Source organism: Jaculus jaculus, chromosome 18, assembly GCF_020740685.1.
Source record: "Jaculus jaculus isolate mJacJac1 chromosome 18, mJacJac1.mat.Y.cur, whole genome shotgun sequence".
Lineage (NCBI taxonomy): Eukaryota > Metazoa > Chordata > Mammalia > Rodentia > Dipodidae > Jaculus > Jaculus jaculus.
Genome location: NC_059119.1, coordinates 43,548,464 through 43,692,642, shown reverse-complemented (window position 1 = coordinate 43,692,642; position 144,179 = coordinate 43,548,464). Strand labels below are relative to the sequence as shown.

The window sequence follows — 144,179 nt, the reverse complement described above, 5'->3', positions numbered from 1 at the left end:
TTGCATAAAGAATAACTTTCATGGGCTGGAGAGAAGGCTTAGCAGTTAAGTGCTTGCCTGTGAAGCCTAAGGACCCTGGTTCAAGGCTTGATTCCCCAGGACCCATATTAGCCAGATGCACAAGGGGGTGCGTGTGTCTGGAGTTAGTTTGTAGTGGCTGGAGGCCCTGGTGTGCCCATTCTCTCTCTCTCTCTCTCTCCCTCTTTCTCTCTTTGTCTGTCACTTTCAAATAAATAAATAAAAATAAACAAAAAAGAATAACTTTCATGATATCGAGCTTTTGAATACTGTGGAAATTATTTTATACTTCTTATTTGTGTTCATGTGGTTGTTTTTGATGAGATCTTTTTATAATTCCCCTGTTTTAACTTCTCTCTGTTTCTGACCATGGTCATTCTTTACAGTTCACAAAGTGCCTAGTCTCAACTCTGTGAGACATATCACTAAGTAGCGCAATGGAAAATTTAAAAGTTTAATTTCTGAAGTTTTACTTATAATCAGTAGGGTATTTTTTTGGGTGGGAGGCTCAGGGGTATAAGTCCTTTAATTTCAATTTCTTTGTTTCTACAATAAAGGATAGAACAAGAAGTCAGAGTGAGATACAAGTTTTGTAGAGACTGATTAGAGTACTTAGTCTGTAGGAAGAAGAATTCTTAGCCAGCTGGTATCCTCTAATCTCCACACTTTCCATGGCTCATAGAAGGGACCACCCCTGGACTTGTGTGATAGAGAGTCAAGTACAAAGGAGCAGGAAAGGAATTCTATAGGAAGTCCATAGACACAGGGACAGGAGAATTGCAGCAGGCGTGGGAGAAAAATAGGCGAAAAAGCCTATTTTTGTGCAAGATCATTGAACAAGAAGGAACATCAAGTTAAGAGATGTGAATGTGGAGTAAGTGTTCTCTTTAGGTGTTTGCGAAACACAAGAGATAAATTATTTCAAAATTAGTTTTGGCATAGGGGCCAACTTGAAAGAGCTCCCAATGGCCAAAGCTGAAAGAATTTGAGTCACAGGATGAACAGTGATAATATTAGATTATAACACACAGAATAAAATCAATATTCATGAGCCCACAGTGTAATAAATAAGTAATCAAACAAATAAATGAATCGTGTGTCTTGCCTTCAGCAGTCATAGCTGTTTTACAGAATAACCTCAATTAATAAATGCAGAAGAAACAAGAAAAAATGAGTTGAATAGAAATCAAATATTTAAAAGTATCTACAAAATTTACAAGAAAAAAATATTAATTTTACTCTTGCAAAAATAAGCAGACCCTATCTTAACCAAAAGGTCTATGGTAGTTACTTTCTCAGTGCTGTGACTGATGGGGGACAGTTTAAGGGAGGAGGGAGTTACTTTGGTTCATGTTTCAGGGGATACATACCCTCATAGCCTGGGAGCAGTTAGCAGCCATGGAAGCAGAGATGTGACCCGCCTGGTTATACCACAGTTAGGAAAAGGCTGCACAAAGATCTTCAAGGCCCACCCCCTAGCAACCCACTTCCTCTACGAAAACTCTACCTCCTCACTTGAATCTCTTGCATGCATTTTTTTCCCTTTGCTCTTCATTTAGGTTGAGAAATTTGCATATTACATTTCAGCCCAGAGAGACTTTTTTTTTTTTTTTCATGTCAAACATAGAGATTTTTTTTTTTTTTTTTCTAATTAGGGTCTCATTCTAGCTCAGGCTGACCTGGGATTCACTATGTCATCACAGGGTGGCCTCGAACTCACAGTGATCCTGCTACTTCTGGCTCCCAAGTACTGGGATTGAAGACATAAGCCACCACGTCTGGCTAAAACAGAGAGACCTTTGAGAGAAGCTGGTTACTACAAAAATGCTGACAGTCACTCATTTCTAATTCTGCTAGTATATATCATTATAGATGCTAAATCAGTTACAACAGAAAAAAAAATACTACGTGCAATCTCTTCACTAAGCTGCAGCAGACATCAAGTTGTAGGGATGTTTTCTACTAAACACATCCCCCAGTGAAGGAAGTACAGCAGTGGTAAGTGGGGACAAAGTTCTTCATGCTCATCACTGAAGAAAGACCTGCCTGGGGTTCCACTGAATAATTCAGTATCTGTGCTCCTGGGTGTGCCTATCTTTCAAACACCCACAAGAAAAGGACTGGGATCTCATAAGCTATAGATTTTCCTTAATGCCTTAGGCAAGTATCAGACACAGTGGGCACATGATATTTAAACAACTCCCCCAGACAACTGGGATGTTGCCTTTAGGTAACATACATTCTGTGAGCCTTGTTACCTATTTTTCTTCAAATAAACATTGTTGTAGTTAGCTTCTTGTTGCTGACACAGAGCACCTGACCAAACACAGTTTGTGAGAAGGAAGATTTATTTTGGCATATAGACTTGCGGGGAAGTTGGCAGGGGAAAGGATGGCATGAGCAGAAGCTAGACATCATCTCCTGGCCAACATCAGGTGGTTAATAACCATAGGAGAGTATGCCAAATAATGGTAAGAAGTTGAATATAACACCAAAGAGCCCACCCCCAGTGATACACTTCCAGAAGGCTCCAATTCCCTAATTGCCACAAACTGAGGACCTAACATTCAGAACACATAAATTTATTGGAGGCACCCAGTTCAAACCACCACATTATGCCTGTGGCCCCCATAAAATAATGATTAGACATGATGTAAAATAAAATACATTCAGTCCAATTTTAAAAGTCCTCATATTTTTTTATCAATCCCAATATTATCCAAACATCTCCATAGCCCAAGATCTTTTAACTGAGCCATGATCAAAAAACAAATAAACCCACTAATAATAAATAAACAGTCACACTGCAAGAGATGGCATTGGGCTTAGCAAAGTAAGATGGAACCAATATAAGATTTAAAACAAACAGGGAAAACATCAAACTCTGTAACTCCAATTCCAACAACTCTAATTAATCAGTGATAAGTCTTTGGAGTTCCAATTCCACCCCTATAGCTGGGATGTTCACAGCCCAAGAAAATTTCATTGGATACAGTCATCCCATAGCCCTGGTATCTCCACTGGGTCTCCAAATCAACACATAGTTCATCCTTATGCGCCATCAGCCTCCGTGAAGATAATCCAAAGAGACTGATTCACATTGCCCACAGCCATTTCAAAACCAAAACCGAACAAAACAAACAGAGAAGCAAAAAAAAAAAAAAAAACCCTATGGTAATTTTGATGACCATCTCTTTCTTGCACGTGTTACACTATATAATGCAAAGTGGGCTACCAATTTATTAATCTGGGGGACAAATAAAGCTGACTTATAGGAGCAGGACACTTCAGCATTCAGACCTCTTACTTTCAAGAGTTAGCATTCTTCTTCTTGTCCTGAGGCAGATCAGCTGGCCCAGTCTCAATGGTTGTAATCTCTCAAACAATTACAGCTGAATGGGTAGCAGTATCAGCTCAAAGATTTACATTTCTTTTCTGTGTCATAACCATCTGCTCACACTAATTCATTTCTATGCACAAACTCTCACGACATGGGCAGGCAGGATACAATAAGCCTCTCTCCCAAACTGCTTCTTGCCTAGTCTATGAAAGTTCTTGCTCACCCTCATAAACCAAACGTCACAATCCGCAGATTTTTCCTGCATTCCTGTCTTTCAACTCTGACCAAAATACTCCACCCAGCCATGCTTATAGCATTGCAAGACATTTCTTAGGTCAAGACTTCAAATCCTTCTACATTTCTCCTCCAAATTGGTTCCAAATGGCTAAAAGTCACACAGTTAGGTTTCTAGCAGCAACAATTCCACCTTCAGTTCCAATTTTCTGTTGCAGTCAGCCTTTGGTTGCTGGGACAATCATCCATCCAGACTCAGCTTATAGGGGGAACAGGGTTTATTTCCGTCTTACACAGGTACAGGAAAATACATTCAATGGTGGAGAAAGCTGGCTCCCTTTCCTACATCAATCAGAAAGGCATCAAATAGCCAGCATCATCAGCAAGCTCAAACTGCTCTGAATACACCTACTAAGGCTGTACTGAAATCTGCACACACACCCACCAAGATACACCGTAGGGCTGGACTCCAAGATTCGTCCCCCAGCGACAGAGCCCTTGTTGCAGAGATGAAGGTGCAAGCACAATCTTCATAAGACATCTGCATCTATGGGGCCATGCATTTACACAATCACATTGAAACTACCACAGATATATTTGAGAAACTAAATTGCCTATTTTTTTACAGCTACTTTCTATAGGTTAAAAATAACCATCACATGTTGCTAAATTTTTTCAAGTTATCATTCCACGAAGGGTCCTCCTCAGTGAACTTATAGGTAATCACTCTGATGTCATGAGTGCATCAAACAGTCTTAGTGGGAGGGCGCCATGCCTCAGAGGACCCCTGCCCTCCCTACGGCTCTTACATTATTTCTGCACCTTCTTCTGTAATATTTCTCTGCCCCTAGGAAGACATTAAAGTCTCCTTTAGTGTTGAGTTCTCAGCAGCCTCTGATTTTCTGCTTTGATGAATTTTGAGTTTTCTCAATACCCACTGTCATCTCCCTAGAGAAGGTTCTCTGGCTAGCCATTATTTCATTATATATTTTTTAAATTAGGTAGGTAGTAAGGATAAAATTCTTCTTTATCCAAATAAAAAAATGAATTTATAAAAGCTATTGAGAATTTCAATAGGAAAATCATTGAATTTTTTGTCAAATGTATTTTGGCTGGAGACTAAAAAAGATGTCCCTGGAAACTGGATACAGGTTATTGGAGACTTCTCTTCATTGCTGTGCTGGCCTGTGGGTCTGTCATGTAGCTGATCCATGCTTTAAGCAAGAGTACCGACTGGCACTGGGGTAGACTGAAATATCTCCAACATTTCAGATGAGACCCAAGACACTTCCATGCGTAATGTGAGAGAAGGACTTCATTTTATTGTTAGATGTTTATTATTTCAGAATATCATGGAGAAGTGGAAAGAACATTGACTGTAGAGATGAGTAAAGGTAGCTATAATCTGGGCTTGATTCTTGGCTCCCTGTCAGCCTGACTATTCGTCCTCAAGTATGGCATTAATTTTCTCGGAACCTCAGTTTCTTTTGCTATAAATGGAATTGGTAGAATTATTGTGATGCTGAAATGAGAGATAATTTTGAATGTTTCTTTTTGTGTTGTGGTGTTTGAATAAGTGTGTGTGTGTGTGTGTGTGTGTGTGTGTGTGTGTGTGTGTGTAGAGACGTACACTCTCTATATAACACAGTCGATATCTCAGTTACTCCCTTCAGTTCTTTCTCATTCTTTCTCCTTATTTTTCTGGAACAAAAGCCCCTCACTGAACTTGGAGCTCCCTGTTTTTCAGTCAGGCTAGCTGGCTAGGCCCCAACCATCTTCTGTCCTCCATCACTCATTTTTACAAGTGCTTAGGATTGAACCCAAGTCCTCACGCCTGTGCCGAAAGCACCCGTTTCTGCTGAGCCATCTCTGCAGCCACAGAAAATCTCTAAGAATATATTACAAATTATAAAAGCTATATTCAAAGGTATGATTAACTATCTCCAACTACATAGGTTCCATTTATCCTCTTTCAGGAGATGCATAGTGATTTCATTTTTCTATCTTGACTGCATTTCACTTCATAAATCTCTCCTTCACTACCCCAACAGATGTGCTGTTTAATCAAACTAAACCTGTCTAATTCCACCTTATGTTATAAATCATACCTAACTTGTCTAAAATCCTTTAACACATAATGGCTTCCCATAAGCTTTTCAAATGAGTAGATCCAAGACACTAATTGAAAACGAACATATACAACAGAGTCTCTCTCTGCTGCTTCTCGGAAGGGGAGGGGCAAGTCTCCATCCGGGGAAGGCTGTCCACTTAGGAGCGCACTGAACGCCAAAGCAGCAACAGTAGGAATATATAGGGTCATGTTTCTAAAAGCTTGGGCTGGAGATGAAGCACTGCTTTTTGGTTCATAGACCAGAGGCCTGCAAGTGAGCCAGGTCATTGTAATAATTATGCTGTGTGTGCATGTGCTAATGCATCTTGACAGATTAGCAAGAAGCAGAGGACTCATCGCTTCATGGGCATGTTCTCAGGACAAAAGTTGCTTTCAAACAATGGCAGGGTAGTCACACAGACTGACACAGAGGAAGCTATCTTAGTTGGAATAAACTAGCTTATACCTTACTTCTGTTCCAGCAATGTAAAGATGCATTTCAAAGGTGGCCGAGTAACAGCATTACTTATGTGCTAGGTGAAGGACTCACCCCAACTAGAAATGTCATTAAATATTTGTTGGACCATCAGCACGTATTACGAGTTGGCATATACTTATGAGTAGTGTTGGTAAGCAAGGTCTTTGAATAATTCTCTCAGAATGCTTTCTGTCACAGGATATTAAGCATTAAAACCATTTAGCATAAAATTTGACAAATATATTATGTTCAAAAGGCAAAATGATCCACTGATTCCAAATGAAACTAACAGAAAATACTTTGGATTATCATTTCCTAAAGCCATGAAAGAAAATTCCCCATCAGTCTTAACCATGTTACTGATGCATTTACCAAATATACAGTCTCAAGTGTTGGTAGAGAATTCAAAGTAATGTGACTCTAGATTTAGATTCTAATATTATTTCGTTAAATTTCACATTTCTTGGCCTGGGCATAAGCATTTTGGCAAATGAATTAATTTGGGCAATTTTCTAATCTCATTGCACCTTCTGTCAGGGAAATGATTTGTCAGAATCACACTGCCGCATGCTATATATCTTGTAAGATACAGCCATCCAGACGGAGATAGGATCAGCATTTGAGTCTTTCAATATATGATATTTTCATTAGAGGCAGGATATTCATTCTTTTCCCTCTACTCAGTGGGGCTATAAATAGAAAGGCCAGCCAACCAAATCACACAATATTGAAAAGGTCAAAGGAATACAGTATATTACTATAATTTATAGAATACTGCTCAGGAAGCATTAAAACTCTTGACACCTTATTTATGTGCAAAGAAAATAATAAAAATAAAGCAAAGTGGAGTGGTCTGGTTAATATTGCAGCAATTACAGAGATATTATGGAATGAAGATTTCCTTTGCAGTTCAACGGAAACTAAACAGCAGGCGGGTCCATTTAGGAAGTCAATAATGAAACTGAAGCTGTGCTTCCTTTTCTAGACTGAGTTAGGATTTGAAAGCGAAGGACAGGAAAGAAGAAAAAGAAAAACGGAAACACACTGGCCAAAGCAAAGACAGTTTGACTAGTTCCCGGGAAGGAGGTGGAACCAGTTCCAAGAGCTGAGAGATACATATTTAGAAACTTGATCATATAACCAACCCCCCCAATTACCTTATCTACCTAAGCTTGTATCTCTTCTACTCTGCAGAACCACTTCCTCTTTCCCCCATACACAAGTGGATCATTGAAGAGAATGCAGCTCTCTCTCCCAGCAATCACTACCAGTAGCTCATCAAGAAGTAGGGATTCTAAGGGCCCTCTGCTCTCCGTGATGGAATTGTGACTGGCCCAATCCTGCGCAGGTAGCTACAGTTGCATAGCTGTGAGAGAGATTGCCATTCCATGCCCAGGTGAGGGAGTTCCACAGCTATTCCTGGTCACCCTCCGGTGCTTATAGTCTTGTGGTCCCTCCCCCCACACACACACACACTTCAGTGATGTGCCTCAAGCCTTAGGGAAGGATGCAACAGATGTCTAATAAGGCTGGGCACTCTGCAGTCACTTTTGTCTTTAGCACGTTGACCAGTTATGAGAGTCTGTGAGACGACAGCCCACAGTAAGGAGCGTTCTAGGAGCATAAACATAACCATCCTGAAATCAGTTTGACGGCTCACCTGTTTAGCAAATAAACTGTAGTTGGTCCCATTAAAGAGTGCATTCTCCCTCTCCCTCTCACCAACCAGGGACTTTTGACCTGACTGATTGTACCTGGGATAAACTCCCTCCTATAAAACAAATCTAATCACAACAGCATTTGGCTACCTGACAGCATTGATGGCACTGGTGTAACGGTGGGCAACTCTTGCCTGGCAAATCAGCACTCTAACACAGGTAGGCTAGCTTTGGGTTTAATTTCTGCTTCAGCTGTCAAGTTGGGGTGAAGATTAGAACAATGAACAATTTCTCTATTTAAGTAAATGGTATTTTTCCATTAAGTTACATGGGCAATACCCATTAATTTTGTAGTCAAGATGCTAAAGTTAAACATCTTAAACCCTTTATTACTACGTCTGTTCTCTCAATCTTTATCCAAATCTTACTGTTTCATTTTTTAATTTTTTTTTAGAATTAACAACTTCCATGAACAAATGTATATACTATGCTCATCAAACAGCCCAGTAAGCATTTCTCTTATTGTTCATACCCATATATTAATGCTACTCTTAGTTTTTAGTTAGAGAACTTTCTCTTTTCAGATGGCAATGACCTTGGGATGACTCCGAAGGCATCATGGTTCTGAGAAGAAGTGACAGAGGAGTGCTCAGCACTGAAATATCTCTATCACACCTTCCAAGGCTCAGGGTCCATTTTGGAATTGGTGGTAGAAAGAATGTAAGAGCCAAAGGAAGAATAGGACTCTTTTTCTTTTTTGAAACAACACATGAAAAATATCTGGAAAGAAAAATCCTCTAAAACATGCACAAATACCAGTGTTCACTATTTCCTTTTCCTTTCCTGATTTCTTACCTATGTGGCATTCAGATAATATAGCCTCTGTTTATCTTCTTTTGCCTTTTCCTTTTGTTTTAGGTTTGTGAGATAAAAATCTCACCAACTGTAGCCAAGTTTGGACTGGAACTCACTACATAGCCCAGGCTGGTCTTGAACTCACAACAATCCTCCTGCCTCAGAGTCCTGAGTGCTGGGATTATAGGTGTGTCCCGTCATAACAAACCATTTATAAGCAGTTATGATCTAACCTCACTCATCTCTCTAGCTCTGTCTCCTTGTCACACTCTATCTTTGGCTTATACCTACATCAATCAGTTAATAATTCCCTGAGGTCATTCTTGTGGTAATCTTATTGAAAAATTCCTCTTGAATGCCTGACCTTCCTGCCTCTTCTTTTTTAAAAGGACAGAAACATGTCAATACATTATATTCCTTCCACTGGGATTTCTTTACTTAATGCAGAAAAAAAAACAATTAAAATCATATTTTGGCTTAATTTAAATCTGTAAAATTTTTATCATATGCAAATTAATTCACTATTAGAAAGAAAGGAAACAAGTAGAAAGGAATATAGATAAATGAAAAAAGAGAGGCAGCAGGTAAGAGGAAAGGAAGAGGTAGAGAAGAAAGAGAAAATAAAAATCTGAGAATTATCTACTGAGTTTTCCCATGAGATTGGGCTACCTGCTCCATGTAAAGTCATAATTTGTTTATGAACAATATCTCTGAAAAAGCTTATCAAAATCCAGAATGCCACTTAAATTTATTTATTTATTTATTTATTTGAGAGCAGCAGACACAGAGAGAAATACAGATAGAGGGAGAGAGAGTGAATGGGCGCTCCAGGGCCTCCAGCCTCTGCAAACGAACTCCAGACGCGTGCGCCCCCTTGTGCGTCTGGCTAACATGGGACCTGGGGAACCGAGCCTCGAACCAGGGTCCTTAGGCTTCACAGGCAAGTGCTTAACCGCTAAGCCATCTCTCCAGCCCACCACTTCAATTTTCTAGGATATTTATCTGAAATTCTGGGAAAATTACTGTTATCTGCTCAAAAGGAGAAAGAGAAAGAAAGAGAGAGAGAGAGAGAGAGGAGAGAGGGAGGGAGGGAGGGAGGGAGGGAGGGAGGAAGGAAGGAAGGAAGGAAGGAAGGAAGGAAGGAAGGAAGGAAGGAAGGAAGGAAGAAAGCTGGAGAGATCGCTTAATAGTTAAGGTGCTTGCCTGTGAAGCCAATGGACACAGATTGATTCCCAGAGACCCATGCAAGCCAAATGAACGAAGTGATGTATGTGTCTGGAGTTTGTTTGCAGTGGCCGGAGTCCCTGATGCACCCATCATTCCTCTCCATTTCTTTCTCTGCTTCTTTCTCTCTTTCTCAAATATATAAATAAGTAAATGAATAAAAATATGTTTAAGAGAGAAAGAAAGAGAGAAAGAAAACCATGTTTCTTGCTATCAGACATGAATGTGGAATGTGAGCCCTTGAGTTCTGCAAGTTGGATCTGTGTGGATAATGGAAACCTCTCACCTTGTAGGCTGAGCACGCAAGCAACCAATGAATATTTAAATATCCTTTTCGTTTTGCATTTTGTGTGGGAAAAGTGACAGTTGAGAGTTTAGATTATTTAATTTCTCTCTCTCTCTCTCTCTCTTTATTTATTTTGGTTTTTTGAGGTAGAGTCTCAGGCTGACCTGGAATGCACTATGTAGTCTCAGGGTGGCCAAAAATTCACAGTAATCCTCCTACCTCTGCCTTCCAAGTGCTAGGATTAAAGGCATGTGCCACCACGCTCAGCTAATTTGTTCCTATCTCTTGGTAGCATAAAATTTGGATGTCCTTATAAAACAATCAAAACATGTATGAGAGGAGAGGCTGTCTAAAGTTAAGCAAGTACTCTAACAGCCCAACCAAAACGGCAACCATGGGTCTTCACATTGTATGTACAACTCTCCTTTATTACTAGCTATCATGTGCATACATCAGGGGTTAAGAAGTCATTATTCCTATATCGCTTTTCCTATGAAGGAAGAGACCTGGTCTATACATCTAATACAGATATAATATGCACTCTAGTATTACTAAGCATTAAAATTTAATGTACATAAAGTAGCTTTGAAAAGATAACAATAATGGAATTAATAGTGGTATTGTTACTCAGATAATAACAGGAATGAACGAACTGCTCCTTCAAAATTGCCCATCTTGGGCTACAGAGATGGCTTACTGGTTAAGGCGCTTGCCTGCAAACCCAAAGGACTCAGGTTCGATTCCTCAATGCTCATGTAAGCCAGATGCCTATGGTGGTGCACATGTCTGGAGTGTTTTTGCAATGGCTAGAAGCCGTGGCACACTCATTCTCTCTCTCTTGCTAACAAATAACTAAATGATCTTTAATTTTTAAAAGGACTCATCTTCCCTTCCTAGACATTGGACCATGTATTTGCTGAAGTTTAAGACTTATTTCACCCTTGATTCTTGACTGGGAAGCCCCTCTCTCAGTCGTGATTCTAATAGTTTTCACTATTCTAGACCCCTGGACTTGAATTCATGTTGAGAGGAGAGGAGGGCTCAGACAATAACCCACCCTTATTACCTACCAGGAATTGTGTTGCTCTTTTCTTTTTTCTCTTGCTAAGCATTCTTCCTAACATAGTAGAGGCTCAAAGCATCTATTGGATCAAACCGAGTACATCACAATGTGACCGCATCAGTCAATAAGGTCTTTCTAGAAATAAGTTTAAAAGAAGCCCTTTGCGAGCTCCCTCATGCAACATGACATGCTGTACTTATAAAACGGTAAAATTTGACCATGTCCATATAAGGAAGATATCTTTCTAGAACCCATGGAGAAAGACCTGGACCACAGTTCTCCCTGAGTTGGCAGGAGGATCCAATGATGCCAACAGTGTGACTTCAAACACGTATTCTTTAGATATGGAAAACACCAGAAGTCTGTTCATTAAGCCACCCAGACTAGGGTAGTTTCCTTTAATAGCCCTGACACACTCATACAAATGTCAGGGTATTGTCTCACACATATAACAGAAGCAGCCATGCTTTCTTGCAGAGTTTGTGTGCTAGGAAGGATAGCGCACGCGAAATGCTTAGCAGAACTCTCAGAATTCTCAATCTGTGCCACATGAACCATTATTGTTATTGCCACCAACTGAGGCTTCCTTGAATAGGTAATGCTTTCCTCACTCACCTGTTCTGGGCTCTTATTTATAAACCTTTCAGCAAAGGTAAAAAAAAAAATCTATTTACATAATTATTAAAATATTTTCTTTCCTCTCTTACATTTAAAAAATTGTTAGCTGTTTGCTTAATTTATACATCTTACTTTTCTAATACCAAAGCTTAATTCCATAACCCCAATTATATGTAAAACACACTCTCAGGAAGCTTCAGGTGAGAGAAAATGCTTAATAATTCAAATACATCAGTTAGCAAATGATATGTTCTTAATTGCTTTATACTCCAGTCATATAAAATTACTCAAAATAAGTGCCTTTGAAGAGTGGACAGTATTCAATACTCAAAATCATTTCATCTGATAAAAAGAGCTGGTTCAGGGACATTAGAGATGTGATATGTGGGATTTCTCTAATATTCGTAAGAGCTATGATTATAGAAAATGATTAAAATGTATTTTAAAGGGATACAATAAAGAAACTGGTAATATCTTGCTTCAGATATTAAAAAGGATAGCCTAGTTAGTTGAAATTGACATAAAATAGCGTATTTTAGAACATGAAGTCGTGTAAATGTTTGAAAGTTGCTATATTTCTGATAATCTAGACCTAGATGATAAGAATTATTCTCCAAATAGAATTGTGACATTGGCCATCTGAGTGGTGCTAAGAACATGTAAAGGCTACTATCATGATCTAAATCAGTCAGCTTAGCATTTATTTATACATTAGAAATTCCTTTGATGTGCCCGAAGTTTTTAGAGGTTTACTTTTAAGCTACTATAGTCTGCTTGCATAGGCTTGTTTTTAACTGCCACACTTGGGAAAGCATACTCTGACACAAGATGTAGGGACTACATCCAATGTCATGTGCTTGTCATAAGAAAATAGCTTTAGTGTTACTGTGCTTTGCTTTCCTGCTAATATAGACGGATAATAATATTTGTCCTGTTTAGATTGATGTTGATATAAGTAACAAATAGGATAGCATGTGTAACACACGTGAAATATTTTTCTCCAGTGTTGGCAGATAAAGTTTATCAGGAAAAAAAAAAAAATCAGTTTCTGCCTGGCTATCTTCAATGCCAACCTACTTCCCTGGCTGCCATTTTGTTATGAGCATGGGAAAAATAGAGAAAAATATGTTTTTGATCTATTAGTACATGAAACTATATTAGAAGAAGAGATTTTTATAACTGTAGCTGGCAAATGTTGGGATGGTTTAATGAGACAATCCTTATTTCTTCAGACACTGACCTCACTTGTAACTACCAGAGTCACTGTGTGCATTACGTAGTTTATTCATATATTTTATGTTGAAATAAGAAATTAGAGTATCTATTAATCTCTGTAAATAAAGCATATTAGAATTATATAAAGAGATATTCTTTTTATTTATTTTAGAGAAAGACACACACACACGCACACAGAGAGAGAGAGAGAGAGAGAGAGAGAGAGGGAGGGAAGGAGAGAATGGCCACAACAAGACCTCCAGCCACTGCAAACGAGCTCCAGATGAATGTATCACCTTTGTGCATGTGGATTACGTGGGTCCTGGGAATTGAACCTGGGACCTTTGGCTTTGCAGGCAATTGCCTTATCTGCCAAGCCAGAAAAGAAGATTATTCTCACTGATGAATATATTTTTTTAAACACTGTGAAGGTGTTTCTGTGCCTGGATACTAGTGACTTGGAACAAACAACATAAGAGCAACTGTCTATGTTTCCTCTAAACATAACTGGGAATGAGTGGCAGAAAATTCAAAAATTACTCAGTCTGTTCAGTGAGTTAAGAATGAAAATGAAACTTGACCTCTACTATGTCTCACTGTCTTCATTTGTTACAAGAGGGTAACGGTATTTACTTCTCTCCCTGGGTGGCATGCAAATTTACTTGATAATGGTTATAACATGCTGTGAAAATTCAAAGGCCTTTTATAGATTTCTCATGAATCCAACTCTGGTGTCATAACAGGGGTGGTGCATTATAAAGACTCTCCCACACTGGAGTCTATTTAGAATCTGCATGAAGACACCCCATAACCACAGGGAGCACCGTCTTAATTACTTGAAATTCTAGAAACACTCTCATGAATGTATAGGCTAAAACATTTTTATGGGCTTTAAGGGACTGAAAAATTTTCAAAACAAGTAAGTACCCATTTTTATGTGGGGGTGGGAGACAGAGAGAGAGACAAAAAATATAGTAATACCTTTTTATCCACAGTAACTACATTCAAAGGCCTTAAAAGAAAGCCTGAAACTATGGATAGTACCTAAACCTATATTTATATACTGTATTTGACATTTGTATAGTGAGTGTAAATTTTACATATGGAAGTACAATAGCAAAGTTAGCTCTGATTTCTTATTCCATCTTTAAGATTCTCTGGTTAAGAAGTTTGCTCTGACTACAGAGTTTAGTAACCTCAGTATATGGCTTCTTTTTCCCTAATTAAGTCAAGATCTCTCTCATCCTGTTACTTGAAGGAAGCACACTGGGGCTTTTCTTTGGCATATCCAAATGGCCACCATAACTATACTTGTGCTTTGGAGCCAATTATTAAGTAAAATGAGGGCTTTGTATGAAAAGAAATGCTACAAAACCACAGTAATTGGGCTCATCATAGATATGAGTAAAAGATCTACTTGGTAGGTGGTTCTGAAGTGAGGATATGCTAGACACAGGGACAGTTCCCACCCTGGGCAGAGAGAGGAGGATTATTTGTTATCTACTGGGTAATTGGTATATGCAGTGTGGCTGTAGTGAGCACAGGAACGATTCCCACCCTGGGCAGAAGGAAGAAGATGACGAGAGAGTCTACCATGCTTGCTACTCAGAACAGTGTCCCATTTAAAATTTATGAATATTCCTGGAATTTTCTACTTGATATGCTTAAAATGCAGTTTACTGCAGGCAATTAAACCAGAGATAAAGCAACTGTGGATAAAGGCAGGATTTTTGCACCATGTTAAATGGAGAATGTATGAATAAGGCTTGTCTTAGAAATAGGTGTTTAAAGAAATTCATACAGACTCCAACTCAAAGATGGGAGGGCTGAAAATTAAGGAACTTCAAAATAATAAACTTTCTGAAGAGAAGATGTGTTTGAGAAACTGAAAGAGAAATTTGTAAAGTTATGAAGATTAAGTGATGGATATGGATGGAGGCTTTGATTTCAACATTCCTGTCATGCAACTTTTTTGTCTTGTGAAGCTTAATAGGTACTTGCCACTGATATAGGAACACGGGAAGTTTGATAGGCATGAAGATGCTGTGTGCTGGGCTTTAGACATACTGGTTTTGAGATGTTTGTGGTATACCCAGCTGCAACTGTTTAATGACATGCATGACAGGCAAGCCTGGGTGTTTTATGAAAGTTTTGATATAGAGACACAAACGTAGAAGCCATTCATCTGTAAGTACTTAAAATTCGGGAGGAAGATGAAAATTTCTGAAGATTGCACAACCAGGGATTTGTACATGTGTGTATAATACTATGAATGTGGGATTTCAGATTTCCCTTTCCATAACAAATAAAAATAAAACCATGGCCCATAAAACATTTGGTTTCTGTCCTCTAATTCCTGTTCATACTGATTTTGTAACCCTTAACCTTTCCTAGGCATGTCTGATTAGTCACCAGAGCTTATGCTAATAACATGCTGAGGTCAACAGCCCTAGAACGCCTCAAATTGAAGATGTCAAGATCAAATGAGAATAGAATTGGAACTTGTAGACTTACCATTTGAATGTGTGTGTGTGTGTGTGTGTGTGTGTGTGTGTGTTATATGTATTTCTGTTGTGAGTGTGTTTGTACATGTGTGAACATGTGAGAGGTGAAGTTCTATGAAAACTGTTGATCATGACAAGAGGAGATGACTCAGTATATCAAATGCAAGCACAAGGTCCCAAGTTGAGACCTTTTAAACACAGTGAGTATGGTGGTACATGCCTATAACCTTAGTGCTGGGCAGGTAGACACAGGAGAATTCCCAGGGCCTGCTAACTAGCTTATGCAAATGTGTGAGCTCTAGGCTCAGCAAATGATTCAGTCGCAAGAAAACAAGGGGGACCACAACAAAGCAAGGTCCAACGTCAACCTCTAGCATCTATCTCTGTGTGCACACATGTTCCTCTGCACCCACAACCACACACACAAACGGCCCACACACATATGATCATACATGCATATGTGAACACACCATTCACACATATACACATAAAAACAAAATTTAAACACAACAACTCTGGAGCAATTACATAATAAAAGAGATAACTAATAAGAGAGGGTATTGAGGGGTAAGAAAATAAATTAGCATGCTTTATATAAAATTTTAGATGTCTCTCAGAATAAAATTTATTACTTTGTACACCACCTAAAATAAAAGGAAAAAAAAAAAGCTGGTGAGCTTCCACATTGCTCACCATGTGGAGGAAAAGGGAGGTTGGAATGCTCAAAGAGAGCAGGGAGGCTCCCCAGCCTCACCATACCTTACCCAATGTCCCCTCCATGTGACTGCACACCTGCTCCTGGTAATAGACTGGTAATGTGCTTCCCAGTGAGCTCTACCTAGCACTTAGTCAAACATGAAGAGGGAATCAGACATACAGAAGAGGGAATCAGACATATAGAAGAGGGAATTAGACATATAGAACTCAGCTTTCGACTGAGGCGAGTCAGAATTTGAAATGCTGTTACCCACTGCTAAAGTTTCAATGTTTTCTCTCCCTTCAAAGTTGCGCTTTCAACGCCAAGGAAACGGTGCTGGGAGGTGAAGCCTAATAGGAGAGTTTTAGGTCCTGAGGGCTCTTATGGAGTATGAAAGGGAAAAGTGAGGTTGGGTCTACTTATTTTGTCTTTTTGCCATGCGAGGACACAATAAGAGCCCTCTTGCCAGATGCTGGCACTTTCCTCTCCTGTTTTCCAGCCAAAAAGACCCTGAGGGAAGAAAAATGTTCTTCAGACATTCTGTTATAGAGGCATAAAGTGGATGAAGGAAACAGGATACATTTTCTGTGCAAAATGACCTTTTCTTTTCTGATTTTACGTCCTCACAGATATTAGATGAACCCATCCACAGCACAGGACACAAGCATCTGTAATTTGCTGAGCCATCTTCTCACTACATATATGGTGCTCAAAGACATTTAAGCATCATGATCAGTCTGGTTTCAAAATGATGCACATTCCCTGAAAGTGAGATGTTGATTATGTTTATGACCCCAGCAAAAATATGATGTTGTCATTCAAAACCAGCACTGTCTTTGTTAAAGCCTACAATGTTATTAAAACATTTCCCATTACCATCTTCCTACAGGGCAGAAATAAATAGGCAAGGGAAATAGGTTCTCTTAGGAATTCTCTTTGCTCATTTCCATGGGAAATTCACACCCCTTGTAGGAAACATATTTGCTCTCTGTTCAGGCTAGTGGTTTGTGTTTTTTTTTTTTTTAATTCTAATTCACTGGTATCCATTCTGCTGACTTCATGCCCAACTGCATATCCTAGGGACATGTTAATTTACACACCCACAGTCTACAAAGGATGCTGCCAGCCAAATGGTATTTGTTGACAGACAATGACAAAAGGACATGCCACTAACGTGGTAATTCTGTGCTCATGGGCTGCATCTTGTCTTTGTACACACAAATCATGTTTGTCCTTTTGAAAGAGCCAGTTACTACAAATAATCTCCTAGAAGATAAGATGATAATGCGATTGCCATGAAGAAAATTGAGGTGTATCTTTAGAAGGCATTGTTATACCCCTATAGCTTGGCTGTGCCTTTTACCCATGTCTAAATGACTAATATATAATCTATTTATAATAATTGCCTAAAACTGATAATGAATGACAGCTTAAAAGGAAACAAAAACAATTTATCTTTATATTTTATTCATGTATGTATGTATGTATTTGACAGAGAAAGAGGGAGAGAGAGAAAAAGCAAGAGAATGGGCGCACCAGGGCCTCCAGCCACTGCAAACGAACTCCAGACGTGTGTGCCCCTTGTGCATATGGCTAATGTGAGTCCTGGGGAATAGAACAGGGATCCTTTGGCCTTGCAGGCGAATGCCTTAACCATGCCTCCAGCCCCACAGTTTCTCTTTAAAAGCTAAGGCACTTCACTGAATTCATATCCTGCTGATTTTATGTTTAGACACATTTGCCGGGTTTTTAGTGTGTATCTATTGATGTCCTACTTCTAGGAGTAATAGCTTTATATTGAGTTAGTATCTCATGACGTAACCTACGCTGGCCTGAAACTCACTAGATAGTCTAGGCTAGCCTTGAACATGTGGTGATCCTCCTCTTTTGCCTCCCAAGTGCTAAATTTACCAGCATGTATCAATGTAGGCAGCAATACCAACAGCCCAAATGTGCATAAGTTTTTTTAAAAAAATATTTTATTTATTTGTTTAAGAGAGACAGAGAGAATAAGAGCATGGGTTGCCAGGAGCTCTTGTCACTACCAACAAACTCCAGGCACATGGGCCCCATTGTGCATCTGGCTTTCACATGGCTACTGTGGAACTGAATGGGGGAATAGCAGGCTTTGCAATATAGCAGCTGTAACTACTGAGACATCTACCCAGCTCTAGATTTACATAATTTTATAAATCCCATTTAATATTTTATTTGATACTGACAACCATCTTATCCCCGCTAAAGCATGAGTATTTTTGAATCAAACTACATATTATTTATCTTTGTGAAAACAGTGCCTAGGAGACTATCTGACATTTTAGGCTGACATTCTAACCGTCGAATGGAAAATATTAAGGAAAGGGGGAATGAATGAGTGAGTCAATTTCACTGTCCCATTGGGAAGTATGTCATCACAACAGGATGGCTTTTGAACTCAATTCCAATAACTAAGAAGAACTCGGCTACAGGAATGGTAATTAGGAGAGAAAGCAAGTGAATGCAAAAGATTAAATGTAGTATTTTGACGATTGCAAAAAGAAAAAAAAAAAGAAGAAGTTCCTAGGATCAAATAGCAAAATAACACCATGAGAGAACACTATCAGAATAGAAAAATACAACTTGCCTCCAGAGAGAGACAAAGCATTTGGGCCTCACAAAATTGTCATTAGGGGGCTGGAGGGAGGTCTTAGTGGTTAAAGTGTTTGCCTTCAAAGCCAACGGACCCAGGATTGAGTCCCCAGGACCCATGTTAGCCAGATGCACAAGGGGGCACACTTGTCTGGAATTTGTTTGCAGTGGCCTCTCTCTCTCTCTCTCTCTCCCTTCTTTCTCTGTCAAATAAATAAATAAATAAAACTAAAATATTTTTAAAAATTGACGTTCGGTCAGTAAGTAGGAATCTTGGTCTCACAGAGCACAGAACACCAAAAAGAGAAGACAGAAAGAACTTGCTTAAAGGTGTTTTTCTTTTTCTTTTTTTTTGGTCTGTTTCTACTAATAAACTGTCCTTAACTTGGTAGGTTCTCCCCGTGGTTTATATACCTGGTTTCCCTGCACAGGGTCTTGAAAGTTAAAGTCAGTTGCGTGCACCAGACTGAGGACTGAGCCTTTTTTTAGCTGTCTGCTAGGGTGCTCATTCGCATTTCCTTGAGGCTGCAAGGCTTGCCTGCACATGGCCTGCTCCACAGCAGAAGAATTGTGCTTTCCAAGCAACATGACATCTGGAGGTGCTCCTTGCTTATTCTAAAGGCTGATCTCATCAATTCCTGATCACACAGCCAGTCTACCTTTGACTAGATTTTAATTACATCAACAAAATCTCTTCAGCTCTTTTACTATCACTCATACCCCTAAATGATAATCATATTCCCAAGTCCACCTCACTCAAGGGGAAGAGAGTCTATGGAATATGTGCAGCAGGGTTGAAACTGTGGGAGCAAGGTCTGAATTCTGCCTATGACAGAAAGTGAACAGTTAATACCAAAACAGAAGAAAGCAAAAGTATATAAAAGGAGAAGAAAATGAGGAATGCTCAAATGTTAGAGACACCTATTGATTCCAGAGATTTAATAAGAAAAATGTCAGGCTGGGGGTGAGGAGAGGCGAACAAAAGCTCTGGTGTGAAGACAGCAGAGAAAGAAACTTTATAATTATTCCAAAAATGACGGTGCCTTGCCAAGGGAGAATTAAAGGAAAGAAGTCAGAGAGTGTTTACCTGATGATAACATTGGGAGAACTATGATTATAACATTACTGGGAATATCTCTGAAAGACATGTTGGCAGTAATTCAGCTCTTGAAGATTAAATAGAAGTTTTAAAAGAGGGATAATGGAAGGTGTTTTGAAAGAAATATGGTTCACCTGAAAAAAAAAATTCTCTAAATTGCTGGTTTGATTATACAGAATTATAGTAATAAAAACCATATGAATGCTATTCAGCAATGAAATGACTGCTAGAAAAGACAAGAGTGAATGACTAAAAATGGCACTAGAAATATTGTAAGTTTCAACCCCATGAGAAGAAAGTGACAATGAAATCTACAGCTGAAAGCAGCTAGACAATGTTCAAGTTACAACGCAAGGCCTTACTATTAGTGCAGCTGGCGGGGGCATTCTCCCAGCCTCCTGTGAGATGTCTTCGGGGTCTCTTCCCTAACCAGAGAGTTTGGTGTGCAGATGCTCTACAAGGCTGCCCGAGCTAAGCAACAGGAGGAAGAAGTGAAACGCATAGGTGCTAACTCAGTACTTCAAGCTAAGTATATGACAAGGAAGATAACATTTAATTAAACAGCTCATTTAAATCTGAGAAGATTAAAAGGTAAAAAGTGAATGGAAATAGATAGTTGTGGGGGGCTGGAGAGATGGCTTAGCAGTTAAGGTGCTTGCCTGCGAAGCCTAAGGATGCAGGTTTGATTCTCCAGGTCCCATGTAAGCCAGTTGCACATGGTGGCTCATGTGTCTGGAGTTTGTTTGCAGTGGCTAGAGGCCCTGGTGTGCCCATTCTCTCTCTCTCTCTCTAATAAATAAGCAAACAAATCAGAATGAGAACAAAACTGATACTTAGAATAAGGGAAGGGAAGTAACATTCTTTTTCAGAGGACAACCTTGACTTGAAAAGCCGTTCCCCATGTTACTTAAAGGCAGCAGAGTTCAAGCAGATGGCAAGGAATCAGAATAAACAGAGGACTCTGACTAAGCAACAGCAAGAGCGATTCCCAAGATGTGTGCAATATGGGGCAGGCATACACTTCATTCCCAGGCAAAGTTCTGTTGCTAGGAAACAAATATGATGGAAAACAGAAAACAACCAGAAGCTTGAAGAGTACTGAGGGAGGAAGGGCAGGAGAAAGACCATTGAAAGGACAGTGTCTAAATGAATGCTATGGAATATATATATATACGCACACACACTCACACAATGGAACAAGATAGTGAAAATCAAAAATGGCAAAATTCAAAGTTGAAGAAACTATCTTGTTTTCACGAGGACTTTAGCTTGCAAAGAAAGAGAAATAATCTCAGAAAGGTAGCATTCCAGCCAGGGCAAGTTCTAACCCACATTGTCTTATGCATTCTCCTTGACTCTACTTCTGTCTCTTGGCCATCTAGCCCCTGGGGACTCCTGAGCTCCTGAACACCCTCCAAATCTATGTTTCTTGAGCAATAGCAGAAATAAGCACATAGGATTCTCCTTTATTATGATTGATTTTAACTTGGTTATTATTATTTTTTTCTTGCTATTTGAGGGACCTAGTAAACTAATTCACATAATGATGCTACCTGATAAATCTTAATGGAGTTTCTCCTTAGAAACTGTAATTTTTTGTGTAATCAGAGCAGGATTTCCTTAAGGTGAGATTTTCAGATGACAATAAATAGCAAATTGCTACTTTGGAAGCAGGGCTTTTCCTATTCAAAATTTGTGTTAAAATGAAACACCATATAAAATCTTCATACTAGAATTAAACCCTATATAAAATGACTAGTTATTTTATAAACAAAACTATTCCTCATAATAATGTGAAGCTCTGGGAACAGACAGCCTGGATCCTAAGCTTATCTTTAACTTAGGTGTTGCTTGTTATTAGTAGTGGGCATAAAACAAAGTGGAGGGCTGGAGAGATGGCTTAGTGGTTAAGTGCTTGCCTGTGAAGCCTAAGGACCACGGTTCAAGGCTAGATCCCCCAGGACCCACGTTAGCCAGATGCACAAGGGGCGCATGTGTCTGGAGCTCGTTTGTAGTGGCTGGAAGCCCTGGCACACCCATTCTCTCTATCTGCCTCTTTCTCTCTCTGTCACTCTCAACTAAATAAATAATTTTAAAAAATGAAAAAAAAAACCTGGAAAGCTGATGATATAGTTTCATATTCAATCTCATTTTTGGGGCATACTGAGGAATCTGTTGTGTGTGTAACAATATGCTTTTTCCATTCTTGATATTAGAGACAAAAAGTGATTGCATCATATTTCTTGCCACTTTGCAGCTAAACTTAGCAATCCAGAAAGGAAGAAAATTCTGTTGGCAATTATCACATTTTTATTAATTCTGCTGGTTTTTGTAGAATGGATGATTGAACAAAAGGCCTTGTGTTTTCTATCAGTGAGCTACTGTATACTAATTGTAAAGCACATCTTTTATTTATTCCTCCGTCAAGATGCTTCACAGCCAGGTGCAGTGGTGCATGCCTGTGATCCTAACACTTGGTAGACTGATACAGGAGAATTGCTACAACTTTGAGGACAGCCTGGGCAACAGAGTTAAACTTTTCTCTAAATGAATGAATGAATAAATAAAGCAAGCTGCTTCTTAACTCCGAAGAGAATGATTATAGTTTAATGTGAAGCCTTTCTCTTTGGTAGTGGTATACAAATGATTGGGACATACTGCCATCAGTGAGCATCTTAAAGTTGAGTAACATAATGACAAATTACCAAGAAACGCATGTTAACATGAGTCTTTCAAAGAATAAAGGAGTAAATGAAAGGATGTAGTAATAAACTTTATGGAAGAACTTCTCATGTTTTGTTTTGGTTTGGTTTTTCAAGGTAGGGTCTCACCCTCGCTCAGGCTGTCCTGGAATTCACTATGTAATCTCAGGGTGGCCTTGAACACACAGCAATCCTCCTACCTCTGGCTCTCCAGTTCTGGGATTAAAGGCATGCACAACCACTCCCAGCTGGAGGAATTTCTTTTTTTTCCCCCCAATTTTTATTAACATTTTACATGATTATAAAAAATATCCCATGGTAATACCCTCCCTCCCCCCACTTTCCCCTTTGAAATTCCATTCTCCATCATATCCCATCCCCATCTCAATCAGTCTCTCTTTTATTTTGATGTCGTGATCTTTTCCTCTTCTTATGATGGTCTTGTATAGGTAGTGTCAGGCACTGTGAGGTCATGGATATCCAGGACATTTTATGTCTGGAGGGAGCATATTGTAAGGAGTCCTACCCTTCCTTTGGCTCTTACATTCTTTCCACCACCTCTTCCACATTAGACCCTGAAGGTGTGATCGAGATGTTACTCAGTACTCCAGTCACTTCTTTCCAGCACTGTGATACCTTCTGAGTCGTCCCAAGGTCACTACCATCTGAAAAGAGAAGATTCCCTACCCCAAGTAAGAATAGCATTAATATAAGGGTATGACTATTAAGAGAAGTGCTTACTGGACAGTTTGATAAGCATAGTATATACACTTATCCAGACATCAGCAGATGTTACACCCCTAGGGATCACGACTATCCCTGTTTTAAGTTTTCAGTATCAGGGATGTATTCCCTCCCATGGAGCAGGCCTCCAGTCCAATTGGAGGTCAGTTGGTTTCCACCATGACAGATGTGCCACTATTGCACCCGTTGGTTCATTTGGCCTGGCTGGCCAACTATAACGCTTGCAGTGTCCACTGTTGAGTATCTTCACTGGTGGTATCTCTTTCTCCCATTGAACTACATGTAGAATGGCTTCTTCCAGCTTTCTGTCAGCTGGTCTACATGTAGGAGGTTATCAGCTCAGTTCCAGCAGGATTTCTCAATAGCTTTGCAACCCATGTATGTGGAGTCTTCAGCAATAGGGTCTTACCATATATTCCTTGTGGGAAACCAAAGGCCTTGGCAATGGCCTATCATGCTTTGGGGCAATCAGGGACCTCCCTGGCCAACAACACACTGGAGGTATCCCATCCCTGGCACTGAAAATTTTCTAACAATGATCTATGGCTCCTGAGTGTTCCATTGTCCAAAACTGGAGGATTCATTTATTTGTACCCTCTTAGATTTTGATTAGCCCTCCCTCCACCTTTCCTTTGCTCAGTCTCTTCCCCTGACCTCACTTTGGCCCTTTTTACCCCCATTAATCTATTCTTCTACGTACATATATACAACATCAACCTAATAAGTACCCTCCTCCCTTCCTTTCTCTTCCTTTTATATCTCCTTTTTAACTTACTGGCCTCTGCTACTGAGTTTTTTCCTTTTCACACAGAAGTCTAATCATCTGTAGCTAGGATCTACATATGAGAGAGAACATGTGGCGCTTGGCTTTCTGGGCCTGGGTTATGGAGGAATTTCTTAAAGGAGAGTATTGATGAATGTTCTGCCAAACAGGAGGGGTAAAAGGAGAGGTCTCCTGATCATGGGAAGCAACAAAAATATTTTTGCATTTTAAGCTTAAAATGATTAAGTAATCCATTGTGTTGATTTATATAGTAGTTTCGGGAAATGGTATGAGAAGAAACTGGAAAGCTAAGGTGTGATGGGTTAGTAAAATCCTTTAAATGATTTTTACGGGAGATGCCTATGAGTTGGGATGATTCCACTTGTTTGTTTTGGTTCTTCATGTCCTAGTGATAGTTTGCCTGCATTAATTTTCATGACTAGCTGGCAGTTTTAACTAGCTTTCAGGAGGCTTGTGCGAGCATTGGGTGCACTTAAGGTTAAGTCATCTTGTAAGGTATTGATTTGCTTTTTATCTGTGTGTGGCTTTCAACTCTCCACAAACAAAAACAAGGCACAAAGGTGGGAAAGCACAGAGAATTTAAGAGATGGATTCTATCATGGCGGGATTTAAAAGTCCTCCTTTCTTTTTTTGTTCTTGGAGTTATCCTCCCACTAACTGATTTTGCTGCCGTTGGATTTCCATTCTTTTTTTGAAGCCTTCTGTGCGAGCGCCTTCTCGTTCATCAATGCTTGTGAACACCTCTGAAGGATGCACATTTGATAATGATTAGTGCATTATGCTATTTTATTTTATTTAACTCAGAAACCATAGACTATTAAACTTATAACCCCTGGCTGACTTGGCTTATAAAGCTACTTCTGGGTTACCACTCTGTTAGCCGAGATCACTTCTTTGCCCAACAACTGTAAGATGTGCTTGGTTGGTGTTAGGCTACCATGGTCCTGTGAGCTACCTATCAGCATATCCTAGTGCCTGTGGACCAAAGCCTGGGTGACAGAGAGCAGAGACAGCTTGTGAATTGGGGAGGTTAGCCATTGGGTACTATAAGAAGAGACCCACTTAACAGAGCTCAAAGGCTCTAAGGACTGTGAACATGTATTCATTCCATAATGTATCTGTTCTCTGCCACTTATTTACAAGGAACCAGTGCTTGTACCTACCTTTTCTTCTAAATTCAGGATTTTGGTGGTTTGGAACTCAAAACCATTTTTTCTTGAACTGACGTCCTATTAGGCATAGTTATAGGGGATGGCAGGGGGACTGCAAAGAAGAGGGAGAACAAATGTCGACTTCCTGCTGCCCTCACTCTTGTCTCTGTCATATGAGCAGATCTTCTTCTCCCAGCGATAGAAGGGCTCTTCCCACAGCAGCAGGTGAATGTGGGAGGTCTGGCCTCCAGTCCTGTGAGTCTCCTCTAAACCTCTGTGGTCTATATTACTTCCATTTTCTTTCTCTTTATTTTTTTTTAAGAGTGTTTGTTATTCCTGAAAAGAGGTTTTTGCTTGTTTTCCCCATCAATTACCTACTGAATAATTTTTTTGATCTGATTAAGTATATTTGATAACTGAACATCTATATTAAATGCTATTTAATTTGCTGCTGTGCTTTCTGTCACTCGCCTGGATTCTGATGCAGCGTCAGGGACGGATATCTCGTACTGGTATCTTGACATGCAGACTTGGTTGTTTTCCATCAAAACTAGGACTTGTCTTTTTATCAGGAACATGATTAAGTAGGTTAATAGAAAACTCCATGCAAGGCCCTTTCATGCTACTGATTGGTCTTATAGCAAGGCAGCTGCCTGGACATTTCACTCTAGGTCCTTCCCAATCTAGTTTGCTTCACTCCTGCCACAGAGAGCTTGTTCTGGCATTCTTACATCACCTATATGTTCTGAGAAATCGCTCAGAATAAGACTATTTTAATACCTTAATACCTCAGTTGCACGCTAGATTTATTATTCCATTTCAATTTTTGTTCATTAACTTGGATACACTTGTCAAGAGTTAGCATAAAATGTTAGTCATGAAAATTATAGCTCAACGGAAAAAAACACTGATATTAACAAATAATATTAGACATAACAAATTGCTTTCAAATAAACATCGCATGTAATGAATCATCCATTTTAAATCAGAAGTAAAAGTGATGTGAGACATTGAAATATGTGTTCTGAATTTCATTAGTTTATCTATTATTGTTGATATCTTGTAATACAGGCCTGATATGTCCTAGATCTTGTTCTGAACTCTGGAAAACATTTTATTTATTTTTTTTATTTTCATACATGTATAATATATTTTGATCTGGTTCTCCTCACTCACTCTCTTATCTCCCCTCTATCAGAAAAGAAGTTTCTTCTTTCACACTAATCCCCATCTTACTTTCATGGCTTTTCTTTGGCCCACTGAGTTAACCTGAGCTTGCCTGCATGATCATGGGTAGAAGGTTGTTTACTACGGAATGAGAAAATTGCTAGTAGCTACACCACTGATGAACCTGACTCCCATCTCCCAGTGACCATTAGCTGCCACTAGCTATTCTGGGAAATCTGGTGTGTGTGTGTGTGTGTGTGTGTGGAGGGGTCTCATGTGTTCTCTCTCTGATTGGGAAGTACTGATGGGCTCCATCCTTTCCTGGAAACAACAGCTGCTGTGAGTTCCTGCCACTTCATTTATTCTTTTTATTCACAGCCTTGAGGAATTGAAAGAAAATTTAAAGACAGTCTCCTAAACATGAACCATTCAAGTAAAACAAGTGTGACTATGGAAAAGTAGAAATGTAAAGGGACACCAACACAACCCAAGAGCAATGCAGGCACAAACGCCTCAGTTCACCTGCACAGGACCATCTATCTCCCAGAAGACCAGTACGAAGACCCACGCACAATATCCTTAAGCTTTTGTTTAAAAGAGAAAAATGGGTGAAGAGAGAGAACATGACACAAAACATACAGCCACATAAAATAATGTATTGACTTTATTTTTTTATTTATATTTATTTATTTGAGAGTGACAGACAGAGAAACAGGCAGATAGAGAGGGAGAGAGAATGGACACGCCAGGACCTCCAGCCACTGCAAACGAACTCCAGACGCATGTGCCCCCTTGTGCATCTGTCTAACGTGGGTTCTGGGGAGTCGAGCCTCGAACTGGGGTCCTTAGGCTTCACAGGCAAGCACTTAACCACTAAGCCATCTCTCCAGCCCAACTTATTGACTATGATGTGTTGTGAAAACTCAGGCTCTGAGAAGATAGAGTGGGTCACAAGGAGTCTGTAAGAAGATATAAGGAAAAGGCCTTTGAAAAGACAATATGTGTAAAGATATAAAGAAATGCAGGCCGGGTGTGGTGGTGCAAGCCTTTAATCCCAGCACTCGGGAGGCAGAGGTAGGAGGATCACCAAGAGTTCGAGGCCACCCTGAGACTCCATGGCGAATTCCAGGTCAGCCTGAGCCAGAGTGAGACCCTACCTCAAAAAAAAAAAAAAAGAAAAGAAAAGAAAAGAAAAGAAATGCAGAGTGGGGATGAAGTGCTGTTTGTGTGATAGTGGTAAAAGTTAAGGCTGGAGAAGGAAGCCAGGCAAGGACCCCAAAAGAGCTTTGCATAATCTTACTTTAATGATTTATTCTTAGATAATAGGGACTAAATGAAGAACGCCAGGAGATTGCTGTGAGGAGAACTGCATCCTGGGTCAACATTGCTGTTAGAGCCTGGCGCCTATTAAAATGGCAGACTCAAGGGATAATGGCACCAATTAGGGTAGAGTCTTAATATGCTCTTGGGAAATAAACATCTGTCCCACTTAAAAGCTTTCCTCCTTCACTTCTCTTCATTTACTTCCTTGATTGGTCTGAAATAAACAAGCTGGAGCATTTTTGGACTTTGGGATGCAGGGGGTCTAGACACGTTTTTGCATGTGTACTACTTACCATGAATGCTAGCCACACGATGTCAATCAATGGAGCTATTGATTAATAATAAGTGAGGCCGTCGGAATAACTCAGAAGCAGGGGAAATAATGTAATTGTCATGGTTTAGGGAGCTACATAACAAGTATCAGAAGTGGCGTGGCTATGGAGTGTGAGACTAGGCTAATCAGAGCATTTCTGAGCAAACTGGGCAGTTAGAAAAGTAGAGATGCCACACAGAGATTAAAAGTACAGGTACTGAGGAGCTGGTCTCCTCGCCTTCAATAATCAAAACTTGTTTGTCAACTTATCCAAGCATAGACCCTCATCCAATGGTGAGGCACCTGTTTCTGGAATAAAGCCATGGCCGTTTCCTGATTTGTCCAGGCACAAAGGCAACAAACCCCTTCCTGTATTTTTCAAGTGAGCTAACTTTGCTTCATAAAATGTTGGTGTCTAAATGTTTATTTATCAAGCTGTCATTGACTTTCTGATTTAAAAATTATCTAACATGCTATTTATCTACTTTATCTTCTCTTTTATTATTTGAGCTATCTACCATCTCTTCTAAGATTTCTACTGACTAACCAATGGTTTCAAAATTTTCCTTCTCATGAGTATCCTTTCCACTCTGTTTTTAAGGAAAATTTCTTAGCGAGCACTTTACAAATCCACTGCAGAGTGTTTTCTGGGCTCTGAAAGGTTGGTGTTATCTATGAGATAAGAAGTGAAGATTAGACAGTCATGGTGGCACAACGCCTTTAATTCCTGCACTCGGGAGACAGAGGTAGGAGGATCACCGTGAGTTCAAGGCCACCCTGAGACTACATAGTGAAATCCAGGTCAGCCTGAGCTAGAGTGTGATCTTACCTTGAAAAATGAAATAAACAAATAAACAAATGAATAAAATTAAAAAATAATAAAAAGAAGTGAAAATTAAACCACAGAGAAGCCCAATCTTCATCTGCCACATCTGATTTGGAGGGAGCACAAACTTGAAGGTCAAATGTTTCATTATAAAAATGAAACCATTTATTGACATAGAAATGTAATTGAAATAGCTATGCTTCTTGGATAAAGTTGGACAAAATAAACTATGTTAAAGAAACTTAAGTATTGTCAACTCAAAGCTACTAAAGGAGAAATGTTTTAAGTAGAAGCCTAAGAATAGATTATATGTCTTATTAATTTTTTCAACTTTGTGTTTTAAAAATAATTTCAGCATTATCAGTGACCAGCTCAAACTTCAGCTACAAAACATAACAGAGACTAACTCTTACAAGCATAAGTATGATTTTTTTTTTCTTATATGAATGGCAAACATACCCATTTGCAATCTCCTAACCCCAAACACAATTTTCTGAATAACCTTGTTGATTTTTGTCTTCTGACTAGCCAGATCAGAGCTATTAATCTCTCTGAATGTTCCTTTGCCTCATCAGTTTTCTCTAAGGTTTTGTTGATGTTTTGATTGACTCCCATCACTTGGTTGATATCCCTCTTTATAGATCTTCTTTGATGACTATCAGTTTCAGAGGTGGCTCAAGTTTTCAAGTGCTTGATTTTCAAAGAAAAAAAAAAATCCAACCTAAATCCTGGTGTGGTGGTGCACGCCTTTAATCACAGCACTTGGGAGGCAGAGGTACTAGGATCGCAGTGAGTTTGAGGCCACCCGGAGGTTACATAGTGAATTCCAGGTCAGCCTGGGCTAGAGTGAGACCCTACCTTGAAATAAAAAAAGAAAAAGAAAAAAAAAAAAAAAAAAAAAAGCCAACCTAACTCATTTAACAGCATTCATTTTCAACATCATAAATTGTTTATAACCATAAATACACTTACAGCATATTAATGGAAATCCTTTATTCTGTAGCACTCTGCAATTTACAGCATTTTCCTCCAGAACACAAATCTGTATTTTTCTAGCCAGTTAAGAAATGTAGGGGAGAGCACTACACTAGAAAAGTTGGCCCAGAAAAAAAATCTTTGCCAGCTATATATCTGATAGAGGGTTAATATCTAGGATATACAAAGAATTCAAAAAGTTAAATAATAAGAAATCAAACAAGCCAATAAAAAATGGGTTATGGAGCTAAATAGAGAGTTCTCAAAGGAAGAAATACGAATGACATATAAGCATCTAAAAAATGTTCTACGTCACTAGTCATCAGGAAAATGCAGATTAAAACTACATTGAGATTCCATCTCACTCCTGTCAGATTGGCTACCATCATGAAAACAAATAATCATAAATGTTGGCAGGGATGTGGAAAAAGAGGAACCCTCCTACACTGCTGATGGGAATGCAATCTGGTCCAGCCATTGTGGAAAACAGTGTGGAGGTTCCTAAAACAGCTAGAGATTGATCTACCAGATGACCTAGCTATAGCACTACTAGGCATATATCCTAAGGATTTATCTCATTTCCTTAGAAGTATGTGCTCAACCATGTTTATGGCTGCTCAATTTATAATAGCTGGGAAATGGAACCAGCCTAGATGTCCCTCAACTGAGGAGTGGATAATGAAGATATGGCACATTTATACAATGGAGTTCTACTCAGTGGTAAAGAAAAATGAAGTTAAGAAATTTGCAGAAAAATGGATGTTCTGGAAAGGATTATACTAAGTGAGGTAACCCAGGCCCAGAAAGCCAAGCACCACATGTTCTCCCTCATATGTGGATCCTAGGTACAGATGATTGGGCTTCTGCGTGAGAAGGAAAAAACTCAGTAGCACAGACCAATAAGTTAAAAAGGAGATATAAAGGGAAGAGAAAGGAAGGGAGGAGGGTACTTAATAGGTTGGTATTGTATATATGTAAGTAGAATGATTGAGATGAGGAGGAGATATGATGGAGAATGGAATTTCAAAGGGGAAAGTGGAGGGGGAGGGTATTACCATGGAGTATTTTTTATAATAACGGAAAATGTTAATAAAACTTGAGAAAAAAAAGAAAAGAAAAGAAAAGTTGGCCTAGGAAGCAATTTCAAAGAAAATTATAAACATGTGGGCATAGAGCACGGGAATATGGACCCAAGCTTAGCTGAGCACAATCTATCATCCCACAGATTAGCCCCTATCAAAGCATACGGGTGATAAAAAGACAGCTGCAACCAGCTGCCATGAAGGTTTATAGGTTACAGTGCTATCCATGTTGGAGTATGAAGTGCTTACCTTAAGGGAAACCAAACAAGTTAATTAGCCTGTCAAATGTGTCCTCTCATACTGCAGAAAAATATAATACATTCTTGCTAAACAGAATCTCTCTTTTTTCCTGTTTCTTTTGCGGGAATTGCAATGGTGGTATTGCATACTCCATATTGGAGTGCCTACTCCTGACAGTTACAAGGGAGGGTAAGAACAAATTTTCAGTTGTAAATAAATTGTTTAATCTTAACTTTCTATATGTTTTAGTTTTAAATAACAACTACAAACCAAACAACTTTTTCATTGTCAATTAAAATTGGACACTGAACACTAGGGTAGTAAATCTTGTTTTGTATTTAAAAAATTAATAACATCAAATAAGAAAAGGAACCTTTTTGCACTGTTGGCAGGAATGTAAATTAGTACAGCCATACAGAAAAAAGCATGAAAGTTTCTTTAAAATATTTTTTTAGAAATAGAACTACCAGCCAGGCATGGTGACACATGCCTTTAAGCCCAGCACTTGGGAGGCAGAGGTAGGAGGATCACCATGAGTTCATGGCCACCCTAAAGATTACACAGTGAATTCCAGGTCAGCCTGGGCTAGAGTAAGACCCTACCTCAAACTAACTAACTAACTAAATAAATAAATAAATAAATAAAATAGAACTACCATATAACCCAGTAATTCCAATTTGGGGTCTCTATGCAAAAGAAGGGTTTCACTTGGGAGGCATAGGTAGGTGGATCGCCATGAGCTTGAGGCTACCCCATGGTACTGAAGACCCTCCACAGTGGGGTTATTGGTATCCACTGTGGGGTCCTCAGTCAGCCTGGGGGTGGGGCTATATCTCCAGCTAATCTTACCCTGGCTCTCATAATCTTTCTGCACCTCCTCCTAAAATGTTCTCTGAACCCTGGGCTGGGGCAGGGAGAGGTGTTAAAAATTTGACTTAGCATTGGGTTTTCTGTAGGCTCTGGAGCCTGTGGTCAGACTAGAAGTCAGAGCAATATTTGTGTCGCTCCTTCTGCCTCAATGTCTCCTGGGCCCCCACAGGTGAAGTGGAGGTGACTATCTATCTTGTGGTAGGCTGTCAACTATATTTCCTTGTTTTGTGCTTCAAACACAAGTGAGATCAGCTTGGGCTAAAAGGGGGTGAGCATAGTTATTGAGGAACTCTTGGAAGAATATGCCCATTATTCTTAGCCAAAGAGTAGTAGAAGTTCTCTCTGGGGGTGGGGTGGGGGGAGGTTCTGTGAGTTTCCTTTCCATGGGATTCTGGCTTGGTTGCTAGTATCAGATATGAGTTCTCTCCCACTAAGCAGGTCTCATGTACAAAATAGCAGTTGGTTACCCACATAGGCTGTGTGCCACTATTGTGCAGGTGTGTACTTCTGGCTCAGTGGTTGTTTTCGTAGCTTGCAGGATCTCCTGCTTATTTGTAATGGTGGCATCTATTGTCTTTCATCAGCACCCATAACACTTTCCAGGCTAGCCTGGAAGGAACTGGCATCCCTCTCAGTTCTTGCTGCACTGCGACTGCGATACTTTTTAGCTCTGGCAGATAGCCAAGTTCTTTGGCAGTGGCTGACATTGTCTTGAGGAACTCAAGGGTCTCCCTGAATAACAGCTTACTGCGGATGGTAACCCAATTCGGGCTCTTGGATGTAGCAGCCAGAGCCCCTGGTTTTAGGGTTAAGCTTTATTGACTTTCTACAGGATGCTTCTGTCCAGATTGCCCCACCCCCTTGTTGAGAATATAGAATTCCATCCATGAGGAAGGTTTCTATGGTAGTGATAGATGTTGCCATTAGTTTTGTGTAATTATCCTCCTGCCTCCCCCCACCTCTCCAAGATTCTGTTCCCTCCTGTATTCATTCATTCTTTATTTTTACTTTCTTTTTTTCTGCCCCTCAACTTACTTGTCAGGTGGTCCCCTCCTCCCCTCTGTTCCAGTTCCTAGCTATTGTGAATAGAGCAGCAATGAATATGGTTGAGGAAGTGTCTCTGTCACAAATAGTAGTCATTAACACATACACCCAAAAGAGTTAGAGCTGGATCTAATGATAGGTCAATTTTCAGGTTTTTGAGGAGTCTTCATGCTGACCTCCACAGTGGCTGTACAAGTCTGCACTCCCGCCAGCGGGGGATGAGGGTTCCTCTCTCCCCCACCGGTACTTGTTATTTGATTTTGCTTGTTGATTGCCATTCTGACTAGAATGAGATAGAATCTCAACATCATTTTTATTTGCATTTACCTGATACCTAAAAATGTTGAACATTTTTTTTTAAGTGTTAATGACCATTTTGTATGTCATAATTTGGGAACCCTCTGTTCACTTCCCTGCCCCCTCTTTTTTGTGAGTGGGTTGCTTGATTTTTTTGTTGTTGTTGTGAGTTTTTATTTTTAGCTCTGTGTAGATCCTAGATATTAAACCTCTGTTGGTTGTATAGCTGGCGAAGATTGTCTCCCATTCAGTAGGTTGGATAGTGATGCTGTTTGTGGTTTGCTTAAGTGTACACTAGCTTTTAAGTTTCACAAGGTCCTAATGGTTGAGGTCATCTATTTCCCTTAGCTCCCGTGGGAAAGCCTTTCAGACTTTCAGAAAGAATATCAGAAAGTCTTTCCCTCTGCCTATATTTTGGACTGTTCTCCCTCTCTTTTTCTTCTAGATGTCTTAAAGTTTATGTTTTCATATTGGGGTCCTGGATCCATTTGGGGTTGATTTTTTGTACAGAATGAGAGAAGTGGGTCTAAATTTATTCTTCTTTGCTATACCCAAGTACTGCATCAACCCTACTGTCTATCCATGAATGGATGGATGAGTAAAATGTAGCATATCTCCACAGTGGGATACTGTGAAGTCTTCAATGAGGTAAAATTTTTGCCACCTATGAAGATAGGGATAATAAGATGTTCTGAAAACATGGCAAGGGAGGTGATACATGTACAAAAATACAAAAAGAGCATGCACCATCTATATGCAATCTAAAAAAAACTCAAACAAAGAAGCAGATGACAGAATGGTGGTGTGGGAGTCTGGGGACCAGGCGCAGTGAGGAGGGGTCAGCTAAAGGGTACAGTTTTAGTTTACAGGTTGAGAAACTTCCGGTACTCTATTTTATAGCATATATCTAATAGTAATAGCTAATAGTAATATCTTTTATACTTTCAGATCCTGACAGAAATGATGTTTAAATGTTTTTAACCCCAAAAAGCTAGGTATGTCAAGCAAAGCATATATTCATTTCTTTGACTTGATTATTTTACTATATGTTCACATCTCAAATTATTTTGTTATGTACACAATCAATAAAGCTAAGTACCATTTCAAAAGTAATTAACCTTATTGATATAATATCATATCAATTGCTTGTATCAATTAATTATAATCTGCACAGTGGTTCTTGACTTATAGCAGTTTTTGAATAATACTGAAGAAAATATTTTAAATATACCTGAAAAATATTTTAACTTTTCAAACTTTTTTGTTCAATGTACAAGATTTGTGAAACATGATAAATTTATATACTTTGAACATATACTATTATTTTTTAACAACATTGATCATGTATTTAGTAATGTAAATTCTATTGCTATATATTTGATATCAATCCAAATCTGCTTTTAATTAAGTTTTCTTGCCATTGTATGTTCTTTCTCTTCTCATCTACATACAAATGTGCACTCACACATAACATTTTTTATAACACTCATACCACATTTATTTTATTTTTACTTTTATTTTATTTTGGTTTTCCGAGGTAGGGTCTCACTCTAGTCCAGCCTGACCTGAAATTCACTATGTACTCTCAGGGTGGCCTCAAACTCTTGGTGATTCTCCTACCTCTGCCTCCTGAGGGCTGGGATTAATGGTGTGCACCACCACGCCCAGCTTCTTTATATTTTTTTTAAGGTATGGATTCACTTGAGCCCAGACTAATCTGGAACTTACTCTATAGTCCCAGGCTGACCTAGAACTCATAGCATTCTTCCTACCTCTGCCTCCCAATTGCTGGGATCAAAGGTGTGTGCCATCAAGTTTTGTTATACTACAAATGATGTGAAAATCTTGACTACTGTAGCAAAATTAATTACTTTGCTAAGAGGAAAATTTTTTAAAAGTGAAGTTTAGTAAAATAAATATGCATTGGTTTTATCTCTCCTTTTAACTTTTACTTGTCTTTGTATTGCCAGCAAAATCAAAACATACATAGGACAATGATAAATAAGTTCAGCCACTTTTAATATTTTAGCATCTAATCCTAACTAAGTAATTAGAAGCATGATTTTTACCATCTCACAAAAAGAAAACCCTGTATGGACAGTGGAGGTGGCTCATTGGGTAAAAGCACTTGCTCAAGCAGGAGGTCTTGATTTAAATCTCCAGAGCCCAGTAAAGAAGCCAGGTACTGCCAGGCATGGTGGCACACGCCTTTAATCCCAGCGCTCAGGAGGCAGAGTTAGGAGAATCACTGTGAGTTCGAGGCTACCCTGAGACTACAGAGTGAATTCCAGGTCAGCCTGGGCTAGAGTGAAACTCCACCTTGTAAAAAGAAGGAGGAGGAAGAGGAGGAGGAAGAGGAGGAGGAGAAAAGGAGGAAGAAGAAAGAAGAAGAGAAGGAAAAGAAGGAGAAGAGGAAACCAGGTACACTCTGCATGACTGTAACCCGGTGGCTGAGGTAGGCAGAAGCAAGAGAATTGCTGGGCATTGTGCTGGGGTTTTTCAGCCAATCTCATCAAAAACATGGGGAAATCCAGGGTCATGAAGAGACTGTGTCTTAAAGATATAAATCTTAAGAGCACTAGAGGAAAACTTCCTACATCTCCCGTGTATTTGCACATGGGGTATGGGCACACATGTCTGCACACACACACATGCACACACTGCCCACATTACAGTGTGCTACACACACATGGGTCCCGTGACAGTGTGATGGGGTCCCTCATTCACAAGACTTTGGAGCCCAATGTTCAAAGGATGGGGTGTCAGAGCTGGAGGAGCTTCTGAGGACATCCGCATAACCTTGAGAACGCAGAGGTTGAGTGGCATGCTGGTTCTAAGAAGAGAGAAGCAAGCCCCCTTGCCCACAGTGCATGGTAAACGTGCCAGTAAATTCCAAGGACAGACTTGAGTTGTTGGAGTCTCAGAATACTATTAACTATAGAAGCAGTAGCTGTGGAAGAGAAAGAGAAGAAAGAAACAGAGGAAGAGAGGGAAAAGAAAGGATATAATCACCTGAAACCAATCAAAGATCTTCACAATCTTTAACATAGTCTTATCCCTGCAACTAAAACAAAAAAGGATCTCCCAGAACCCTCACTGACACTGAGTTCATGTCCATAGTAGAGCAATGATTTACCTTCATTAACTTCTGCATGCTTCCAACTTATTTTTTTTTTTTTTTTAGTTATTTTATTTTATTTGAGAGAATGAGAGAATGGGCACTCCAGGGCCTCCAGCCACTGCAAATGAACTCCAGACGCATGTGCCACCTTGTGCATCTGGTTTTTGTGGGTACTGGGGAATCAATCCTGAGTCCTCAGGCTTCACAGGCAAATGCCTTAACCACTAAGCCATCTCTCCAGTCCCCAATTTAATTTTTCAGTACAACATAGAATAAGACATGTAGTTCTGGCAAATGGAGTCCTTTTGGTTAAAAACAATACATGTGACACATATGTCAATTGATTTGAAACTGTCCTTTAGAGCATCTGAAATAATGTTCTTTCTGTGTTTAAGATCTTTGCTTTTACATTAGGTTTTTGTGTAATTACTATAAGAAATTATATCTTCTATTTCCTTAATTGTGTCAAATGGAGATGACTTCTTTAACTAAACCATGAGAAGGTAAATGCCAAGTGGATGCAAATGGGGAGAATATAAGTAAGATGAGGAAAAACAGGTGAGCCATGAACTGCAGCTTTAAAGGAATGCAGGGTCCTAGCTACCTGTCTGTTTTGATTTGTTGTGACTCAAGAAAGAGCCTTTCATAAACAAACCCTGCCCTTCTTGCTTAACAACATTGTAAACTCTTTTAATAATAAATAAATTCTAGCCACAAATGAAAATATACTAAGACAATTATATTAAGTTCTTACCAGAAAACTATTATAGCCTCTTATTTGATTTAAAGCTCGGTGACTTAGGACCTGCATTGGATCTTAAATTTCTGATTCAACTCTACCTCTCTTGCAATTTTTCTATCCCTTAGACCAATAACCATCATGTATGCAGTCACCAGCATCCCCAAAGGAAGCCTGCTCCTTTCGTTAATGGTTTTTATTATTCTGAAAGTCCCCCTCCATGAGGAACATACAGTCAGCTCCTGTAGGCTTCACAACATAACTGTCCTTCTGTGTTCCTGTAGCTCTCTCTGACTCTCCAGCCACAGATTATTTTTTTTTCTTGGTCTGCAATTCCCTGACACTTTTATACAATTCTTTCTTGCAGCGTTTATGTTGAATTTTTAACTGTTTATGGATTTCCCTTTCCCACCAGCCAGTGAGTTCCTGAGGGATAGTCAAGGACACTTTTTATTCATTTTTATGTGCCCAGTAACTGGTTGAGCCCCTGACATGTGTAGACTCAATAAATGTTGGTGAAATCAAATAGACTCTTCGGGGGGCAGGGGTGCATATTGGCTTAAAATCACACCCAAATCACATTACTAATATAAGTCTTTCCTGAGGGCAGATGTTATTTATTTTTATTTTTAGGGAAGTGTGTAGAAAAATGCTTGAAGGTATTAAAGTGAAGAATAATATGAAAGACAATTTATGGCATTTCCTCTCAATAGATATTGCTAGTTTTAGAGACTAATCACCTGGTGCAGAGAAAAACATTTTATTTATTTCACTGTTGGTATAGTATTTGGCCAGTAGAGGGAGAAAATACAATGCAAAATACAAGGAGTGAGACTTAGCACTCTCCACTGTGGCTCATGTGATTTCTTTATTTTTAAATTTCAGAACAGAATATTTATGAGTGGATGCAAAATTATATATACAGTTATACAAATCATCATTACCAAGCCCCCAGATTTTGAAGTCAGACCCTTATTTTTATTTAGGTTGAAAGAACTCAGCAGTGTATTGTCTTTGAGAGTCGGTAAGCTCTCATCTAAAATTAAAGGGAAATTATGCCTTTCAGAGAGTGCTGCAATTTCCACAGGTTCCCTCCTCTCCTCACTGCACACCAATGAACTGAACTAGAATGCGTAGGCCCTAGGTGTGGCTGCATGGATTGGGAGCAGTTAGCCAAACATTTGATTGTGTCATAGAGAACTACTTCCCCTTTGCCCAATACTGACTGAAGGTGGTAAGTTGGCAGGACACATTTTAGGTTGTATAAAGTAATTTGTGTGTATGTGTGTTTGTGACCTACTAAGTTCATACTTTATCTAGGGGCTGGAGAGTTGGTTTAGTGGTTAAGGTGCCTGCCTGCAAAGCCAAAGGACCCAGGTTCAATTCCCTAGGTCCCATGTAAACCAGATAGATGCACAAGGTGGCGCATGGAGTTCGTTTGCAATGGCTGAAGGCCCTGGCGTGCCCACTCTCTCTCTTTCTCCCTCTGTATCTCTCTATCTGCCTCTCCCTCAAATAAATATATAAAAATAAAAATATTTATAAAATGTTTAAAGCATATTAAATAAATTCATAAATGCAAAATGCATTACTAGCAAAAGAGGTGAGTTGAGGTTGCTTACATTTAAACTGGACTCTTTCCTCAACATCTACAATATAAATCACATTTCATTAACACATGTCAAATCAAGTTAGATCTTTGAGGCAATGGGATGCATAAAGGTTTATGCATTCTTTGCAAAAGCTCTCTTTAGGTAAGTTAACTTATAACAAAAAAAAAAATCTGAGAAAATAGCAGCAATAGACATATATTGTGATAAATGCAATGTCAGTGAGACCTCTCCTTCTTTTTTCTGTTGTTTGTTTGCTCACTTGTTTTGAGAAGGTCTCACGATGTAGCTTTGGTTGGCCTCAAATTTGGCATAATCTTTCTTCTGCCTCCCCAGTGCCGACAGCACAGAGCACACTTTGACCCAGCCTCTTGTTCTTACGCTGTGTCTATTCTTTCATTTCATTTGCTTACCATGTTTATTCCAGTCTTGCCTTCCCTCCTCAAACCCTGTTCCATACTGTATCTAAGTAATTTCAGTTCCTTTTCGAAGTTCTGATAATTGTAAATTTTTAAATTGTAGAATTTGTTACATTTTAATCAGTAATACAAAGACATCCTGGGTACCCATCATGTAATTTCTCCCCATGGTAGCTTCTGGAAAAACTATAGTATGATATCCCTACCAGTATAAGGCACTGACAAAGTCAAGGTACGAAACATTTCCATCATCACAGGTCTCCTTTATAGAATAGCCACACCTTGCCTCACTTGCTCTTCTGGCATTCCTAATCTAAGCTCTGTTTCTATAGTTATGCCATTCAAGAATATTATGCAGTGTTGCAGTTACTTTCTCGTTGCTGGACAAACACCCAGTCCAAACAGCTTACTGGAGAAACTGGTTTAGTTTAGACTTACAGAATCCAGGGGAAGCACCTGGCTCACTTCCATAAATCATAGATGAGAGACTCCAGCAAACAGCTCGCAGGGATACCTGGGGCTCACAATGCTCTGAACACACCTTAGGGCTGGACTGAGATCCACACTCAACAAAGCCTCCTCCAGCAGGCTTCTGGAGAACCAAGTTGCAGATTCAATCAAAAATACCTCAGGCTATGGGGGATATACATTCAAACCACCACATACAGGGGCTGGAGAAATGGCTTGGTCATTCAAACCTCCTTCTTTATAAAGCCAGTTGTCCATAATTAGATTTCCCAGCATCCACATAAACCCAGATACAAAAAGCAGTTAGTTCAAGCATTTAACATTCATTTGCAGCAGTATTGACCTTGGTTAGCGTGCATGTGGCTACCAAAACATAAGTAATAATAATATAAATAAATAAATAAATATTTTTAAGAGAATGTTCTGGGATTTGAATAGCCCTCTACGTAATCTTCTGAGGTTGCATTTTAAAAATGTATTTGTGTGTGCACGTGTGTGTATGTGTGTGTGTGTGTACAACAGAGTCACTTGGTACTACAAATAAATGCCAGACACACATAGCCAGTTTTTAAATGGGTGCTGAGGAATTGAACCCAAGCCAGCAGGTTTTGCAGGGAAGTGCCTTCAAAATCTGATAGCTGGGAGCGTTGGCACATGCTTTTAGTCCCAGCAGTCTGGAGGCTGACGTAGGAGGATCACCGTGAGTTCAAGGCCAGCCTGGGCTACAGAGTGAGTACCAAGTCAGCCCAAGCTCGAATGAGACCCTTCCCCAACAGAAAATAATAACACAAAAGAAGAAGTTATCCATGTCTCCCAGAACCCTGCCTCCTTTTCATATTTGAAATATTCACTGAAAAGTCACCTCGCCGCCTGGATGTATCACTAATATTTTCTTCTTATTGTCAAACAGTATTCCAAATTGTGATGGTTCTGATTTACCTATTTACTTATTGAAAGGAAGTCGAGGTTGTTTGTTTTCAGCCATTATGAATAAGCTTCCATAAGAATGATGTACAAATTTTGGTGTGAATCCGTTTTCATTTCTCTGGAATAAATGTCTAAAAGCACAAGTGTTGTGTCATATGGTAGATGTTTGCTTAGTTTTAGAGAAAATGTCAAACATTTCCAGAAGAGCTGCACCATTTCACAGTACTACAACAATGAGTGGTCCACATTCGCTGCATCCTTACCAACATTTGGTGTTGCTGCTGGTTTTCGTTTTAGCCTTTCTACTGTCTCTCTGTGGCTTGAAATTGTACTTCTTCAATGGCTCGACCCATTGAACATCTATTCACACACTTACGGCCATCTGAATTTCCTCGCCCACAAACTAGCTTTTCATTTGTTTTGCTTATTTTACAATAGCTTCTCATTTTTTATTGAATTTTGAGTTCATTATGTACTCCACATACCAATCCTTTGTTGGATATAAGGACTGCAAGTCCTTTTCCCTCTCCCAGGCTAGTTTTCATTTTTTTAAACAAGATATTTTACAGAACAATCTCTAAAACTTTTATAACGTGTCTAACTTATTAATTTTCCTTTATATACAATATGTTTATGGTGAGAAATCTGGAAACTGCCTTAAAAATTACAAAGATTTTTCTCATGTTTTTCCAATAATTTCATAGTTTTATGTTTTTCATTTAAGTGTATGATCCATTCTGAGTTAATTTTTGAATTGGGTATGAGACTTATTTTGAGGAACTCTCCTCTCTCTCTCTCTTTCTCTCTCTCTCTCTCTCTCTCTCTCTCTCTCCCCCCCCTTCCTTTGCCTCTCTCCCTCACCCCTCTCTTTCCTTTTCAACAACAGAGTTGTGATTGCTTTGCTACAATTTTTGACAATATCTTTTTTCATTTGAACTATATGTCTAAATGTACATTTTTTTTTGAAAGAGAAGGACTAAGGATGTTGTTTAATAATAGCTCAACAATGTGTAAGTACCTGAATTCTATTCCCAATACCCAACACACCACTAGCCATCCAAATAACTGGTAAGTTTAATTCTGAATGCTGGGAAATCGTATGCTCACACTGTACATAACTTGCACTTGTGAATTTTCTTGTCAGAAAGAATATACTTCATTTACACTGAATGATATTACTTGGGCTTAATAGAAAAGAAACATATGGTCACAATGTCCCAGTTTAGATTTTATGGTTCCTACATGAACTCCTAGGATCTTCTTTCATATGGGCCACTATAAAGAATGAGTTTATTGGGCTGGAGAGATGGCTTAGCGGTTAAGTGCTTGCTTGTGAAGCCTAAGGACCCTGGTTCGAGGCTTGATTCCCCAGGACTCATGTTAGCTAGATGCACAAGGGGGTGCACGTGTCTGGAGTTCGTTTGCAGTGGCTGGAGGCCCTGGCGTGCCCATTCTCTCTCTCTCTCTATCTCTTTCTGTCTGTCACTGTCAAATAAATAAAAATAAACAAAAAAAATTTTTTTTAAAGAATGAGTTTATCGCATAATATTGATTCACTCCACCTATAATGTTATCATGATGTATATTTTTGTAGTAAGATATTATTTGTCTTGCTCCTGCATTTTCTTCTAAATGATATGATAGAGTGGAAACCAGGGGTTAATATAATATTATATGGTGATAATGCAATTTAATGTGGTAAAGTTTGACTGAATGAGGCTGATGTAAATGAAACTGGGAAGCTCTGGTGAGTTGCTGGATATTTAGCAGGGTTCAAGGAAAGGTAGAAGGTACAAGTATGTAGATTGAAGGGTGACAGAAATAAAATCTGGTGAAGTGATGCTGTCTCAGATCATATAAGACCGTGGGGAACAGTCTAAACATGTTGGTCATTGTTCTGGGAACAAGAATCATGGGCAAGGTCTCAACTTAGTTGGAAAGCTTTATTACACTACTGGTGGGATAATCCAGGCATTTTCAAATGACTGACTGACGTGTCATTTATTCATATTCATCATGCAGTTGCCACCATCCAGAGAGAGAAATAGCCTTCAAAATACAGATGTCAGACTACTTCAATAAATATGGCTTTACTATCTCTGTTTTTTATTTTCTCTTGTAGGTTGTTTGTATAAGTTCCATGCCAGCCTGGGCTGTACAAAGAGAGGACCCTGTCTCAAAAAAAAAAAAAAAGAAAGAAATGATAGTCACATAGGTTATGGATACATTCTTCTTTGCCCTCTTGAAAGTATATTTGCCTGAAGTTGAGAAATTATCTCAATCGCACATTATGAGTGATTTTCATTTTATATTGCTGTGGTCATGGAATTGAGATAAACATGTAAAATATATTTTAAGAACTCTTTGGTTTGATGGTCCCTCAATGTTCTGCTTAACATTAATATTTTTCAACTTGATTAATGACTTTTTAAAGTTTTTTTCAGTTTATTTAACAGCAAAGAAAACTGCAAATGCATGTACCATGTTGTGCATATGGCTTTATGTGGGCTCTAGGGAATAGAACCTTTGCCATCAGGCTTTACAAACGAGTACCTTTAAATGGTGAACCATTTCTCTGGCCCTAGTATTTTAATTTATTTATTTGATAGAGAGAAAAAAAGACAAAAAGGGGAGCAAGAGAGAGAGAATAGGTATGGACCGTGTGAGCTTCTTGCCACTGCAAATGAACATCAGATGTTTTCACCACTGGCTTTGTGCATCTGGAGAACTGAACCTGGGTCAGCAGGCTTTGCAAGCAAGTGTTTTACTGCTGAGCTAGGCCTTAATTTTTTTTTTCTATTACTGACTTTTGGCTTATAGGAAGAATTGCTTTTTTATTGTTTGCTGTTTTATGATAAGCCAATGAGGTTTAACTCTTTGACTGAAATGATCTTGATATGTTGTAATTTTAGCAGGAAAAACCCTCAACTTCTACTTGCTTACTTGTGTCCATATTTCCTGTCTATGCTCGGCACATGGGCATAGCCTTAGGAACTCAAGCATGAATCAGCACGGGTCTATGCAACAGCCTTGACAAGCGCTCCCTTCAAGTGCGCATAGTCACGTCCGTCCATGCAGTCATCAGCCACTCCTCAGATGCCTAGCAGACTCAGCACCACGTTACAGTCCCAGACGTATCGCTCCTACTTCAGGTAAACCCAGGTGGAGCCTTAACAAATGACGAGTGACATTTTGGAAAGATAATCAAAGTAACAAGCCCGCCAAAAGTTCCTACTCAAATCATTGCAGAGGGGAGAAAAATAAGGTAGAATTAGATTCCATATAGGTCAGCATCTCTAGTGGAATGTCCTTTAAAACTCTGTGTGTTGTCCTTTTATCTGTTTCCAGTGACATTAATGCTTTGTATAACTCGCTGTTCTTGCCAGCTTTGTTTGAGTGGGATGAGAATCAGCATAAAGAGATAGCAGAGGTGAAAAGTCGCTCATGTCTATTCTTCCCCTTTGTATAACACAAAGGTACTCTTTAGCCCTTCCTTCAGTCTAAGCAAAATAAGGGTCCTAGACATTTCAGAGCTTAGAAGTGTAATGGGTGAGAGATAAATATATTTTGTAGCTTGTCTGACTGCATTTTACCCTGTGGGCGATCTCATAAGGATTGATGGTAGGTCCTCAGGAGTGTGGAATCAACTTGGCCTAGATTTCCCACTCACAGATTTCTTTAAGGAGAGGATCATTCTCCAGCCTCTTTGCGATACATATCTTTCCCACCCCACGACCACCAGTGGAATGCCTAAAAAGTCTAATCTTTGAGAACAAGGAAGAGGTGAAAAAGGAGAAAGGACAGAGAAAGTGTGTCTCAGGCCCGTTTATTAGTACTTGTAAAGCTTTTCTCAACAGACAAGGCCATGTGCTAGTGGGCACATCTGTCACCAGATCTTTCACGCTATTTACATATATGTTCTCAGACTACACCTAAGTCCGTCATGTCACTTCACTCAGTTTGAAGGTTACTCCACAGTTAGACAAGCCCAAATCGTGACAAAAGAAGTTGGGTGAAAACTTAAAATTCCCCCAGGGACCTGTGATAAAGATGAGAGCTGATACCCCCCTTTTGCTTGAGGACATATGCCTGGGTGGCTCACGAAAATACCTCCTTGGAGATCTTTGCTAGTAGCTCAGAAGCAAGTTTTTTAAGTTCTGTGACGAAATGCCTGGACGACAAGGTAAATCCTAACTTAAACTTGGGCAATTACAAGACCCCATGCCGGTCGTCACTCTTAGAGCAACTACGTCAGTAGACACGCTCCTTGCTGGTGACAAGGGTTGAGGCATATGGCTCATGCCAGTGGTCTTGAAGCGGTATATCCGGGGCCTGGCTTCTGGCATGAGTCCCTCCGGATTCTGCGAGGATGTTTTTAGGATAAAACAAACCGATGGCTCCTTCATTCCCTCGATGGGTGCCGAAATGACACAACCAAATCAGCCAGAGCTAGCCAGGCAGTGTTATTATTTCTTTTTCCTGTCCTTGTAGCATTTCCACTTTGGCTCATTTGGTTTTCTCCCAGATAGAGAGGTCAGAGCAGCTTCATACATGGCAGCTGCTTTTCCCTACAGTGACGCGCCAGGGCTGGGCAGAAGGCCCAGGATGTCCTTGTCCTGCATTGTATTAGTTGAGTAAGTCACTAGACCAACACAGATTTTGAGACAGGGAAATCAGAATCCATCTCACAATGACCAGAGCTGCTGGGAATCCATAGCGTCTTCTGTGAAATATCTATTCTGCAAAAGAAGAGAGACTTTCACAATGAGGAGCTACAGACTTTCAATTCCATCTCTTATGTTCTTTGCCAAAGGCACTTGGTTCTTTTTCTCTCCTATTATTTCTAACTACAGATGATTTTGCTCTCTTGAGAATGATTTCGCTCTCTTGAGAATGATTCGTACCTCCTTCTGCTTTGAGAAATGGTGAAAATACAAGAGGTAAAACATACACACACACACACACACACACACATACACACACACACACACACACACACACACATATATGGCATGCTGTTGAAATATTTAAAGAGAAAAATATGTGTATGTTTTCATGTCATGCATAAGTGTGTGTGTGTGTGTGTGTGTGTGTGTGTGTGTACGTGTGAATGTGTGAGGAGACCACAAGTTATTGTCAGGTGACTTCCTCGGTCATTTACCGCCTTATGTTTTATATACGGTCTGTTACTGCAACTAGATTTTACTACTAGTCAGTAGCTCCCAGAGATCCCTTTGTCGCTACCTCTCCAGGCCTGTACTGACAGGCATGAGCTATCCTATCCAGCTTTTACCTCGATATAGATTCTGGGGATCTGAACTTAGGTCTTCATGCTTGTGTGGCCAACATCTTACGCACTGAGAAATCTCCCTAACGCCCCTCCCCATATGAAGTGTTTCATGGAAGAAAGAATAGTATCAGAAAAAATGGTTGTATCGCCTTTGTCCGGAGATAGAACTCAATTTACAATAGCTCTTCACCTGCGTTCACAAGGCCATGTACAAAGCATGTAACAGGACCGAACCTCAGTTTCCACATTTTGCAAGCTAGAATCCGTCACAGCCAAGCCAGGTCAGTGTATCTTGTATTTAACACACTTAATGTCATTCTAATTACATAAGAAACAGAATGAGCATTGGCAGTGTAATGCAGGGCCACTGAGTTCCTCTTATGAAGGGTGAACTCATGAAGAAGGTAAGGTGTAATGTGGATTGCCAGGCCAACCTCAAACAGAATAAGACATCAAGCTCTATTCAGTACCCTATAAGTGTCTTTTTTTTTTTTTTTTCAGAGGTGGTATATTGTAAGAGTTTTATTTTTACCTTCTCTTTATTTTTCCAATCCGTGCACAATGTACTTCGGGTTACTGAAAGCCACTGGGAGGGACGGGCAATATAATTAAAAGATTGATCTTCTGGAAAGAGTGCTTAATAACAGGCAGGAAAATGGGAGAATGATTCTGCATTTTCAAACATTGTTCTCAAGTTAATTTAACCTGAGATGCTTGTGAGCCATCCAGAAAAGTCTGGAATCAATACATTCCAGTTGAAATCAGTGGAGTGGAGGGAAGAAGAAGCAGATTGCAATTGGCTAGTTCATTCAGATCAGCAAAAAACCCTGGGAAAAAGCTACTTGGAGGAATGTCCATTTCACATGCTGCCTGTTCTGATTTCCAGTGACTGCTTTGTGCGTTTATTTTCCTTGTTATCTAGAGAAAGAATCATTTTTATAGATATTTATGATCATATATCTCTGCAAATATGCATAAAAATATATTAAGAACAAAAATGAAAGTGGTTCTGAGCAATTTCTTTCCTTTATTTATTTTACTTATTTATTTATTTTGGTTTTTCAAGGTAAGGTCTCACTGTAGCCCAGGCTGACCTGGAAATCACTATGTAGTCTCAGGGTAGCCTCGAACTCCTACCTTTGCCTCCCAAGTGCTGGGATTAAAGGCGTGCGCCACCACGCCCGGCTTTCCTTTATTTTTTTAATCATATATTTATTTGATTTGATCTGTTCAGTTAGTAACATGTTTATGAAGGGGGCCTCAAACCCCATATGTGGTCAGAGGACCTTGACCTCATGATCCACCTTCCTCCACTTTGCCAGGGGTAGAATTATAGGTCTTCATATGGTGTTGACACTCTAATCCAGGAAACACTCTACCCATTGAGCTACATGCCCAGCTCCAACACCTCCTTTCTAATTCCAAAATTTCTAAATAAACAAAAAAGACTTGAACATAATATTTTGCCCTATTTTTATTTTTTTTCATATGTAAACGATTTGAAACATCACATTTTCATATTCACTCCTGGATTTTTTTTTTTTCAGTTCTTTTGCTTCTTGGTCAGTCTTTCTATATGTTAGATTTCTTTTCAAAGCATTTTGTTTATGTTCGATCAAATTTTGGTATTTGATCATGTTTCTTCAAAAACTGTATCAAGGACAGGAAAGATGGCTTAGCAGTTAAAGTGCTTGCCTACAAAGCCTAAGGGCCCAGGTTCAATTTCCTAGTACATGCAGGTCAGATGAAGACGGTGGCACACACATCTGGAGTTCATTTGCTAGAGGCCCTGATGCGCCCATTCTCTCACTCTCTACCTGCCTCTTTCTCTTTCACTTTCAAATAAATAGATAAATAAATTATTTTTAAAATTGAAAAAACTTGTGTCAATATTCATTGAAAAATATGCAACAGCCAAACATGATGCAAGATATTAGATATTACAGAAATGTCTGCATGAATACACACATTTTTATCCCAACATTATAGCTACTTAGGCATTTGTTTATTTATTTATTTATTTTTGTCTTCTTCTTCAATGACAAAATTGCCCTTTGGACAGTAGTACTGTACTATGAATTATTACCTCAAATATAAACTTCACCGTAAGTCAAAAGCAGTACAAATAGCAGTCACAATAATTTCCTGTGTGGTCCTCTGACTCATTTCACAGAATAGGTGAATATGTCACTTCTGTAGATCGTTGAACCTATCCAAAAATAATTCCAAAGGCTCCTGACTCAAGAGGTTTGTCGTCTTTTATTAAAATTTCCAAATTGTGTGTGAATGCATAATGCTGTATGTATGTAATAGTGCAACTTCAAAAACCCAGCACAATTGGATTACTGAACATGACTATTTCATTTATGTCACTCATTGTGTGGGGGCATCCATTTGTTGGATCCATGTACATTTTGTGTTTACACATCATTTGGTAAAGCATAAATTGTTTTATGTGACATGCTATGCACATTAGAAAATATTTAAGCAAATAAATTATAGATATGAAATTTTCCATATGTGATCTTAACTTCTAATTGGAAATCAAAGTTGTGAAGAATCTGAGACCTGATGCTAGAAGCAGTGAACAAAATCATCAACAACCTGATAATACCTCAGCAGTTATGGCCACAAACATAAAGAACATCACAGTGAAAAACACAAGCTATGTCTACTTTTCTGATTAATTTATTCATTAGAAAAATATAGAATTAACTGTTTATGCTTTAACATTTTTCATGAGGAGTAAAATATAATGATAAAACTGCCTAGGGTGAAATGAATGAGCCCTACTTAGAAGGTTTTTGAGTGATTATTAAGTTTCAAGATAATAATTTGAACATTCAGAATATTAAAGTTAGTATCTACTAACTAACTACCCACTTCTTTGAAGCTTGTGGACCATGAGACAACATGAGATACACATTCTTTAAGCTTTTCTAAATAAATATCTGTAAATAAAATTTATTATAATATGTTCCATGATCCCTGTAGATTATCAGAAAAAGCTTAGCTGGTTATTAGCCGAAAATTGCAAAGTGGAAATCAAACTCATATATTTTTTTTTTACTCTATTGAACAAAGGTAGGAAATTTATTTTTCAGGAACACCTCTCAGTCTAGGGTATAGTTTCTGGGACTTTTGTGGTACGTGATGCTGTTCATACTTTAAGAGCATCTGGAACATGGAATCCAGGTGGTTAGGAGCCACAGAGAATGTTCCTATAACTACCATACTCTCTCAGGGCATTAAAAATTGCATTATGTGGACAAAAATTAGAACAATAATATGTGATATGAGTAAGGCGTGGTGGCCCATGTCTTTAATCCCAGTACTCAGGAGGCCAAGGTAGGAAGAGCACCAAGAATTTGAGGCTACCCTAAGACTACAGAGTGAATTACAGGTCAGTCTAAGCTAGAGGGAGAACCTACCTCAAAATAACAAAAAAAGCAAACAAAAAATTATAATAATATGTGATATGTGGCTATTTTAAGATCATCTTTTTTCTTAATAATATTTCTACATTTGTACAACTCATGCTAGCTTGCTTAATGTTTTTGAAAGGAATTATTTCATTTTACATTATTTGGCACTTATAGAACCATCTGCAAAGATTGCAGGCAAATGACAGTTAGTAATCTGTTTTATGGAGAGGGATTTAGGCTCTAAGGTATGATTTTTCTAACAGTCAACCAGATACTAAACTCCAGAGTCAGTGCGATGGCCAGTATCACTTGGTTTTAGATTTATCATTGTTTCCATCCAGTCACAATAACAATAGTTAAAATTGTAGGAGTCCCTAATCATCACAATAACGGATCTATAAATTAGTACAAATTGTTCCAGACTTTTCTTAATTATTCTTCTCATCTTGGAAATTCTTTGTTTCCTAATCTGACATGTGGGCGCCGCCTCCTTATTTCTACTCGGCATATCTGTACGAGACCAGCTGAGTAAGTCTTTACTCACTTTTAATAGACACCCTTTGGTACTTTTTATTTTTCAAAATTTTCAGTCCACTGTTTCTTCTCAGTAATCTTTATCTCTAAATGTTACTGCATACATTTTCAGTTTTTAAAATGTCACCCAGCCTAGCAAAACTTCAAGTATGTTTTAAGATTGAAATGGTTTTATAAAACTGTCTACAATAAAATCAGCATTTCCTATTTGAACCTTTTTTTTTTTTTAATTTGCCAGTTTTTAACTAGCTGTGCTGATATCAACTCTCCAGGTGTTTGCTTATTCTCATAGCACAATGCTAATGCACTGTTCCTTTTAAGGTATAAATTTTTAAATATCCCCTTATATTTTAAATATTATTTGTGAGATATTTTGTGGAAACCAGGCACTTTTTCATTTTCATTTATTTATTTTCGAGAGATGGACAGAGAGAGAGAAAGAGACAGAGAAAGAGAGTGAATGGGCATACCAGGGCCTCTAGCAACTGCAAACACCAGATGCATCTGGCTTACATGGGTGTTGGAGAATTGAGTCTTGAACCTGGGTCCTTAGGCTCCACAGGCAAGCCCTTAACTGCTAAGCCATCTCTCCAACCCTGGAAACAATGCACTTTTAAATGGATTAGAGAGGTATGTTATTTAAAGGAATTTTTGGTCATTTCATAAAATTAGTGACCTTTTCAATTTTAGATTATGTTCCTCTCAAGATTTCTTTTTTTTACCGTACACCAAAATTAGAAATAAATAAATAAATTCATTAATTCTATCTCAGAAACAGAGAACATTTTTTTTTTTTTTTTTGGTTTTGGGACTAAGCTACTTTGACATGTGTGTAACATGGTCTATGAACACTACAAGGTTTTGTTCAAGATCCTTAAGATCCCTCTCAGCAATATAAGAATAGAAATACATTCCTTTTTTTTTTCTTCTTTAGAATAGCTCCATGTATTCTTATATATTCTCATTTATGGTACCTTAATGTCTTTCCATGCAGGATGAATGTGGTAAAAGTTGAAAAGACACCCTTTCAATAAAGAAAAGCTAGGCCAAGATATTTGGAAGCCGGGCATGGTGGCGTACACCTTTAATCCCAGCACTCGGGAGGAAGAGGAAGGAGGCCACCCTGAAACTATATAGTGAATTTCAGGTCAGCCTGAGTTAGAGTTAGACCCTACCTCAAAAAAACAAAACAAACAAACAAACAAAAGCTATTTGGAACAAAGCAGCATGGTTATAAGGCATATTAGGGACCCATGTCTTTCACGCACCTGGGCCAGTAGTAATGTGTAACTTTTCATTGTCATTGTCATTGTCATTGTCATTGTCATTGTCACAATCTTTACAAACAAAACAGCAAAGACTTCCTACAATATCGTCTACATAATCTAAGGATATGAGTGGGTGTGGTCTGTGGACAGCACAGATTTAAAGCCATAGGTCTGGTTTATGATTTTAAGTGTTTTCCTTGCTTGGACAGTGGTCTTCCCAGGATGTCAGGATTACAGCTTCAGTACTGGGTGGGGTGATTAACAGATGGATTCTTGTATTGATCCCTTCCCTCAGATGTGGCAGGAACTACAGAGTGAAAGACCCCTGCGTTATATGTTAGGAGATGCCCGATGACGTCTTTTCTACAGGCCCGTGATTGGACTTCAAGTTCGTACAATAAGTCATATTTAACGCGTCATTCATTTTCCCCAGCATTCATGGATTCTCTGAAAGCACTTTCCTTTGTCTTGTCTGCTCTGCCCACCAGGTTCTAGGTGAACCGTGATGTTACCACAAAATGTTATGACGACACCAAAAATGTTGATGTGTATATGACATATTAATATGGGCAAAATTAATGTTATCTACTCTCTTTGTGTCTTTTTCTTAAAAAAAAAAGAAAGCACATTTTAAGCTGGGTGTGGTGGTGCACACCTTTAATCCCAGCACTCAGAAGGCAGACATAGGAGGATTGCTGTGAGTTCAAGGCCACCCTGAGATGACATAGTGAATTCCAGGTCAGCTTGGTCTAGAGTGAGACCCTACCCAGAAAAAAAAAAAAAAAAAAATCACATTTTCCACTTGAATTACAGATCACCATTCTAGACTATTCTGCCTTTCTTCCACCCCAGAATATTAAGTGTAATGACAACATTTAGCTATCTCTTTGACTATAGCAAATTCCAGTCATTTTGACCTTCATTTCTTTTTCTACATTTTTCTGATTTGGATGACTAAAATTTATGAGTAGCATTTAGACTTTTTTAACACTGCACAATCTGTGATATTCTTACAAGAAAAAGGAGAAATATTCCTGTGAGCTTCAAGTTGCTTTTGGAGAAAGGGAGGCTTTGTCTCGACAGCATTTGTATAGCACTTTGTACTTTGAGAGAGATTACAAACACATTATGCCATTTGATCCTCATAAAATCCTCTGAGATAGGCTGGACACTTTAAAGACAAAGAAATTGGCTCAAAGAGATTTTTCTAACAAAGCTGGGTAGTTAGTGGGAGACAAGATGTCCGGATGCTGTCAGCATACTTTCTCCTGCACTGAAGGGCCAGCTGAAAGAAATTCTTTCTAAATCTTTTGATACATCATTTCAGAAAGCTTATTCATTGCTTACTTTTTTTTAAGAAATTTATTTCACTTTAGATAAGTTATGAAGTCATTAAAATATAAATGGGATAAAGTTAGCTAATAATGGCATTGTCCACAAGATTTTCCCATGATGATATCAGTTTAGGATTATAACTCAGTATTTCATTTTTAGTATCAATTTCTAATAATATCAGAGAGATAGCCATGTCCTTGAATAAATATATATATATATATATATATATATATATATATATATATATATATATATATTCTGTTTTGGGTTTTTTTGTGGTTTTCTTTTTTTTTTTTTTTTTTTTTCGAGGTAGGGTCTTACCCTAGCCCAGGCTGACCTGGAATTCACTATGGAGTCTCAGGGTGGCCTTGAACTCATGGCAATCCTCCTACCTTTGCCTCCCAAGTGCTGGGATTAAAGGCGTGTGCCACCATGCCCAGCATTCCTTGACTATTTTTAATGGAATTTAAAGGGACAATATCCTCTGTATGAGCCATCACAATTTTAATATTTGATTGTTACTCTGGTAATAATCTTGATATTCCTAATCTTTCATATCATAAATAACAGAGAAATAGTGTTGGAATTATAGCCATTTTTAAGTTTGAATTCTGAAAACCACTAGTGATAGTACATAAACATTTTGAAAATCGTTGTTACAGATGCGAGAAAACTCAGACTATAAAATGTGGCCCACACAAGTATGGTGAGCTGAGTTTAGATGCCTGGCGCCCACACACGTTCCCAGTATGTTGACATATATCTGAAATCCCACTGCTGGGGAAGTGGACACGGGGGGATTCTCGAAGCTCACTGGCAAGCTAGTTTAGTGACAGACCCTGTTTCCAAAAGTAATGTGAAAGTAACTGAGGAAGATATCCAAAGTCCACCTCTGGCCTCCACGCACACATGGTGACACGTGCCTATGAACTTGCACACATGTGTGCCCACATATATATGAACACGCATATATCCATGCACACAAACATAGGTTAAAAAAATCATTTGTCACAAACTTCAAGATGGTTTCCTGAAGTTTTTTCCTTTATCAATTTAAACTCTTTTGGAAGTATCAGACTCCCTGCATTAAATCATATGATCTAATTTAGAATTCAACAATTGAGCAACTTGCTACTCTGCTCTGACCCACATTCCTATTGTTATTAGTTGCCTTGTTATAAATTTTAGGGAGATATATTAGATTATTTTTTTTCTTGTGTCATATTTTAAGGATACGTTTCCTTCTTAACATATTATTTCTACATATTGCAAATCACTTTCCCCCTCTGTGCCCTTGGTTCACTGGTGTATGAAATTGAGGTAACTTCTCAAGAGTTTCTGGATTATAGCCAGTCATGGAGTTCTTCAATGCTCCCTTCTCCCCCTGAGTAGGTAAGGATTTTTTCAGGTTATCTCAGGAAGAACTACACTGCTTGTGCACTTGAAGTTGGAGAGATAGATTTACTATGAAGAAGGGCTTAAAAGTTAAAATTAGTTCAACTCCATCTCTTCTTCCTCATAATTTTTGGAAACTCCACTCTTTCTTTTTATATCACTAGGAAAATAAAGATTAGTTACATATTATTTTCCTCGCCCAGGAGCAACATGAAAACAATGATGTACTTTACATTTTCTTCTGGAACTTACTGTTCAATAACCATATGGTAATGCTCGCCCATGAGGAAGGGCATATCCATGATTAGTCTATTTTCAATACTGCATAGTTTTCCATTGTAAAAATCCACTTTGATTCTCAACATAAGTATTTGACCTGTTCCTAGATATTTGTCTTTAACTTTACTGCTATGAGCATTTTTTGTACCTGCTTCCTGAAGTATGTTGGATAAAATTTTCAAAGGCTAATTGCATCATATAACTATTTGTGTGTAACATATAATTCTTAGGAAGAGGCAGAAAACAAGCATAAAAGTATTTTTCAACAATTTCATATACATTCTGTTTTCCTCAGCTTCTCTTCCCTTTTCCCATCAAAACATTTCTTTTTCCTTGTAGATCCACATCCTACACCTAGGACTTGTTTTTTCTTAATTTATTTTTGACCTAATGATTTACATTAGAATCTCTTGCATAATTGTTGGTGGGAGGATATTTACTGGAGAGCATACAATTCTCCAGTGGCTACACCTTAAAATAACACAACACTTGTTCTTTCAACAATCATTAGTTTCCACGATTTACTCTGGTAGCCCTCATCTGTGGTGAGAAATTGACAGTCTCAGTCAAGTATAGGAAACCCATTTGCTGTGCATCTCTGAAGGAAGCCTATAAATTAATCCAGAAAACAGCAAGCATCTCCCCACCCCACTTCTCCTCCTCATGCCCTTACACAGTTTTCACCTCCTTTTCCAAGAGGTGAGCTGAGCCCTGGAGTAGAGCGGTAATTACAGAGATTCAAAGATGATAACATTACCAGAAGGGGACTAGTTTGTGTTCAGCCCTGAACATGACACCTAAATAAATACATTCGTATTCAGACAAGGAGAAAGTTGCAGTCCTTCTGCTCGGTGTTTGTAAGGCAAGAGAATAAGAAATCCTTTTCAAAAGAGATGGTTATGGGGCTGGAGAGATGGCTTAGCGGTTAAGCTATTTCCTGTGAATTCAAAGGACCCCAGTTCGAGGCTCGATTCCCCAGGACTCATGTTTGTCAGATGTACAAGGGGGCGCACATGTCTGGAGTTCATTTGCAGTGGCTGGAGGCCCTGGCGCACCCATTCTCTCTCTCTCTGCCTCCTTCTCTCGGTCTGTCGCTCTCAAATAAATAAATAAAAATGAACAAACAAAAAAAAATAAAAAAGAGTTGGTTATGATAAAGAAGTAGCAACCGATAAGTGACAAGACCATTGTCAGCTTTAAATCAGCTCACATTTCCATGGGATTTTGTGCTGTCATTGCACGTCATGGTGAGTTTTCCAGTGATGCATGTGCTCTGGACAACGGCAACGAAACACACCTCAGGGTGTAATCGCAGCAGTAAATCAACAGCCCGGGAGAGCAAGGTTCTGCAGGGAGCAGCCCGTGGCTTTCTGAAGTAGCAAAAGCTGTGGGTCCAGCACTGATTCTGCCTAGTATTGAATATGGCCGTGTTTTCAGAAGCCACATTCAGGGAGTAACCAATTGATAAAACTGAGAATCCTAAACCTGCCCAGTAGGTAAGGTGACACCCTGACCATAGTGTCAAGGTTGGGTGGCACTACTGAAGAGAAGGACCTGAGAGACACATGCAGAATGGCCATTCGAAAAGCAAGACTCAGTTCTCACAAGTGTTTGGAGAGTTAAAGGTTCACTCACGTAATGTCTTTTTGGAAATCTGTTGCATCTGCTTGAGAGGCAAGGAGTATTCTTGGGAGAACAATTTTGGACAATGAAGGCAGCAATCAGGGCCAAGATTTGAAGGAAAGGGTAAAGCCAACCGTACTTGAGACCATATATATATTGCGTCCTGGGGAGAGAAAAATAAAAATAGGTTGAAGGAACCTCTTACATTAGGAAAGAAGGAGAAACAACGGGCATGTGTTAATGAGAATTCTTTCCATGACTGCTTCTGATGTCTTGGACAAAAACGTTGACCTCACGGAGTCAACTACTCCAATCAAAACCTATAAATGGGGGCTGGAGAGATGGCTTAGTGGTTAAGCACTTGCTTGGAACCCTAAGGACCACGGTTTGAGGCTCAATTCCCCTGGACCCACATAAGCCAGATGCACAAGGTGGTGTATGCATCTGGAGTTCGTTTGCAGTGGCTGGAGGCCCTGGTGCTCCCATTCTCTCTCTCTCTCTCTCTCTCTCTCTCTCTCTCTCTCTCTCTCTCTCTCTCACTCTGCTTCTTCCTCTCTCTGTCTGTCTGCTTCTCTCAAATAAATAAATAAAAATAAAACTATAGATGGATAACTTTCCAATGGGTGGTGCAGCTTGATCAAGCTAATGGGAAAAGCTGTGGAAGATCAAAATGGAGGTAAGGGGAATGAATATTGAGGTTTGTCCAAGCATCACAGAAACACGCGTTCTAGCCCTGCCTTCAGCTCACAGCTCCACTGTTTATCCTGTTTCTCTCACCACCGGGCTTCCTCTAATGAACATGTGCATCTCCCTTATCTGAGTTTATCAAACAGTTGTCCTGTTTCCAAAAATTTAAAAAGTACATATTCCACTTCTCCACCCTGCTGCATTGCTCTCTGCCTTTCTTTGCTATCTCCAGCAAGACACTTGTTTAGAATGCACAAAGCATTTTATACCGCGTACCTGTGAGTCTTTCACACAGATATCTTAGGAATTACTCCTCCCTGTAATGTAGGTGGGGATAATTATCTCCGTTTCCATGCAAAAACAACAATTTGCAGGTGGGGTTAAACAGCCCAAATACATTCTGGCAAAAATCACAACAATGAAATGTGCTAAATATGTGGGGCTCATAAATTTGTGCTCATTTCATTATTATTATTTTTTTCCTGATGTTCTTTAAAGGATAATCTAAATCAGAACTACCTTGAGGTGCTCAGGAAAATGAAAATTGTCACATGCTACTGAGGAAGGGATCAGAAATTCACATCTTTAATAATTTCCCCAGGTGATTCTAATGTACTATGCAATTTGCAAAACAGTGCCATAGTTCCTAGGACCTCTCTTTCACTACCTCCATTATTATGTGTATTAAATTCAGCAGTGGCTTAGTTTCTCCAGGGAAAGAATCATATCCTCTTCCCTTGTGTATTTGCTCTTGTCATAACACAGCATCTTGTACATAATATATACTTAATATATACTCAATAAGTTTTGGTTGAATTATCGGCAAATTCTATGTTTCATCAGAGCCAAAATTATTATGAGCCCCCTTTTACCAGTTGGTAATATATTTTTATATGGCAAACCATTAAAAATATATTTGAAGATTAATGCATACACACATGTGTGTATATGTATTTTGTTTTTAAGTATATGAGGGTGTGTGTGTGTGTGTGTGTGTGTGAGAGAGAGAGAGAGAGAGAGAGAGAGAGATCCCTTAGGACACACTAATTGTAGAGCATTTACAAAGGAACGGAAGAATAAGAATGTAAAAGATCACTCAAAGACAATGACTTTTATCAGGTTCCTTAAGAATTCTTTTTATGTGTAGGCCAGTGTTACATGTATAAATATTTGCATTTAAATATTGAAATGTCTCAATACATTATATGTCTATAAATCTGGAAATAGCACTCTCCATTTCATTATATTTTTAAGTTTTCAGATGTGCCTGCTGATCTTACTCCCCCTCACACCTCTACCCTCCTTTCTCTTACTTCTTCCCTTTGTCTCTAAACAGTTTCACTGCTACTTTCATGGCACATCAATTTTTACTAGATGGGAAATCTACTGGGATATAAGTTCAAACTATCCATATATTACATTTTTCTTTGAAACTTCTTCCCAGGTTTTAATGGAGCTCCAAAGTGATAGAAGTAAGAAAAATTACAGACACTCATAAATGAACCAAACTCAATAGTTTAACACGCAGACAGTCCTTTTCACATTGTTGAGTTGTGTTAAATTTGCTAATAACAGAAATTGGAGTGGAGGGATGGCTTAGAAGTTAAGACATTTACCTGCAAAGCCATAGGACCCCAATTCAACTCCCCAGGAGCCATGTTAGTCAGATGCACAAGGGGGTGCACATGTCTGGAGTTCCTTTGCAGTGGCTGAAGGCCCTGGTGTGCCCATACGCCCCCCCTCCTCTTTCTGTGTTAAATAAATAAATAAATAAAATTAAAAGATATTTTAAAAATTTGCTAATAACAGAAATCTTTGCACAACCTGTATTAGAAGGGAATCTTCTTTTTTGTTTTCATTTTTTTTAATTAACAACTTCCATGATTATAAAAAATATCCCATAGTAATACCCTCCCCCCCACTTTCCCCTTTGAAACTCCATTCTCCATCATATCCCCTCCCCATCTCAATCAGTCTCTCGCCTATTTTGATGTCATGATCTTTTCCTCCTCTTATGATGGTCTTGTGTAGTTAGTGTCGGGCACTGTGAGGTCATGGATATCCAGACCACAAGGAAATCTCTTGTGCAAACAAAATGATGTACAGTGCCTACGTCACCAATTAATCCCCCATGATGGTTTTAAAAAGAGGACCACATACAAGTCTGTTGCCTGAGATTGCATATAAACTTGAGGATCTGTTTACAGCTTATAACCAACAGATGACCTGGCTCACCTGTGAATTTGACTCAAGAATTTAATTTTTTTTCCTGATTCTCTTCACACATTTAAGTAGAACTCATGCTTTCAAAAATAACTTAACTACATGATAATAGTGACAAAGACACTTTTCCTAGTGACAACAGGGAGAGTTTTAAGTAAAACACGGAAGATTCAATAATTTATTACTTCTACCCTCCCATAAAATTCTGCTACAACATCAGTGAAAGGATTAAGTCATAGAACCAAATAAACAAAAAGAAAAGAAAAGGAAATCATTTTGAAAATGGTAGAGGAGAAAGATGAATAGAAGCAAAGAGCCCAGTTTCCAGACTGGTTCTATGAAAAACTAAGACACAGACTAATGTTTTCCAAATTGCTTTATCTGAATTTCTCTTGGAAGTAAGAAAAAAAAAAATCAAGGTTAAGAAAGAAAGAACAAATGGATTGATTAAAGGCAAAGAAGATAAAGCTTTTAAATTTCTTCCATCAGCCCACCCAGCAGGAAGTGGCTCCTTTCCAACATTCTACATAGGACGAGAAGAATATCAAAGAGGTAATGGAAGATGGACCCCTGCCTCACACCATATGTAGAAATCAACTCAAGATGGATAACAATCTAAACACAAATACTAAACCCCCATGGCTCCTATAGATACACGGGACAACATTCATGACCTTGATTTGACAGTGGAGTTTAGTTTGATAAGAGGAAAAATTAGATAAATAATTAGACTTTATTTTAAAACTGAAAAGACCTACACAATGGGAAAATATATTTTAAATTAAATTTGTGATAGTGGTTTAGTAGCCAGAAAAAAAAAAATGGCATAATTTAGGAACCAAAAGACCATCTAATTTAAAATGGACAAATAATGTTAGTATTTTTCCCAAGAAAATATATAAAATGGCCAGCCTGCATACGGCTCACCATCTTTAGTCGCCAGCAAAGAAAACCTCAGTGGGCTCCTGCTTCACAACTTCTAGAAGAGCTGTAAGAGAAGCAAGAGGGGCTGGTAATGGCCAGGCGAGACCAGGCCAGCTGAGCAACGGTAATGAATGTAAACGAGGTGATTCATCTGCTTTGGAAAACAGTTGCTCAAAAAGTTATTTATGAAATTGCCTCGACTGGACCATTCAAATCCTAGCTATACTCAAAATAACTGAAACCAAGCTGGGACCTTTAATCACTGCGCTTTAAGAAAAATATTTTATTTACTAAAGAGAGAGAGAGAGAGAGAGAGAGAGAGCTCTTGTCACTGCAAACAAACTCCAAACACACGTGCCACTTTGTGTACCTGGCTTTATGTAGGTACTGGGAAATTCACCCAGAGCTGGCAGGCTTTGCAAGCAAGTGCCTTTAATGGCTGAACCATCTCCCCAGTCCCGAACAATATTCTTCCATTGCTCTTGCTTTCGCCTCCCAGAGGCTGGGGCTAAAGATAAGTCTGCTTCAGCCATCCTAGCTACCCAGGAGTCCCTTGGAGATGTTCTCAACATCTCTTCCTTCCTGTCTTTGACTCCTGCTTTCTTTATTTTTTAAATATTTTTATTTATTTGTTAGACAGAGAGAGAGAGAGAGGAAGAGGCAGATAGAGAGAAAGAGAATGGGCATGCCAGGGCTTCTAGCTGCTGCAAATGAACTCCAGATGCATGTGCCCCCTTGTGCATCTGGCTTACGTGGTCCTGGGGAATCAAGTCAGGGGCCCTAGGCTTCCGCAGGCAAACGCCTTAACCACTAAGCCATTTCCCCAGCCCGACTCCTGCTTTCTTGCTTCTTTCATAATCTTAAATGAGGTGGTATCAAGAAGTCTTTCACTGCGCAAACTGTTTCTTTCCAAAAGTAATGATTTATTGTTGTAAGTGATTCACACAATTAATAAAGATTTAGGCAATCTCCAATTTGCAAAGAAGGAAGGAAAATATTATGCCAAACCCCACCATCCTTAAGAAAAATAAAAATGGCTTTTCATCCTTCCAAATGAAGACCATATAAATATATATATATATATGTGTGTGTGTGTGTGTGTGTGTGTGTGTGTGTATGAACTAGAAGGCAATTTCTGATGAAAATTATAACTTTTAGTGAAAATTAAATTAAACACAGGCGGGAGAGATGGGTTAGTGGTTAAAGAGCTTGCCTGCAAAACAAAAAGACCCAGGTTTGATTCCCCAGGATCCACATAGCCAGATACGTAAAGAAGCGTTCATTAGCAGTGGCTGAAGGCTCTGGCGTAGCTATTTTCTCTCTCTCTCTTTCTCTCTTTCTCTCTCTTTTTTTCTCTCTCTCTCTCCCTCCCTCCCTTTCCCTCTCCCTCTCTCCCTCCCTCTTTCTCTCAAGTAAATTCAAAAATTTAAAAAAATGTTAATTATGTAATAACTATTCTTTTGCCATAATAGCTTCTAGTTCTCAAAGTACCATAGAAAACTAATACAAAAGATTGCAAGACCCTTTACAAAGATGACATCTGTTTCCAACACACTGTAAATTCTGAGATCCTGGTACAGTTCTGGCTATGCTGAGTTGCATTGTTGATTTTTGCATTAATGGACTGTTTAAAAACTAGATTCCTGGGCTGGAGAGATGGCTTAGTGGTTAAGCACTTGCCTGTGAAGCCTAAGGACCTCGGATGGAGAGGATCGCTTCCCCAAGACCCACGTTAGCCAGATGCACAAGGGGGCGCACGTGCCTGGAGTTCATTTGCTGGAGGCCCTGGCGCACCCATTCTCTATCTGTCTCTTTTTCTCTCTCTGTCACTCTCACATAAATAAATTAAAATAAACAAAAAAAATTTAAAAAACTAGATTCCAAATGGCCCATGCCCTTACACTCTGAAGTTGTGCTTCTACACTGCTCAACACGCCTCCTAACTAGATGCCCAGGAAGAAGACCATGTGAGCAGGAAATTTCTCTTTCCTTTATGCTATTGTTTTGTTTTGGGGGTGTTTTTTTTATTTTCTTTTACTTTTCTTTTTTCTTTTTTTTGTTGTTCTTTTGCAAAAGTTCTTATATTCCTTTTTTAACAATTATTCTTATTCTTCTTATTATTATTATTTGTTTGTTTGTTTTGTTTTTCGAGGTAGGGTCTCACTCTGGTCCAGGCTGACCTGGAATTAACTCTGTCATCTCAGGGTGGCCTTGAACTCATGGCAATCCTCCTACCTCTGCCTCCCGAGTGCTGGGATTAAAGGCGTGCGCCACCACACCCGGCAACAATTATTTTTGTTTATTTTTATTTATTTATTTGAGAGTGACAGGGAGAGAAAGAGGCAGAGAGCGTGAGAGACAGACAGACAGACAGAATGGCATGCCAGGGCCTCCAGCCACTGCAAAGGAACTCCAGATGTGGGAGCCCCCCTGTGCATCGGGCTAACAGCGGTTCTGGGGAATCGAACCAGGGTCCTTAGGCTTCACAGGCAAGTTCTCAACGGCTAAGCCACCCCTCCAGCCCTTGTATTCCTTTTTTTTAATGCAAGGTTAGTAGAGGCTTAACCATAATGGAAATGCTAGAAATCTGGAGGGGGTGGGAGAGAGGAACAATATCTCCCATGATTAAAAAAAAATTACTGTACATGTGATCCCCCCTCACCCCCCCCCCCCGTTCTTACACATTCATGCTGCCTGTGTACAATCTTGGCACATTTTAACAAATTGTTGGGAAATAATTCAGGTAGCCATAGTTCTCATGTGTTTTTATTTTACATTCTAGGTCTAAATAGAATCAGCTCTAACGCTGAGCTTTACTTGGCTTCTGCATTCCCAACAACTGAGTTCTTACCTCTGTCCACCTGTTAGTTGGATTTCCTCTTGGATTTTCTAATAAAGAGGGCGTGAGCATTGCATTGCCTGCTCTTCCGTGTTGAAGCCGTTTCTCTGTTGATTTAGTATCTGAATTACATATTTGCCATGTGTACTCGATGTTGAATTACACTTTATTTTCCATAAGCTAAACAGATGGCTCTCTGCTATAGCTTGTCCCTGAACATGGTTGTGGATTAATCTGAGGCAGCGCGGTCCTTTCTTCTTTCATTGGCTTATGCTCCCACCTAACATACCAAAGCACTGGTAATTAACTTAGCTGATGTCAACTACTTTGTGTTTTATTTTTCTGTATTAGATACCATCATTTCCATACTTAAATTCTCAATCGGTTTTAGTATTAGGAAATCTCATGCCATGTTTTCACAGCAATAATTTCCTGTCGTGAGGATTGCTTGTTCAAGCCGTTACATTTTCTACCCCAGAGACACATTGGCTTTTTCCTGGCCACCTTTCTTGTCTATTGTACTTCTGCCAATTTGTTTCTCTAATTGTGTTCCACGGCAACCTTTGTGAAGACCTGAAATCTTTTATTTATACCATTAATACTATTTCAGTCCTCTCAGTTCCGTTATTCGGGTTTTATTTATATATTATTTTGTGACTTTTCAATTTTCTTGCTTAGCTCTTCAATTTCCTCTGTACTATCATTTAGAAGGGAATTACTCATTTTAGCAAATTAATACTTGGACCAACTTATCCCACACCTGCAGAGTGATATCTTATATGTTTTGAGGCTTTTGATGTCATAACCTCTTCCTTTTTCCATTTAAAAATTTTTAATTTTTTAATGCATTTCTGCTAACATACAGGATTTTATTCTGACATTTCATACTCTTATGTCATTACTTTGTTCTCATTTTTTAAAAAAAATATTTTTATTTATTTATTTATTTGAGAGACAGAAAGAGGCAGAGAGAGAGAAAAAAATGGGCATGCCAGGGTCTTCAGCCATTGCAAACAAACTCCAGGCACATGCGCCCCCTTGTGTATCTGGCCTACGTGGGTCCTGGAGAACTGAACCAGGATCCTTTGGCTTTGCAGGCAAACGCCTTAACCGCTAAGCCATCCCTCCAGTGCTGTTCCCATTTTTTTCTAGATTGCTTTTCCTACAATTTTTGTTTCTTCCCAAGCAGAACCTGACAGCTGACTTTCAGAATTCATTCGGCTGCATGACCTCTGGAAGAAGTCTGCTCTTAGCTGCACAGCTCCTTGAATGAATTCAAACATTCCCAGCCTCCTTACGGGCTAGGATATGTGGCAGTGGTGTTAGGCATGGGGTGAAACCATGTCCTTGAGGGGTGGAACGTGCCCTTTTATCTCTCACCCTTCCCCTGTTTCTTGCTCTTTGGATGCATGGCTAGAAGCTGGAGGTTTACTTGGGAGGCTCACCTTGAGGTAATGGTTCCCCAAATCCTGAATATCTATGGTTATCTATCTATAGACTCTTTTAATGTGAGAAATAAATAAATTTTAAATTTTTTGTTTAAGCCATTATTATGGAAAATAACTCTGATCTGATAGTCTTTCTTCTTTCTTGCTGCTCACTTTTTCGCTCCCTCTGTTTTTCTTTGCAGATCTATCATTGCATAACTTCATGCCATTTTCTTAAAATTTGGTAGTTATATTGAGGCGTACATCCTCTTCCTCTCTTTGTCGACTTCTGGATTTCTGTCTGAACTGCAGCTTCGGAGCAGGATTCTACCTCCTCTTCATTTCTCTAGCACTTGTGTGGACCTGGGCACATGGGTTCAGGGAAGGGCATTGAATTTGATTAAATCTAAAATCTGTTTACCTGGAGCCAAGGTTTTAATCAGAGAAACTGAGTCTTATGGTTAAAGCTTCACTCACTGACAGCTCACTGATGCTAATTTGATATGGTTTAAGGGTTATAAAAACTGGCTTTAAAACTCACATAAAGTAAACAGGTTCCTCTATTCATCAAGGTTTTAAGTATTGGTGAAACTGAGTCTTAAGATAAAGATTCACGTATAAGTGCTTAAGTACCGAAGATGAGGTACTCATACCTAAAGACATTGTGACTTTATAGGTTCCTTCTGTTTTATTGTAATTCTATTGAACAGTCCCCACTAAGCTTAATCACTTAGGTTTTTGTGATTTAATTTCAGTTACTATAACCTTTATGCTCCTGTTAGGTAAAATATGTTGTTATAGCTTGCTTAAACCTTATCAAATTTAGGTCATGGGCAAAACATAAAATTGTTTTGTTAATAAAAATTTATATGGTACATAAAGTCAATGGCTATCAAGATTAAGCTAAACTCTCTCTATCTCTAGCTGCCTCTTTCTCTCTCTGTCTGTCACTCTCAAATAAATACATAAAAATGAACAAAGAAAATTTTTTTTTCAGAAATCATTTATTTTATTTTTTTAAATTATTTGTTTATTTATTTGAGAGCAACAGACACAGAGAGAAAGACAGATAGAAGGAGAGAAAGAGAATGGGAGCGCCAGGGCTTCCAGCCTCTGCAAATGAACTCCAGACGCGTGTGCCCCCTTGTGCATCTGGCTAATGTGGGACCTGGGGAACCGAGCCTTGAACCGGGGTCCTTAGGCTTCACGGGCAAGCGCTTAACCACTAAGCCATCTCTCCAGTCTTTTTCTTTCTTTTTAAAAAATTTTTGGGCTGGAGAGATGGCTTAGTGGTTAAGCGCTTGCCTGTGAAGCCTAAGGACCCTAGTTCAAGGCTCGATTCCCCAGGACCCACATTAGCCAGTTTCACAAGGGGGTGCACACATCTGGAGTTCATTTGCAGTGGATGGAGGCCCTGGTGCACCCATTTTCTCTGTCTGTCATTCTCAAATAATAAATAAAATGAGTAAAAAATTTTAAAAAAAGATTAAGCTGAGATCATTGATTGTAAAATGGTATTTTTCCTTTCAAAACAGATTTGTCAAGGGTTGTATTAGAGCTTAGCTGTTTTGACCCAACAAAGACCAGATTCTGCTCTATAACATGTAAAGTAACTTTCTCATTTCTGGCATCTCAAGTCCACTACTTAAAACAAAATTAACTTTTAAGACATATTCCCTATTTTATGGTACAGCCTCATGCCCAAACAATGGTCCCCATCTAAGAGAAATAATTTCAGGCTCTGCGGTTCTGTTTCCAATGTTCTGTGGGTAATTGGTACCCACACAGGTATCTAAACTAATCAATGATATTTTCAAACACAGGTACTAAGACTTTATACTGCCATACTTGTCCTTTTCTGACAATTTCTAGGTTAAATTAATTGGTCAAATTTGTATTATTTTCAAGACTGATAACATGTTCTGTCTGTATTTACAACTATTAGATATTTAAAGTGTAAGATATGCCTACTTTCTATGTGCAGATATGGCTTATACTGCCACAAGACAACCAAAATTTAGAAGCTCTTGTGCCATTCTTTAACTAAATCTATTTCAGTAATCAAATGTGCTCTATATGTACATACATCCAGGCTGGTGTACCTTCCTTTCTAAGTGTGTTAATTACCTATGTAGAAGCCAAAACCAATTGGAATCATCGGACCAAAAAGCACCAATATTTTGGCCTGTGCTCCAAGGTCATGAGGCCACTGGAGATGATGGGGCACTTCTACACTGGCTCCCTGGTCAGTCCCCTGTATTCCTGAGCAGGGAGGATACAGTGTCCCAAGCAAAATTGGTGTACAGTCTGAAACAGGAGAGTCACAAGTGAAGAGCAATGAGTCCTCCTGGCTTCCCAAAGAAGGGAAAACTACTTGGCCAGCATGGCCCTGACTGCTCCTAAGAGACAGCCAACATCAGTAAGCTATAGGGCTACTCCTGGGTCCCTAAAGTCTCCTTTGGAGAGCCATTAATGACCTCCAATATTAATCTTTGATTAAATTTTGGCTATCTGCATGGTCTTATATATTCAGAGAGAAATGTATAACCAAAGATAAAGAAGTTTCTCAAATATATGAATAGCCTATTAAGTAATATAACAAGAGCTTTCCAAGAGGGGAAACAAGCAAAACCTTAAGACATGTTGTCTCCATCTCTAACTTCTAATCCTCTAATAAGGAAAAACAGCCATAGATGACAAAAGAATTATTTTCAAATCTAGAATAGAATGAAATAGAGTATATAAATAGATAACTCTGACTAAAGGTCACTTAATTCAAAAGCCTTCTTTATACTGTGAACAATGGTGAATCTCTTCTAACTTATGCCAGGACATCCTTAAGTAAGTTTTAAGACAAAAAATGTATTTGTCAACCTTTAATGGCACCCAGTGGCTCTATGGTACCAACCTTTGTCTCTGGCTAGCCCCAGGATAAATGTTAAAAGGTACACTCTGGAAGGTGATGATCAAGGTTAAATGTTGTGTATATGTTTCTGATAACTCTGATAATCTCTCACCTGTCTCGCAAGCCATATGGAAGCAGATTGAAGGCCATGTCAAACACGAATGCACCATGTGATGAACAGTTCTGGAAGGAAATCTCAGCCAGCTCATGCTGAGACAATCCAACTCCATCAACCTGGATTCCCTCAAATACTCGCCAAGGCCTAAAAGTCCACAAGAAGGACAACCCTGAAGGACAACCCTGAAGGTGCCCGGTTTGCTGTGTGCCCACTTCTCATCAACTCCTTACTTTTATTCTTTCTCCCCAACATTCTCTCAGAGTTATCTTCCTGTGCCCCATCATTACACTTCTGGGGTCCTTCAGAATAGTTCCCCTCTCTGGGAGAGACTCTACCTGCCACCATTCCGTGCACCCCCTTGTCCTCCAACAGCAATTGGAGTATCTTCCCATGAAAGGCAGAAATGAAGGGGGGTAAAGTTAGGGTGGCTGGACCTTTGAAGGTTAAAAGGGCAGAGAAGTTTTTCTTATCTCTTGCCCTTTCCCAGTTCAAAAAAAATGTTTTTCCACAAACAGTCAGAACCCCTCCTGGGAGGGAGGTCAAACAAAACCAACCTAGAGAGAAAATTTCTGACCCCCTAGGGGGTCTCAGGAGGGGCCCAGCCCTCCGCCAGCCTGCGTCACTGCCATCACGTGCACCATGTCCCTAGCTCTGCAAAGGACAGGCCTCACCCTCTTTGATTCTGGTCAGGGTGTGCCTCTTTGCCTGTTCAGCTCCAAGCTGACCAGAGCTGAATGCCTCCTCAATAGTTCCATAACCAGGACCACTTGTGTCCAGACACCTGCTCTCCTTTGGTGCAAAGGGGAAACCACCACATGCATAAATGTTTCCTCTCCCACTTATTGTTCCCCAGTCTTGATTGTTCTGCAGGTATATCTCCATGAGGAAGAAGTGACCCACAAACTCTGCCCACATCAACTGAGAGAAATTTCCATCCCTCCGCTGGTGGGCCTCAGTGTGACGCTGTCCCTGGGTGCCTCCGATGCTCTTGTCCAGACGAACCACCTCACAGGGGACTTACAAGTAAGCTTAATCAGGCCATGATATCTACCAACAACAGCCTCAAATCTCTCCACAGACAACTGAACCCTCTTGTGGGTGTGTTACTTCAAAACCATAGTCTTCGACCTCATTACTGCTGAACGTGGGTGGGACGTGTGTGGTCTTGGGAGAGGAATGTTGTGTTTTTGTTAATGAATCAAATGTTGTTGAACAAAATGTTAAAACTCTAAAAAAAAAAAAAAAAAAGAAACTCCACAAGGAGCTGTTTGACCAAAACAAGCCTGAGGACCCCACCACCTGGGTCTCTAACCTTTGAGTCACTTGGCTTCTCCCCCTCCTTAGCCCCTTCCTTGCGATAGGCACCCTATTACTTATAGCCCCCTGCCTCGTCAAATTTCTCAGACAACAAATAGCTAATATTGCTAGGGTTGCTACTAATCAGGTCCTTGTGCACCATCTAGCTCTATCTGAACTTAAAATAGACTATAAAGATCTCACTCAGGGCTGGAGAGATGGTTTAGTGTTTAAGCACTTGCCTGTGAAGCCTAAGGACCCTGGTTTGAGGCTCGATTCCCCAGGACCCATGTTAGCCAGATGCACAAGGGGACGCATGCATCTGGAGTTCGTTTGCAGTGGCTGGAGGCCCTGGGGTGCCCATTCTCTCTCTCTCTCTCTCTCTCTCTCTCTCTCTCTCTCTCTCTCTCCCTCCCTCTCTCTCTCTCTCTCTCTCTCTGTATCTGTCTTTCTCTCTGTGTCTGTTGCTCTCAAATAATGAACAAACAAAAAAAAATTTTTTAAGTGATCTCACTCAGTTTGATGACATTATAGAAACAAAGGGGACAGAGACAGGGCCTAGGGTTAAAGCAAGGCTAAACTGTCAGACCTGACTAAAGGCCCCAGGCTATGGGGAGGTCACAGCAGCCTGAACCACTGGACACATCTTGGGTCCTAGACCAGCAGGAGAGCTCCTACCCCCATTTTCAGGGGTAGCAGTAAGCCAGGATACTCAACCCATTTTCGGGGGTAGTGGTGAGCCTTGACCCCCAGACAAAAATCTCGGGCCCAAAGATTGGCAGGAAATAAGGTCACTCCCTCCCCAAGCCTGAGACACCTGGATGTCCTCATAAGACTTACGTTGTGCTCATAGCCCTGTGGCCTTTGGCCATTTACCTAGGAAAGTCCTTATGTGGTATCAGCCAGTAGCCTTCACCCAGCTCACCCCCTGTGACTCATACCCCATGCCTTTTCCCGCCACTATATAGATAACCTGACTCTCTCCCTAAGTGCTGAAATGAATGTCCCTAGGCATCAGCAAGCAACCTTTGAACCCACTGATCCCCTTAGGATCCTCTTCCTGCTCTCTCTTAACTGCTTATAAAAACTCCATCCCGGGCTGGAGAGGTGGCTTAGTGGTTAAGACACTCACCTGCAAAGCCAAAGGATCCTGTTCAATTCTCCAGGACCCACATAAGCCAGATGCACAAGGGGGCACATACATCAGGAGTTCGTTTGCAGTGGCTGGAAGCCCTGGCATGCCCATTCTCTCTTTCTCTCTCTCTCTCTTTCTCTTCCTCCCTCTCACTCTCTCACTCAAATTAATCAATAAAATATTTAAAAAAAAACACTCAATCCCCTGTCAAATAAGCAAGGGGCTCTCTGAAGCTGTCTCCCTGGTGTTTCTGCTCCACGGTTGCCTGGATGCCCCCAGGAAGCCAGTGCACAATGGCCCTACTGAGGAACCAGGGAGCCCAAGGGGAATGAATGCAATGCGAGTTGAACTCAAATTCCTGAAACCAGAGCCAAAAGACTATAAGAAAGACTTAGATGTAGTAAGGGAAAGACACTGAGGGTATTCTAATGAGATAGTCTATGACAGCAGCCCACCTGGATTTGTGGCCCAGTGCTCAACCAGAGGAGAAGGGAATCCCTATCTTTAAGGCAGGCAGCATTAGACCGAGTTGAAGCAAGACTCCCTTCAAAGGATGAGGAAAGTCCCATCCTCTCAACTAAACTAAACAGAAGAGGCATGCACCTGTGTGTTTGCATTGCTGGCAACTCTCAGGTCCTTGAGGAAGCACTTTTTGGATGATAGACTTATAGCTCTTGAGGGCAGAGAAAAAATTTATAATTGCAAGCTTTCTAAAGCAACTGTTGTAAAACTTAAAGGTCTATTTGCCATCACTCGTATTGGCTGGAACCAACAGTCAATTCACCTGCCAGGATGAAGTGTTCACCCATAGGCACTTTGAAGGATCTAGTAGCCTCCAGGAAACACAGCCTGAAGCTGCTCTAAGCTGTGACAGAGTTGGCTCGAGTCTCTTATTGCAGAGGTTGAGAGAGGCTCATTATGTGCAGACTTCTGCACACTATCAGTAGTCATGTTGTCATTGTGCTGTGGAAGTCAGCAGCACTCCATGGTCTGTACCCTTGCTGGACCACTGTCTGAGGGCTTGGTGCTCTGATCCAAGACCATTGCCCTTGTGCAAAGTTCTGACCGACGGCCTTGTTGTTGCATACATAGAAGATTCAAAATTCTTTCCTACCACCATACTTCAGCTGTCTTACTTGAAAACTATCCTGAGTGAGCAGAACTCCACACCTGTGTGTCTTCAGCAGTGTGTTCTGGCTTTGCTTATATGCCCACATCATCAGTTCCTCCCTGATCTTTCAGCTGACATTTTTCCCCCCATGAATGACAGCTTATCACTTTTTCCTCTATTGCTGAAGTTAATCCTTTAACTTTTCTTTATTTTCAACATCTTTATTTCCATCTCTATGTAACTGACTACCATCTGTTTTTATTTTATGTAATTATGTTGGATTTGGACAGGACAGAACTTAGTTATTGATGATATATCAACTGGATCTAACCAATTTTTCTTTGCTAAGTAGATTAGTCTTCTAGAGAGAGGTCACCAAATCTCCTTTAGCTCTACATCTTCTTTGGAACACAGTACAGTCTTTTATTGGGGCGTCTTTGTATGCTCTTTATTTCATACACATGAAAATCTTTCTAGCATTTCTTGTTCCCAGTTCCTGCTGGGAAAGTGACTTTAAAGGTGGAATTTAATTCTACTAACTCTCTATCTTAAAAGCACAGTGAATTTTGTCATTATGTAATAAACTAGTAATTGATATTAAATTAATTTTAAGGATTGTGACTTCCTTCTACCTTAATAACATTTATAAAATTGTGTCACAGAGCTATAATCTGGTCTGGCTTTCATCTCTTCTCTCGGGATCTCAGAGCTTGTGAATTCCTTTTCCATATCAAGGTAAATAACCTCAGTCTGACACAGAAGACATGAGAGTCACAGGGTACATTATGAGCAGGAGGGCCTGAGTTCACATGTCCCCATCCCTGCCAAATGCCAATTTGCTGCTTAATATTGTACAGATTCTCTCTGAGGCATGCTACATTTGTTCGGCAGCTGTTGAGCCTGAAACAGGGTAATAAAACGAGACAAAAAAAATGGTTCAAAAATCCTAATCACAAATGGTAATGTTTAACCATTTGTGCTTATTCCACATCTCCTCTGGTGAACTGAACAAGTTAGCCCTTTTTGACAAGCACATTCTTTTTCTTCTTTCAAATGAAATCCTACGGAGGGACTCCATTGATGCAAGAATAATTGGCATAGATTTGAAGACACAGTAGGTATTTATAAGTTGGAGATGAATTTTCTGCACATCCTGTTCTTTGTCTGACCCAGAAAAACATACTCTCCCTTCTTACATCCTCAGCTAGCCTCTTTGATCCCATTTTATGTATTTGGCGGTAGGCCATTCTGTTGTCATTATTTCTCTACACATTTTTGAATAGGAAAATAAATTTTCTTTTAAAATAAAGTGCATATTTATAAAAAAAATTAATCAAACAGTCACTACTTTAAAATCTAGAGTATGAAACTGCATGTTATCTTTAACCTACACTGGTGAAACCTGAGAGGGCTAGGTTAAGGCATCAAGCTGTACATGGTCCCTCTGTTCTATTAGCTCAATTCAGTCAGTCATCAGGACTGGCAGGTGACAGGTGAAATTGGAAGTAGAGCTCACCATATCTTCACGGGCTATACTATAATAAGCAAGGGGGAGCAATGGGAAGCAGCAGAAATGGAAATGTCTGGACTTCAAGAATTCTGACAGAAAAACAGTGGCCTGTCTAGGTCCACGCCAGTGTTCAAGCAAAACAGGGGAGATGTATTTTATGCACCAGAGATATGCTAAGGTTTTGTAATGTTAATAACTATTTCAGTGGTTTTCTTTTGGGGGACTGCGGTATCTTTTGCTTGTGTATGTATAGGTAATATGGTGTGTTTATGGGGGGATGGTATGCCATGTGTGTGATGCGTACACTTGTATGTACCCTTGTGGTGTCCCATGCGTTCATTTGCCTATGTTGGTCACAGCAGAACATCAGCTGTCCTACTCCATCGCTCTCCTGCCCTTTCTTATTTTGAGTCAGTTTTACAGATAATGGAACTTGGTGGTTGGGGGTGGGAGAGGTTGTGAATCCTGGTGATTTCTTGGTCTCTGCTTTTCTGGTGTGGCTGGGGTAGCAGGTGCATGTGACCACATCCAGCTATTTAAATGGGCGCAGGAGATGCAAGCTGTGGTGGTTCCAGCCCATCCCCTACCCCAGGCCTTCATGCTTGTACTGGAAGCACACTCAACTGCTAAGCCACCTTTGCAAGCCTATTTTCATGATTCTCTCTCCTTCTTTCCATCTTTCCTTGTTCCTTCTCTGCTACCATTTTCCCTTCTCTTTTGCCAAGATAAATATCCCCATACCATAAAGAAAAGGCATCATTAGGGGCACTGCTTCAAGTTCTTTCCAAGCTTTATTGTAGACATAAACACAAAGATAAATGCATCTGGAGAAGAGCCTTACAGAGAATAGCACAGTGAATATACGGCTATGAAAATCATCCTTGAGACACACCGTCATATCCAAGTGAGTATCTATGAGCTGCTGAAAATCATATCCAAGTGAAAAATCTATGAGCCGCTGGGTGTTTGATAACAGGGAACATGAGGTCACCAGGAGACTCTGCTCTGAAGACCTACTCAAAATTGTAGCAGATCTTGCTAACAGGATGTTTTTATTTTGGGAAATTGGAAACATTTCAGAGGTGGATTAAATAGGCCAATAATTCAGTATATGTGTTTGTTCACTTGCCTCTGAAATATTTATTGCAGGAAGGCAAATAGAATGCTTTCTTTGTCAAACATTTAAGGTCTGGCATCACAGCTCATCAAAATTCAACAAAATTAAGAGCTACGTGACACTTAGGAAAAATATGAAGATAAAAATAAGAACAAAAGAGAAATTATTCATGACTTTAGCTTGTGCTTAGTGATGTGTGTTCTATTTAGGTAGGTAGCAATTATTGATATGTAACCACATCCACCTAGTAATTAATATATATATATATTTTTTTTTCTTTCTGGCTCTGGCCACATAGGAAATTTTACAAACCATAGAAACAGAATTCTCAAGGCTACACTTATAGTAATTAATCTACAAGTCATATCCATATTAAAATGAGCTGATATTACCTACTCATTTCCTCTGATCCAGCTTTCTCCTTGATCTTTTTCAGTTTTGCTTCCTCCCTGGATCAGATACTTAAACCACAATTTCTCTAAAATACTTCTCTATGCCATGTCCATTTTCCAGTAGCTCCCACTTCACATTTGCCTAAGGCACCTAAAACTGTTAATTCCTGAATCCAAAGCATATACATACATAGCCACTTTCATCATATATATTTCATTATATTTGGGGGTTGTGAGGACACAAAATTTACAGTTAAGAAAAAATCTAGCTCAGCCAGCTACGGTGGCTCCCACCTCTGATCTCAGCTCTTGGGAAGCTTAGGTAGGAAGATTGCCTGGGCTACAGAATGAATTGCAATCCAGCTTGTGCTGCCTCTAAAAATAAAAGAGAGAAAGAGAGAAAGAGAGAAAGAGAGAAAGAAAGAAAGAAAGAAAGAAAGAAAGAAAGAAAGAAAGAAAGAAAGAAAGAAAGGAAGGAAGGAAGGAAGGAAGGAAGGAAGGAAGGAAGGAAGGAAGGAAGTCAGAAGAGAACAAGAAATAAAAGCAGTGAGGGAAGGAGGGAAGGAAGGAATGAGGGAGGGTTGGGGGTGGTGGCTCATACTTATAATTCCAGTACTTTGGAAGCAGAGCTAGGATGGCTGTGACTTTGAGGCCAGCCTGAGCTACAGTTTGAGGGCATGCTGAGCTAGAGTGACACCCTGCCTGAAAAAATAAAAGATGAGAGAGGGAAGGGAGAAAAAGAATGAATGGAAAGGAAAATAAATGAAAAAAAAGGAAGGAATTATCCAGCTTAAATTACAGGGCTGGAGAGATGGCTTAGCGGTTAAGCGCTTGCCTGCGTAAGCCTAAGGACCCCGGTTCGAGGCTCGGTTCCCCAGGTCCCACGTTAGCCAGATGCACAAGGGGGCGCACGCATCTGGAGTTCGTTTGCAGAGGCTGGAAGCCCTGGCGCGCCCATTCTCTCTCTCTCCCTCTATCTGTCTTTCTCTCTGTGTCTCTCGCTCTCAAATAAAAAAAAAAAATTAAAATTAAAAAAAAATTATAATGTAGTAAGTTTTCAATGGATCTCCCCAAATTGTGTGAAAATAGCTATGACTAGCAGAAATAGTTACATGTTTTCTTCTACATATTCCTAAGTATAGATGCATGTACTGTCTCAAAGCCGTCCTTTATTTGTAAGTGATTCTTTTTTTTCCCTCACACTTGTGCCACTGTCTTCTAGAATGGCAGTGGCCAGAATTGGGCCACATGGTATTTCTGAATTATTTCAAGTAAGAAAATGGAATTTTGCTTCTTTTGCTGTTGTCTTTGAAGCGTATTTGATTAATTTTCTTTCTATAACCCAAGGTTGATTTTTGATATGATTATCATACTGTATCATTTTATGATGATAATCTCAAATATAGTTGTCTACAAGTTATCTAATATACAATGAAAGTTCTGACATATAGGTATAGTTCCTTGTTTAGAAGTGAACATTTGAAAATTTATTGACCAAAATTAACTACTAGAATTATAAACTTGGAGAATTTAAAATATATACTCATAGAAACTGGTGATGGCTTAAATTTTATTTCATAATGAAGGACAAATATGGTAAAATATGTTTTCATAAATAATAGATATTTGATAATTAGGAAATTTAATAATGCTGCTGCTAAGGAGATGTCCCTGACACTTGACAGAACTAATTAAAGTCAAAAGTCATTGTGCTTTCTCTTGCAATTCAGAAAATCCAATCCATAAAAAATGTACTAAGTGTCCAAGATGCCATGGTAATGTACCAAAAAGTATGTAACATACCAGGGTTAGAAAATTGGCCTTTGCCATGAAGAGACTTACATATGCAAAGCAAAAAATAAATAAATTTTTAAAGCTGCAGAAACTTAAAAAGCAACAGCAAAATAATTAAATAGCCATTGAACACAACCATTATAGGCATCTTCTAATTAAATATATCATAATTTGCTAACTAACTTATACTTTGATGCTAATTTCTATTGGAAGGAAGAAAGAAAACTCATTAGAAGAAATGCATGAATCTCGGTAATTAGGAAGTTACTACAGCACAAATGTACGTTCTGGCTTTACTGGTGAAGCTGGGCAACCCACGGAGAAGAATTAAGAGAAGTCTTACATGAATGCAGAGAGTATAGCAGTAAAGAATGGCAGACTATAAAGTTAGTATATCCTTGATATGAAAACGGGACAAAGATATTGCAGCAGTAGCTGGGACCAAACACCAGAGCAGATGCAACTTATGGGAGCAGAGGATTGAGCTCAGGCTGACAGTTTCTAGGGAATCTCTACCCTGGCTGAGCAGGCTGCTGCACTTTATCACACTTGAGAGAGGACAGCTGGAGTAATGCATCTGCAGTTCTGCCCTGAGCCTCTCAACATCTCCAGCAAGACTCCCTCCTAAAGGCTCCTCCAGCTGGGGGCGGTAAGCATAAGCCAAAACACTTTTTAGGCCATGGTGGACATTTTACATTCCAACCACCACAAACATTGTTGGAAAAAACAAATAGCTCTCCAGAACGTAGATGCAGATATCCCAAATGTGATGAAACAAAACACTTCCGAGGAGAAAGAAGTTACCAACACATGATGTATCCATACAAAATATGTCGTTAATAACGGTAAATGAAAATTAAAAAAAAAAAAAACTAATAAGAGAAAGCAAAAAAAAGACAGGGGCTGGAGAGATGGTTTAGTGGTTAGGCGATTGCCTACAAAGCCAAAGGACCTAGGTTCGATTACTCAGTACCCATGTAAAGCCAGATGCACAAGATGGCACGTGCATCTGGAGTTTTCAGTTGCTGGCCCATTCTTTATCTGCCTCTAAATAAATAAATAAATTAAATAAAAATATTTTTAAAAGTAGCACAGACTGCCTACGTACATTTATTTTAAGTACACATGAATCTTAATATTTAAAAATCCACCCATGCAAATTTACTACAGTGATAATATTGAAACAAAAATCTTGATACTTATAGAAAAAAATGCTTCATAAAATTCATACATATCTAATGTGGAGATGTATCTCAACAGTAATGCATGGAAGGCTCTGGTTCTAGTTCTAGAATTGAAGGAGAGGCATCCATACTCACGTGTTTATAAAAGGTTTAGTCAACTAAAAATATAACACCCTTAACTTGAAATATAGGTTATCTATGAAAACCCCCAAACTCACATCCTACTGGTAAGAATTTTCAATCTTTTCTTCCCTAAAGACTTGTCATGAGTATTGGTCTAGTGGTCTCTAGAGGTATAACAAAGTAAGGAGAAAAGACAAAGGGATTGCCGGGCATGGTGGTGTGTGCCTTTAATCCCAGGTCTCGGGAGACAGAGGTAAAAGGATCGCCATGAGTTCGAGGCCACCCTGAGACTACATAGTGAGTTCTAGGTCAGCCTGGGCTGGAATGAGACCCTACCTCAGAAAACCAAAAAAAAAGGCAAAGGGATTTTCAGCAAACAAATAAGCAAAAATGACTTTTTAGAGACATAGTTTTAAACAACCATAAAACATAGTTTGATGTTGGATGACTTTGCAATTGAGTTCCTCATATCCACTTAATGATTTTCTATAACCTGTGATAGAAATTATCAGTGTAATTAAGTTGCAAAATTATTAGGTATTTAATTATGAGGCATACTGTGGAGATTTTTAACGGTTTTTCAACTCTTGGGATGTAGAAAATCCTATGGAATCTATTTGAAACATCCATGAATTATAACTGAACTTAGGACACAGGATACAAAGTCGATATACAAATAATTCATTGTGTTGCTATCTCTGGCAGCAACCAACCAGAAAATAAAATATGCTTTTCATTAATATCCTAAACCATAAGGTCCATAGAAATGAAGTTCATAGAATCACTTCAAGATGCCTTCACCTAAAACAAGTGACTCAGAGCTTTTTCAAACACCAGAGTGAATGAGGAAATACACACTATTCATTGATTTGAATATTCTGATAATATTAATATTCAAGCGCAATCCAAAGACAGTCTCAGATACCTCTTAGTGGAATTTGATAGGCTGACTGTCAAATATACATGGCAATGATACATGAATTTGCTTATGCTGAATATGATGCATGTTCATGATCTATTGTGAAGTCACACTCATCAAGGTAGTGTTGTGCCTCACAGTGGGTGTGCAGTCAGAGAATACTCTGGAAAACATGGAGATAGGGTCCTACATATAGAGCTGACTGTTTCTCAACACCAATGCACCTTCATGGGGAAAGAAAGTCATTTCCATAAATAATGCCAGCTAAGAGTGTGAAGAAACAAAATGACCCTCAGCTGAACTCATACCTTGCAACAATATGGTGGATGGACATGATTTGCAGTTTTATACAGAAAACAACAGGAAAGAGTCATTTCATGGTATGAATTATGCAAAAATGTCCTAGGTACAAAGGAATAAAGAAACTGAGGGGAGAGAAGAAGGTTTAGATTTATGGAATTTTCATTAAAATTAGGAATTTAGGGCAGGCATGGTGGTGCACACCTCTAATCCCAGAACTGAGAAGGATGAGGTAGGAGGATGGCTGTGAGTTTGAGGCCAGCCTGAGACTAATTCCAGGTCAGACTGGGTTAGAGCAAGACCCTACCTTGAAATAAAATGACAACAACAAAAAAAAATTAGGAATTTATGTTGCTCATCAGGCTTGGGAGGTTGCTGAGTTTGTAAGAGTGCTCACTTTACAAATTTAAGTACTTGAGTTCAAACCCCAGCATTTGTGTAAAGAAAAGTCTAGAATGGCACACAGGCCTATCACTCTGGTGCTGAGGTGGACAGCGATGTTAGGATCACTGGGGATCACTGGACAGCCACTCTAACCAAAAGTGGTGGGCTCCAGGTTTAGTGAGCGATCCTGTCTCAAAGGAAAAACATAAGGCAGAGAAACGAGAGTAGAACATGGTCTGCAGACATCACACACACACACACACACACACACACACACACACACTTTTCTGTTCATCCAAGTTGCCATTGATGAAGTCACAGGCTTGTGAATCTTTTAATTTTTTTTTTTTTATTGAAACTAACGTAAGTACAGACAATATACCACGATCATAGTCCTCCACTACCACCTTACCCCACCCTCATCCCTCGGAATCCCTTCCTCTTTCCAACTAGTCTTCCTTGTGTTTTGTTGTCACCGTTTTTTTTTTTTTTTCCACCTATCATGCAGGTCTTATAAATAGCAATAGCTACTGAGGTCATGAGTATTAAGGTCACTTTGTGTCCGGAAGACAGTCTTGTAAGCACTTCTCTCCTTCTTCTGCCTCTTACATACTTTCCACAACCTCTTCAATGACACCTGAGCCTTGAGGCATGTGATAGAGAGTGTCACATAGTGTTCAATGCTCCACTGTCACCTGTCAGCACGTTGATGAGTTTCGAGTAATCCCAGTGGTTACCGGTCCATGGAAAGAGAAACTTCACTAGCTAAAAGTGAAAGTAGCTCTAATATACGGCCATCAACATAAGTACATACAGGGCAGCTTTGTAGACATAATATAACCATTTAGCTTCACTGTGGTAGGACTCCCCCACCCCACCCCTGGGCTTATGACCTTCCAAGCTGTAGACTTTTCATTATGTTTTCAGTACCAGGTAGAAATTCACTTTCGTGGAGTGGGCCTCGAGTTTTATCAGAGAAGAGCAGGTTTTCTCAAAAACAGATAGGTCACCATTGTACCAGTTGATGCGTTTTTCCTGGTTGGTTAGCCTTAAAGTTTGCAGGGTCCACTGCTGGTTAAGAACATTAATGGCTTTTCTTCCCCAACAGGCTGCAAAGGTCTTTCCCCCGCGTCCTGACATATAGTCACCAGGGAGAAAACTTCTAGCTCAACTCCATCTTGATTCATCAGTGACCTGAAGCCCAAACATGTGTAATCTTCAGCCCTAGAGTCTTACTCTATGGTCCTGTTAGGCAATCAAGAGCCTTGGCAATAGCCTGTAGTGTTTTGCATGCATGAGAGGCCTCCCTGGCCAACAACTCACAAACTGTGTCCCAACTCTGGCAAATAAAATAAGATAAAATTTGTATTTTAAGATTTATTTTAAACAAGTCTTGATAGAACATACAATATAACTTTACAAATCAATAATATAAAGAAAAATCGAAAATTTAAAATTGTTTTTAAGCTTGAATTAAAAAAAATATTTATTTACTTGATAGAAATACAGGGAGAGAATGGGCATGGCAGGGACTCATGCCACTAAAAATGAACTCCAGATGCTTGTGCCACTTTGTGCACCTGGCTTTATGTGGGTACCTGACAATCAAACCCATGTCATTAGGCTTAGCAAGAAATTGAATTTAATTACTGAGCCATCCTTTCAGTCTCTTGAATAATATTTTTTTAAAAGGATAAATAAAATTACCTAACAAGTACAGGAAAAATTTTCAACATCCACAGTTATAATGAAATTAGTTATATGCCACTAAAATGGCTCATTTTAAAGACTGAATGTTGAGAGATTTGGAAACATGTGGTGCTCTCTTGCATTGCTGATGGAAGGAAAAAAATGTTATACCCAGTTTACAAAGCTATATAAGAATTTCTTAAAAATCTAAACATATGCATATGTTTTCTATAACCCAGTGATTCTGTTTCTAAATACCATTTCAAGATAAGTGATAATGACTTCATAAAAAAGATTTATTATAAAATTGTTCGTAGATGCTTCATTCAAACACATAAGCAACTGTAAATAACTATTAATAGAGGAATGGATCAATACATCATGGTGTATTCAAACAATACAAATCTGTTTTACAGTAAAAGAATAAGTCATTGATAAATACAACAATGTGGATGAAACTCAGAGACGTATTAAACAAAAGAGTCAGATGCAAATTAAGTACATGATATGTATTGCATTTTTAGAAAAAGCACAGTAGCCTATAGTGATGTAAGCAGAAGTTATTGTGTCTAGTATAATAAGAAGGGCAAGACAGAAACAGAAAGATATAGAAATGTTCTGTAAAATGATGTCAGTTTGATTACCTTAGTAGATACACTAGTTAAATCTTTTCAAAGTCCCTATCTAAAGTGTGTGGATTCCATTGTATGTGAACTGTAGCTTGATATTTTAAAAGAAGGAAGTCAACTATCAAAATCTCCTGCAGAACAAGACCCATTGCCAATGATATCATGATCCTGAATCTTGGGTGAATGAGCTACACTAGGCACAAAGTTGCACAGAAGTGAATATACCTAGCTATACATTTACTTCCCAAGCAGACAAGTCTCTTGCCTTATTAAAATTCCCAATTTCATCACCTTTAAAATTAACATTATTAGACACAGTATTTTTTTTTGATTACAAATAAATTTCACTATTAAAATTTAGGGAAAGTATAAAGGAAGAATTGACCTAGTGGAAGTGTGGTCGGCTTTGAACAGAACCCACTCAGTGATCCCAAATATTCCCTATAACTGTGACTCTGAGGAAACCAGTTCAAGATTCTGTATGTACAAGATTGGCCAAAATAATTAACCCGCAATTTATAGTCAATGTATCTTACTCAGTAATATCTAATTATTATATGTAATTAATCTGGATTATTTTCATAATTTCTCATGACATCAAATTGAAATTTTTGGAGGCATAAGGGAATGTGTGAGACCCTCTGGTTCAAGCATTATTATCTAGCAGTAATGAGGGTTTGGGGCATCTCAGTGGGCTCAGAATGCCTTCCATCTTCTCACTGTATAGTAAGACTTTCCTAAATAGTACTGAGGAAACTACAGAAGGCTTTAAGGATCCCTAACATACTTGAATTGTGATTTTTTTTTATCGAGACAAAATTGACAAAAATAAACTACATAAACAAGAGTTAAATATTGTTACCTGACATTAGAGCCACCATACTTCAAATAAAGCATGAGATGCAACCATTGCATTATGGAAACAGGCTTACTCCCAAATAGGCAATTAAGTAAGTAAACCACAAACACATTTATTTTCTAATAAATGATAGAATGGATTTCACACAAAGCCGAATACATGTTTCCAAACAACATGAACAGTACTTCATTGTTCAACTTGTTATTAGGAAAATAACACCGCCTTTGCCAGCCTGGGGACAGTTAGTTTGGCTGTACCTGATATGAGATCTACCTGAGGTAGTTTGCCACTTTAGTACTCTGTGGGAAAGCAATCCTCACTGTAAACACACTTATTCTCAAACTGAATGATGGAGTCAACTCCATAATACCAATAAAAAAACCCTTCCACTTACAATTAAAACTACAGGTTAAAAATAAACAGCATGACTGCTGGGCGTGGTGGCTCCTGCCTTTAATCCCAACACTCGGGAGGCAGAGGTAGGAGGATCGCCGTGAGTTTGAGGCCACCCTGAGACTCCATAGCGAATTCCAGGTCAGCCTGAGCTAGAGTGAGACCCTACCTCGAAAAACCAAAAAATGAAAAAAATAAATAAATAAACAGCATGCACCTCTTGTGGCGATGCACACCTTTAATCCTAGCACCCGGGAGGCAGAGGTAGGAGGATTGTTGTGAGTTTGAGGCCACCTTGAGATTACATAGTGAATTCTGGGTCAGCCTGGGCTATAGCGAGACTGTCTCTACCTCAATATAAACAAACAAATAAATAAGCAGCACGATAACTTCATTATATATAACATTATGACAGCAGACAATAACATGCAAAGTTCATATTTTTGAGAACTTTTGTTTAGATTGCTACACATTTCAGTGTGTTGGCTGATAATGTCACAAAGACCATTAAAGCACAGGTACACAAAGATAGTTGTTACAGATTCAAGAAATTAATCTGATCCCACTGGAATCGACCATCTGCCTGACAAAGGCTCCTAAGACATCAGAAATCCAAGTAACAAAAGAAAATAAGTTCTCTATTGCTGAGATGTTTGCTCTAAATATAACCTTCAAGCTCTCTTATTAAGTGGAAATTAAATGTACCCAACATGTAATTACTTAGAAAATGCTTAGTTAGAAATATTCTACTAATGATTACTATTTATTAATGCATCCGTTTGTATTAAGAGCTTTGGGGCATAGGACTAAGCTCTGCATTGGAGCCCTTGTGTAGCAAGAACAAGGTCCAGAGTTCCAGCCACAGCATTGCCTTTCCCTGCTTTCCTGGAAAGCCTTGCTGTTCTACATACTTTACATATATGTTCCTTCTTGCTTTTGCCTGTTTATTATTGTTGTTTTTTCACATTTTCTGCACTATGCTTATTTTTTTGAAAGCTTTTATATAGGTAACAATGTGCTTTTATCATAATCTCTTCCAATTTCCTCTGCCTCTTTTGTTCACCCACTCTTCACTGGACCCCTTCTTTCTGATGAGCTCCTCTTGATATGTTTTCTTGCAACCATTCATCATTCATATCAAAATATTGATGGGCTCATTTTTTGTTTTTCCGATACTGGTGACTACTGGGGATACTCAAACCTTACTTATTTGTGTGTGTGTGTGTTTGCAATATTTGGTTATAGACTGAGTATGATAATAAAGTTAGCAATCACTGCATAACATTATCTCCGATAAAAGGACAGACCCAGAGGAAGAGCACAGGAGAGAGAGACTAGAAGTCAACTTGTATTGGCTGAATTTTGATAAATGGACCAAGAACACACACTGATCAAGGGACAGCCTTGATAATAAACAGTGCTGGGGACGCCAGGTATTCATATGCAGAAAAACAAAATTATACATGTATATACCACCAGTTTTAAAAGAGGTTCAAATTAGATTTAAAATATAAGGCCCAAAACTATGAAACATCTAGAAAAAAAATCCAAGGGGAAAACATGTCAGGCCATTGGAATGGAAAATTATTTTCATTATTTACACAAGATTCCAAAAGCACAAAAAACAAGAGCAAAACGTTGACAAAGGAAGTTACATCAAACTTAAAAGTACAGGGACTAATCAACAGGGTCAAAACACAATCTACAAAACGGGAGAAATTATTTGAAAATATATATCTGACAAGAAGTTAATATCCAGAATATATAAGGCCTTCTAAACACTCAATAGCAAAAAAACAAAAATGACAAGCCACATGATTTTTTAAAATGATTGAGATATAGACATTTCACAAAAGGAGATAAACATTTGGCCAACAAATATGTTAAAGAAATGTTCACCATCAACAAGTATCTGGGAAGTGTAAATCAAAAGTACACTAAGCCTGGCCACTATTGAAAGGGCAAAAGATAAGTGCTGGCAAGCATGTGTATAAATAGGAACACTATTTTATTTTATTTTATTTTATTTTATTTTATTTTATTTTATTTTATTTTATTTTATTTTATTTTATTTTATTTTATTTTATTTTTGGTTTTTCAGGGTAGAGTCTCACTCTAGCTCAGGCTGACCTGGCATTCACTATGGAGTCTCGGGGTGGCCTAGAACTCATGGCGATCCTCCTACCTCTGCCTCCCAAGTGCTGGGATTAACATTTGCCACTGTTTGTGGGAATAGAAATGAGTATGCTCATTGTAGATAATCATGTGAAATGTCGTTCGAAAGTTAAGTTAAAACATAAAACTACGCTATCTGACTGCAGGACACACACGCACACACATTTCACTGTAGGGAATTTATCCTGATGAATGATCTAAAAACAGTTTTCAGATGCCACAACGAAGGAAGAAATTATACAAAGAAACTTAGAGGAAGTGAAACTAGAGTTGTAAAAGAAACTCGTGATAAATTTATTGCACAAAGAAGTACTCTGCATAATTCTTCCAGTTGTGTCACAGACATGGTTCTTGACAATATCAATATAAGAAGATATAGGGACCGAAATGCAAAGTGCCAAGAGAATAAATAATCTCCTCCTTTGAAAAAAATGAATGAAAAAGTGTCTCCTGCCCAGCCACAGGAAAGTGACTCTCCTTAGTGAGCATGAAAAGCCCTTCACTGATTTGCAGGTACGTCATGTCAGAGCTGAGACCCCGCTCATGGCGCAGCTCCACGAAACAATGCTCCTGGTGAAGCAAGCCTTGGGAAAAGCACACGGGTGTGCACCACAAGCAAGCTTAGAACATATAGCTGCATGGACTGTCCAGAGTGTAAGGTATCTGCAGGGAAGACCTCTTGGCCTGTGCCATAGGTGCCAATCAATGAAAGGGTCATGTGGAATGTGATGGTCAAAAATGATGGAGTGCTGGGATCCTGCTGCTGGTGTCTGGGGAGCATTGCCTCCCTGGTTCCCTTTACACTGGGCTTTCTGCTCGCCTTATGTGAGAGCCCCCTGTGGACTGAAGATAGAAAGAAGGGTTACTACAGCATGGATGGCAGGAATGCAAAGAAAGATGTAATGCAGAATGAAAGACGGTAAGAGCTAACCATCAGAATTGGGATACAATTTCCACCACGTCGCTGACTGACAAAAGCAGAGAGATATCCATCACAAGACAATGTCATTGGGAGCCAGAATGGATTCAGAGGAATAGTAAGATGCGTATGAAGTCCCAAGCACAACGCAACACAGATGTAAGGGAGCTTTACAACTGTGCAAACATATGCCTGTATGAATGAATAGGAGTGGATCCACGGGGATGAGATCAGGGAGGTATGATTTAAGGCGTTTCTTTTCCATCTTTAAACATTCCTTGAGGATATTTTGGTAATCTTTTAGCAATTCTGACTACATAAAAAGTTTTAAATTAAGAGACAAGCACAATCTGATAGGAAAATTTTACTTCTGATGCAGTTTTAAAAGATTTGATGGGCTGGAGAGATGGCTTAGCAGTTAAGGCGCTTGCTTGCAAAGCCAAAGGACCCTGGTTTGATTCCCCAGGACCTACATAATCCAGATGCACAAGGTAGCACATGCATCATCTGGAGTTCATCTGAACAGCCAAAGACCCTGGGGCACCAATTTTCTCTCTATCTGTCTCTTTTTTCTCTCTCTCAAATAAATAAAAAATATTCGTAATTTTTTTATATAATTTTATTTGTTGGGTTTTCGAGGTAGGGTCTCACTCTAGACCAGGCTGACCTGGAATTCACTATGGAATCTCAGGGTGGCCTTGAACTCACGGCAATCCTCCTACCTCTGCCTCCCGAGTGCTGGGATTAAAGGCACGCACCACCACGCCCAGCTCGTAATTTTTTTTTTAAATCAAAGTTTTAATGCTTTTACTTTGTGTGCGTCTGTGCAGTATTGTGTGTGCGCACATGCATATGTGTATAGTGTATGTGTGTGTGTGTGTGTGTGTGTGTGTGTGTGTGTGTGTGTGTGTGTGTGCAGAAGTGATCACAGGTGAGGAGCGGCTGAGGAGAATGTTGGGTGTCCTTCCTGCATGGCTCTTCCATGGACTTCCTTGAGACAGAGTCTCTCTGAAAGTAAAGCTGTGGCTTTCATGAGACGCAGTGATTCTCTGCTCTCCAGTCTCTATTCCCCCACTGGACAGGGTTTATAGAAACGCTCGGCAGCACCTAACTGTTTACAAGGTCGTGGGGAATCAAGGCTCAGGCTCCGTCACACCCTCATTCCTGCTGAGCCTTCTCCCTAGCCCTGATGCTTTGATTTTAAAATGAATTATTTGCTGGGCATGGTGGCTCATGGCTTTAATCCCAGCTCTCGGGAGGCAGAGGTAGGAGGATCACCATGAGTCCAAGGCCACCCTGAGTCTACATAGTAAATTCCAGGTCAGCCTGGGCTAGAATGAGACCTTACCTTGAAAAAAAAAAAATTAATTAATTATTAAATGATGGGGGAAAGCAAAGATTCTAAAATTTCCAATTCCAAAAATACAGAGTTTATGTAGATGAAAAAAAAAATAGTAGAAGTGAATCTGTTTTCATCATAATGCCAATGATCACTTAATTTGTTTCACAAATATAAGCTCCTTCAAACATCACAGCGACCCCTGTAAGGTATAAGCTCCTTTGGGCCTCATGATAACCCTTGTAATGTGGCCATAGTTTTGAGGTGGGGAATTTGAGTGATAGAAATCTAATCCTCTGGTTACTTTCTGAGGATAGAAATCATCCTCGCTCTCACCTTCTATTTTTAACTCTCACCTTGCTGCCATGCTGTGCCTGGTATACGTGTGCAAAAAAATTCATAGATGTGACATTTGTCCTTCCCCCAGACACATTCCACTGACCTCATAAGGTTTGATAATTTGCATTAAGAAGGGTCCTAGGAGCTGAAGAGATGGCTTAGCAGTTAAGGCGCTTGGCTGCAAAGCCAAAGCACCTAGGTTCGATTCCCCAGGACCCACGTACACCAGATGCACAAGGGGCACACACATCTGGAGTTCGTTTGCAGTGGCTGGAGGCCCTGGCGTGCCCGTTCTCTCTCTCTCTCTCTCTCTTTCTTTCTCTCTTTCTCTCTCTCTGTCTCTCTATCTCTTTCTATCTCTCAAGTAAAAAAGTAAAATATCTTTTTTAAAAAATAAAATAAAATAAAAGGAGTCCTAGGCTCCTTTCAATTAGAAAAAAAAGGAAGAAACTCATCTGTTATCGCATGCAATGATGTTTGTGATTCTTTGTTGATTGCCACAATGTTGCTGAAACATTTAAAGGGTTAAACAAGTCTGGGAAGCTAATGAGTGTCAGATACTCCACTATAGCTTGGACTTTCTCAGACATGATACATACATGTGAAAGTGGTCAGTGGCAATATTTATCACTCAAATATGTTAGCATTAAGTATAATGTGAACCACAAAGCTATTAAAGCTTAAACTAAGGTTTTTTAACTATCACTTTATTGGTGAGGAAAAATTGCACGCATATAGCTCCTATCATGAAGCCAGAAATACAGGCTTACAACCCAGGCAGCTGGACAATGGAATTCATATCTGACAGGAACAGAGCAATCACTGAAAGATTTTGTGTCCAGTCAACATTTCAGAGGTTTCCTATAAATAGAAAACAAAAGGCGTTTTTTAAAAACCTAGCATTGGTAGATTCACCTACAGTAGATTCCCCAGGGAGTTGCATAGCTAAAAAGTGACAGCTCAAAACATTGAAAATTCATTGCTTTCTCTACCTAGGGGGGAAAAAAAAGAACCCAGAATGTAACTAACATTAACACAGAACATTTGCTTTTGTAAAAACTAAAAATGGCTTCATTTAAAAAGTGACTTAAAATTCACAGGGCAAAGGAGATTTTGACAAGAAGAAATATAACATAGGATCTAGAAAAATGCATTTGCAGAAGGTGTGAAGAAGGGTTCATTAAGATTTCTTAAAACTCACGAGGAATTAATTTTTTCAGTCACTGATTGCTCCAGATTCAGAAATTTAGATTAAGTGTGACTTCTACTCTTTTGAGATTAAAATTAGTAAAATCATCTTGACTCACTGTTTCCAAAAGAATGGGATAGTCACCTAAGGTTTTCTTTTGCCTTTGTTTTCAACTGAGCAAATGCTTATTAAAAAAAAAAAAAAAAAAGTAAAGAAAATAATGATACTCTGAGAAGATATAAATTTTTAATTTTTTTAAATTTTTATTTATTTATTTGAGAGTGACAAACTCCTTCTATGAGGCCAGCATCACCCTGATACCAAAACCAGGCAAAGATAGAACAAAAAAAGAAAATTACAGACCAATCTCCCTCATGAACATAGATGCAAAAATTCTCAACAAAATATTGGCAATCAGAATACAAGAGTATATCAAAAAGATCATTCACCCTGACCAAGTAGGCTTTATCCCAGAGATGCAGGGATGGTTCAACATACGCAAATCTATAAATGTAATACATTACATAAACGGGTTGAAGGACAAAATTCACATGATCATCTTATTAGACGCAGAGAAAGCATTTTACAAAATCCAACATCCCTTCATGATAAAAGTCCTACAGAGACTGGGAATAGAAGGAACATATCTCAATATAATAAAGGCTATTTATGACAAGCCTACAGCCAACATATTACTAAATGGGGAAAAACTGGAAGCTTTTCCACTAAAATCAGGAACAAGACAAGGGTGTCCACTGTCCCCACATTTATTTAATATAGTTGTGGAAGTCTTAGCCATAGCAATAAGGCAAGAGACACACATAAAAGGGATACAAATTGGAAAGGAAGAAATCAAGTTATCATTATTTGCAGATGACATGATTCTATACATAAAGGACCCTAAAAACTCTACTAGCAAGCTGTTAGAGCTGATCAAAACCTACAGCAATGTAGCAGGATACAAAATAAATACACAGAAATCAGTAGCCTTCATATATGCTAACAACAAACACACAGAGGATGAAATCAGAGAATCACTCCCACTCACAATTGCATCAAAAAAAATAAAGTACCATGGAATAAACCTAACCAAGGAAGTAAAGAATCTATATAATGAGAACTTTAAAACACTCAAGCGAGAAATTGCAGAAGACGCTAGAAAGTGGAGAAACATCCCTTGTTCCTGGATTGGAAGAATCAATATTGTGAAAATGGCAATCTTACCTAAAGCAATCTACACATTTAATGCAATCCCTATCAAAATTCCAAAGGCTTTCTTCATGGAAATAGAAAAAACAATCCAAAAGTTCATTTGGAATCACAAAAAACCTCGAATATCTAAAATAATACTGAGCAACAAAAAAGATTCAGAAATTTAGATTAAGTGTGACTTCACCACACCTGATTTTAACCTATACTACAGAGCCATAGTAGCAAAAACAGCATGGTACTGGCACAAAAACAGACATGTAGATCAGTGGAACAGAATAGAGGACCCAGATGTAAGCCCAAGTAGCTATAGCCACCTGATATTCGATAAAAATGCCAAAAATACTCATTGGAGAAGAGACAGCCTCTTCAGCAAATGGTGTTTTGAAAACTGGATAAATATCTGCAGAAGGATGAAAATAGATTCTTCTCTCTCGCCATGCACAAGAATTAAGTCCAAATGGATTAAAGACCTTAAAATCATACCAGAAACTCTGAAACTGCTAGAGGAAAAAGTAGGGGAAACCCTTCAACATATTGGTCTTGGCAAAGACTTTGTGAATACAACCCCAATTGCTCAGGCAATAAAACCACAGATTAACCACTGGGACCTAATGAAATTACAAAGATATTGCACCACAAAGTACACTGTGAAAAAAGCAAAGAGGCAACCTACAGAATGGGTAAAAATCTTCGCCAGCTATATATCTGATAAAGGATTAATATCTAGGATATACAAAGAACTCAAAAAGTTAAATAATAAGGAATCAAACAAGCCAATCAAAAAATGGGCTATGGAGCTAAATAGAGAGTTCTCAAAGGAAGAAATACGAATGGCATATAAGCATCTAAAAAAATGTTCTACGTCACTAGTCATCAGGGAAATGCAGATTAAAACTACATTGAGATTCCATCTCACTCCTGTCAGGTTGGCCACCATCATGAAAACAAATGATCATAAATGTTGGCGGGGATGTGGAAAAAAGGGAACCCTTCTGCACTGCTGGTGGGAATGCAATCTGGTCCAGCCATCGTGGAAAACAGTGTGGAGGTTCCTAAAGCAGCTAGAGATTGATCTACCATATGACCCAGCTATAGCACTCCTAGGCATATATCCAAAGGACTCATCTCATTTCCTTAGAAGTACGTGCTCAACCATGTTTATTGCTGCTCAATTTATAATAGCTGGGAAATGGAACCAGCCTAGATGTCCCTCAACAGATGAGTGGATAATGAAGATGTGGCACATTTATACAATGGAGTTCTACTCAGCGGTAAAGAAAAATGAAGTTATGAAATTTGCAGAAAAATGGATGGACCTGGAAAGTATTATACTAAGTGAGGTAACCCAGACCCAGAAAGCCAAGCGCCACATGTTCTCTCTCATATGTGGATCCTAGCTACAGATGACTGGGCTTCTGCGTGAGAATGAAAATACTTAGTAGCAGAGGCCAGTAAGTTAAAAGGAGACATAAAGGGTAGAGAAAGGAAGGGAGGAGGATACTTAATAGGTTGATATTGTATATATGTAATTACAATGATTATAATGGGGAGGTAATATGATGGAGAATGGAATTTCAAATGGGAAAGTGTGGGGGTGGGGAGGGAGGGAATTACCATGGGATATATTTTATAATCATGGAAAATGTTAATAAAAATTAAAAAAAATAAAAAAATAGAAAAAAATTATTTTTATTTATTTATTTGAGAGTGACAGGTATAGAGAGAAAGAGGCAGAGAGAGAGAGAGAGAGAGAGAGAGAGAGAGAGAGAGAGAATGGGCACGCCAGGGCCTCCAGCCACCGCAAACGAACTCCAGACGCGTGCGCCCCCTTGTGCATCTGGCTAACATGGGTCCTGGGGAATCGAGCCTCAAACCGGGGTCCTTAGGCTTCACAGGTAAGCACTTAACCGCTAAGCCATCTCTCCAGCCCTAAAATTTAAAAGTATGTATACACATATGCATACTTTCACCACTTGGAGTTAATAAATACTATTATGATAATGTTTATTATATCACATGTTATTAACTATTACAAATAATTTAGGGTCTAGGGAGAAATTACAAAGAAATAGTTTAGGGTATAAGGTCAGTTGGAAAAGTAATTGTTTCATCAGAGAGAGTACCTCAATTCCATCCTCAATCACTAGAAGAAAAAAAACAAATGTCAGGCATAGGAGGGTGTGCTTATAATCACAATGGACACAAATAGCTCTGGGCTCACAGTCAGCCACAGTAGACTTATTGGGAGGCTCCAGGCTAATGAAAGGGAGTGTCTCAAAAGAGCCACAATAGATTTATTGGGAGGCTCCAGGCTAATGAAAGGGAGTGTCTCAGAAGAGGTGGGCTGCATTCCTGAAGGTGACAATCTGGCCCTTCCAGATGTGCGCACACAACCTGCATGCATTTGTGTACTTAAATACATGCGAACACACATGTACACACACATTCAAAAAATAATTTTTAGTATAGTGACTCATTTAATTCACTTAACATAGCTTTGAGGTATAGACTGCAATTCTTCAAACTCAGTTTCACAGAAACTAAACTAAGTCATGGGAAATTTAACCTAACTTGCCCCAAATCACATACATAGCAGTCAGGCTTCCAAGTAAGACATCTTGGCCTAAAGTTGAGATTGTTGCCATAAGTCCACATGGAAGAAACTTGATTTTCCTGCAGGTATATCATGAGCACGAAGGAAGGGAATAGCTTCACAGAATGTGGACTCATATGGCAATTACTGTAAGTATCATAAAAGGCACAAATTTCAGAGTGACTTGTAACCTGAAAATGTATAACGGTTTAATATCATTATGACATTCTCTACCTCCTTAACCAGCCAGAAGAAAAAATATTCAAAATAAATTTTATTATAAGTGAGAGAAAAATTATTTCAGTAGTTCCTGAAAATGAGTTCACTATATAACATAATACGTCCATTATGTTTAAATTTCATATTAAATTCTCTTATTCCCATCAATTCAATATTTTTCCACTCAAAGCACTTTCGAATAACCTCATGATCAATATTGATTGAAATTTGAGTTAGACACAACAGACCTTTATGTAATTTATTATGTACACTCTCATCTATCTTATGGTCAAAATCAGTACAGAACTAGCTATGAAGTTAATGAGTTCAAGCAAATGCATAAGATCTGCACAAGAAGGGCTTTATTTTCATTTACTCCTCAACACTGCCATTTCATAATGTGCCTTTCCTTTTCACTGCAGATGTCATTGTGACCCTTACCACTAAATAATTCAAGTACAAGACATAATGCATATATCAAATATATATATATATATTCATATATATCAAAAAGTACAGGGCTGGAGAGATGGCTTAGTGGTTAAGGCACTTGCCTGAGAAGCCTAAGGTCTCATGTTCTACTCTCTAAATATCACCGCCTAAACCAGCCACAAAAGTGAGGCTAGTGAAAAGTCGCACATGCCCACTAGGTGGCACAAGAATCTGGGCTTTGATTTCAGTGGCTGAGGCCCTGGCACTCTGAATACGCTCTCTAAAATAAAATAAAAATTTTAAATAACAAAACTGCAGCCTGAATAGTTCTTGATTTTTCCAGATAGGAGATAGCTTTTTTCAAGGCATAATGGAAACTATAAAACAGTTGATGTATGAGGTACACGTTGAAGTGGCAACAAAAAACAGCTGTTTCTTTTCATTGGGCACCTCAGTGAGTATATCCTCTGTATCTCAATCACTTATGTCCACCCTGTACGTCCACCCTGAGTATATCTAAGGTACTTGTTCTAGTAGGGGACAGGGATGGGCAAATGATTACGTTTTATAACATTTTGCAACTAAAAGCTGTGTTAGGGTTCTATCACTAAGACAAAACACCCAAGAAAGGGGCTGGAGAGATGGCTTAGCTGCTAAGGTGCTTTCCTGCAAAGCCAAAGGACCTAGGTTCGATTCCCCAGTGCCCACGTAGGCCAGATGCACAAGGGGCGCATGCATCTGGAGTTCGTTTGCAGTGGCTGGAGGCCCTAGCGCGCCCATTCTCTCTCCCTCTTTCTCAAATAAATAAATAAAATACATTTTTTAAAATACCTGAGAAAAATCAACTAAAAAGGAGGAAAGGTTTATTTTGGCTCTTGGTTTTAGACCATGGTTGATTGTACACCATGGTGGCTGTATGCAGTGAAGCAAAGCCATCTACCTCCTAGGAGCTAGATAGCAAAGGGAGGGAAAGGTAGCAGTCACAGTTGCAAGATCCCCTTAAAACGTACACTTTTTTTAATTAATCTAACTTCCTTCTAATAGGTCACACTTCCTAAAGATTCTAAACTTCCCAGCAGCATTGCCACAGGCTTGCAAGCAGACCTTTAGCACATGAGCCTATGTTAAGGTGGCCCTTGAGATCCAAACAATAGCAAAAAACTATCTTAGCTATTACCTACTGTGAGAGGTAGACTTGGTGTTTACCTCAATTCCAGTACATAATTGATCTGCATGTCCCAGACTTCCTTTCTGCCTTTGGATATGGCTGAATCCTAACTATAAGGCTTGTAAGTGAACATTGTGTTTGAGCCATTTCAACGCCTGGCACACTAAAAATACCTTCTATATTTTCTCCTTAACATAGCGGACTGAAAGACAAAGATGCTCTGCTTCAGCTTTTTGTAGCTGTGTCCCACTAGAACGCAAGACCATTATTAGTCCACATTCAGAAATGTTGTGAGCCAGTGTTAAACTTTTGATAGCTAGAAATTGACTGAGGTGAGTGAGGGTATTTACTCGAGAGAAGTCAGAAAGTGCCACATGGGAGGGCTTAAAATCTAGCACTATAAAGGATTTGCTAGCTTTAACACTGTCATGACAATGGCTTTATAATCCACGTGTGGACGAATACTAAGCCGACGTCTCAAAACAACTTGAATCTGTCATTCACTACAAGGAAAAGAGCCGCCCAACCAAGAGCACCTCCGTTAGCTTGCCATGTCCTGTGAGCTGGAAACAAGGTGTGCAGGTTTGTTTAGATCCATCTATGTATCTATTTCCCAGACTCATTAGGCATGTTTCCTTCCCTGGCAAAATCCTCTTAGTGTGAAAAATGGTCACTCCAGCAAGATAAAAGCTTAATTTTTTTTTTTTTTTTGGTGGGGGGAGGATTAGGACTAGGAAAATTTGAAGTTCATCTGGTATAGGCTCTGGTAATAGTATTGTAACTTACATACTAGTTAAATCCATTCATTATACAATTGTATATATATATATATATATATATGTAATTGTATATATATATATATATATATATATATATATATATATATATATATATATATATATGATCTTCTTGATGATTTTCACATAAAAGAAATCAAGGCTACCCTGAGTATGTAATGCAAGCTGTAGAGTGTCATTTCCTGCCCTGATGGTGATGACAGAATCATGCATTCCTGTGACTCATACAATAGCCTCTAAGTATCTAATACACTTTTGGACACAGTTTATGACTTTGGTACCATGATATACGTTTGCTCGGGAAAAGAAACAACAGATATTGTGGTTTATAGTGCCTCGGTAGCCAACCAATTGAAGAGAGAGGAAGACAGTGCCTATGTGGGGGCCATAACCAATGTGATGAACACAGTTCTTTTTTTTTTTAATTTTTTTTTGTAATTTTTGTTTATTTATTTGAGAGAGACAGAGAGAGAGAGAGAGAGAGAGAGAATGGGCACGCCAGGGTCTCCAGCCACTGCAAACGAACTCCAGACGCATGCGCCCCCTTGTGCGTCTGGCTAACATGGGTCCTGGGGAGTCGAGCCTCGAACCGGGGTCCTTAGGCTTCACAGGCAAGGGCTTAACCGCTAAGCCATCTCTCCAGCCCCACAGTTCTTATTTCTTGTGCAGGGTTTGGGTTCTCGCAGTCCGTACAGTTAAAGGCACTTGGTTTTACATTAAATCCAATGTCCCTAAGTTTTCGCCTCTGGCAAGTATGGCGTGGAGAGATGTAAGACTGGGATGAAAAGTGCTTTATCTAGAATCAGTAAGAATTACAGTTGGATCGACTCTGAGCCTGTAAGCCAAGCCCGTCACACATGCACGGCATAACCACGGACCCCTTGATGGAAGCCTCGAGTGGAAGACTTGGTAGAGCACCAGCCAGGTGTCAAGCTCCCCGTGGTCCGTCTTCACCTCGGAGTTATTTCTATCCAGTGTTTTTTATATTGAGATTCCTGTACTTAATCTTATTTCCCTCTAGTCATTCAGGCTAATTCAACAATCTGTTTCCATCCTCTATTTCTAAATTATGTTTAGTATGCAAGCCAACTGTATGCTTTTCACAATGCAGCTAATTTAATACTCACAGGATTTAATCTTTTCATAAAGCTGGTGTGATTTGTGTTCCCATTAATGAGAAAACTGATATTCAGATATTAAGTAAAATGTCTATGTTCTCATAGTTGGTTATAAAAAAGCAGTCAGAACTTAAATTTAAACACAAATTCATGTGATTCTAACAAACACTTTCTTGGTTTCTTTACTATCCTGCCTGTCTCCAGATTTTCCTGTCTAGCCTCCCACCATTTCTCCATCAATATCTTTGGTTCCGGTCAGATTGGTAAGCTACTTCACTGAGTACTATTCTGTTAGCAAGTCTTTGCATACACCCGTCCATGCCTCTATAATGTTCCTTGTCAGGTCTACTTGAACCTACTTTTAACACTCTATTCCAGTCCCACACTGCCCTAAAGGCTCGATGTTAATTATTTCTATATTTTCCCTATTCTGAAAATACAGGATCTAGAAAAGATTTGAAATAATAAGGTTATGTTACCTATGATATCAAGTTCAACACTGCAAACTGCTATCATTTGGGTTAAATGGATCCTGGTAATGGACCTTATTTGCCCTACATAGTGATTTTGCCTTTGTTTCTGTTAAAAACAGAATGTAAAACCTTACAGAAAAATGTAATCCTTTTACTTACAAAGGAGAAAACAATGGTACAGAGAGACTGAAATTTTGCCTAGTATCATTTTGCTGACTCAACTGAAATGAGCCCAAAGCTCTACCCAGCCTTTGTCTGGTCTATTCTTGTAGTTTTTTTTTTTGTTGTTTTTTTTTTTTTCACTTTTATCTAAGAGAACCGCAAATAAATCACTGACTGACATCTTCAAATATTAATGGAGGATGTGTTAAGTACTGATTGATTTCCTCACAGGCTTTTGCATTTGTGTTAAACTAGGCATAGTAAGCACCACTTCTTCTTGCTCACACAGAAAAAGGGAGATGAACCCAAGAAATGGGTTTTACCACAGTCCCAAAGCACTGGTGCCTCCAAAATGGTGCAACATTCTTTCCCCAGGCTCTGTCATGTGTTACAAGATCTTTGCGAGCCATCTTGAAATCCCAGGTCACTGGATGGAGCCATAGGAAGGAGAGGAACTCTGTGAGTTTAGATCTCTTTGCATAAGGACAGTCCAAAATTCAATTCATTTCAAGCAGATACATATAATCCAATATAATTTTCTTTAATATTTTAAAGAAGATAATTTGTCAGAATAAAAGATGGCTCATTAAAGTTGTCTGCCATGTAAGACAGAAGAACAAGAGCCAATAATACCAAAAGGAAACACCTCTAACTAAAGTTGTGACTCCACACTACGCTCAATTTGCTTTTTCATTACATGTAGGGCAAAAAAGAATGGACCTATAGTGATCAAGTCATCATGAAAAAGGGGCTTTCCTTTGCTTATGCAGCAATTGAAAGCATGGTCTATTATACTTACACAATGTTGGACAAGTAGAAATGTTTCTGAATTAAAGATACATTATAATTGCTAATAAGCTATCATAATTATAGCAATCAAAATTCTAAGAAGCACACTCTAAGACTGCATTTCTCTGATAACTTGACTGGAGAAAAACAGGTGCATAAACAGCCTGGGACAAGAAGATGTTGTCATGTACTGCATAACGTAGTTTTGGTCAACAATGGATTGCAGAGAGAGTGCTGGTCTCATAAGATTATACGGATCTCATTCACTGTAGCTAAGTTATGAAACCAAACCAGATGTCCAACAGAAAAAGAAACTTATGCTGTTTATAGGAAAATGGATACAACAGCTAATCATCACATTATATGAATTAAGCCAGTCTCAGAAAGGTAAATATTGTATATTTTTATCTCATCTGTGATTCCTAGGTTTATACAGATACATGAAGTCAAGTGTGTATGGAGGACACAAAAGTTGAAGGGAAGCTGGGAGAACAGAGGGAATGACTCAGTGGAGGGCAGGGAAGAAAGGTCCAGGACTATGCTCCACATCCGCTGTGTTCTTTGATGAAAATGTCTTTCTGTAGCACAGTATCATGTAAAATGACTGTGTACAATAAGTATTTTTAAAACAAAAAAATAAAATGACGATGATGGAACTGAAAATTTCACATCACTTAGTGAAGTCAGAACTATCTTAAACTGATAGCGTGATGCGTTATTCATATTTCCGAGTGTTGTCTGTGTAATCAAACCTATGTCACAACCACCCATTCACATTAAGGTATAGCAGTCGAGTTGCATACGCTGCACAGTAATTGATTGTAGTAATAATTGACTGTGTTACTTGTTTATGCATTTACTGTGCAATGACTTGATCATTATTTTAGAGCGTGCTCCACTTCGGATGAAAATCTCTTGCAACAGATCTGACTAATGTAGGTCAGTTTCTCGAAGTGATCTGTGTACACACAGTCTGTAATGGCAAAACCATGACAAAAATCACCCACTGGCCTATTTCTTGGGGCTTATCTCCATCAATAAACAATGCGCAGTTTTACTTAGCATGGAAAAGAGACAATTCTTAAACCTGAAATATTCATTTTTGTATCTTCCCCAACAGAGACAAAGCTAATGGCATAAGCATCTCGGCAGTTACGGGAACTTCCCACCTAGCTTTTAAGAAATCTCCTAAGACCCAGAAGGACTCTATACAAAATACTGACCATAAGTAGCTACAGATCCGATGTTTCTCACAGCCTATGAGACCAAATTGTACTTAGGAATCACCACATCCTGTTCCTATACTCCCACCCACATGCACACACAATTTAAAAGTATACCAAAAAAGTATGTATTCATATTCACTAGAAAAAAAAAAAAACAACTAAAAACTGAAAGTTTCAGAAAAAAAAAAATTGCAACCACATGTGTAAGTTGATACCTGTAGGCCCATACCTAACTCAGTAGATGCTGGCTGCAGCTCAATAAACCAAAGCAAGACAAGAGATGTGGTCTGAAGACCAGGAAAGCAATGATATTGAGCCTGCTACATCAAAGAACAGGCTATGACCTTTGGGTGACAAGTGGGTGACCAAACAATGCCCACCACTTGACTGGCACAAACAGCAAAATTATCCTAATTCATTTGGAGAATAGAGTATGCAAGTTGAATATGAAACCAGAAATTCGAAGCTTTAGGGGCTGGAGAGATAGATGCCCTACTGGTTAAGGTGCTTGCTTGCCTGAAAAGCCAAACATTCAATTCCACAGTAGCCACGTAAGCCAGATGCACAAGGTGACATGTGTCTGGAGGTCATTTGCAGTGGCAGGCGGCCCTGGTGTGCCCATCCTTTCTCTCTCTCTTTCTCTCTCTCTCTCTCTTTCTCACTCTCTCCCTGCTTCCCCATCCCATCAAATTAAATGAAAAAACTTTATTATAAAATAAAAGAAATTGGAAGCTTTAGCCTTCCACCATTCACTGGAAGGATGCCCCTCGGGATGCTGTATCCCAACTCAGCAATTAATCTAAATACCCATCTAGGAATATTGCAGTCTTCAAGGTTCCTGCAGAAACCAGTGTGAAACTGGCCATTAAAGACAACTTACCTGAAGACTCTCAGAACAAACAGCACAAGAATAAAAAAAAAAAAAAAAAAAAAAAAAATTATGATGAGCTTATACCACATGTAGTTCTTAGAGAATAAAACAGCAAGACCCAAGTCAGTCCTCACTTTGCTTTTTGAAGATATTATAGTTTGGGGCTTGCCTGGGAGGCTGACTTGCTTTCTTAATGAACACCTATTTTTCATACCCTGTGGAGACATAGGAGGTGTCATTCATTTCAGCACCTGAGTGAAATTTTAGCTGATGTAGTGATCCCCTTCTCTATGGAGCCACCATGAATCTCCAGCAAGGGTGCCTCAACAAGTATTAGAAGATTTATATCATACAACTGGATTTTTATGAACATCACAATAAAGCTAGAAAGAGTTAAAAAAAAACAAAAACAAAAACAAATATTTCCTTCCAAGGAAACATAATTTCTGTAATCCAAAAGCTCTAAAAGTGTAGCTCTAGCTAGTGATACATAAGGAATTCACAATATGGGAGGCGGGGCGTGGTGGTGCACACCTTTAGTCCCAGCACTCTGAGGCAGAGGGAGATGGGTCACAGTGAGGTCAAAGCCACCCTGAGGCTATACATAGTGAATTCAAGGTCAGCTGAACTAGAGTGAAACCCTACCTCAGGAAACAAACAAACAAACAACAACAAAAAAAAAAAAAAAAACAAATTCACAGTATGATATTTGAAACATTAGAACCATCTTTAAAACATGCAATAAAAATTCCTGGACTACAGGTAAGTACTACAATTTTTAATAAATTTATTTATTTATTTATTTATTTATGAGAGACAAAGAGACAGATAGAGAGAAAGAGATAATGGGCGTGCCAGGGCCTCCAGCCACTGCATACGAACTCCAGACATATGCGCCCCCTTGTGCCTCTGGCTTACGTGGGTCCTAGGGAATTGATCCTGGGTCCTTAGGCTTCACAGGCAAATGCTATAACCTCCAAACCATTTCCCTAGTCCCCTAATATTTTTTTTTTTAATCGTTGCGATGGTCTTGCTATGTAGAACTGGTGTCACACTTATAATCTTCCTTCCACGGACTCCTGAATACTGAGATAAGCAGTCGTTACAAAGAAAATTAAGAAATCCATATCCACATTTTGGTTAAAAAGGGAAAAAATTATACTTGTTGTGGGTATTCAATTAACATGCTAGACTAAAAATTAATGACATAGATTGAAAAAGTAAAAATGATAGATGCAGTGATTAGTCATTTAAATATAGAAAGGAATTGAAAAAATTCTGAATATTTGCAACAAATGCTAAAATATATAAAATTAGTTTGAAACCGATAAAAGTGAAAGAGATAATGGAAAATTAATTATGTTTATAAAATACTAGCTGATTGAAATATAATCTTGGTTTTCAAATATTTTTAGAATAGCAGGAAAATCAAAAGTTTCAAATAATATAAAACTCATGAGTAGCTTCAATGTTTAGGCAAAAACCATACATGTACTTTTCTAAAAAGGACAAGAAAAATAGAAATTCCAAATCTATTCAGAAGAAAATAATATTGATGGCTTTAGAAGTTGTTCCAAGTCTTTAAGAGAAACCAATAATGACTGTGAAAGTTATCTGAAAGCAAAAGGGGAAAAAAATTCTCAATCTGTTTGTTTTTAATATATTTCATTTATTTGAGAGAGAGAGAGAAAGAGAGAATGGGTGTGTCAGGGCCTCCAGCCACTGCAAATGAACTCCAGATGCATGTGCCCCCTTGTGCATCTGGCTTACATGGGTTCTGAAGAATCAAACCAGGATCCTTTGGCTTTGCAGGCAAATGCCTTAATCTTTTTTTTTTTTTTTTTTTTTTTAATGAGAACACAGAAATTTTGATGCTAGACAGGGTAATCGAAATTTTAGACATCACTGGTAAATCTAGATGCCAAAATTTGTTTTAAAAATGTTGTAATGACAATTTCCATAAATATAGACAATACACCATGATAATAATGTCTTCTTACTGCTCCATTTCTCCACACATCACATTCCCCTTCTGTTGAATCCCTACTTCATTCCAATTAGCCTCTCTTCTATTTTGATGTCATCATTTTTTTCTTCCTATCATGCAGGTTTTGTGTAGGTAATGTCAGAAACCATGAGGTCTGCCGGGCATGGTGGCGCATGACTTTAATCCCAGCACTCGGGAGGCAGAGGTAAGAGGATCACTGTGAGTTCAAGGCCACCCTGAGGCTACAGAGTTAATTCCAGGTCAGCCTGGACCAGAGTGAGACCCTACCTCGAAAAACCAAAAAAAAAAAAAAAAAGAAAAGAAAAAAAAGAAAAGAAACTATGAGGTCATGAATATCAAGGCTATAGATGCCAAAGTTATTAATGTTATAAAATATATCTATATATTTATAGAAATTATATATATGACAAAATTATAAACAAGGATTATTTCAAGCTTATAATAACTGCTTTCATGAAATTTAATATCTTCCACCATTTCATGTACTGATGAAGGATAACAGAATTTATGATAATCTCAATAGTTAATATTGATAATAATTAATATTTAAAGTATTATTTTGAACCAAGGGAATAAAAATTAAAATAATTCATAACAAACAAGAGATAGAAGTGGGCTTATCTAGCATATAAAGAATATTAACCTGGGCTGGAGAGATGGCTTAGCAGTTAAGGCACATACCTGCGATGCCTAAGGACCCAGGTTCGATTCTCTAGGTCCCGCGTAAGCCAGATGCACATAGTGGTGCATGCATCTGAAGTTCGTTTGCAGTGGCTAGAAGCCCTGGCAAGCCCATTCTCACTCTCTTTCTCTGACTTTAATAAATAAATTAAAATAAAATCTTTATACAAAAAGAATCTTATCCTAAAAGTTACTACACATAAATACTATTTCATACTCAGAAAATTACAAAAGTTATATAAATATCAGAGCATGTGGAGAAATCAGAATGCTCAAATATTTCCATTTAAAATTAGTTTGGCCAGGTGTGGTGGCACATGCCTTTAATTCCAGCACTTGGAAGGCAGAGGTAGGTGGATCACCATGAGTTCGAGGCCACCGTGAGACTACATAGTGAATTCCAGGGCAGCCTGTGCTAAGAGTGAAACCCTACCTCAAAAAACCAAAGGGGAAAAAAAAATTAGTTTGGATAACAGTTTTTCAATGTCTTAAAACGTCAAGACTTGCATTATGCTGGGTCCTAGTGGTGTCAACTAATATGGAACAAAGAATACAGAGGACACACATGTGTACTGCTCTGATGAAAAGATACTGGGAGAAGATGAATGCTCTTCTAAGGAGTAGGCATGTACATTATTTGTAGCCATTACCTTCCCTTGGCTGGAACAAGGCATCAATCAGAAGACGCTTATGGATGAAAAGGGTTGAATTCTGCTTACAGTTTCTAGAGGCTGTCTCTTTTTTTTTTTTTTTTTAATTTTTTTTTGTTCATTTTTATTTTATTTATTTGAGAGTGACAGAGAGAGAGAAAGAGGTAGAGAGAGAGAGAGAGAGAGAGAGAGAATGGGCGCGCCAGGGCTTCCAGCCACTGCAAACAAAGTTCAGATGCCTACGCCCCCTTGTGCATCTGACTAACATGGGTCCTGGGGAACCGAGCCTCGAACCGGGGTCCTTAGGCTTCACAGGCAAGCGCTTAAACCACTAAGCCATAGGCTGTCTCTTAATGGATGGAAAACTTATGGATACTAGCCAGCCAAGTGTCACTTCTCATATCAGGGAGGAAGCAAAGAGAATCAGCTCCTATCTCTGGCAAGCTGGGCTGCACTGATAAACTTCAAGGCCCATCCCCATGGACATCCTCCCTCCAGCAAGGGCTCATCTCCCAAAGGCTCCACCAGCTGGGGATTGAATAAGAGAATGAATAACAAATATATAAGGCTGTGGGAGACGGTTTACATTCAACTCATCATGGTATAGTATTCAGACTACTGGTGATTTATAGCACTCAGACACGATGGCTTTTGACTTTACAATGGCATTAAATACAATAGGTATTTAGTAGAAACCATATTTTAGATGTTGACTTTTATTAATCTTTTCTTGGGGTAGCATATGTGGAACTATTGGCATGATCTTGCATAGCAACAGTGAGCTACATGCCCAGTCAGTCGCACAGTAGACAATCAACAGCTAAAAGACTGTCCTAGGTTGCCACGCTGTGATGTTCCTTCCACAGGGATGCATTAAGCAAACTTTCAACTCTCACCATGTTTGCAGCTAAACCTGGGTGTATCAGTATACGATTCCCTTCGGAAGTGCAAGAGCATCTGGATTCTTAAAATGTATTTCCACCCAGTGAATGGATTAGACTTTATGGGTCCACATGAATAAATCCCTAATATATGCATTTACACAAAAACATTAAGTGCCTCAAAAGAGAAAGAAACTGAAAGATATTTATAGTTTAGGGAATGGGTCTTATAAATATAAAATATATGACATAATAATGTGGACACAGATGTTCAAGGTATTAAAAATTAAACCAGAAAGGAATAAACAAACTTCGAAAGAGTAACTCCTTGTGGGGAGGAAGGATGACAAGGAATAATATTTAGAGGCTCCAATGTTATCTGATGCTACATTCCTTTTCTACATCAGAACTGTAAATGTATAAATTTTTATTAATGATTGGTAGAGTATATGTAAAAAATCACAAAAACGAATGAGTATTATGAGTGACATAGGCTGTTTTTTTTTTTTCAGATATGAAGCTCAAAACTGAAATTACATATGGATACAAAATCACAAAAATAGCAGCCAAACTACAAATAGAAATCCATTTTTCCAAGTTTAACATTCTCTCCATGAAACTACATTGACTTCAACCAGCAAGATTCGTGTGGTGTTCATAGAGTCCACAAAAATAGTTTACCTGTATTAAAAGCTTACTTTGGATGAGATCGCAACATCTGTTTCATTTGGCCCTTTAATGCCAAGAGTTACACTCATTCTTGCTTATTACCCATGGAGAAAATTCCTCATTGCAGAAGTTATAGCTTGATTATCTTTTTAAAAATATTTTCATTTATTTATTTATTTTAGTGAGACAATCAAGAGAGAGGCAGAGACACACAGACACACACACAGAGAGAGAGAGAGAGAGAGAGAGAATGTGTGATTATGGGTGCAACAGGGCCTGTTGCCACTGGTAACAAACTCCAAATATATGCACCACTTTGTGCATCTGGCTGTATGTGCATGCTGGGGCATTAAACCTATGCCACCAGACTTTGCAAGCAAACACCTTTAACCACTGAGCAATCTCTCCAGACCTTTATTATCTTTTTGTAAATGTATATTTTATTTCTTTATTTGAGAGAGACTAAGAGAAAGAGAGAGAGAATGGGCACACCAGGGCCTCCAGCCACTACAGACGAATTCCAGATGCATGTGCCCCCTTGTGCATCTGTCTTACATGGAATCTGGAAGGTCAAACTGGGCTCCTTTGGCTTTGCAAATGCCTTAACCACTAAGCCATCTCTCCAGCCCCCTTTATTATATCTTTATCACTGTTGATCATAATATCTTACACACACACAAGAATTCTCTTGTGTGCTTTATGAATTTATGCATTATGCATTCTTTCAGCCTGTTGAACAAACTTGTTTATTTTTAATCTCATATGTCATGTACTGTCTTGCACTGAGTGGACCATTATATATGAACTGGTCATGGTGAATATTTATCGTGTGTCCTAAGTAGTTATTTAGATGCTTTGAAACTGGCATTTACAGCAGAGATTCTATGATCATCCCTAGCCTATTTTGAAAGGAGTAATTCCTACACATTAGAACAGCAGATGGTTACACCTAAAGGGAAGTCAAATATCGGCCTGATTGCATTTCAAACAATCTAATTGTTCTTTGCTGATTTCACAGCATAACAAAGTTCAGAGTAGCAGAGAGAAATTAATCAATACAGAAGTGAAATTCTTCACTTATTTTCCCTGTCTTGTCCTTTAAAAATCCTAATACAAATATCTAAAAATAAGTTGAACTGAAACACTTATTTTTTGTTTGCTTGTTCCAGGGTAGGAGAGAGTAGGCACGCTTCCTCCCACGCCTCCCAGCAGCACAGGCTTACAAGTGGACAGGATGCCTAGAACTGTTATTTAAGAGAACAGAGATGAACAGTAGTACTCCAAGCACTCTCTTCCCCCAGTGTCTTTCATACCCACCATATTAGCTTCACCCCCAAACTGATAGTTTCAGCTCAAACACAAAGAAGGAAAACGGTAGTAGAAACATGAGCACCATCCTTCTATTTTTCTACCCCTTTCCATTCATCTCCTTACACCCAGTCTCTAAAGCAGTCCCAGAGCAGTGGTGATGTGGGCAATGGGAGAAAAATAAGTCTCAAGGATCCTGAAATTCTGAGCAAGGATGAGCACTGAGGATGAGAAAAACTGTGCTCCCACGGGGGTGGGGCGGCCTTTCTGCTTGTGTCTCCTGTGGGTGCTTCCCTCGCGTGGTCCCTGATGGAGGCATTTGTGGGAATCCTACGACAGGCCCTGGTAAACAGACTTTTACAAAATGCTAGAGAGGTAAAAGAGAGGGAGGGATTGTAAAAGTGGTGCCTTGTAAATGGTTTTTAAAACTTGAGCTTTGAGCGGGGCGTGGTGGCGCACGCCTTTAATCCCAGCACTTGGGAGGCAGAGGTAGGAGGATCACCGTGAGTTTGAGGTCACCCTGAGACTGCATAGTGTATTCCAGGTCAGCCTGGGCTAGAGTGAGACCCTACCTCAGAAAACCAAAAAAAAAAAAAAAACTTGAGCCTTGCCCTGAAGCTCTGCATTCAAGAAGGAGCTGCTCTTCATAATATTACGTAGACTTTAAGAAGACAAAAAAAAAAAAAAAAAGATTCTAGCAACGAAAATCAAGAGAAATGAAAATGGATGTTACACAATTACATAATGCTAAGAGGGTTAATTTGCACACACGCACAAAAAAAGTCTTAACAAATAGTTGCAAATACAAATGGCGTTTCAACAGGTCTACAGCAAGACTGACAGAACTAAAGGGAGGAAAAATAAGTCATAATTATTACTGAAGACTTCATCAGTATTTTCTCAGTAATCAATATAAACACTAGGGTATAATAATCAATGATTAATAATTAATAATCAATATTATATGGAGAGATAATAATTAATAATAATAATAATTAATAATCAATATTATATGGAGAGATGGCATAGCAGTTAAAGCAAAGACAAAGGACCCAGGTTTGATTCCTTGAGACCCACATAGCCAGATGAACAAGGTGGTGCATGCGTCTGGAGTTCTTTGCAGAGGCTAGATTCCCTGACATGCACATTCTCTCTCCATCTATCTATCTGACCACCTCTCCCAAGTAAATAAGTAGAACTAAATATTTAAAAAAGCACTTTGACAAACATAGATGTAAATAGTACTATGAGCCAGCCTGGATCTAACTGATATTTACCTGATACTCTGCATGTGATAGAATATGTTATTTTGAAGTGAAAGTAGAAAACTCACAAAGACAGAGCATGATTTGTGCCCAAAATAATCTTTAAAAATTCAAAATAATCTAAGTAACACAAAGCCTATTCTCTGATCTTAACAGAGTTAGACTAGAAATAAAAACACCAAGATAAGAGGGGGATCAATAAACATATGAAAATTAGCACATGTAAGTAATCCATAGGTCAGAGACAAAAGTTCAAAGGTAGTGACAACACTTGGAATTGAATAAAAGTTCAAAAAGAAAAACAACATCAAACTTGCAGACTTCTAGAAAAGTAGGGCTAAGAAAAACAAATTGTACTAATGAATCAAATATAAAATGTCATTGCAAAATATTATTCTAAGATCCCATATTTAAAAAAAAAACAGCAAAACATAGTCACAGCAAATAGGTGAAAGCAAATCAAATAAGAGTAATGGCAAAGAGAAGAAATATAAAAAATGAATTAATACATAATCCAGTTGTCTGTAAAAAAAAAAAAAAAAAAAACCACACAGCTCATAGATCTATTGTCAAGGAACAAAAGAAAACAGATTATCAGCATCAGAAATAAAAGATGGGAATGTGACTCATGCCTATAACCCAAACACCTGAGAGGCTGAGGGAAGAGGATTGGGGAGGGAGGGAAGAAAAGGAAGGGGGAGAGAAGGAAAGGAGGGAGGGAGGGATGGAGCAAGAAACTGGAAGCTCGATATTATTAAAGATGCTGCAGTTCTGCCATTGTTAAAGGGCTGGGAGGAAACACCACCATGAATTTATGAATGTAAATTCAACAAGTTGGATAAGATAGACTGTATTTCCCAAAGCTTCAGTCTTTGAAAAAACTTGTACAACATGAGACAGATGCATAAATAATCTTATAGTTATTAGAGATATTTCTCATGTACTTTAAAACCTTTTGAAAAGTCTCCAGTCTGAGATGGTTTGAGTGAACCCCACCAAACATTTGAGGATTAATAAATGATTCGACACAATCATTTTCAGAAAGCAGTGAGTAGTTTTTCTAAAATCTGCATTGCTCTGATACTCAAATCAGACAACTGGGGAAAATCCTATAATACATTATACCCTGTGAATAACTTCTTAGAAAATCCTACAAATGTATTCAACCAAATATCAATGAATCAAATTCACCATTATGTGCAAGAAGTAATTAGCCATGCCCTGCTGAGATTTATCCTAGAAATGAGAGACTTGTTTATCATCAGAAGTCATTCAATATAACCTACCATATTCTAAAGAGGACAGACCACATAGGCATATTAACTGGGCATAAAAAGCATAAGAAAAAAATAAATAGCCATTCAGTGTTAAATTGCTCAGCTAAGTAAGAGTGGAGGGAAATTTCTCACCTGATGTTTAAAGAATGACTGTATACATATGAGTGAGCTCACACAGTCCTTGCCTTTCAGTACCTAGTTTATTTCATTGTCCTCTAGTTTCCTACCTGCTATTGCAAGTCTTTCCTCTTTTCCACAGCTAAGAGGAATTCTATGTCAATAATGTACCATCCTGTCTTTACCCATGAATCTAATGCTGAACACTTCGGTTGATTCTCCACCGTGACTATGATGAATGGAGCTACAACAAGCATAGTAATGCATATATTTCTTCCACACAAAAGTTAATGTCGGGCTGGAGGGATGGCTTAGTGGTTAAGGCACTTGCTTGCAAAGCTAAAGGACCCAAGTTCGACTCCCCAGGACCCATGTGAGCCAGATACACAAGGGGGCACATGTGTCTGGAATTTGTTTGCAGCTGCTGCAGACCCTGGAGTGTCCATTCTCTCTCTTTCTCTCTACCTGCCTATTTCTGTATCTCTCTCTTTCTCTCTCAAATAAATAAATAGCTTTAAATCTTAAAAGAAAGTTAATCTCATAATAGTAGAGAGTATGATGATAGTTACTAGAGATGTGGGAAGTTGTACAATATCAAGGCTTAGGGATTTGATGATAAGAGAATAAAGGATCATGGAATCTCAAGAGGAACAAGTTTAAGAGTAATCTGCTGCACACCATGATAACAATAGCTATTGATGGTAAAAATGCCAGAGAAGCTGGGTGTGGTGTTGCACGCCTTTAATCCCAGCACTCAGGAGGCAAGAGGTAGGAGGATCGCAGTGAATTCGAGGCCACCCTGAGACTCCATAATGAATTACGGGACTTCCTCAGCTACAGTGAGAGCCTACCTTAAAAAATCAAAATAAATAAACAAAATTCTGAGAGAGGGAGAGAGAGAGAGATTATTAAGTATTCTCACCACAAACTACTGTACAAGGTAATTCACATGCTAATTTACTGGATTTGACAATGCACAATGTCCACACGTCAAAACATCACGTTGTATATGATAAATACACATCACACACACACATAATCTGCAGGAACATGGACTTCCCCCATACTTAATACTGAAGGGCTGAGAAAGTGGTGGTATTAGTAGATGGTTCAATGCTATGTGGCTGGCAACACACCTGGAGAAGAAAATCCACATTAAGTGTAACACCAATGAGGTACAGGGGACCTCAAGAAACTGACAGAACCCAGAATGACATCCATTGGAACAAGATATTTCTTCCTAAGAACTGGTACACAAGTGTTCGCTTCGGCAGCATGTATACTAAAATTGGAGCGATACAGAGAAGATTAGCATGGCCCCTGCGCAAGGATGACATGCAAATTCATGAAGTGTTCCATATTTTTATGTCCCTCAACTGATGAGTGGATAATGAAGATGTGGCACATTAATACAATGGAGTTCTACTCGGCTGTAAAGAAAAATGAAGTTATGACATCTGCAGAAAAATGGATGGATCTGGAAAGGATTATACTAAGTGAGGTAACCCAAGCCAAGAAAGCCAAGCGCCACATGTTCTCCCTCATATGTGGATCCTAGCTACAGATCATTGGGCTTCTGCGTGAGAAGGAAAATACTTAGTAGCAGAGGCCAGTAAGGTAAAAAGGACATATAAAGGGAGGAGAAAGGAAGGGAGGAGGGTACTTAATAGGTTGGTATTGTATATATGTAAGTACAATGATTGTAATGGGGAGGTAGTATGATGGAGAACGGAATTTCAAAGGGGAAAGTGCAGGGTGGGGGAGGCAGGGTATTACCATGGGATATATTTTATAATCATGGAAAATGTTAATAAAAATTGTGAAAAAAAACAAACAAACAAACAAAAAAAGAATTGGTACACAAGGCGTTCCTGGTGACACAGGACTGTAATCCTAGCTACTGAGTACACTCTGACTGTAAATTCAGGTCAGCCCCGGTAATTTAGTGAGGACTGGGGCATAGTTCAGTGTTCAGTGATAGATCATTTGCTAGCATGTGAGAGGCCCCAAATTCAGTCCCCCATGATGTAATTTTTTTTTTTTTTTTGGTCATTTTTGTTTTTATTTTCCAAGGTAGGGTCTTGCTCTGGCCCAGGCTGACCTGGAATTCACTATGTAGTCTCAGGGTGGCCTCGAACTCACAGCGATCCTCCTACCTCTGACTCCTGATTGCTGGGATTAAAGGCGTGTGTCACCACACCTGGCTAAAAACAATATTATTTAAAGTAATGTGTGCAGTTGCTTGAATGTGAAATGCAACTAAGCCTCATACTCAATTCCCGGTTTCTGGAGACTTTGGGAGGTAGAAACTTGCCGGACGTGGTATGCCACTGGGGACAGGCCCGGATGTTTAATAGTCTAACCCTATCGCGTGCTCGCTAGCTAGCTCTTTCTGCTCAGCTGCGGTGATGAGATGTGAGCCAGTTTCCTTCTCTGCACTGCTTTCTACACCATGATGAAACCTCCTCTCAAAAGGGTAAGTAGAGGGATGAAGAGATGGCTTAGTGGTTAAGGTACTTGCCTGTGAAGCCTAAGGATCCATGTTCGACTCTCCAGATCCCATGTTAGCCAGACACAGAAGGATGAGGCAAGCATAAGGTCACACATGCCCAGTAGGTGGCACAAGCATCTGGATTTGATTTGCAGTGGCTGAGGCCCTGGTACACCAATTCTCTCTCCCTCTCTCTCTCTCTCTCTCTGTGTGTGTGTGTGCATGTGTCTCATTTTCTCTCGCTTTCAAAAAAATAATAATTTAACTTTCAAAAAAGGGTAAGCAGAGTCAAAGCCTCGTCTTCTATAAGCTGCTTTTGATCAGGTGTTTTGTCCCAGCAAGGAGCAGTTAACTGAAATATGTGTGTTCCCAGGGGCCCATAAAATCCATCAGCTTCAATGACCAGAAGTCAGACTCTTTCCCTGCTCTACCATTCCTCTCTCAGATCTTCTCCTCTTACACAGGTATGAACAATTGTTTTCATAAAAAAAATAATAATAATAACTTGGATGCTACACAAGACAAAGCAGTCAGACTCAAGATCAGAAGCAAGGCAAGGATGCCCACACTGAAGTACCAAAGTACTGGGGTACCTGAGTATGGAAGTGCCTAACATGGTCCTGCAGCTTCTAGACCACCAAGCCACACAAGAACAGCCTCTGGAGGCATGCGGATGGGAAGTAAGAATAAAACCGCTGTTCATCTTCACAGACCAGGTGACCTTCTACCCAGAAACCCTCAAGAAATCTACAAAAAATCAAATAAAGGAGATTAGCAACACTGCATTAAGTGAAGAAAACAAAGACTATTGTGTTATAGGATGGTGGCAATTATAAATTAAATTTATAATTTAAATTTATAAATTAAATTTAAAAATTATAAATTAAATTTATAATTGTCCATTTACTTTAAAAATTAAATGGTTAGCGCCGGGCGTGGTGGCGCATGCCTTTAATCCCAGCACTCGGGAGGCAGAGGTAGGAGGATCACTGTGAGTTCGAGGCCACCCTGAGATGACAGTTGATTCCAGGTCAGCCTGGACCAGAGTGAGACCCTACCTCGTAAAACCAAAAAAAAAAAAAAAAAATTAAATGGTTAGATAAAAGTATGACAAAACATGTACAGGATCTTTTTACTCGATTTTTTTTTTTTTCAGTGAAAAGATTTGAGATTTAGAATACATTTTAGTAAAATAAATAAATAAATATTTTTCCACTAACTTTAGGTAGAAGAGACTTGTATTGCTTTCAGGTGACACTGAGGCAGCCTCGGGACTTCATTGCTGCCAACTCCACATAGTTTCACATTTCTTTGCACTTCCAGTTTCCCAAGGCGCTTGAAACTCCAGATAACAACACCTAAGTCCCCTGCAGGAAATCCCCAGGCATTTTTACGGAGGATTCTTATTTAACCACTTTCAGCTGTGCATGGATTGAAAGGGTAGTCCTAGGAACATTAGCAGTGTGCACTTCCAATCCAATCATGTTTAGTCTATCTTTTCTCTCACGTAAGTGTCTTTTTGTACTTTTTATTCTGGTGACAATCTGCAGTGGCTGAAGGTGCTGGGGAGGGTCTGAAAATGGCTGAAGGCCCAGACTCCAATAGTATGTAAAGGCATAGAGTGTTTATTCTGCAGAATCAACCAGCATGCAGGGGTCGACCATTCAAACAAAAAGAGAGGACCTTGCAGGCTGCTTTCAAGCACAGCTAAAAGAATTTCTGCAGGAACTGAGTCCTATAATTTGACTGGGATTTGAACATTAACTATACTTGTCTTTATTTGATTGGTCTTAGGTTCCAGGGGGAATTCCAGAAAGGTGAGGTAATTCCTTATTGTGATTGGCTAAGCAACCAACAATTACATTTGTATACTCTTGATTGGTCTGGAGCCAAAAGGGTCTAGTCTTGTGACTTTTCAGGAAGTGACTCAGCTTTTCTCAGGACAGTTACTGATTGAACGACCCTTTGTTCTAAATTTTCAGGCCTAGCTAGGGTGGTGTTTTGCTGAAGCCTGTTAGGGCGTTAGTTTACTCCTTTCATCTGTCATGTTTTCTGTGATCTGCAGGTGAAGGCTGAAGCATGTTGCTGGAATTCTTGGTTTGTGCCTGAATGAGGGTGTATCACACTTCTGGCATCAGAAGTGAGGTGCATGAAGTACTGAGTACAAAACCCCTGCCATTAGTGAGCCATTTGGTGAGCGACCATTTAGAGCCATTTATTTCCCCTTCATATGCATCTCCAATTTCTCCAGCACCATCTTGTCTTAAAAAAAAAAAAAAAAAAAAAAAAAAACAAGGAAAAGCAGTCTATTAATTGAGTGTGTGCATATCTGTATGAGTGTATGCACGTGTCATTACGTGCATGTGGAGGTCAGAGGACATCAAGATGTCTGTTTTCCACTTTCTTTGAGAGACAGGGTCTCTTCGACTACGAATCCACTTCCAGACTGCAAATCCGTCCAGACTAGTTGACCCACTAGCTTCTGGGATTCTCCTGGTTCTGCTTCTCATTGTTGTCGGCACATTTGGATCATAGAAATGGGGATCCAGTTTCACATGGATGCAAGGCACACAGGCTTTGCCAAGAAGCATCTTTAACCACTGAGCCATCTCCCCGTCTCTCTTGCACTGTTTTGAACTACTCCAGAGTGCATTCACATCCCACCTCTGCTCTCTGCCACGTGTCAGAAAGTACTTGGCACTTTTCACTGACCACAATACTCCAGATAGGTTCAACATAGTACGTGCGACAATGGAATACATTCTGATGTTCCAGGAGAGCAATCTCATCGACAACTTAATTCCTTATACAGTAGGGGTCCTGCTCCCCACCTCCTCTCATTCACACGTGGCCTAAAAATTGCTGAGCACCAGCTGAAGGTCAGGTAATGAGAAAAAAAACAAAACAGATGGGGTTGAAACGAATATTTGCTGATTCATTGCTTATACAGAAATAAGAAATGTTGAAATACAATGATGTGGTATCCTTTCAGTAATATTATATTTGCTATCAGTTTCATATTTCTGCACACATATACACGCTTATCTTTTAATCTCCTTCTCTTTACCATTATTGCTACTAAAAATGAACCTAATTATTCAGACAACTGTGTTTGCATTTTTTTTTAGCTAATCATTTCAGTTAAATGGCAGAAAAAAAAAAAACAGATCTCCATAAGCACTAAACCAATCTCATAAGTATTAAAAATAAACTGTCATTTCCTTCCCACTTCTAAATGCATTGTCTAACTGGTTTGATGGCTACTTTTTTTTTAAATCATTTATGAAATCTGTTTTTCATTCCCTCCCTACCTTCCTTTCCTTCTCACTCCACTTTCTCCCTTCTTTTCTCATCTTTCTTTTAGGATATTTGGTTTCGACACTTACGGGAAGACAGTCACAAAAGCATGCACTGGGGCCTTCATTCAGAGCGCCTGAGGATAGCATGCTCTTGTCAGTCCAGAAGCCCCCCAATCAGCCATGGACACTAGGTCATTCTAATGCTAACCAAGCTGCATATGATTTCTCAAAGTGCTACTTAACCTTGTTTTATTATTTAAAATTAGAAAATAATAGTGAAAATAGCTCATTTTAAAAACTTAAGAATAATTACCCACATGATTTCATGTATTACTTATGACTGCTTAACTTGAGGAAATAAGTTGAATTTTTAAGAAAATTTTTGTGCCAATGACTGTGCTGACTTGAAGGGCATCAAGTTACTATGTAGCGCAGGATGAACTTGAACTTACAATCCTCCTGCCTCAGCCTCTAAAGTGCTGGAATTACTGGTATGCACCACCACATCCAACACTCTCAGGCACTTAGATGTAGGATGGAAGAATTAGTGTATGAGAGAAAGTGATATCTTACCAGAAGAATGCAAATATGATTTTAAAGATCGTCCTCTCTCTTAATGTATTTCTGACATAAGTATTTTCCCATAACCAATATGACTCCAGCTCATTAAATTTTAAAATTAATATATCCTGGACAGAAATGATCTAAATAAAATGACCAGAGAGCAATATTGAATGGTTTCCAAATTCAAATGAAATAACAACTTTATTCTTTTATTCCTCATTGCAGTTCAGAGTAAGTCACCACATGTTTGTTTGTTTCTTTTCCTCCCTCAGTTCTCCAACATGACAGCTTATGAGGGGACTAAGTGTAGTAATTTGGCCTCAGAATTAAAGTGAATAATTTCTTGGCATTCCTGAAGCCATCAATGCTGTCTCAACATTCACCTATCTTCTCATTCACGTTTTGTCTCCCTGAAAAGGACAGTGACTTTGAAATTTTATGACTTTTTCTCTAATCAAAATTAAAAATGTTTTTACCTAGACAAAAGGACAGTCACAGGATTGTCCATGTGCCCCCCTCTTTCTGAGGGACTGGTCTGCCCCACAGGCCCACCGAGTGTGCCAAGGAGCATCTCTGCCCAGTCTCTTTCTCATCATCACTGTCTGAGATCAAATACTCCTGGATTTTCAGTGGGACCTGGGACTTCTGACTGTCCAGCTGTGCCTCAGCAGGGATTTAGAGTGGTTGTGGGTCCTGGAGGAGAAATTTTATGACTTTTAAGCCCTATCCTAAGACCTTACTAGAATACATCGTTCGTCCCTTTAATTGTAATGAAGTCATCAATGAGAAGACGATTCCCAAAGGAAATACAATTTTCTTAATAAAAAGAAAAGTCATCAAAATCTAAAGAATGAAGTATAAGACAATCGATGACTTGAAAGAAGGATTTTGATTATTATGACTCTTACCTTCTTTCATTTTGTAGCATTTTCAACTCATGCACTTAAATCGCTCTGGGTTGTTTCTCTCTAGGCCCTCTGGGGCAGTGTGTCACAGTAGGCTCCTAAGCTGTCACAAAGGATGCAACCTGAAGTCCAGAGATCCTAATAAGGCTATTTATAAGCTAAAAGTACACTTTTTCAAACCCAGGAAGAGCTTTTCCTTGTTCCTTTAGTTTCAGGGTAAATATGTATTTGGCTTCATCATAGGTTTGGCCTCTTGTTTAAACTTTGTTCTCAAGCCAGGCATGGTGGCTCATGCCTTTAATCCCAGCACTCAGCACTCGGAGGCAGAGGTAGGAGGATCATCGTGAGTTCGAAGCCATCCTGAGAATACAGAGTGAATTCCAGGTCAGCCTGGGCCAGAGTCTAAAACACACAAAAAAAACCAAAAACTAAAAAATAAACTTGTTTCTTCCCTCAAGAGGGTGTTTTGGTTTGTGTCCCATTTTCTGTCCTCAATGATCATAAAAAAGTGCTTTAGTAAATGTAGAAACAATATAAGAATGAAAAGTGAGTGCATGCATAAATACATACTTATTTTTACTTGTTTATTTCACAGTTACTTGGTGATTGTGGTATGAATAAAAGAATAGAATCCCTTGATTTTGATGATTTATATATAATGGATCTTTCTCATACTGAACCTATTATTTACTAGTAAATACATTTGTTAAAGTTGTCATTCTTCTTGATTTATTACATGCTACTATTATTTGCTCTGACTAAGGCCACTGACCAGATACTTACTAGCTTTTCTGTCTATGTTTTTACCATTTTACTCCTATCCAAATTCCATTCTATAGGTTTTTATCTTTCAATGTACTTACCTTCAGTTTTCATATGCTTATTTTAATGCATGTGCCTAAATAAATATGACACTGACATAATATGTGTTTTAAATTTCATATTTACTTGTGACATATCTCATTCTATTTTCTAACTTTTCTCCATGAAATAGAATAAATATAAAAATATTTGGGAGACACACCAAAGTTGTGCATCCAGTTAAATTTTTCTCACATATGTATATATTCCATTTTAGCTGTCTGCCACATTTTACTCATCTGTTTTCTTAGAATGATTACTGAGTTGGCTTTGCATCTTAATGATAAATGTGATTTCTCTATGCTCTTCAGAGAGAATCTTCGCAATATAAATGCCTAGGATTAGAATTACAAGTTCTATGTAAAACACATACTTAGTTTCACAGAGCATTAACATTTTTTTCTTCATATTAACAATATTAACAATAGTGATTATGTTCACATTAGCTCTGCCAGCATGTTAATATTAATAATCACCTATTTATAAAGCATTGAAATTGCAAATTTTCATTACTTCAACTAAAAGCTTTAATTTTGATATCGTAGCTCTGAAAGATTTTAGTAGAATTAATGGCATGGAGAATAAAGGAGTGTTCTTTTTTGTTGTTTGTTTTTCTGCTTTCTTCATTTACTATCTGTGATGGTTAAATTCTGCTGTCAAATTGAACAAATTAAGAAGAGAGAGAGGAAAAAAAAAAAAGAAGAGGCATGTTTCTTTGGTGAGACGGTATGGGTTTTTCCAGGATGGACTGGTAGAGGGAGGAAGCCTTTACCCCAGAGTGGGTGGACCTTCCCTTTTCAGCTAAGACTGGAGTCCGAGTGACTCAAGCATGAGGCCAGAGGACCAAAATGGACAGTTCAGTGAAACCTTGTCTCAAAATAAAAAGTAAAAAGTAGACAGTGATATAGCTCAGGGGTAGAGTGCTTTTCTAGCACATAAAAGACTTGAGTACGTAAAAAATGAAAAGCAAGCAGATACAAATTTTTTTATGAGAACTTTCAACTAGCCTAGTGTGGTGGCACGTCCCTTTAATCCCAGCACTAGGGATTACGGAGGCAGGAAGATTGAGTTTGAAGACAGCCTGGGTGGCATAGTCAAGACTGTCTGAAAAGGGCATGGGAAAGCTGGGGAGATGGGACAGTAGTTGAAGGCACTTTCATACAAAAGCCAGGGGTCCAGGCTCTAGTCCCCAAAACCCAAAAGAGGCACAAAGAGGTGCATGTGTCTAGAGCTCATTTGCAATGGCAGGAGGCCCTGGCATACTCTGTTGTCTCTCTCTTCCATGAATGAATAAATAAAAATCAGGTGAGAGAGAGGATTAAGAAACAAGGTCTAAACTGGGCATGGTGGTGCACGCCTTTAATCCCAGCACTCGGGAGGCAGAGGTAGGAGGATCGCCATGAGTTCGAGGCCACCCTGAGACTACATAGTGAATTCCAGGTTAGCCTGGCTAGAGACAGACCCTACCTAGGAAAACAAAAACAAAAACAAAAACAAAAACAAAAACAAAAAACCAAAACAACAAGGTCAATAAAACCAGTTTCAAAATCAATATATTTAAATAATTTTCCTTAAAATAGGACTCTAAATTTAAGGAAAACTTGAAAATCAAAGGAGATTTTTAGAAATAAATAAGGAAATTTTGAAGTTGTAATCTTACCAGGACCTAAGCAGCAGGTTAGAAACAGACTGTGCTTCTAAGATTTCAGCTTCAAAAATCTCAAACAGTACGATCTATAAAGAAAAAAAAAAAAAAAAGAGGAGACTTGATAAGAAAAGAGGAAGCTCTTCAAAAATATTTGGAAGAAAGATTAATAGATATGGGGGTTGGGAGATGCAGAAGACATAGTGAGAAAACAAGATGAGGGTGTAAAAGAAGCCATAAGTAAATAAAAACAGAATGAAGGGCAGGTTCCCTGGAAAGGATTAAATGAAACAGACTCCACAAAGTATCTGCCATTACAAATACTCAGAGTGCGAATTTCTTACCCCTCTGTCCCATTATTTCTAACTTCCTATTTTTTTTTCTAAAAGCAATTAAATTTTATGCTGTAAAATTATCTTTATACCTTCTATGGATGGCTTTCATTGTGCCTAACATTTTATACATGTTACTTACATGTCTCTGAAGAGGAAATTGGAATCTGAGAAGAAAATAACTTGCATGAAATAATATTATGTCAAACCTAACATATTTCATTCCAAAGCATTGTGGCTTTTAGTTACCATTACAAACATTCATCTGTAATTTTCTAGTATTAACCAAATAGAGTAAATAGAAATAAGATCGCTTTGCAAGAAATCCTCATGGAATGACTTTTCTCTGAAAAAGCAAAGCTCTTTATTCAAAGTAAAAATATGGAACAGAAAGAAACATGAACATGCACATTGCATGCTGACTTTTTAAAAAAATGTTACTCGATGCTTTATTAATTTTAAGATAATTTTGTGAGAGAAAGAATTCAGCCTGAGGCACTATCATCATCACCTCTATGGCAGACAAGCAGGGGATCTAATGGGTTTGCTGGCAGCCATGTTAGGCATTTGGAGAATGCACCATAGACATTTGTGTCCTGGATGGCTCTCATTGCACATCAGAGCTTCTGTGGTGTGTGCTCATGGTGACGATGATGCCTCTTTCCAACTGAAACTCAGCTGAGCGCCAACTGAACTGAAAAAAAAGGCTGGAGCTCACTCTGCAGTGTGCTGGGGCTCCTGTTTCCTTCCTCACTGTCCCTCCCACTCCCCATTCGTTCCGTTTGCAGCAATGGGTAACTTCTGTGTGTAAGCATAGTGTTTATCCCTGGGTTAGTTATAATGAGTATCAGCAGAGTTTTTGACAGCATGAAGTTTACCAGGTAATGGGTGACAGGAAAATTAAGGAGTGACACAATTAGGGCTGGAGAGATGGCTTAGCAGTTACATAAAGCGTTTGCCTGCAAAGCCAGAGGACCTGGGTTCAAATTCCCAGCACCGATGGGAGCCAGATGCACAAGGGGGTGCATGTGTCTGGAGTCCGTTTACAGTGGCTGGAGGCCCTGAGGTACCAATTCTCTTTCTGTCTCCTTCTCTCTCTCTCAAATAAATAAATGAAAATAATAATAATAATAATAATTTTTTAAAAAGAAATGACACAATTAAATAACTAATTATAAACTTTTTGATTAAATTATACAAGAGAAACAAAGGTGTTGGCCTTAATGTTGGTTGACCTATTCTTGCTAAGATAACTAAAAAGTGTTTTTCTGGGACCTGGACCTAAATATATGATGCCATATTCTCTAAGGTCTTAGGCACATAGGTGAGCATTATTCTGCTAGTCCTGATGATAACAGCCTATGATGTAAAATCATTATAAGGATGAGGCATCCTCATTGGACAGCCACCAAATGTGTCTAGGAGGCAGGCGCTCCTTATAAGGAAAGATCAACACTGAGCATTTCAACAATGGGTGACATCTTTAGATTTAATTTTCTCTCTCATCTCTTGATTCCTTTTTCTTCCTCAGTATAACCTTTTGACCCTCTGCCCATTTTTATTTATTTATTTCAAAGCGACTGAGAAAGAGTCAGAGAGAGAATGGGTGTACCAGGGCCTCCAGCCACTGCAAATGAACTCCAGACGCGTGCACCCTCTTGTGCATCTGGCTAACATGGGTCCTGGGGAATCAAGCCTCGATCCGGGGTCTTTAGGCTTCACAGGCAAGCGTTTAACCACTGAGCCATCTCTCCAGCCCCTCTGCCCATTTTTAAAATATAAATAACATTTTATTTATTTATTTATTTTAATTTATGAGAATGGGCACACCAGGGCCTCTAGCCACTGCAAACGAACTCCAGATGCATGTGCCACCTTGTGCATTTGGCTTATGTGGGTACTGGGGAATTGAACCTGGGACCTTAAGTTTCGAAGGCAAGCACCTTAATCACTAAGCTATCTCTCCAGCCCCTCCCCATAACGTTTTTATCATGGACTGTTCTTTCATGTAATCTTTTTTATTTAATATTTTTTATTTATTTATTTGAGAGCAACAGACAGAGAGAGGAAGAGGCAGAGAGAGAGAGAATGGGCACTCCAGGGCCTCTAGCTACTGCAAATAAACTCCAAATGCATGCGCCCCCTTGTGCATCTGGCTAACATGGGTCCTGGGGAATCGAGCCTGGAACCGGGGTCCTTAGGCTTCACAGACAAGAGCTTAACCACTAAGCCATCTCTCCAGCCCTTCTTTCATGTAATCTTTAACTTTAATCTCAGCCGTAGGACACTAAGTGCTCTGTACATGTGTGGGAGGTGCCCTTCCTAGTTCTAAAGTTTAGCTGGTCCTTCCTCGCCCCAGCTCTCCTGACAATTTGCCCCAATACTATTTTCTTTAGAAAGGAAAACTGAAGTTCACCCAATAAAACATGATGAATCTGGACATATAACTTATTCACGCTTATTTTCACTTACCCAACATGCACCTTTAACCCATGAGCAATGTGTCATAGCCTAAGAAAATAACTGAAGAAAATGAAAATAACATACCATGATGATAACTGACTAGAGAGGTGATGAGAAAGCTCTGAAACAGGTGTCTAATGAAGTCAAAATAAAAATAAATTATTCATGTCATAAGCAACTGGATACAGGAAGAATTGGGATTATTTACAATCAACTGGGGAACACTGCACATATCCCAAGGAAGGAGAAATTTGTTTAACGATGATATTATAAAATACGCACAAAACTGCTTCCTTCACTTTCTTGTCTTCAGTACATTTATCTCTTTCTTATTCTCCCAATCAATTATAAGATACATTTAGTAGGTTATAGCCAGCATTTATTTACTATATCGAAAAGCATGTTTTTATATAAACTTGTGTGCATTTGATTACTGATAAGATTTATAAGATTTCCATATGCAGTTTAAATCTCTTCAGCTTATTTTTTAGTCTAGTAAGTTGTGAGCGCTTTCTGCATCAGTTCACAAAAAGTACCTTCATGAAATGTTAATTTTTTAAAAATATTAAAAAAATTTTTTTGTTTATTATTTATTTATTTGAGAGTGACAGACAGAGAGAGGAAGAGGCAGATAGAGAGAGAGAATGGGCGTGCCAGGACCTCCTGCCACTGCAAACAAACTACAGATGCGTGTGCCCCCGTGTGCATCTGGCTAATGTGGGTCCTATGGAATTGAGCCTCGAACCAGGGTCCTTAGGCCTCATAGGCATACACTTAACCTCTAAGCCATCTCTCCAGCCCGAAATGTTAATTTTTATTAAAAACGTATTATTATTTGGCATTTTATTTAAAATATTATTTCTCATTAAATCAAGCAAAAATTGATTAAGAAATTATTGGTCTGAGATGACTGAGCACAGAATGCTTGTTTTAAAAATCTCTTACTTTTTTTCCTTTCTATCTCTCATGATTTTCCTCTAAAATGACGATATAGTGGCAAAAGAGGAAATAAAATCAGAAGTACAAAAAGAACAGAGGGAGCCTTAGTAGAGGAAGAATTTTAACAAATATTTAGTTATCAAAAATAGACAGCAGGGGAGGACTGAGGAAATGGCTTAGCAATTAAGGTGTTTGCCTGCGAAGGCTAAGGACCTAGGTTCGATTCCCCAGGATCCATGTTAGCCAGATGCACAAGGTGGCACACATGTCTGGAGTTTGTTTGCAGTGACTGGAGGTTCTGCTGCACCCATTCTCCCTCTCTCTACCTCTCTGTCTCAAATAAATAAATAAAATGTTTTTGAAAAAATAGATGGAGGCGCACTGAAATCTAAGGTTGTGAAGAAAACCACAGGCCAAAAAATCCAAAGAAGTGAGAGGGGAAAAAGGGAGTCTCAGCCGGGCATGGTGGCGCGCACACCTTTCATCTCTGCACTAAGAAGGCAGAGGTAGGAGGATCATGGTGAGTTCGAGGCCACCCTGAGACTACATAGTGAATTCCAGGTCAGCCTGGGCTAGATTGAGACCCTACCTCAATAAAAACAAGACACAACAAAAGTCTCATATACTCACAATCCCTCCAGGAGCTGCAGAAATGTGTGTTCCATGCAACAAGAAGACCACGCTCCTCTCAGAGAAGAATAGAGAACTGAAGGATTTATTATTACACCAGCTGGCTGAACTGAAGCGTCTGCTTCAAAAACAAATAAATAAACCTGCATCCCTGAGAGTGGCCTGCTCTTTGTTTTTATAGACAGTTTTAAAGAGCTGAGTCACCTAGGACACACGGGGAACAGAAACGATAGGAAACAGTGGGTGAAGAAGCTTGTAAAGTCGGGAAGGAGCTATGTGACTTTTCAGATGAGCCCCAAATGAGTCATTACCTGCAATCCGCACTGGCATAGTGACAGACTGACAGAAGTCAGAAGGCGTCTCCCAGAGTTTCGTGCCACCTCTTATCTGTCCCAACAGCACCCATAAGAGCAGCTGCAGCAGGTGCATCAGTATTGCCCTTAGTTTGCAGCATAGGAAAAATAGGAAGGGGATCAGAGACATGTCTCAAAACTCAAAAATTTACCCTTAATTTTCCCATCTTATTGTCAATTTTTCAATGTAGGAAAAAAAAAAGTCCCCCTCATCCACCATGATGATATTATGCATCCTGGTTTGCAGAAACAATCAAAGAAAATTTTTTTTTGAGTTCTTTGTATATCCTAGATATTAAACCTCTATCAGATGTATAGCTGGCAAAGATTTTTTTTTCCCCATTCTGATCTTGGGATGACTCAGAAGCCATCATGGTTCTGGAAAGAAGTGACCGAGTGCTCAGTACTGCAATATCTCTATCACACTTTCCAAGGCTCAGGGTCTATTGAGAAAGAGGTGGCGGAAAGAATGTAAGAGCCAAAGGAAGGGTAGGACTCCTTACAACGTGCTCCCACCAGACACAAAATGACCTGGATATCCAAGACCTCGCAGTGCCTGACACTACCTACACAAGACCATCATAAGAAGAGTTAAAAATGATGACATCAAAATAAAAGAGCTACAGATTGAGATGGGGAAGGGATATGTTGGAGAACAGAGTTTCAAAGGAGAAAGTGGGGGAGGGAGGGTATTACCATGGGATATTTTTTATAATCATTCAAGTTGCTAATAAAAATTTGAAGAAAATAAATTTAGTGTGGAAATTAGGTGAGGATAGAGTCTGGCAAAAGTGCCCATCACCTGTTGGGCAGAGGGCCACCATCCCAGCAAGCTAGGCTTGTCTCCACACCCCAAAGTCAATTCTGAATCACTGAGCAAGCATAGGCTTTGTCTTTTTGACCTTTAGGTTTTTGTTTGTTTGTTTACTTGCTTGCTTATTTTTTTTTTTTTTCTTGAGATGTGGTCTTCCTAAGTAATCAACATAGCACAGAAAACTCACTGCGTTGTCAGGGTTCACTCAACTCACCACGTCTGCCTTAGTAACGTGATTGTTGGAGTTACACCTTCAAACCACCACGTGTGCTCGAAGGTTTTCATTTCTGTATACTGAAACCTAAGGGTCTTTGCACAGTATTAGATCTCCATGGATTTTTATTCATTCTATCAGAATAACCAGGTTAAGTATTTCTTATCTTTTGCAGTTGTCTTCAGTTTTAAACCATAGACTTTAAACCACTGAAAATGTATTTTGCAAATCCAAATTAGTAGTTCAAATTTCCAGTTTTGAAGAGCTGTCTTTCATGATTTAAATAATTATATATTACTCAAACCACGGATAATCTTTCACAGTTCTTTATGTTTAACGACTGAACGAGCTCTTGGCTAATGTGCCCAGTCCCACAGTTCTAACACTAAAAATAGTCAATATATAAAAAGCAGGATTCAGGGATGCAGAGATGGCTCAGCAGTTAAGCAGTTGCCTGTGAAGCCTAAGGACCCTGGTTTGAGGCTCAATTCCCCAGGACCCACGTTAGCCAGATGCACAAGGGGGTACACACACGTCTGGAGTTTATTTGCAGTGGATGGATGCCCTGGCGTGACAATTCTCTATCTCTCTCTCCATCTGCCTCTTTCTCTCTCTGTCTGTCACTTTCAAATAAATAAATAAATAAAATAAAAAAGAATTTTAAAGGAGGATTCAAACATAATTACATGTTTTTCTTGAAATTATTCTATTTATTACACTCTCTAGAACTTCTCATTGTAGTTTGTTGTCTTTAAACTGTGACTAAACTAAGTAATGGACTGTTTCAGATATTTAGTCTCAGTGTAGAATATGGTGTGTGTGTGTGTGTGTGTGTGTGTGTGTGTGTGTGTGTTTAGGTACATGTGATATATATGAACATGAGTATGTATGTATGTATGCATGTATGTGCATGCATATGGAATCCAAAGAACAGCCTTGGATTCTCTCGGTCTCCATCAACCTCTATTACAAGACAGAGCTTTAAGCTGTCCTGAGGCTTGATAGTTAGGCTCGATTGGCTGGCCAATGGGTCCAGGATTTCCCTGTCTCCTCCACCCTATATCTGGGATTACAAAATACATTCCACGGTGCCCATCTTTTTTATTTTATTTATTTATTTTTTAATTTTAAAACTCAGGTCTTAGTAATTGCAAAGCAAGCACTTTGCAGACTGAGTTGTTGCCCCAGCTCTGTGTTGTTTGCTTTGTTTTGTTTCTTGAAGTAGCATCTCATATAGCATGGGTTGGCTCTAAATTCAATGAGTAGCAAAGGGTGTTGAACTTCTGATTATCCTGCTTCTATTTCTAGAGTGCTGGGATTACAGACATGCTCTTCCATGCCACCATGCCTGGCTTATATGATGCTGGGTGTCAAACCCAGGGATTAATTTACAGTAGGCAAGCACACTGCCAAGTGAGCTGCATCTGCAGCCCAGGAATGATATGTCTTTTTAAAATATTTTATTTTTTATGTGAGAAAGTGTGAAAGAAAGAGAGGGGCAAGAGAGAGAAATAGGCAGACAGAGAGGAAGAGAATGGGCATGCCAGGGCCTCCAGCCACTGCAAATGAACTCCAGACACATGTGCCCCCCTTGTGCATCTGCCTTACATGGGTTTTGGGGAATCAAACCTAGGCCCTTTGGTTTTGCAGGCAAGCTCCTTAACTGCTAATCCATCTCTTCAGCCCATATATAACGTCTTGTTGATCAACATTTTAACACATATTTTCAGAAATATGTTTTAATATGTTTTCCATATTTCTTACCTCAGAATATACTCTCGGCACTTATTTCTAGGTGTTTTTATTTATGTTATTGTTGCAAAGTGATATTTCTATCCTATAATTATATGCTGCTATTGCCATAGATTTTTATGTTTATCAAGACTGTAGAGAATAAACAGTAAAATAGCTCCACTGGTCTTATTACAACTAATTTCCACGGCACACAACACACACCCAAATTTTCTCACTTCTACCAGCAGCCCCCTCACATATCTGAGCTGATTTCCTTCCATAATTCTAAATAATCCACTTTTGTTAAACTATTAAGGACTGTTGACTTTCTCCTATGAAACGTACAAAGCGAACATTCTTTTGCAACCACTCACGTTTTCCCAATCTCTCAATTTTATTTGATTGAGGTTTGATCATTTCAATGTAAATAATTTAGACAGTAAAGAAGTAATTAACATTTTATTCTCTCTGCTGTAATTCCTTTTCGCACTGTTAGATAAACATTTAACCAGAAGTAGCTTATGGCTGGAATGGGTTTATTTCAGGTTTACAGAGTCCAAGTGTAACACCGTCCATGGCCAAAGGAGTTGGCTCACTTCCACCGATCATAGCAGGGAGACACCAGCAAACACGAACTGTCAGAGCTCCAACTGCTCTAAACACACTTTAGGGCTGGAATTAAGATTCACCCCCTTTGATAACTCCTCCAGCAGGCTCCTGGAGACTTAAGTTGCAAGCTTAATAAAAAATACCTCAGGCTGGGCTGGAGAGATGGCTTAGCAGTCGAGCACTTGCCTGTGAAGCCTAAGGACCCTGGTTCGAGGCTCGATTCCCCAGGACCCACGTGAGCCAGATGCACAAGGGGGCGCACATGTCTGGAGTTCATTTGCAGTGGCTGGAGGCCCTGGTGCACCCATTCTCTCTCTCTATCTGCCCCTTTCTTTCTCTGTCAATCGCTGTTATATAAATAAATAAAAAATTAACAAAAAAATTTAAAAACTAAAAAAACAATACCTCAGGCTATGGGAGACATACATTCACATTCAAACCATCATATTACCCAATATTATAATTTTATTTTTATTTTATCTATCTGTGTATTGGAATAGGTGTGTGGGGTGTGAATGGTATGAGTGAAACAGAACAGTTTCCTAATTTCCTAAATGTGTTTCTCTATTCTTTCCCAATGGTACAGAACACTATGATCACATCCAATGTAGCAAGGGAAACCCATTATTTTTGAAAAAAGGCAATGGAATAAAACAAAATGGAGCATATTAGATGACACTGTATGTATAAAAGTAAATTTTACTCATGAAACTTGTTTTAATACATTTATGTTTGTGTATTGTCACAACAGAATATCATGACTTTTGCAAGAAAGCTTTGAAACCACCTTCGAAAAGCTGCTATGAAATCCTCCTCACAGGATGTTTTGTGAACTTCATTTAACCCAGAATAACGGAAGAGTCAGTCATTCAGTCAACACTTCTGTTTATCAGCTTCTCAATCTATAAAAGAAAGATTGCAGATTCTATTCCTTGCCAAACATAAAACCTGACATTAACACAAAATTCTTACGTTGAAATTAATTGAAAAAGTACCAGTCACTGGCTACAAATTCTGCCTTAAGAATAAATCACCATTGGTGTTTGTAGGTTCACTGAGATGAACTTTCAGACCAGACACAGTTATGGAGGAAGGGATATTTATAGAAGCTTACAGATCCAGGGGAAGTTCCATAATGGCAGAAGAAGCTGGCCTGCCTTCACAGGACCAAGCTGAGAGGGAGAAAAGCACAAGCCAAAAGCCAAAAGCCAAAAGCAACAGAACACTTCAGGAATTCCTGCTAGGCACACTTTGCATGTCTTTAGATTGAAACCTGAAACTAAGCACCACACCTTAAAATCCAACCAGTGACACTGCCTCCAGCCAGGTGGCTGCAGATGCAAACTACAAACAAATAAAAATCTGAGTATATTGGGGGCCATCTATTCAAACCACCACGTTCCACCCCAGCCCCCAATAGATTTATAACCATCCCACATTGTAAATTGTACTCAGTTCCATTTCAAAGATCCCCACAGTCTTGACCAATTTAAGATATTAAGACCTGTAAAATCAAACAAGTTTAACATTTCTAACATATTTAACATTTTCAACTGGAATAATGCATACCAAGGATAGACTAAAACAATGAAAACTCAAACACTATCAAACAAACATCAAACTTTGGCAGTTCAAGTTCAGTATAACTAGAGGCTGACAGCCTCCAAATTTTCCAATTCTGCCCCGTCAGCTTGGCAGAGTAACCAGGGAACACTTGCATTCCAGGCCAACAATGAGCTCTATGGTAACCCTTGCATAGTCCTGGTATATACAAAACATCTTCAGGTCTTCATGCAAACCACAGTCCATCATCCAAAGGCTCTTTCAGCCCATCAGGGCATCAGGTCCTGCCTCATGCAGCATCTCAGCAGCAGTTCCTGCAACCATGTGCAATTCACAACCATTCCATTCATTTTTCATGCTTCTAAAACCAATACCAAAAACAGACATACTCTTTTTGTTTTTTGATTTTTTTTTTTGGGGGGGGGGGTTTCGAGGTAGGGTCTCACTCTAGCCCAGGCTGACCTGGAACTTACTACAGAGTCTCAGGGTGGCCTTTAACTCACGGCAATACTCCTACCTCTGTCTCCCGAGTGCTGGGATTAAAGGCGTGTGCCACCACACCCAGCCCACAGCCATATTCTTTATTCAGGGATGAAACAAATCATAGCCTTGAAAAGCAGGTTCCTTCTCCAGTCAACTCTTTCCAAACGTGTTTGCATTTCTATGATAGTCTTCCCTCAGACATCCTTTCCATGGTAAAGCAATTGGACCATCTTCCTTAAGATTGCTAATGTGTTTGACAATAGCAGCTTTAATAATCTAAAGCCAGTCTCTGTGCCAGTAAATTTAACTTGCTTAAAGTTTTCTGGCTTAAAATCCTAAATCTCTCAGTCCCATATCTCGAGCCAAGCACATCAGTCCATTACAAATTTAACCTTTATCAAACTCTCTGAGCATGGGCAGCAGGATCCAGCCAGCCCTTATGCCAGTAGCCCAGTTCCAAAAAAGTCCTTTGCAGTCTTTCCTTCCCCTTAGAAAGCATATAAGCTAAGCCTTGCAGTTCAATATTGTCTACACTTAGAATTCTCAAACTCTCATCATAATAGTCCATAAAACTTGGCTTACCACTCCAGAAGGCATCTTCATTTGCAAGCACCAAGTTCATGCCCATTCCTCCAAAACAAAGGTTCCAAAAGACCAACATCCACATGGTCAGGTTCATCTCAGCTCACTTCTTGGTACCAAGTTCTGTAGCAGACACCTTCAGGTTTGCTGAGATGAACTACCAGACCAGGCACAGTTATGGAGGAAGGGATATTTATTGAAGTTTACAGATCCAGAGAAGTTCCATAAATGGCCAAAGAAGCTGGCCTTCCTTCACAGGACCAAGCAGAGAGAGAGAGAAGTGCAAGCCAAAAGCCAAAAGCCACAGCACACTTCAGAAACTCCAGCTAGGCACACTTTGTTTGCAGATCTTTAGATTGAAATCACAAACCCACCACCACACCTTAAGATCCACCCAAGGGACACTGCCTCCAGCCAGGTGGCTGCAGACGCAAAGTAATAAAACACAGAATATATTGGGGGGCATCTGTTCAAATCACCACAGTATTCTTAAGTTTGATTGCACAAAATGACCATCATCAAAGCAGCTTTGTGCTCTGCCACCTTATTGATAAGAGAGACATAAATTTTATATTTTTTTACAAGGCTAGGAACCTGCTTTTACACTTGCTTTATCAGCACGGTATGGCCACTTACTAAGTAAACAGTTTTTCAGTGAGAACCTCATTGAGGACTGGAGAGATGGCTCAACGGTTAAAGGTGCCTCTCTGCAAAGCCTGCCTGCCTGTGCCCAACTCCCCCGTACTCAGTTAAAGCTGGATGCACTACATGGCACATGTGCCTGGAGTTCTTTTGCAGTCCATTCTCACTCAGCATCATGTCCATCACTCTTTCTATCATTCATTCATAAATTAATTAATTAATAATACATTCATTCATAAATAAATAAATAATACTCATTCAATCAGCCCCTCATTAGAAATAGTGCTTAATTTTCTTCTTCTCCTCCTCCTCCTCCTCCTTCTTCTTCTTTTTCTTGGTTTTCAGAGGTAGGGTCTCACTCCAGCTCAGGCTGACCTGGAATTCAGTGTGTAGTCTCAGGGTAGCTTTGAACTCACAACGATCCTCCTACCTCTGCTCTTGAGTGCTGGGATTAAAGGCATGCACCCAGCCTTAATATTCTTTATGATCTATTTTCTACGTCAATTAGCTTACAGTTCACTTCAAAGTTGATGTGAAAGCATGTAAACTCATAAGGTTCGATGTATGCCATATACACTAAATGTATGAGGAAAATATCCAGTATAAAACCTATGTGGTTGCATGTTCTGAGCCTCAAAGAGTACAGGGGAGATATTCCATAACTGAAAAATAAAAGTTTGTTGATTTAAGTTTTGATTTTACGTGCAAGTTAAAGGGCAAAGGTACTTAAATGACACAAATTCTAATTTCACAATCTAATGATCTCATTAATTATGCATCTAAATTTGTGAGCTTAAATATCTGAGTATGTTTCAATTTATTTTTTTATTTTTTTGGATTGAGTAACCCAGGATATATCCAACTATATGTAATAACTTGAGCATTATCACAAATATTGCTTTGGTCATAAGGATGTTCTACCTGGTCCCCAAATATGTTCCCTAATTGTGACTATTTTACTTAAGCCAGGTAATTAGCTTTCTCTGGCTACCCAGAGAAAAATGATGCATAGGAGAAGTAAATTCTACTTTTGGTGCATTCCAGTAGGTAAGAAAATGTTTCCTCGCTACCTTATTTGACACAAAAAGAAATGGATTCGAACACCCTGACCTCTAACTAAAGAAGAATAGGAGTGACCCAGTTTATGCATACCCTGCTTACCATGTGACTTTGAAACAGGCTGGAAGAGACACGATATTGAATAGTCATCCTGAGGAAACTACTGCTAAAGATAAAAGCACAAATCCTATGTGTGCAAAAGCGGGAAAAAAAAATCACTAAAAGGACATTTTCTCTCAAGTATCTCATTCATGCAATAATGTATATTCATTTTCTATTTGCAGCCGAGTATTTCTTATTGCACATTAGTTATTCTAAAAAGATAAGTGAAGGGAATTTAAATAGCGCAGTCTTGGTGACTTTTTGAATCAATATGCATTTCATTAATGAAAATTAAAATTGGGTTATATTGCGATGTTAATGTTAAAGTCTTGGCAGATGGGATGCTAGGCAAAGAACCAGTACAGATCTAATTGCAGCCTGAACCTCCCTGTTATAGACGGCAGGGTTATGCCTCACCAAGTTTCAGTGGTTGACATCTTAACTTCAATTTGATGATGCTAGAGGTGAAGTGTTCTGGAGGTGATTGAGTCATAAGGATAGAACGATCACGAAGGCAATTAGTGCCTTTGTACAAGAGACCCCAGGCATCTGTCTCTGCCTTCCTCCATGTGCGGCGCTGGAATGTGCAGGAGCCGTGAATGGGATAGAATCCTCAGCTTTCAGAAACTTGAGAAATCAACTTCTATTGTTTATAAATTACTAGAGTAGGGCTGGAGAGATGGCTCAGTGGTGAAAAACACTTGCTGGCACAGCCTGTAGGCCTGGGTACAGTTCCCAGTGTGCCCAACATAAAGCCAGATGCCCAAAGTGGTGCCTGTGTCTAAAGTTAGTTTGCAGCAGTACCAGGTCCTGGCACATCCATTCTCATTCTCTCCTTTTTTTTTTAATCTTTTTCTCTCCCTTGCTTATAAAAAAATATTTTTAAAGCCATAGTAGTACAAACGGACTAAGATACTAACTGAAACTTTCATTCCATAAATGGGTTCGCAAGGAGCAGCTGTTTAAAAAGAGAAAAGAAGTTGTTCCTTAATCTTGCGCTGTCTAGAAAACATGTTCTTGTTGTTTTGCGCTTTCTAGTCTTTCAATATAGAAAATGGATAGAGAACTAAGACTAGAAAAGGTCAAATATTTAAGGGTTTTTCTGTCTGGTACACTTACTCCTCTGGCTAAGGTAATAAGGATAAGATAAATGGCGGTGGGGGGCGGGTAAGAGAAGCTAGCTTGGCCATAAAAGTCTAGAGTTGCCTTGTTTCGAGGAAATATTTTCTAGGTCTCGAGGAGAAACAAGTTTTTCTTCCTGATGTGTTTGCTCTTACACATGCTTTTGGAAGCCCTGCATTGGTGCCTCAAGGAATGCCCCAGGGTTTGGGATCAGCGCAGCCTGGCCTTGCTTTTGACGCTTCTCTTTACCGTGAGGGGTCAGGATCTGCACAGTAAGATCTGGGTTCTGGCCCAGATGTCAGCACCATCCCCACACAGATACGGCAATCCTCTCTATCTTTCCCACCACCCAAACAGCAGCCTAGATATTCTACTTTCCTGGGGACCACACTGGAAACTTTAGGTCTGGTTTGGGAGGAGGCTGGGAGAGTTACAATGTCCAGTGCTTCTTGTGAGTGCTGGTAATTACACGTATGAACTCCTTCAAATAGCATATGACCTTTAGAAGTCAGTTGGTTTGAAATGTACGTTATTTTGTTACTTTTTAATCCTTACATATGGGGAAAGGGCAGAAGTGCATTTGGTAAATATACAATAATCTTAAATTTTGGTCTCCAATAATTCTGTTGTCCATTAATGTTTACACATGTCTTTGTAAGCTTTGTGATAATTTTCACCCTTATAGCCTGCAGGAAATACAGGAGCCATCGAAACAGTGATCAATTGCTGTTTCTTCAGTGGACAAATACAGCAGTATCCCTGCATAAAATTATTTTTACATCTATACTATTTATCCAGCTTCGTGTACTGAGTAACATACGCATAATAAACATGGAAAATTGCACAATGCAAGCTGCGTAAATGGCACAGCCGTTGAGGTGCTTGCCTTCAAAACCAAGCAACCCAGGTTGGAGTCACCAGTAACCACATAAAGTCTACTGCACAAAGTGGCACATGCATCTGGAGTTCTTTTGCAGTGTCTGGAGGCCCTGGTGTGCCCATTCTTGTTATCTCTCTCTCTCTCTCTGCTTGCCAATAAATAAATAAAGTCAAAAAACACACAGTGTTGAGGCTAAGGAGATCGCTCATGGTTAAAGGAACATGCTTACAAAGTCTGAGGATGCTGGTTCAATTTGTAAGCCACCCCGCTAAGGACACAAATATGTTGTTAGCACCTACTCTGTTCTTTCACAGCACGAAGAAGCCCTGGTACACACACACACACACACACACACACACACACACACACACACAAATGAATAAATAAATTTAAAAATATATAAAACACATTGTTTTTTGTTTGTTTGTTTTAGATTTTTTTTTTTTTTTTTTTTAGGTAAGATCTCGCCACTCTACCCCAGGCTGACCTGGAATTTATTCTGTAGTCTCAGAGTGGTGTTGGACTCACAGTGACCCCCCTGCCTCTACCTCCCAAGTGCTTGGATTAAAGACACTTTCTGCCATATCTGGCTACATGCATGGCTTAAAGTCAAGCCAGTTAGACATATATAGAAAATAAATACAAAGATATTGTAGCACTCAAAATATTCTGATTCAGGGCTGGAGAGATGGCTTAGCAGTTAAGCCCTTGCCTGTGAAGCCTAAGGACCCTGGTTTGAGGCTCGATTCCCCAGGCCCCACGACGTTAGGCAGATGCCCAAGGGAGCGCACGCGTCTGGAGTTCGTTTGTAGTGGCTGGAACCCCTGGCGCGCCCATTCTCTCTCTCTCTATCTCTCTGCCTCTTTCTCTCTCTGTCTGTCGCTCTCAAATAAATAAATAAAAATAAACAAAAAATAACAAATATTCTCATTGGAATATTTGGAAAAAAATATCTTTGGGCAATCTAAATTCCTTATCATGTTGTTTTGCAAATAAGTGTTACTCCCATCTTTAATCTAGAGGTATAAAAACACCACAGACAAGTCAGCCGATGACGGACTCACACATCTAAGTGTCAACATTCATGCTATGTGTGCCACAGCTATCTCTTATTTAAATCTCCTAACAACACCATGAAGTAGGCGACATGGTTATTTTCACGTTATTGTTCAGAAGATTAGGCTTAGAGAGAAGTAACTTGTTCAAGAACACGCAGCTGGTAAGAAGGCTGGGAAAAGGGTATAATCTACAAAGCATGGATTCTAATGGCAGATGTCCCTTTGACTGACCTGAACCTTGCTTCAGTAAATCACAGTTATTGTTGTTTTTCTAGCTTCCCATCTCAGAAAAAGAAGGTATCTTGAGAATCAAGTAGGAGACATAGAAAAGCATTGCAAAAAGTCATGACCACATTGATAGGAAATAAACTATCTAAGATATTTCCATCGCCACACTTCAATAGGCAGGAAAATTCATCCTGGATCCTTCCCTCTTTTAAATATTTCATCCTTCAAATCTTAACACACTATCAGTTACACAGTTCTTTCCCCCGAGTCTGAATGCCCTAGGCTGTCTGTCTTCATTTGCAATGATTAGATAGGGGAAGAAATAAGGGGGTGGAGGGCAGTGGTTATGGCAAAGTACTGAATTTCTACCCATATTCCTTGCTCCCTTCTCCTCCCCATGTTATGCAATGAAAACTTGTTTACACTTGAGGCTTAGCTACTATAGGTAAGTTCACCTGTTCTAGATTGCTTGTGCCTTTTTATTTATTTTGAGGACCAGACAATTTTTTTTCTATCAGCCAAATAAATACATTAAAATCTTTTATTTCCCATGCTCAGGATAGAACCCAGAGAAAAGTGCTACTGAATAGTGTAATTATGAGCCAAAATCTCAGGCCTTTCTTTCCTTTCAAAGCGACCCCTTCTTATATCTTTCCTATGGAATTGTTTGTATACTTTCATTTTATTAGGAGATGAAACTATAGACTTGGGCTCTGGAAACAGCCATGAAATAGAGACCTCTTACATTTACTCTTTCGCAAAAGCAAAATATTAATTTTAGGACACAAATAATTGATGACTTCAGTATAATTTTATGACATCCTGGGGTTTTGTTGCACATAATTTGGGAAATGCCACCTGCTTGCCTGGGCACAGATATTTTGCAGTTGCATCAAGGTGAACGTAGGAGCCCCTCAGTGACAGGAAGCGCATTGTATTTTTCTCTTCCATTTGGCCTTCAAAAACAAGCACATTGGAAAACTTAATGCTTTTTCATCTATAGCCATAGATGAAACTAAAAATAACAAACAACAACAGGCTTTGTAAAGCTAGCTCATAATCTTTCATTACTGTTCTGCAAGTACCGCCATTTATTTCCTCCAGTGTTATGTGTTTCTATTGAATGCTTACTTCAGACATCATTCTCTGATTAAAAAAAAAAAAAAGGAAATACTTTAAAACATAAGAAAATGTGTTACCTTTTTTTAAGTGTTGATATTTGGGCTTGTGTTTATAAGGGTTAACATTTGATTACATTTTTAAACATTTCTAAATACTCTAAAATAGACATTCTTCAATCTTGCTTCAAAATAACCTCAGGAAGTAGGGCAAGTATTTTTATCTGCAACTCACAAATGGAAAAAAAGAAAAAGCTGGTGGCTCCGCCAACATTTTCATTTAGCAGTAAATCTAAAATTGAGATGAAGTCTTTTGACTTCTGAGACATATATGTATTTGCTCAACAATTAAGCTTCATCCATATTTTGAGACATTTCTGGTTGTAATGACAAGTATGTGTGTGTGTTTGTGTGTGTGTGTGTGTGTGTGTAAGGACAATAAAAAGAGAGTGAAAAGAAATTCAAATGTTCTAAAGGATTTGAGGAGTAATTAGGCTCTGCTGACCCCTTTATAATCATGAAGAGGCAGTCATGCTTACAATAACTACTGATAGAGATTAGGAACAAGGTAGTGTTCTTTTGCAGATAGTTAATCAGGGACACAGGCCCAAATAAATATCTGCTTGGATTTGCTAATCAGAAACAACCTCCAGGTTTCTCCTCCTTAAATTTTAATACCTGTAATAGTTTGAATGTATGTCCCCCATAGACTCATGTGTTTTACTGAAGCTTGTAACTTGGGTCTCCAGCCACCTGGCTGGAGGCGGTGTCACTGAGAGTGAATCCTGGAGTCCAGCCCTAAGGTGCATCTGGGGGTGATTCTGAATTCCTGCCCAAAAGTCTGAGAGAGGAGTGAGAGCTCTAGGAGGCACCCTGGGGCTTGCAGCCCATTCAAGGTTATTGCATTTGGGCGTCACGGGCTGTTTGGTTGTCGCTCTCATCTAGGATGGATGGAAGTGGCTTCTTCCGCCACTGAGGGAACGGGCCTCCTGGATCTGAAAGCTTGCAATACCCCCTTCATTGTCTGCACTGTGCCTGCCTTAGATGCTTGAACCTTTCTTGCCCATCCCCACCGTCTTTCCTTGGACTTAACCAAATGAAGCTCATCCCAACTGAACACCTAGTTGACGTCTCCAGGGTTACCAGAAAACCCGGTCAAAGTCACCTTGCAGACCACCCACTGTTCCAGAACCCTTCCCAGTTTGGGAAGCTTTTCTGCTTTACTTTCTGGCTTTCCTAAAATCAATCTTTCTTAACTTACTCTTCTGAGTGTCTGTACTTGCCGCTTCTTCGTGAGTCATAATGATTGGTGTGGGGAGTTCTTGTGGCCATTGAGGGTCCAGTTGAAACCCCTAAGCTGAGCCCAGCATGTCCTGAGAAAAGCTCTGCTCCTTAACACTAGGAGAAATCTGGGAAGCACAAGAACAGATAAAGCCTCTCTTCAGCCTGAATTTGGCACAGGTGTCCAGGCCAGATTACCTGTCCAACCTGCATATCACTCTTGGTTTCTCAAGTCAGGAAATCTATATCATCTATGCCTACCACAGCTACTGTGTTATGAAATAATGAAGAAAGACAAATAAAGAAATGTCCCTTTCTCTTCAGGTAAAACTCAAATATATCATTTAATGATTGACATTAAGCCACTCTAAAATTGTTCCACATTTTTCTCTATTATGTCATCATGAGATTTTTGGAATTCAACTAAAGATGGCAAGACTAGGTGAAATAAAATATGATAATTGGTGTGGTTCAAGGAGAGGGTGTTGTTGTAGAAAAACTTATCTTGTTCTTCACTTTTAGTAATGAAGAGAAGTGGGAAAGAGAAAGAAAATTAATCAACTATTAATTCAGATAGAATAATGCTTATGATGGGTGTGGTGATGCAACCCTTTAAATCTAGTACTCAAGGCAGAGGCAGAAGGATTGCTGTGAATTCAAGGCCAGCTTGAGACTACATAGTCAATTCCAGGTCAACCTGAGCTACAGCAAGATCCTACCTCAAAAGAACAAAAAAAAAAAAAAAAAAAGGAACTGAATTTGGGCTGGACAGATGGCTTAGTGGCTAAGACACTTGCCTCTGAAGCCTAAGGACCCAGGATTGACTCCTCAGGACCCATGTCATCCAGATGCAAAAGGTAGAGGCCCTGACATGCTCATTCTCTCTCTCTCTCCCTTCTTCTTTCCTGCTATTTCCCCCTCTCAATAAATAAATAAAGTATTTAAAAGAAAATAACTCCTATGCCTTCAGGAAATTTTCTGTTTTATAAGCCAAAGATATGTTTGCCAGGATAAGAAAAAAATATGTATACTTTCAAGTTTTGATTAAATTAAAATGAAAAGGATAGACACTGATTAATTTCAAGAACTATAGAAAGAGTTGTTGGTGATATATGCCTATAACCCCAACGACTTGAGAGTCCAGAGGATTGTGGGTTTGAAGTCAGCCTAGGCTAAAGTGTGAGATTCTGTCTCAGAGAGAGGGGGAAGAGAAAGAGAGAGAGAGAAATGAAAAAGAAGGACTCTGAACAGGAAGTGAAAACAGGGACAAAGGTGGGTTTGCTTGTATTGCTTTCACACTCAATAGGAGTGATGATCCTGTATGTGACATGAGTGTCCCCTACATCTAGATAGAGCACAGAATTCTCCATGCTAACCAAAAATACAATTTAGAGGACAAATTTACTGGTGATTTTAAATGTCTAGTCAATAAACTCATGTGTTTTCTTTCTTTCTTTTTTCCTTTTCTAAAAAATTCTTTTTGTTCATTTTATTTATTTATTTATTAGAGAGTCACAGAGAAAAGAGGCAGATAGAATGGGCACTTCAGGGCCTCTAGCCACTGCAAACGAACTCCAGATGCATGCGCTCCCTTGTGCATCTGGCTAACGTGGGTCCTGGGGAATCGAGCCTCAAACCAGGGTCCTTAGGTTTCATAGGCAAGCACTTAACTGCTAAGCCATCTCTCCAGCCCTTGTTTGTTTTTATGAGGTGGGTCTCACTCTCATTTCTAGTTCAGGCTGTCCTGGAATTCACTATGTAGTCTCAGGGTGGCCTCAAACTCACAGAGTTCCTCCTACCTCTGCCCTCCCAAGTGTTTGCATTAAAGGTGTGCACTAAAAGACAGGGTCACGTTGGCCTGCAATTCAAAACCCTCAAAATGCTGGGCTTGTGAGTGTGTGCCACGGTATTTGAACAGTGTAGGTCACGTTTTGAAGAAGGACTTTATAAATGATAGCTCATAGACATCCTTATCAATGTATTAACTCTGCACTGGACACTACGTGCCTACAAGGTTAGTGAGTTGTAAGTCAGGACTAGAGAAGAGGAGGAGACAACATCCTCGTCAATGTCTAATAGCGGAGAGCCGTGGCATTCTGCTTGAGCGCGAAGCAGCGGAGGGCTCTGCCCTTCAAGAGCACACGTATGCCCTAATGAGCGTGCCCTCCCCACTTCCTCTGTCTGCATTGCACCCACTCATGAAGATGACACTTGTGTTCCGTTGTCTTTCTAAAGGTATCCCTTGCTGTCCAGACTCGGTTTATCAACAAATCACGTAGACTGGCCTGGGGAGGTTTGGTTTCAACTGCATTATGGCCTTATATTTTCTTGAAAATTTTTTTTTCCCGTATTTTTAAAATATGTTATTTATTTATTTGAGAGAGAAAGGCAGATTGAGAATGAGCACCCCAGGGCCTCTAGCTGCTACAAACGAACTCTACATGCACTTACCACCTTGTGCATCTGGCTCATATGGGTCCTGGGGAATTAAACCTAGGTCCTTTGGCTTTGCAGGCAAGCACCTTAACCGCTCAGCCATCTCTCTAGCCCTGCATTTCTTTTTTAATACAGAGTCTTACTTTGTAGCACAGGCTGGCCTCCTGTCGCCCCCTTCCAGACTCCCAAGCTACAAGCATGCACCACCATGCCTGGCCCACGCCTTAAATCTCTAAGTGTTCTTATGCCAATTTCGCCTCTCCTTTCCCAGAGAACTGTAGTTGATAAAGAGTAGATAAAACTCCTCCTATTAATTTTATTCTTTATAAAAGCTAACATCTTTGTTGTTGTTCAACAAGCGTTTGTTTCTCTTTATTTTATGGGTAAACGTAGACAGCAAGGACAATGAATCGTGAGTTAGTGGGTTATGCACTGAGAATTCAGAGGAGAAAAATCAACCTACCCAGAAGTAATTTGTGAATTTTTTTTTTTTTTTTTTTTTTTTTTTTTGGTTTTTCGAGGTAGGGTCTCACTCTGGTCCAGGCTGACCTGGAATTAACTATGTAGTCTCAGGGTGGCCTCCAACTCACAGCGATCCTCTGACCTCTGCCTCCCGAGTGCTGGGATTAAAGGCGTGTGCTACCATGCCAGGCTAATTTGGGAAACTTTTAATGACTAGATAGGACCTGAACTGAGTCCAGAAAGATGTAATCACATGGAGAGAAAGCACATGCTAGGGGATGCATCTCTAGAACTTAAACACCATACAGTTTCCAGACAACATGTTCCCAAGGCAGTGCTGATGAAGGGACAAATTGCCTGTCTTCCAAAGTGAAGCCATGAGCCACTGTTACATGGCAAGGTATGACATAAAAGACAAGATATGGGCTGGAGAGATGGTGTAGCGGTTAAGCGCTTGCCTGTGAAGCCTAAGGACCCCGGTTCGAGGCTCGGTTCCCCAGGTCCCACGTTAGCCAGATGCACAAGGGGGAGCACGTGTCTGGAGTTCGTTTGCAGAGGCTGGAAGCCCTGGCTCGCCCATTCTCTCTCTCTCCCTCTATCTGTCTTTCTCTCTGTGTCTGTCGCTCTCAAATAAATAAATAAAATTAAAAAAAAAAAGACAAGATATAGGGCTGTAATCATTTGCTCTTGTAGCTACTAATAGCACAAGTATTTAGTTTAACATAAATTGGGCTATGGAGTTAATCAAACTTCAAGTTCTACTTTTTCTTCCTCCTATCATTTCATGAAGCTTTCCCGGAAACTTGTAACTGAAATAAAACCATGTTCTACTCCAGGAAAACACATGTGTTTATCTGTGGCCCTACAAATAAAAGAAGTGAGATTATAAGGAGGAAGAAGAAGAAATCATCAGTCTAACTTGACTTCACACCAGCTGATATGTTAAATACAGGTTTACAGTATTTGCTTGTGACAACCGAATGTAAGACATAAGTAGTCCACCTCAGTATAACAAAAATCTAATCACCTTCCTCTGAATCTGTATGTGATTCAAGACAGCATGTTCTCTCTAGCGTAGTTCTCTGCCTTCAGTGTCCTCTGTGAGTCCGTCTTCTGTGAGTCCATCTGCTCCCACATACCTCACTCCCCCTTCTCCACCCCGATCAACTTTATCTTTTATGAAACAACCTATTCACATTTCAAAGTCCAGCTCAGCTATGCCTCATGAGCTCTTCTTCCACCTGTTTTGGTAGAATAAATCCTTCCCTTCGCAGTTTTCGCGTGGCTTTATCACAGAAATATAGATCCTGTGTGTCCACAGGAATTTGGAGTGATGCATCCAGGCTTATCAGAATCTAGCAGGATTTTTAGCAATCTAGAAAATCTCAACATTTTTTGTTAAATAAGATAAAGAGGAAAAAATAGTTTCAGTTGGAACTTGAAAGAGAGAAGGTTGCATTTGAACTAGTTAAATATTCATACATATGTTTTAACTCTTCTCCTCCTCTTCCTCCTCATTATTATTACTGTTGTTGTTGTTGTTGTTTTTCTAGGTAAAGTCTCACTCTAACCCCGGCTGAACTGGAACTCAGGCTGACGTCTCAGACTAATGTCAAACTCCTCCCTCTGACTTCCAAGTGCTGGGATGAAAGGTGTCCGCCGCTGTACATGGCTACTTCTCATTATTTTAAGACTGGACTTAACTAGGTCACAAATTCCATCTGTATTGGACTAACCCTACTGGTGGAGATTCCGAGCAAGGCTGTCATCTTTTGCAGGTAGCTAGTTAGGGACAAAGACACAATAGATCTCGGGTGCTGGCCTGCCCTGGGGCAAGGGAGCTTCCGTCTGATTCAACATCTTGATCAGGACAAAAACTTTCAGGTTCTTTCATCCTTTCATGGGCTTTGCCCCTCTGCCATCCCGCTAGAAGTTATCTGTCTGAACCTGTGTTCTCCTCCCTGGCCAACCAACAAATCAAGGTCCTCACATACATTTGAAATTGGCAGTAAGGATCACCCGGACTTGACAGCTGATTTATATAGCTCCAAGGCTGTAAGGAAACCCATTCCAAATTGCCACCTAGCTGCCTGCTTAGGACCCTGCTCAACTTGTCAGCCTGAGAGTTTCTGCTTTATTTCCACTCTCTCTGAAAAACAAATCAGGGATGGAGAGATGGCTTAGCAGTTAAGTGCTGGCCTGTGAAGCCTAAGGACCCCGGTTCGAGGCTCGATTCCCCAGGACCCACGTCAGCCAGATGACAAAGGAGCGCATGCATCTGGAGCCCGATTGCAGTGGCTGGAAGCCCTGGCGCGCCCATTCTCTCTCTCTGCCTCTTTCTCTGTCACTCTCAAATAAATAAATAAAAATAAAAAACAAACAAACAAAAAAAGAAAACCAAATCATTTAAAACCTACCCTTCTTTGCATTCATGCTTGTCAATTTGTTACAAGTCCTAAAACAGGAATTCCAGAGCCACTGGCTTGGGGAATTCTAAGCTCATCCAGAACCCAGAGGGACTTCACTGATCTCAATTCCCATAACACTGCTTCCATGGCACAATACACACACACACACACACACACACACACAGTGGATGATTGTATGTCTATATATTTATAAGTATGTGTATATATGTGTGTGTCTGCATGTATACGTGTGTGTGACATGGGATTTAAAAAATAAATGTTTATAATTTTTTTTTTCTAACAAATTGGGTTACTTTTATTGCATTAAAAAGTAGTCATTTCTAATTTTTGTTGGTGGTTCTGGTGACTTAACCAAGGGCCTCATGTATGCTGGCAAATTCTTTTACTGCTGAGTTACATTTATAGCTGCACTTTTTAAAACGGGTTTTTGCTGTGTATCCCAGACTAGTCCTGAATTCAGGACCACCATCCTGCAGCCACCTGAGAAATGGAACTACAGGTCTTTTTCTTTAAGACAGTGCACTTTCAGCCAGACGTTGTGGCGCATGCCTTTAATCCCAGCACTCAGGAGGCAGAGGTAGGAGGATCGCAGTGAGTTTGAGGCCACCCTGAGACTCCGTAGTGAATTCCAGGTCAGCCTGGCCTAGAGTGAGACCCTACCTCGAACAAACAAAACAAAAAAAAAAAAAGAAAGTGCACTTAATAGGTTGGTATTGTATACATGTAAATACAATGATTGAGATGGGGAGGTAATATGATGGAGAATGGAATTTCAAAGGCAGGTGGGGGACAGGGAGGGTATTACCATGGGATATTTTTTATATCATGGAAAATGTTAATAAAACTTGTGAAAAGAAAAATAAATTAATTAATTAAAAGTATTAAAACAAAAAAAAACTGGGTTTATTTTTATTTATTTATTTGAGAGCGACAGACAGAGAAAGAGGCAGAGAGAGAGAGAGAGAGAAAAAATGGGCATGCCAGGGCTTCCAGCCACTGCAGACGAATTCCAGATGCGTGCGCCCCCTTGTGCATCTGGCTAACGTGGATCCTGGGGAATTGAGCCTCAAACTGGGGTCCTTAGGTTTCACAGGCAAGCGCTTAACCACTAAGCCATCTCTCCAGCCCAAAAGTGCACTTTCTTAAAGACTGCTTGTGTAAATGAAATACCTCGGTTTGCAATACAGGAGGAATTGCTGTCATGCCACAGTTGATCTGTACTTCACAGCTACTGCTTTTGAATTTATTGGGATTATTGATAAAATTTAAATAACTAGGATCCATTCAAGATCAAATCTTTGTGGTAAAAAAGAAAACAGTAATTTGCATTTCCCAAACATGCTAAATGGTTCTTTGAATATTTGCGTCTCCTTTAGGACTTTATTGACATGAGATATTCTCAAGATAAGGTCTGTTCGAGATTGTAGATTCCTTATTCTTGTTTCTTACCTTTTTTTTTTTTTTTTTTTTTTTTGGTTTTTCGAGGTAGGGTCTCACTCTAGCTCAGGCTGACATGAATTTAACTCTGTAGTCTCAGGGTGGCCTCAAACTCTCGGCGATCCTCCTACCTCTGCCTCCCAAGTGCTGAGATTAAAGGCATACGCCACCATGCCTGGCTTTGTTTCTTACTTTTTTATGTCAACTGATTGAGAAAAAAGAAAGAAGAGCTGCACCTATCCTCCAAAGACTACACAACTGATTTGAATCCCACTGCAGGGGTGGAGATGGCTTAGTGGTTAAGGTGTTTGCCTGCAAAGACAAAGGACTCAGGTTCTATTCCCCAGGATCCACGTTAGCCAGATGAACAATGGGGCACACTCATCTGGAGTTTATTTGCAGTGGCTGGAAGGCCCTGGAGAGCCCATTCTCTCTTTGTCTCTCCTCTTCTTTCTCTGTCAAATAAACAAAAATAAAATGTTTGGGGGCTGGAGAGATGGCTTAGTGGTTAATCACTTGCCTATGAAGCCTCAGGACCCCAGTTCAAGGCTAAATTCCCCAGGACTCACGTTAGCCAGATGCACAAGGGGGCACACGCGTTTGGAGTTTGTTTGCAATGGCTGGAGACCCTGGCACTCCCATTCTCTCTCTCTGCCTCTTTCTCTCACTGTCACTTTCAAATAAATAAACAAAAATTTTTAAAAATACATTTTAAAATCCCAAACAAAATTATCTTGGGCTACATATTAGCCCCTGATAACCAGTCATTGCCTACCTCTGCATCTGACCAAACATCCTTGTTGCTCTCAGGTCAAAACCTTCTTGGAATATGTCAGATCACCAGCTTCAACCACCCACAAGACTAAGACAGCCATCAGAAGACTTCAACAGAGTTCCATACTTCACTGTAATCTGTGTATCTGATTTTCCACCAATGTGTATTGAAAGTGTCTGGATTTATTACTTACTTTTGCTCTGTAAGTATAAATCATCATGAACTTGTTAGTGATTGGACATGAAATTTGAGATAACCTGAATCTAGGTCTCCAAGCTGTGGCCAGTTATATTTGGCTTCAGAATAAAATATATATATATATTTCCCTTTGAGGTGAGAGCCATGTGTTTTTCACCAACAGTTTTTAATTCCCAATATTAGTTAATATATGACACTCTCTGAGCATTGCTAACTGATGAGTTTCCCTACCAATTCCCAATTACTTCTCAGGAACTAAAATACAAAACTATGAAAACAGGGATTTTCTTAAAATATATATTGTTCACTTCTGTTATAGCATATTACCTCACAAGAGCCATGAAAACAATAAGCAATTATTAATTTAAATTATTAATGAATCTGCCTAATCAAGTGTTTTAAATTCAAAAACTTAATTTTAATCTACCTTCTTAACTAAAAATGGACTTCAAAGCTGGGTGAGCTGTCTTATACCTTTATTCTCATCACTTTTAGGCTGAGATAGGAAGGATCCATGAGTTCAAGGCCAACCTGGGCTACAGAGTGAATGTGGTGGTTTGAGTCAGGTGTCCTCAGTAAACTGAGGTGTTCGGAATGAACACTCCTCAACTGATGGAGATTTGGGAATTAAAGCCTCCTGTAGGGAGTGTATTGTTGG

At 39.2% G+C, this 144,179-nt stretch overlaps 1 non-coding gene across 1 annotated transcript; it reads left to right on the top strand.

The window, feature by feature from the left end:
- The first annotated feature begins 109,071 nt into the window (after positions 1-109,071).
- On the top strand, positions 109,072-109,178 carry LOC123455931. Its single transcript, XR_006634228.1, has one exon. It is a non-coding gene; the product is annotated as a U6 spliceosomal RNA (small nuclear RNA).
- Positions 109,179-144,179: the final 35,001 nt, after the last annotated feature.